The sequence below is a fragment of the Hemiscyllium ocellatum genome (genome assembly GCF_020745735.1).
Source record: "Hemiscyllium ocellatum isolate sHemOce1 chromosome 27 unlocalized genomic scaffold, sHemOce1.pat.X.cur. SUPER_27_unloc_1, whole genome shotgun sequence".
In the NCBI taxonomy this organism is placed as follows: domain Eukaryota; kingdom Metazoa; phylum Chordata; class Chondrichthyes; order Orectolobiformes; family Hemiscylliidae; genus Hemiscyllium; species Hemiscyllium ocellatum.
Genome location: NW_026867476.1, coordinates 5,231,285 through 5,362,805, shown reverse-complemented (window position 1 = coordinate 5,362,805; position 131,521 = coordinate 5,231,285). Strand labels below are relative to the sequence as shown.

The 131,521-nt window shown below is 47.0% G+C and overlaps 2 protein-coding genes, 1 long non-coding RNA gene and 1 pseudogene across 4 annotated transcripts; all 4 read right to left on the bottom strand.

Moving 5' to 3' along the window:
- Positions 1–15,396: 15,396 nt before the first annotated feature.
- On the bottom strand, positions 15,397–22,275 carry LOC132807109 (uncharacterized). The gene is made up of 3 exons (XR_009641927.1): positions 21,903–22,275; positions 20,037–20,239; positions 15,397–16,023 (listed from the first exon to the last, which is right to left on the bottom strand). It is a non-coding gene; the product is annotated as an uncharacterized LOC132807109 (long non-coding RNA).
- A 2,703-nt stretch (positions 22,276–24,978) lies between these two features.
- On the bottom strand, positions 24,979–31,057 carry LOC132807105 (gastrula zinc finger protein XlCGF49.1-like; annotated as a pseudogene).
- Positions 31,058–34,746: 3,689 nt separating this feature from the next.
- LOC132807106 (gastrula zinc finger protein XlCGF9.1-like) lies at positions 34,747–48,033 on the bottom strand. Of its 2 annotated transcripts, none has more exons than XM_060821406.1 (2): positions 47,946–48,033; positions 34,747–36,097 (listed from the first exon to the last, which is right to left on the bottom strand). In XM_060821406.1, exon 2 carries the CDS (start codon positions 35,689–35,691, stop codon positions 35,218–35,220), a length of 474 nt encoding a protein of 157 aa, XP_060677389.1. In that variant the 5' UTR covers positions 35,692–36,097; positions 47,946–48,033; the 3' UTR covers positions 34,747–35,217. The 2 variants fall into 2 exon arrangements, with proteins under 2 accessions (XP_060677389.1, XP_060677388.1); XM_060821405.1 differs by lacking the exon at positions 47,946–48,033 and adding an exon at positions 37,955–38,050.
- On the bottom strand, positions 46,196–91,524 carry LOC132807104 (zinc finger protein 850-like). Its single transcript, XM_060821404.1, has 3 exons — positions 91,460–91,524; positions 62,245–63,725; positions 46,196–47,575 (listed from the first exon to the last, which is right to left on the bottom strand). The coding sequence occupies exons 2-3, from the start codon at positions 63,399–63,401 to the stop codon at positions 46,615–46,617; spliced, it is 2,118 nt and encodes a 705-aa protein (XP_060677387.1). The 5' UTR covers positions 63,402–63,725; positions 91,460–91,524; the 3' UTR covers positions 46,196–46,614.
- Between the last annotated feature and the right edge of the window lie 39,997 nt (positions 91,525–131,521).

Genomic DNA, 131,521 nt, shown 5'->3' with positions numbered 1-131,521 from the left:
GTTTTAAAAAAAATCACAACACCAGGTTATAGTCCAACAGGTTGATTTGGAAGCAGGTGGTTGTGGAGAATAAGATTGTAAGACCACAGAATTTATATCAAAAGTTTACAGTGTGATTAAACTAATATTATATATTGAAAAGGTTTGGGGTTATGTTTGGCGTGGACTAGTTGGACCGAAGGGTCTGTTTCCGCGCTGTCGGACTGTACGACCCCATAACTGCAAAAAACCTAGAAATTTAATTCCCGCTTTCAAGGGCACAGAGATATTATGTTATGAGACAGTGTTATAGGTTATCTTTATTAACTCGTTCACCCTCCCGCTATATTCATTAATACCGGATTTCCATTCATTCAGAACCCTTTACTAACCCATTATTTACTATAACAGGGTTTTTTTCCAGTCATTCATAAAACCGCAGTTCTATAGTATCCAAACTTTTAGAACAACTTTTTCAAATCCATCACTACATTTCCATCAGCCCCTACCACAAGCAGTGTTTACCTCAGCATACAGAACAATACCATCCCCATCAAGTCTCCAGAAACATTACCTGTTAAATACCTTTTAACTGGGTCATTGTCCCTCTAAGAAACTGACAAAATAGCGCTTGTATGAAATTACGAGAATGAATGAAGTTCGTACCTACAAATAGTAAATAAATCTCACCACCCAGCTGCAGTAATCAATTTAATATCCTTTATTCTATTATTACAATTTTTAACTTCGAGCACATAGGCCTAGTATTAGTATTTTAACATTTACTCATTTAAAAGACAAACCTGATTATGCAAGCAGACTGGTCAGACATCCCATCAGGGATCCAGATCGGAGTTGTGCTGGAAAAGCACAGCAGGTCAGGCAGCATTCAAGGAGTAGGAAATTGACGTTTCGGGCAAAAGCCCTTCATGAGGACTTTTTTTTTGCCCGAAACGTCGATTTTCCTGGTCCTCGGATACTGTCTGACCTGTTGTGCTTTTCCAGCACACTCTAATCTTGACTGATCTCCAGCATCTGCAGTTCTCACTTTCATCTAATGTATCCCATCAGGAGGAGCAGCCAGCATTTAGCACGTTTTTAACCCATCTCCTGTCTCCCAGGACAGAAGTCCTTCAAGCCATTGTGTACTACAGATTAAAAATGTAACACTGGAGCAATGAGAAGTAAGAACTGTGTGTAAAGGGGCTCCTGTAAGAACTGTATTTCGGGATTCTATTGCCGCCTCGACCTTGTGCTGTGAATGCTGAATAAAGAGGCTAATTTCACCACTCACCGGTTTCAGTCGTTATTTGAACACAATCCCACACCAGTTTAAAGTTGAGTCGGTTTTGGCAGACTGGCTTTCATCAGTCAGGGCTTTGAGTATACAAGCTGGGAAGTTATGTTGCAGTTATACAGGATGCTGGTGAGGCCGCGCTTGGAGCATTGGGATCAGTTTTGGTCACCTTGGTGTAGTGTGACTTCTCACTTCAACTCTGGGTTTGTATCGAACTTGATGTGATACCTTATCCAGCTCAGTATATTTAAACAATATCACTTGGAGGGAAACATTTGAAACCTTTCAGGAGGTGAGCTCAACTAGATTGAGCTGTTCAAAAAGTTATTTGGACTCAATTTTACACCAGGACTGGTAGTCAGATATACAGAACAGAAACAGTTCTGGACTCTCTCACCTCCAGGGAAAATACCTTGTCTATTTATTATATCCATGCCCCTCATGAGTTTAGAAACCTCTCTAAGGTCACCGCTCGGCCTCTGATGCTCCCGAGAAAACTGCCCCAGTCTGTTCAGCCTCTCCCTGCAGCTCAAACCCTCCAACCCCCAGCCACATCCTGGTAAATCGTTTCTGATAGAGAAGTCAACATTTCAGGCAGAAACCTTCAGTCCTGAACTGATAATACTTGAAATGCTGACTTCTCCACCTCCTGGTGCTGCCTGGCTTGCTGTGTTCTCCCAGCCTCCTGCTTGTCTACTTCAGATTCCAGCATCCAGAGATTTTTTTTTGTTTCAAATGAGTGGCAGAGCAGGCTCAATGGGCCAAATGGTGTAACCTCTGCTCCGATGGTCTTGCGGTCTGAGGTTTATGTGGGAACGTGTAGTCCCGGGGTCAACGAGCAGCAATGCCCACTGGAAGCAAAGTTCATAGAATCACAGAAACCCTAGTGTGGAAACAGGCCCTTTGGCCCAACAAGTCCAAAGTGACCCTCTGAAGAGTAACCCACCCAGATGCATTCTCCTACTCTATTACTCCACATTTCCCCCAACTAATGCACCACATCTACACATCCCTCAACACTATGGGACGATTTAGCTTGGCTAATTCATCCTAACCTGCACATCTTTGGACTGTGGGAGGAAACTGGAGCATCTGGAGGAAATCCACACAGACATGAGGGGCGAACGTACAACTCCACAGCACTGACCGTCACCCTGAGGGTGGAATCGAACCCGGGTCGCTAGCCCGGAGAGACAGCAGTGCTAACCACTGAGCCACCCTTGAGCCATCTTGGGGTTGGGGGGAGGAGGATTCTGGCAGAAATCAAAATAAGACCCACAGACTCTCCCACTACCCCCACCATCAGAATGGGCAGGGGTTCAGTCCTGGCAGCAACCCACAGCAGCGTCACCGGGAGTGCTGGTGCCTCTGCAAGCTGCAGGACAATGTGAATATTCACCCGCTCTCGGGGCAGCTGAACAGCCTCTCCCCAGTGTGGACCCACTGGTGCCTCAGCAGCTGGGAGGAACTGTTGTAGGCCTTCCCACACTTTGGGCAGGAGAACGGTCTTTCCCTGGTGTGACTGCACCGATAAGACTCCAGAGCAGTCGGGTCACAAAAGCCTCTCCGCAGTCACCACACTTTCACTGTTTCTCCATGGGGCCAGATTCTTCGGGTTTCTCCATGGCCGAAGCTTCAGCCGCCACACACGTACCATCTCTCCCGACCGTGAATTCCTCTTTCCAGGCCGTATACCTGTTTCAGGCTCCACACTCAATGCACTGCAACAGTAGGGTCTCTCTTCCAGTCCCATTGATGTGGAAAATGTACTCAAACAGGAACCAAAAAGCTTTGCTCCTTCTCACAGAATCACAGTCAGAAATCACTGTCGTCCCAGTGTCCCAATGTCACTGTCAGACATTGATGGGAAAGTGAGGACTGCAGATGCTGGAGAGTCAGAGTCGAAACATGTGGCGCTGGAAAAGCACAGCAGGTCAGGCAGCGTCTGAGGACCAAGAAAGTCGATGTTTCGGGCTTAAACCCTTCATCTGTTGATTTTGAAACTTCCATCTTCAGATCTTCAAATACTCTGCAAAAAGAAATTACAAAAGTCACTGATACATTGCCCCTCTCTCTGTGTGTGTGTGTGTGTGTGTGTCTCTCTCTCTCTCTCCCCCACCCCCCCACCCCCAACATCTCTGTCTCCCCCTCTAATTTTCCTGAAGGTGCGGATTCAGAACCTTACAAAGGCAGAAAAGTAAAAACGTCAAGATTGACATCTCAGAATTTTAGGTAAAAACAATGACTGCAGATACTGGAAACCAGATTCTGGATTAGTGGTGCTGGAAGAGCACAGCCGTTCAGGCAGTATCCGAGGAGGAGTAAAAATGACGTTTCGGGCAAAAGCCCTTCATCAGGAATAAAGGCAGAGGGGCTTAGGCATGGAAAGATAAGCTAGAGGAGAGTGGGGGTGGGGATGAAGGTGATAGGTCAGGCAGGAGGTTGGAGTGGATAGGTAGAAAAGAAGATAAGCAGGTAGGACAAGACTTGGGGACAGTGCTGAGCTAAAAGTTTGGAACTAGGGTGAGGTGGGGGAAGGAGAACTGAGGAAACTGTTGAAGTCCACATTGATGCCCTGGGGTTGAAGTGTTCCAAGGCGGAAGATGAGGCGTTCTTCCTCCAGGCGTCTGGTGGTGAGGGAGTGGCGGTGAGGAGGCCCAGGACCTCCATGTCCTCGGCAGAGTGGGAGAGGGAGTTAAAATGTTGGGCCAACTCCATCTGAAAGTTAATATCTTTCATGACACTGGGATACTGTCAAGAGTGAGCAGTGTACCTTCTTGAGAAACAACTAGACATAAAATGGTTAACATCCCTGGGGGTTGGTGAATGAGACATCAAGGCATTGACACCAACACCAGAGAGCAACTGAATATACAGATGTGGCAAACATTTGGTGGCACGGTGGCACAGTGGTTAGCACGTTTGCCTCACAGCGCCAGAGACCCAGGTTCAATTCCTGCCTCAGGTGACTGACTGTGTGGAGTTTGCACATTCTCCCCGTGTCTGCCTGGGTTCCCTCCCACAATCCAAACATCTGCAGGTTAGGTGAATTGGCCATGCTAAATTGCCCATAGTGTTAGGTGAAGGGGTGAAATGTAAGGGAATGGGTCTGGGTTGGTTGCGCTTCGGCAGGTCGGTGTGGACTTGTTGGGCCAAAGGGTCTGTTTCCACACTGTAAGTAATCTAATCTACTTGGTGGCAAGCCAGAGTTATGGAGATATACAACACAGAAACAGTCCCTTTGGTCGAACTTGTCCATGCCGACCAGATATCCGAACCTAATCTAGTCCGATTTGCTAGCATTTGGCCCATATTCCTCTGAACCCTTCCTATTCATTTACCGATCCAGATGCCTTTTAAATGTCAGAATTACTTCTTCTGGCAGCTCATTCCTTACATGCACCACCTTCTGCATGAAAATGTTGCCCCTTGACTCCCTTTTAAATCTTTGCCCCCCTCACGCTAAACATATTACCCTCCAGTTCTGGACGCCCACCATTCCAGGGAAAAGACCTTGTCTGCCTACATTATCCATGCCAGTCATGATTTTATAAATGTCTATCAGGTCACCCCTCAGCCTCTGGCGCACTAGCGAAAACAGCTCAAACCCTGAAACCCTGGCAACATCCTTGTTAATCTTTTCTGAACCCTTTCAAGTTTCACAACATCGTTCTGATAGGAGGGAGACCAGAACTGCACACAATATTCCAAAAGTGGCCTAACCAACATTCTGTAGTCACAACATAACCTCCCATCCTATACTCAAAGGACTGGGAAAGTTTTCAAAACCCACAAAAGACAACAGGAAAGAATGAGGGACAAGCTGAACTGTTGAGGGTCAGCTTGGAAGTATCAATGTCTGAGGGAAGGGGGTGGGGATGGGGGCGGAAGGAAGCCAAATGTACTGGAGCCAGGGGGAAAACAAGAAATTAGAATGCCTACAGTGTGGAAACAGACCCTTCGGTCCCACAAGTCCACACTGACCCTCCGAAGTGTACTGCACCCAAACCCAGTCCCCTACCCTAGGACTCTACATTTACCCCTAACTAACCCATCTTGAACACTATGGACAACTTATCACGGCCAATTCACCCTAACCTGCACACACTGCGAGAATGCAGAAACTCCACAAAGACAGAGTCACCTGAGGCTGGAATCGAACCCGGGTCCCTGGCGCTGTGAGGCAGTAGTGCTAACCACTGAGCCACCGTGCCTTCCTTTTCCACTCCCCACCAAGTCACGTAGCTCAAGTTCAACCAAAGCACTGTGTTTAATTTTAGCTTCACATTCACCAAACCTTCCTCCCTTGTAATACACTATTTCCCTCCCCCATCTTATCCCAAAGAGTTGTGAAACTCTGGAGCTGGGGGACTGCCACATTGAATTCTTACAGTGCGGGAACAGGCCATTTGGCCTAACAGGTCCACACAAACCCTCCAAAGAGTAACCTGCCCACAACTATTCACCTACCACTCGACATTTACCCCTGATTAACGCACCCACCCTGCACACTCATGGGCATTTAGCATGGTCAATACATCCTAACCTGCACATCTTTGGATTGTGGGAGGAAACTGGAGAACCTGGAAGAAACCCACACAGACACAGGGGGGGGGGGGGAGGAGGAGGAGGTAGAATGTCTGTGTGGAGTTTGCACAGTCGCCCCAAGGAATTGATTCTGGGTCCCTGACGCTGTGAGGCAGTAATGCTAACCACTGAGCCATGGTGCTGCTCATGTGTGTGTTGGAAGAGGTGGAGGCTGGGGCCTCTATTGACTGTACTGCACAATGAATTGTTGAGTAAGGTTAAATCTCATGCAATCCAGGGAGACCTAGTCAACTGGGTACAAAATTTAGGAGCGCATTGCTACAGATACTGGAATCACTCCTGAAAACAACAAATGCTGGAGATCACAGTGGGTCAGGCAGCGTCTGTTAAGTTCTTTTTTTGAGTTTCTCACATACTTGATACCATTGTAACACCAACATCTGTGAACAAGCAACCAAATGTATTAAACACAGGCTTTCTGGAGGCACCTTTAACACACAGCTTGTGGAGCTTACAGGGTCGTGGCAAAAGCTCTCTCTGAACAAAGGAAACAATTCAAGTTGATTAAATCTTGGACAATCTAGGTGACCCCCTTTGATCCCCATCACAAGCATGTGAGGTTGAGTCAAAGTGAGGCACTCAACAAAGAAATCATATCCCCTTTATCCAGGTCAGTTGCAATGCCCCGATACACTGGCTACTTCCCCACAGTGACATGCTACTCAAGACAACCCCCAGTTACTCACAGTCACATGCTACCCCGGTACAATGGCACGATGAGATCATCCTCGGAGATAATGCACATGCTAATGCCCCAATCCTGGGGAATCGTTATGCAGATGATTTCCTTACTCAGTGATTTCCCCAAGACAATGAAGGTGAGAGATACCTCTGGCCAGAAAGCATTTCTGAATGGGAGAGATTGAATTGATGGTTAACTTGATAATAGCAGGGGAGGAATGTCGAAATGAGGCGTAAATTACAATGGATAGTCATCCACATTCTTTCATGGCTGTTGTCCCCACCCAAAGGCAGTGCAGTTTAACCCTTTAATATTACATTAATGTACAGAGAGATATTCCTATTTAATCTTTTAACATCACACATCTACACAGACAGAGCAAGCTAATGTTTCAAGTCCAGATGACTCTTCGTCATAGAGATGTATAAAGTCATGGGAGGTGTACATAAGATGAATGGCAGGGGCTTTTCCCTGTGGTGAAACCTTAACACCTTACGAAATGCATGTACACCAAATCAACTGCTTTACGCTCATCCACCTGTTTCATCACCTTCTCAAAAGAACTCAGTAAGGTTTGAGAGGCATGAACCGTGCTGAATATCCCTAATCAACTTTTTCCTCTCTAGATGATGATTATAATCCTATCTCTTATAATCCCAACCAAAGTAAGGTTCACAGGTATATAATTTCCAGGGTTGTCTCTACTCCCCTTCTTGAACAAGTGAACAACATCAGCTACCCTCCAGTTCTCTGGCATTATTCCTGTAGACAATGATGACAAAGACTCAACAATCTCCTCTATGGCTTCCCACAGAACCAGAGGATAAATTCCATCTGGCCCAGGGGACATATTGTTAACACCTCCTCCATTTGTGGGCGGCACAGTGGTTAGCACTGCTGCCTCACAGCGCCAGAGACCTGGGTTCAATTCCCACCTCAGGCGACTCTGTGTGGAGTTTGCACGTTCTCCCAGCGTCTGCGTGGGTTTCCTCTGGGTGCTCCGGTTTCCACCCACAGTCCAAAAACATGTAGGTTAGATGAATTGGCCATGCTAAATTGCCCATAGTGTTAGGTGAAGGGGTAAATGTAGGGGAATGGGTCTGGGTGGGTTGCACTTCAATCCCAACTAGCCTAGCAGCATATATCTCAGTATTCTCCTCGACTACGTTGTATATTTTCATTGAGAATACTGATGAAAAGTTTTCATTTAACACTTCCTCTATCTCCTCTAACTCCACACATAACTTCCCACTACTATGCTTGTCATTCTTTCATTCCTGATATAGCTATAGAAAACCTTCGGGTTTTCCTTTATCCTATCCACCAATGACTTCTCATGTCCCTTCTTAGCTCTCTCTTTAGTTCTTTCCTGGCTACCTTGTAACTCTCAAGCACCCTAACTGAGCCAGCACATCTCATCCTAACAAAAGCCTTCTTTCTCTTGACAAGAGATTCAACTTCCTTAGTAAACCACAGCTCCTGTGCTCAACAACTTCCTCCCTGCCTGACCATTACATATGGATTAGGGACACGCAGCTTTAAAACAAACCATTTGGACCTCTCAGCTTTCAATGAGAGTCTGAGCCTGGCATTAAGTTCAGGTAACCGTTATTGCGACCCAACTTTGTTACAGCTTCAGATCCCTCCCAGGAAAAAGGTGTACAAAAAGTAGCCCTTTTTTTCTTTAAATAACTCAACGTCAAAGCACACATACTCCCCCCAACCACTACCCGCACCCCACTTTCTTTACTGTTGGTCAGTACCGAGTTGTCTCTTTGTAATTGGATCCTTGGTACAGCTTTAACCCACAGGAAGCATTGCCTCACTCAGCAATTTCAACCTATACACTGCATCCAAGTGAGTTTCTCCCCGCTCACTTGCCGAGGGAAGGGGTGGGGAGGGCTGTCAACGGTCAACCGCACTGCTGTGGGTCTGGAGTCACGTATCGGCCAGACCGTGTAAAGAATACAGCTGGGACGACGGAGTGACTCCTTTCCCGCAACCGTAGTTTTTTTTCCCTAAAAAGGCCATGAGTGAATCAGTTGGGAATTTCAGTCCAAAACTCTTTTCATCGTTAGATTCTGAACTCCAGATTTCTGACCAAATTCCAATTTCGCCATCTGCCGCAGCAGGATTCGAACCCCGGGCTGAGTTGATAGTCCAGTCAAAAATGACACTTGGCCATCGCTCCTGCGATAGCACATGAACTCACTGGTGCTTCCGCAGGTGGGAGGAGCGGGTGAAGCCTTTCCTGCAGTCAGTGCAGGTGAACGGCCTCTCCTCGGTGTGGACCCGCTGGTGAGTCAGCAGTGCAGCTAACTGAATGAACTGCATCCTGTACACGGAGCATGTGCAGGGCTTCTCCAGGTGCGGACCTGCTGGTGCGCCTGCAGATAGCCCATCTGACTGAATCCCTTCCCGCACTCAGGGCATGTGAACGGCCTCTTCCCGGTGTGGAGCCTCTGGTACGTCCGCAAGTCATACACCTGACTGAACCCCTTCCCACCCCCTGAGCAGGTGAATGGCCTCTCCCTGGTGTGCACCCGCTGATGGGTGGGTAGCCTGGAAGAATTCACAAATCCCTTTCCACACTGAGAGTAGGTGAATGGCTTCTCCCCAGAGTGGACCTGCTGGTGGATTAGCACAGTAGATGACTGAGTGAACTCACGCCCACATGCAGGGCACATGAACGGCTTCTCTCCTGTGTGGACTCGCTCGTACATCTGCAGGTTTCCCATCCGACTGAATCCTGCACACGGAGCAGGTAAATGTGCCTATCCCTTAAATGCTGCTCAGTTCCATGAGAAATTACCCTTTTAATTATGAACACGAGGAAAGAAGTAATCCTTTTCTGTGGTGCAAACTGTACAGGTGCCAAACTGAGGGAATACACAATGAAAATACCTTTAAGAAGAACTGGCAGCATCTGAGCACCTTTGCAGAACCTGCTCCCTCCCTGGATTCACTCCAGTTCTATAAATAAAGTTTTTTTTATTTTCAAAAATATACTTTATTCATAAAATATGCATAGAATAATTTGATACACTGTACATTAGGTAATGCCATTCATATTTCCACATTTACATACACAGCTCCGAATTATCATTATTACATACAGATCTGTGCATCTCTCACTCACATATTGAGCTGAGGCGTCAGCAGAGCCCAAATGACTGCATGGGCCCCCTGCTTTTCTTTCGACAGGCAGGTGTTAAACGGTGGTCTTTCCCCACCGCGCCTTGGCGGCTGCTGCCCCAAGCTTCAGCGCGTCCCTCAACACGTAGTCCTGGACCTTGGAATGTGCCAGTCTGCAACACTCAGTCGGGGTCAACTCCTTCAGCTGGAAGATCAACAGGTTTCGGACCACCCAGAGAGCGTCCTTCACCGAGTTGATGATCCTCCAGGCGCAGTTGATGTTCGTCTCGGTGTGCGTCCCGGGGAACAGGCCGTAGAGCACGGAGTCCCGTGTCACGGCGCTGCTCGGGACGAACCTCGACAAATACCACTGCATTCCTCTCCAGACTTCCTCTGCATAGGCACATTCCAGAAGGAGGTGTGTGACAGTCTCGTCCCCCCCGCAGCCGCTTCGAGGGCAGCGTGCGGTGCGGCTGAGAGTCTGGGCGTGCATAAATGATCTCACAGGTAGAGCCCTTCTCACCACCAGCCAAGCCATGTCTTGGTGCTTGTTGGAAAGTTCTGGCGATGAGGCATTCTGCCAAATTGCTTTGACAGTCTGCTCAGGGAACCACTCAATAGGATCCGCCCTCTCCTTTTCCCGAAGGGTCTCGAGGACGCTACGTGCTGACCACTTCCTGATGGACTTGTGGTCAAAAGGTGTTTTTCTTCAGAAATTTCTCCACGAAGGACAGGTGGTACGGAACGGTCCAACTACTCGGAGCGTTCCGCGGCAGCGAGGCCAGGCCCATCCTTCGCAACACCGGGGACAGGTAGAACCTCAGTACATAGTGACACTTGGTGTTTGCGTACCGGGGATCCACACACAGCTTGATGCAGCCACACACAAAGGTGGCCATCAGGGTGAGGATGGCATTGGGTGTATTTTTTCCCCCGTTGCCCAGATCTTTGTATAGTGAGTCCCTTCGGACCCGGTCCATCTTTGAACTCCATATGAACTGGAAGATGGCCCGGGCGACTGCAGCGGCGCAGGTTCTGGGAATAGGCCAGACCTGTGCCACGTACAACAGCAATGACAGTGCCTCACACCTGATGACCAGGTTTTTTCCCGTGATGGAGAGCGACCGTAGCCTCCATCTGCCCAGTTTCTGCCTCACTTTACTGATACGCTCCTCCCAAGACTTGGCGCACGCCCCAGCCCCCCCCGAACCAAATACCCAGCACCTTCAGGTGGTCGGTCCTGACGGTGAAGGGGATCGAGGATTGGTCAGCCCAGTTCCCGAAGAGCATGGCCTCGCTCTTGCCTCGGTTTACCTTGGCCCCCGAGGCCTGTTCGAACTGGTCACAAATGCACATGAGTCTGCGCACGGACAGCGGATCCGAGCAGAAGACGGCGACGTCATCCATGTACAGGGAGGCCTTAACCTGCAGACCCCCGCTGCCCGGAATAGTCACCCCTCTCAGGCTCGCATCCTTCCTGATGGACTCGGCAAATGGCTCTATGCAGCACACAAACAAGGCTGGAGAGAGAGGGCAGCCCTGCCTGACTCCAGATCTGACTGGGAAGCTATCTGATTCCCACCCATTGATTGAGACTGCACTGACGATGTTGGTGTAGAGCAGTCTGGTCCAATTGCAGATTCCCTCCCCAAAGCCCATTTTGGAGAGAACATCTCTCATATACATGTGTGATATCCTGTCAAAGGCTTTCTCCTGGTCCAGGCTGATCAGGTAGGCGTCCAACCCTCTGTCCTGCACGTAGGCGATCGTATCCCTGAGGAGTGCGAGACTCTCAGCGATCTTCCTGCCTGGCACAGCACAGGTTTGGTCAGGGTGAATCACCGACCCCAGAGCAGACCTGACCTGGTTGGCAATTACCTTTGACAGGATTTTGTAATCTGCATTCAACAGTGTGATCGGTCTCCAATTTTTGAGTTCCTCCCTCTCCCCCTTCCGCTTATAGATGAGGGTGATGATGCCTTTCCTCCTGGATTCGCTCATGGTACCTGCCCGAAGCATACTGACATACACCTCCAGCAGGTCCTGGCCGATCAAGTCCCACAGAGCGGAATAGAGCTCGACCGGTAAGCCATCGCTTCCGGGAGTTTTATTCTTTTCGAAGGACTCGAGGGCCTTGGTCAGCTCGTCCAGAGTTCTATAAATAAAGTGTCTCCCTCTCCCTCCCAGGATGAGGAATGGAAAGGGAGAGACATTGCTTTGCTCCCACATGTTGCCTGGAGGGAGGGAGTTTCACCCTGTCAGTTTCAGAGTTACTTCCGCGTTGTGACGTCCACAATTGGGGCGGGGCGGACAATGGGCCTGCGCTGTCCTGCCGCTGAGGCACATAGTGAGGGAAGGACTCTTTACAAACTCCCTTCATTCTCCAAGTGAATGCGGGTTGAGTTCATGCAAAACACGTGGTTTTCATTTTCACTTCACTTTTATAAAAATCCTCCTCCTCCGTGATCCAACACTTTACTCCACCCTCCATGGAAATTGCGATTTGTTTATTTTCATGAACCATTTCAATTCAACCTCATCCTTGTTATTCAAATACTGAATGAACTTCCTGAGGGAGTGGTGGATGCAGGTACAATTAAAAGACATTTGGATAAGTACATGAATAGGAAAGGTTTGGAGGATGCAGGAGAGACTAGTTTAATTTAGGATTATGGTTGGCATAGACTGGTTGGACTGAAGGTCTGTTTCCATGCTGTATGACTATGACAGATTTATAGTTTTTTGAAAGTGGAGTCGCAGGTAGGCAGGAGAGTGAAGATGTTTGGCACACTTGGCTTTATAGGGCAGTGCATTGAGTATAGGAGTTGGGAGGTCATATTGTAGCTGTCCAGGACATGGAGTATTGGGGTTCGGGAGGAGGGAGGAATGGGCGTGCAATTCTGGTACCAGTGATCCCATCCTGAAGCACCATACACCAGACAGAGTGACTAAAATTGATGGGACACAGGATAAAATCATAAAATCCCTGCAATGCAGAAAGAGGCCACTAAGCCCATTGAATGCATTGGACAGAGAAGTTGGGAGGTCATGTTGCAGCTGAAATACAGCATTCTATTCTGGTCTCCCTGCTGTAGGATAGGAAAGATGTTGTGAAACTTGAAAGGTGCAGAAAAGATTGATAAGGATGTCACCAGGATTCCAGAATTTGTGGTAAAAGGAGTGGCTGAATAGGATGGAGCTGTTTTCCGTGGAACATCGAAAGCTGAGGAGTTAACTTATATCACAGAATCATAGAGATGTATAGCATGGAAACACACTCTTCGGTCCAACTCGTCCATACTGACCAGATATCCCAACCTAATCTAGTCCCATTTGCCAACACTTGGCCCATATCCATCTCAACCCTTCCTATTCAAATACCTATCCCTATGTCTTTTAAATGATACAATTCTACCACTTCCTCGGATGGCTCATTCCAAACACGCACCAACCTCATGTTTAAAAAGTTGCCCCTTAGGTCTCTTTTATATATCATTCCCCTCTCAACCTAAACTTATGCCCTCTAGTTCTGGACTCCTCCACCCCAAGGAATATACTTTTTCTATTTATCCTATCCATGCCCCTAATGATTTTATAGACCTCTATGTAGTCACCCCCTCATCCTCAGACCCTCCAGGGACAGGAGCTCCAGCCTATTCAACCTCTCCCAATAGCTCAAATCCTTCAACCCTGGCAACATTCATGTAAATCTTTTCTGAACTCTTTCACATTTCACAACATCTTTCCGATAGGAAGAAGAACAGAATTGCACTCAATATTCCAAAAGTGGCCGAACTCACATCCTATACAGCCACAACATGACCTCCCAACCCCAAAGCTGAAAAATGTGTTGCTGGAAAAGCGCAGCAGGTCAGGCAGCATCCAAGGAGCAAGATAATCGACGTTTCGGGCATAAGCCCTTCTTCTTATGCTCTGAAGAAGGGCTTATGCCTGAACCATCAATTATCCTGTTCCTTGGATGCTGCCTGACCTGCTGCGCTTTTTCAGCAACACATTTTTTTCAGCTCTGATCTCCAACATCTGCAGTCCTCACTTTCTCCTCCCAACCCCAAATCCAATGCATTCAATGGGCCAAATGGCCTCTTTCTGCACTGCAGGGATTTTATGATTTTATTCTCTGTCCCAGTCAATTTTAGTCACAATCTCTGGTGGTTGGCGTGTCAGGGTGAGATCTCTCATACCAGAATTGCATCGAAGTGTTCTAACCAATGTCCTGTGAAGTGTACCAAACATCATCTTCACTATCCTGCCTACCTGCAACTTCACTTTCAAGAACTATGAACATACCACAAAGTCATACAACATGTAAACAGACCTTTGGTCCAACCAGTCCATACCAACCATAATCACAAATTAAACCAATCTCTCCTGCCTGTTCCTGGCCTATAAACCTGCAAACCTTTCCTATTCATGTACTTATTCAAATGTCTTTTAATTGTACTCACATCTTCCACTTCCTCAGGAAGATCCTTCCATACATGAACCACCCTCTGTGTAAAATTAGTATTTGAATGGCAAGGATGGGGGTTGAACTCAAATGGTTCATAAAATAAACTGTTTCTCCCAAACCCCCTCCAGCAGATATGGTAGCAACTCCAATTCTGGACTCTCATGATTTCCATGGAGTTGAGGGAAGGAAAAGTATTGGAGTCACAGAGGAGGGGGTTTTCTGTGAGTGTGAAGCTAAAATGAAACCCCATGCTTTGCTTGAACTCAAACCCCATTGACTTAAAGGAGAGTGAGGGAGTCTGCAAAGTGTCCTCCCCTCCCCACGTACCTCAGCTGCAGGGCAGTGCAGGTGCAATGGGGGCTCATCACAATGTGGAAGTAGCCCTGTCAGTTTCAGAGTGAAGCTCTCTCCCTCTGGCGATGTCTGGAAACAAAGCAATGACTCCCCCTTTCCATTTCTCATCCTGGGAGAGGTGGGTGGGGAGGGGAGAGCTCTGTTTACTTGTAGCAACTGGAGTGTGTCCTGGTTAATGTGATCAGCAGGCATCTGGCAATCTACAGGAATTGACACCTATGTCTATTTAACTATACTGACAGTAATCACTTCGTTTGTGATTTTATTTTGCAGGAAGACATGAGGAAAGAAATCTGAAAACAATTGCTCCATCAACTTCCAACAGAGCCACTTGATTCATTGGGACTCGAATATCAGCAGTCATTCAAATCGAGAAGAAATGTTTGCTTTTGTCTGCTTGACAGATTTTGGACACTGGTGTGGCAGGAAGAATACTGAGACACCCAAGTGAGGGAGATTCAGTGCGCTGAAAGTGAAAAGTGCTTCAACCATTTACTCAGATTGGGGGATCAACATCTCACCACTAACCGTGGGCAGTGACTGTGCACCTGTTCTGTCTGTAATTCCCAAAGCCTAGAGCAACACTGCACCCCACTCCACCTCGAGGAAACCATGGAAATGTGGGGATTGTGAGAAAGGATTCCATTCCCCATTGGAGCTGGCAAACGTCAGATGCATTCACACCGGAAAGAGGCAGTTCTCCTGCTCTCAATGTGGGCAGCGATTCATTGATGCATTTCACTTCCTGACACACCTGCAGGTTGGCATCACACTGCTCTGCAAACCAACAATCCTGCCAACTGAGCTAAACTGATTCCCACTTTATATAACTGATCTGAAGCAGAAGAAAAAGAGTGATTGAGAAATCAGAAAACTATAGAGACCTGAATTATTTTGATCATTTATGGGGTCAAAACTCGGAAATAGTGATCACAAACATGAATGGATTGTCACTGATCCAATGATGTTCTTCAATGAAGAAACCTCACTTCCTGGTCTGAACTTACACATGAGTCTCATCCCTGAAGGGGGAAAGGCAGTGAGGGGGACAGAGACAGGCAGAGTGAGAAATGGGAGAGATTTTAGGTATAATTAATACAAGACGTTTTACATAAATTTTGCACAATTAAATAATGAGAAGTTCAAATCAATTATGTCCAAACCAAACAGCAAACACCACTCTCCAGCCACCAGTTCCATCTATCTTCATGTCAAATGTGTGAAGTTGAACTAGCCACTTGAAAGCTTGGTAAATGATTTACCTCTCAGATGAGCTTCCACACTTTCATTGTGACCACCATTTCAAATTTCAGGAATAATTTCTGACCCTGCCCCACCTCAGTTCATATGCTTCTGAAAATTACATCCATGCATTTGTCACCTCTTGAGTTTGATTCTTCTGTCACACTCCTGAAGGCCTGAAACATTCTATTCCCCGTAAATCTGATAACATCCAGATTACTAAACAAGCAACAAATAACTGTGGATGCTGGAAATCTGAAACAGAAACAAAAACAGAAGTTGCTTGACCACCTCAGTAGGTCGGGCAGCATCAATAGGCAGACAGTTCAGTCAAGTTTCAGGCCCAATGACCTCATTTCATTCCAACTCACAGTTGGTTCTCACCTTCTTCACACAAAATTCATTTAATCAATGATTGTTGACCCACACAGGCCCCTGATGATGTAACAGATCCTTTATAAAATGCCAATCTTTGCTCATAGTCTTGTCCCTCGCTATCCCTATCATATTCTCCAGCTTTGCACCTCTGAATTCAAGGAGTTCAGCAAATGCCCAACATTCTCATTCAAGCTGACAGCGAACCCCAGTCCAGTCCGCTCCGCCATTTATTAAGATCATGGCTGATTTATCCATCATCTCAGCTTCTCCTCCCTGCATTGTCCCAACTACCCTTAAGTCCCCGACCATGCAAAACCTATCCAACCGTGTCTTCAATATACTTAATGAAGCTGCCTCTACTGCTTCCATGGGCAAACAATTCCATAGATTCATGACTCTCTGGGAATAGTGGTTCCTCCTAATGTCTGTCCTAAATCTACTCCCCCTAATCTTGAGACCTGGTCTCACCCACCAGCAGAAATGTGTAGATAGGATAGGGCTGCATTCCACAGTGCAATGAATTCCCATCTCCCACCAAGATCCCAGATGTACTCAGTTGCAGTCTCACAATTGAAAGATTTTACTGCAACTTCTGCTCCCAGTAAGGGCAAAAAAGTCCATTCTTCATAACCACATTTCTGCTTTCACCGAAGACGATTAGAATCATACAGCATGGAAACAGACCCTTCCGTCCATCTCGTCCATAGCGAACAGATATCCTAAATTAATTTCGTCTCATTTGCTAGCATTTGGACCACATCCCTCTAAACCCTTTCTATTCATGTACTCAGCCAGATGCCTTTTAAATGTTGTAATTGTACCAGCCTCCTCCACTTCCCCTGTTCATTTGTTCCATACATGCACCACCCTCTGCATGAAAAAAAACTGCCTCTCAGGTCCCTTTCCTCACCCACCTTAAACCTATGCCCCTCTTGTTCTGGACTCCCCTACCCTGGGAACAAACCTTGGCTATTCACCCTATCCATGCCCCTGAGAAACTTCTAAGGTCACCTCAGCCTTTAATGCTCCAGGGAAAACATTCCTGGCCTACTCAGCCTCTCCCTGTAGTTCAAACTCACCAACTCTGGCAACAGCCTTGTAACTCTTTTCAAAATCCTTTCAAAAGTTTCACATCTTTCCTATAGTAGAGAGACCAGAACTGTGTACAGTATTCCAAAAATGACCTCTTCTACTGCCTCAGCATAACCTCCCAACTCCTATACTCAATCCACTGGCCAATAGAGGAAAGCATACCAAACACATTCTTCACTACCATCTCTACTTGTGACTCCACTCTCAAGGAAAGGAACCTACACTTCCTGTCTCTTGGTTCAGGAACACTCCCCAGGACCTGACCATTTAGTGCATACATCCTGTCCCAATTTGCCTTTCCAAAATGCAACATCTCACATTTCTCTAAATTAAACTCCATCTACCATTCCTCGGCCCATCGGCCTACCTGATAAATTATAATTCATAGTGAACTCTCTTTCCTCTCTTATTCCTGAGAAGCTGAAAATCTCCATCCCACACACACTCCCTCAATTTTTACTTTGCTGAACCTCATCCTGAAGGGTCTGGATCATTCCACTGAACAAGCCCACACTCAGGAGGATCTAACAAACATACAGAATACTGAACAGCCTGGCCAGAGTGGACATTGGGAAGATGTTTCCACTGGTATGAGAGACTAGGACTCGATGGCACAGCCTTCGAGTAAAGGGAAAACCTTTCAGAATAGAGGCAAGGAGAAACTTCATCAGCCAGAGAGCGGTGAATCTATGGAATTCATTGCCACAGAAGGCTGTGGAAGACAAGTCACTGAGAAAATTTAAGACTGCGACAGATCGGTTCTCGAGTATCAAGGGGATTGAGCGTTACAGGGAGAAAGTGGAAGAATGGGCTTGAGAAACTCATCAGCCATGATTAAATGTTGGAGCAGAGCTGATGGGCAGAATGGCATTATTTCTGCTCCTATCTCTTGTGGTCTGTTGATATCCTGGACACAGTGTCAGAATTGGGAGCAGGAGTAGGCCATGTGGTCTTTCGCGCTTGGACCAGCATTGAACAGATCATAACTGGATATGAATCTACCTCCATCTCGGTGGATAGGCTGAGACGTTTTCACTGGAAGAAAGTGAGGGCTGCAGATGCTGGATATCAGAGTCCAGAGTGCAGTGCTAGAAAAGCACAGGACAGGCAGCATCTGAAAAGCAGAAAAATCGACGGTTCAGGCATAAGTCCTTCATCAGAGCTTATGCACAAAACGTAGATTTTCCTGCTGCTCGGATGCTGCCTGACCTTCTGTATTTTTTCCAGCACCACACTCATTTTCACTGGACCACAGGAGATTGAGAAGTGACCTTACAGAGGTTTATAAAAATCATGAAGGGGATAGATGAGATGAAAGGCAGGGGTCCTTTCCCTTGGGTGGGGGTTTCAAGAGAGCAAATTTTGAAGGTGAGAGGAGAGAGGTTTGAAAAGTAATGAGGGGCATGATTTTTTTAACAAAGTGGTTTGTGTGGAATGAATGTCCAGAGGAATTGGTGGATGCAGGTACAGTTACAATGTTTAAAAGGCATTTGGATAAGTACATGAATAGGAAAGGTTCTGAGGGATATGGGCCAATCTAGGTGAGACTAGTTTAGTTTCAGAACATAGTCAGCATGGAGTAGTTGGACTGAAGGGTCTGTTTCTGTGTTGTATGACTCTGTAACTGTTCTGTACTGATCTTAAAACCATTTTCTGCTTTTCCCCCATAAACATCCACTTCTTTGTTGTTCAAAGATCAGGTGAACCTAGCCTTGAATATATTCAATGAGCCCCTAACTGCAGGGAGACACCCCCAATTCTGAACTCAATTCCTCTTGCTAAGATACCTCTTGCTTTGCTCGTTGCTTGCTGCAACTTCTGACAACTGGCGTTCACTGGATGCTGAGCCCCCTTTGTACATCCATACATCATTCCTGATGAAGGGCTCATGCCCAAAATGTGGACTGTCCTCCTCCTCGGATGCTGCCTGACCTGCTGTGCTTTTCCAGCACCACACTTTGCTACTCTGATCTCTAGTATCTGCAGACCTCACCTTCTCCACATCCCAATATGTCACCATTTAAACAATGCACCTCCTTTCTGTTTTTTTTCCCACAGCAAAGGCTATAACTTCACATTGCGGTACTGTATTCGTCACGTGTTTGCCAATTGTGGTCTTCTCTACATTGAGGAGACCAAATGTAAATTTGAGGAATGGTCCACAGCTGAAGCCGCAGAGTCTGAATGGACCTCCCTGTCACCACCCATTTTAATTCCCCTTCCCACTCCCTTTCTGACTAAATCACCTTAGGCCTCCTGCATTGCCACAATGAACCAAACCGTAAATTAAAGGAACAACACCTCATCTTCCACCTGGGCAGCCAACAGCCCGGAAGCCTCAACATTGCGTTTTCCAATTTCAAATAACCTCCCTTTCCATCCCCGACTCCCTTCCCAGTCCCTCCCATTCCACTCCTCCTTGCCACCAACCAGATTCCTTCCACCCACTGATCAACCAGGTTGTACCCTCTACCTGTCTCCAACTATCTCCACTTCACCACCCTGCCCCCAACACAACCTTGTTCTGCATCTTCTCCTACACCCATCACCAGTCTGGAACAAGGATTACACCTGAAACGTCAACTTCTCCACCTCCTGAAGCTGCCTGGCTTGCTGCATTCTTCCAGCCTCCTGCCGGTCAATTTTGCCAATTGAGACACAGACCTGGACCAACATTTCCCGAGTCTGCCCCTTCCCTGGATTTGTTCCCTCTCCTTTCGGTTGCTGCAAGTCAACAATTAAACCCCAGAATGAAAATTAAATAGAAAAAAGGGGTGAGAAAAGAGTGTTGTACTCACAGATGTTAGACAAAGGAAGGAAGTTGCAGTCCGGGCTGAAGCTCAATCGTCATTGAGAGAGTGGAGCAGCAGCAGCTTCAGAAGGTCAAGGTCCAGCTTCTGCTTTCAGACAGTAGGGGAGCTCTGATTAGCAAGAGGACAAGTCACCTTCAGGTCCTCCAGTGCTCCTTATCGGTCCATCAAAAGAAGATCTTGTATCTTTTCTGCCAACAGCAAAGAACATGCCCAATGTTTTGGTGACACCACTGAACACCCTGCAATATGCTCTGTGGCAATTCTAGTGTGACTGACAGATTTTAAGTGTCCAAATACCAAGAGGAGAAAAAAGGGTAGAGCCACAATTTTTTTTTCCCCACATGGCTTGACATTTTATTGTTTTGGCATTTTGTCTGGCTGCTCAATCTCTGTGCTTTCCCCAGTGTAGGGATGAAGTTCAGAACTAGAGGGCATAGGTTTAGGTTGAGAGCAGAAAGATGTAAAAGGTACCTAAGGGGCAACGTTTCCATGCAGAGTGTGGTGCGTGTATGGAAGGAGCTGCCAGAGGAAGTGGTGGAGGCTGATACCTTTTAAATGTTGTAATTGTATCTGGATGGGTATATGAATAGGAAGGGTTTAGAGGGATATGAGCCAAGTGCTGGCAAATGGGACTAGATTAATTTGGGATATCTCGGAGAAAGTGAGGACTGCAGATGCTGGAGATCAGAGTGGAGAGTGTTGGAACAGTACAGCAGGTCAGGCAGCATCCGAGGAGCACGAGAATTGACATTTTGGGCATAAGCCCTTCAACAGGAATCTTTTCTGAGGATGTAGAATCTGGGTTGCAGTTCAGGGAAAAGTGAGGCTCTGAGCTTGGGCAGGACTGACTGCAGGTAAAATAGATGGCTGATAGTGTGGAGTGGAGGATCCAGAAAGAGAATCGTTGTTGAAGTTTCGGATTTGTAGTGTGTACTGGGTATCCTGTTCAGGTCCAAACTGGGTTGGTCTGAATGTGATCCGGAGTCCACGTGGGATCAGATGGTTCTGTAGCCAGCAATGAGAAAGGAGGTATAGCTGTGGTAGTCAAATTGCTTGAGGACATGGCTGAAGAAATTCTGGGCAGAGGAGAGGACTTGGGAGGTGTACTGTGAGAGAGGGACTCAGATCTTTGTAGACAGAGGAGGACGACTTTTTCAGGTAGGCATCCATGGAAGAGGCTTCGCAGTAATGTTGAAACCAACTAGGAGAAAGTGAGGACTGCAGATGCTGGAAATCAGAGGCGAGAGCATAGTGCTGTAAAAGCACAGCAGGTCAGGCAACACCCGAAGAGCAGGAGAATCGACTTTTCGGGCATATGCACTTCATTAGGAATCTTTTGATTCCTTTCGGGCATACGCTCGCCTGATGAAGGGCTTATGCCGGAAACATCGATTCTCCTGTTCCTCGGATGCTGCCTGAGCTGCTGTGTTTTTCCAGCACTACACTGTCAACATTAATTTTGGATATCTGGTCAGCATGGACAGGTTGGACCAAAGGGTCTGTACAACTCTATGAGCAGCATACTTTGACAAATTACAAACTACTGTATGTCCTTGTTAACAAGGCTTAGTACACAACATACTTTACTAACCATTCTCAACAGGATCCTACCCCTTCAATGACTGAGGAACATATACATGCTGGGGCATAATCTCCTTCACTAGTATTTCCACACTACCCTAGGGAATTGCACAAGTAATAGCAAGAGTAAACAGCACAAGGATTAATAAAAGAGTGAGGGTAAAAAGCACAAGCGCCAGTAAAAGCAGATGGAAAGCGAGTGTAAAATGTGACTATGACAGGACAGGCCCCACATTCCTTCCCCTCCGTCCCCCCCACAACCTGCCTCACCTTTCACCTCCCGGGCCCAGTACCTTCCAGGTGGCCCCATAGTTGACACAGGGGCCGCCCCACGACCAGTAGAACTCCACCACCCAGGCGGCCGACCAGTTCCCAAGCAGGCCCTTAACCCCATCCGCCTCCAGAACGGTCACCGGCTCCTGCCTGCTGTACAGCCGGCCGGTGTGGCCGTGACACAGCAGCTGCGCCAGGAAGGCGGCGGTGACCAGTGACGGGGGTCTGCCCCGGGCCGCACGGCGCCATTTTCCTAACGGCCGCCGCTTCCCCGCTCGAGCGACTTCTCCTCCCAACCGCCTTCACCCCCGCGTGACGTCTGCACGGGGGGATGGGCGGGGCCGGGGAGCCTCACCGTCACCAAGCAACAGCCACCTCGCGCTTGGTGAGATTATATTTTAAAGGGATATCTTAATATGTAAAGTGACGCAGTTATATCTAAATGAATCTACATTTCGAAGAGACGTTGCCCTATTTATAAGCAGAGACAATAGTTGTGAATTCTGTCTGTGTCCCAATGTTGAGTCAAACTGACATTTTTCTTAGAAAAGCTCTGCATTTAAATTACATTCTTGAGAAGGTAATTTACAGATTAGAGTGTAGGTTAGGGAGAATTGGACGTGCTAAGTTACCCATAGTGACCAGGGATGTACAGGTTAGGGTGGATTGGCCATGGGAAATACGGAGTAAGGGTTGGGTATGGGCGGGATACTGTTCAGAGGGCCAGAGTGAAATAGATGGGCTGAATGGCCTGCTTCCACATTGTCGGAATTCGAGACCCTCCCCACAAAGGGGCATTTTATCTGCATCTATCCTGTCAAGCCCCTTTCAGAATTCTCCTGGTTTCAATAGAGGTATACAGCACAGAAACAGATACTTCGGTCCAATTCGTCCATGCCGACCAGGATTGCAAACTAATCTAGTCCCACTTGCCTGCATTTGGCTCATATTCCTCTAAACCTTTCTATTCATGTACCCATCCAAATGCTGTTTCAATGTTGTCACTGTACCTGCATCTACCACATCCTCAGCAAGTTCATTCCACATACAAATCACCCTCCTTCAAAATGTTGCCCCTCCGGTTCCTTTTAAATCTCTCTCCTCACATTAAAACAAATGTCCCCCGAGTTTTGAGTTCCCCTACGCTAAACAAGAGCCATTTTCTATTCACTTACCTCCACTCCTCATGATTTTATCAATCTCAATGAGGTCACCCCCCCAACATCCTGTACTCCAGTGAATAAAGTCTCCTTATAACTCAAACCCTCCAGTCCTTACAACATCCTGGTAAATCTTTATTAAACCCTCTCTGATAGTATTCTCCTATTACAGGGCCACCAGAACTGTACTCAGTACTCTGAAAGTGGCCTCACCAACATCCTGTACAACCTCAATATGATGTCCCAACCCCTATACTCAATGGTGTGAACAATGAAGGCAATGTTGCGAAATACCTTCTTAACCACCCTGTCGAGCAGTGATGCAACTTGCAAAGAACTATGTACCTGAACACCACCACCCCCCACCTTCCCCATGTCTGTCTGTTCTCTAACACGACTCATGGCCCTGTTCATTATCTGTACAAGTCCTTGTTTTAGCAAAAATGCAACCCCTTGCTTTTATTAAGCCTCTCTCTCACACACATACTCTATCTCTCAGACAGACAAACACACACCCCTCAACACTCTCTCACACTCGCAGCCTCATACTCCATCACACTTCCCTTTCCCAAGCATGCACACGCACACTTCTGCGCACACTCACACACAAACTCACATGCACACTCTCTCATGCTCTTATGCACATACATACGCTACTCTATGGGTTGAAATTGTATTGGCAGAATTATATTTGCAGATACATTCAATTTTGTTCAAAAAGCGCACAATCTTCAGGCAGTCAATGCATCTAATATTTTACAAATTCCGACTTTGGAAACAGAACCAGTCTGATTCAAGATTGGAATACTGACAGGTTCAAATCTCACACCTTTAATGCATTGTCTGAGCGGAGATATTTTTTTTTATAAAACCTTAAGTCATCTCAAGAACATTGTTACATATTAATGAACCAAAGCCCACACCCATTCTAAGAGATGAAGACTATCTAAGTTTGTTCAATATATTCTATCAGTTGCATGACACTGATGTTTTGACATAAGTTCTGTGTCTTATGATGCTGTTCCATGAGGCTTATGTGTTGATGAGGCAAGATGGTACAGATGAGGCAATAGAGAATTTCCGATCACCGAGGAAGGACTTAAAGAGAGAGTTAAGAAGTGCAAAGAGAGGACACGAGCAGTCTTGAGCAAATCGAATAAAGGAGAACCCTAAAGCTTCCCATTGGCATGTGAGGAATAAAAGGTTGATTAGGGTAGGAATAGGGCCAGTCAAAGACAGAAGTAGGAAGTGGAGTGTGGACACTGTAGAGATCGGAGAGGTGCTAAATGAACATTTCTCATCGGTGTTCACTCAGGAAAAGAATGAGGTTCGAGATATTAGACTCAAAACTATCAAGATTAGTTACACACAGGTGTTATCAATTCGAGAAGGAGTGAAAGTAGAAAAGTCCCCTGGGCTGGATGGGATTTATCCGAGGATTCTCTGGGAAGCTAGGGAGGAGATAGCAGAGCCTTTGGCTTTGATATTTGAGTCGTCATTGTCGACGGGTTTAGTACCTGAGGACTGGAGGATTGCAAATGTTGTGCCCTGATTCAAGAGAGGGCATAACTACAAATTGAGGGGTGATAGCTTTAAGACAGATGTCAGATGCAAGTTCTTCACACAGAGCGTGGTAAGGGCGTGGAATGCCCTACCTGCTAAGGTGGTCAACTCAGCCACATTAGGGAGATTTAAACAATCCTTAGATAAGCGCATGGATGATTTTGGGATAGTGTCGGGGAACAAGCTGAGAATAGTTCACAGGTCGGCGCAATATCGAGGGCCAAAGGGCCTGTTCTGAGCTGGATTGTTCTATGTTCTAAACTTAGTGCAGGAGGCTGAAAGAAATGAGCAGCTTTAAAACAAAAACCTCTTGGAGCTCAAAGCTTTCAATGAGAGTCTGAGCCCGGTAGTAAGTTCAGGTAACCTTTATTGCAACCCAACTTTGTTACAGCTTCAGATCCCACCAGCAAAAAGGCAGAAAAAAAGTAGTTGCTTTTTGAACAGCTCAAGGTGAAAGTGCACACACCACACCTCCCTTGTCCCCCTCCTCACCTCACTGTCTTTACTATTGGCCAGCACCAAGTTGTCCCTTTGTAATTGGATCCTTAGTACAGCCGTAACCCAGAGGAAGTATTGCCTCACTCAGCAATTTCAACCCATACCCTGTCTCCAAGTAAGTTTCTCCCCGCTCCTTTGCCAGTGGGGGGAGGGTAGTGTAGAGTCAACCAGACTGCTGTGGGTCTGGAGTCACGTGTAGGCCAGACCGGGTAAAGGATGCAGCTGGAACAACTGAGTGTATCCTCTCCCACAATGGCGGTTCCCTTCCCTAACAAGGGAGAGAGTGAATCAGATGGGGGCTTTCTCCCCCGCACCACCCCCTCCCTGAAACGGTCTCATCGTTAGATTCCAAACTCCACATTTCTGACCGTATACCAATTCTGCCATCTGTCGTGGCGGGATTCAAACCCGGGAGTCCCCGGAACCGGGTTGATATTCCAATCAATAATGGGACTCGGCCGTCACTCCTTCAATCCCCCTGTGAAGGCACGTGAACTCGCTGGTGCTTCCACAGGTGGGAGGAGTAGGTGAAGCCCTTCCCGCACTGAGAGCAGATGAAGGGCCTCTCCCCGGTGTGGATCCGCTGGTGCCTCAGTAGGGAGGAAGATGTGCTGAAGGCCTTCCCTCACTCGGGGCAACCGAAGGGCCTCTCCCCCGTGTGGACCCGCCAGTGGGTCAGCAGGTGGGAGGAATACCTAAAGCCCTTCCCGCACTGAGAGCAGGTGAACGGCCTCTTCCCCGTGTGGACACGCTGGTGCCTCAGCAGGGTGGAGGCCTGGGTAAATGCCTTCCCGCACTCTGTGCAGCTGAAGGGCCTCTCACCGGTGTGGACCCGCTGGTGGGTCTGGAGGTTGAAGGAGTAGGTGAAGCCCTTCCCGTACTGAGAGCAGGTGAATGGCCTCTCCCCCGTGTGGACATGCTGGTGGCTCCGCAGGGTGGAGGAATCGCTGAAGGCCTTCCCGCACTCGGGGCAACTGAAGGGCCTTTTCCTCCGTGTGGTCCTGCTGGTGGGCCAGCAGGTGGGAGGAATGTCTGAAGGCCTTCCCGCAGTCGGTGGAGGGGAATGGCTTCTCCCCGGTGTGACTGCGCTGATGAGTCTCCAGGGCAGACGGGACACGGAAGCCTTTCCCACAGTCCCCACACTTCCACGGTTCCTCCACAGGGCGGGATTCCTCTGGTTTCTCCATGACCACAGCTTCAGCTGCACACAAACACGCGCAGAGTCCCTCCCTTCCGTGAAATCCCCTTCCCAGGCTGTATAACTGTTTCAGGCTCCACACACAGTGAGCTCCAACAGTAGGGTCTCTCGTCCAGTCCCACTGATGCTGAAAACATACTCAGACAGGAACCAAAAAGCGTTCATCCCTCTCACAGAAATCACAGTCAAAAACAGTTGCTGTCCCGATGGATTGAGTGACTGTCAGACATTGACATTAAAGTGAGGACTGCAGATGCTGGAGAGTCAGTCAAAAAATGTGGCGCTGGAAAAGCACAGCAGGTCAGGCAGCATCCGAGGAGCAGGATAGTCAATGTTTCAGGCTTAAGCCCTTCATCCGTTGATTTTGAAACTTCAGTCTTCAGATTTTCAAATACTCTGCAAAAAGAGCTTACAAAAGTCATCACTATCAGTGCAGGGTAGAATTTTAGAACAAGCAATTCTACTTGCTGTGGAATATTCTTTTGTTGTTCCACAAAATTGAAAGCACCATCCCACTCTCCCTTCCTCTCTGTTCTCACTCCACTCTAACCAATTCCCCTGAAGGTGCTGATTCAGGATCTTACAGGGACAAAAAAAGCAAAAACATCAAGACTGACATCTCTCTGAATTTTGGATAACTCCACCTGAAAGTTAATATCTTTCACAACACTGGGATCCTGCTGAGAGTGAGCAGGTCTGATTTTGGGAACCAAAAAAAAGTGTCAATTCAGGGTGAACCTGCAATGCAGCTTCTTGAGGAAGGACCAGACACAAAATGGTTAACGACCCCAGGAAGGTGGGAGCAAAATGTGACATCAAGGCATCAACACCAATACACTTCAGTCAAACTCTTCTGCTCCCAGTCAGGGCAAAACATGCTCTGAAAGTCCAGTCTTCACAACCACACTTCTGCTTTCACTGAAGACAATTAGAATCACACAGCACGGAAACAGACCCTTTGGCCCAACCTGCCCAGATATCCTAAATTAATCTAGTCACGTTTGCCATCACTTGGCCCCTATATGGGCCGGGTGCTGGCAGCTGGGACTAAATTGGGTTGGCTATCTTGTTAGCAAGGACGAGTTGGATCGCAGGGTCTATTTCCGTGCTGTACATCTCGATGACTCCAGTCGCATTTGCCATCACTTGGCCCTGACCCATCTGAACCCTTTATATTCAGATGCCCGTCCAGGAGCCTTGTAACTTGTCATCTTACCAGCACCCACCACTTCCTCTGGCAGCTCACGCCATCGCTCAAGCGACTCCACGTTGAAAGCGTCTGGTCTGGTGCACCAGATGACATCAGGATAATCTCAGATCGTTCCAGATCGCATCGATACTCAGTCAGTGGCTTTCCCGATCAGAATGTTGTACGTGATCATACAGGTCAGCGGGTAGGCGATCCCCCACCTCTTAGTTCAAGTATCTCTACGAGAACTCCCTTGCTGGAGGGTCCCTTGGAGACACTTCAACTGGACTTCATCGAGTTGTAGAAATGAGTTGAGTTGCTATAAATATGTTGTGCTTATTATCGATGTCTTTTCGAAGTGGACTGAAGCCTACCCTCCTCCTAATGCGACTGCTGAGACTGTGGTGAAGATTTTATTTAAGGAAATAATTCCTTCAGTATACCTGCGTGCATTAGCTCGGACAATGGACCACACTTTGTAGGTAATATTAACGGAGAACTCTGTTCCCAGCTTTGTATTTGTCGGCAACTGCATGGTGCTTATCCTCAGGCGGCCGGCCTTGGTGAATGTTTTAACCAGACTCAAGACGAAACTTGCCAAATTAATGGCCGAGTCTGGCCTCTCCTGGTTATGCTAATCCCTGTGACCTTATTCCAGATGGGATCCATGTCTGTGGGCAAGACACGACTATCTCCAGCAGAGAGTCTCTCTGGTCACCCTCTCCGTACCCCTTGGAACGATTCGGCTCCTTTCTCAGTCCACTTCCACCACATGACCGAAGCAACGGTTGGTTATGTTCTTGCTCTAACTAGTGTCACGTGTGCCTTTCACTCCCAGGAGCGTGCGGCCTCCAGTGATGTTCCCTCCCTTTCAGCCTTGTCACGGGTAGAGCCTGGTTCATTGGTGCTCGTCAAAACCTGGACTGGCAAAGGTCTCCAACCTCGTTGGGATGGCCCCTTCCAGGTTTTACTTCCTACCCCTACGGTGGTCAAAGTCGCTGGGCGCTCAGCTTGGGTCCAACTGCACCATTGTAAATTGATTGACCGCTGCAGTCAAAAGTGGGGAAGAGGAGGAGAGAATCCTGGAATCCCAACAAAAGGAGTGGACCCTGTCTATTTGGGTTTTTGAATTTCGCTGTTGTTCTAATGTTAATCTTATTACAGATACATGAACTAAGAGGAGGGACATGTGGGGGATCGCTTATCTCCTCACCTTTCTGATCACGTACAACATCCTGGTGGGGAAAGCCACGAAGTATGGATGCGACCAGGAATGATCAGAGATTATCCACCAGCCATGCTGAGGAGATGTCATCCAGTGCACCGGACCAGACGCCTTTGACGTGTGGGACGTGATGAAGATTGATTATTGCAATGGACTCTTATATCAGAAAGACCAGATGGTCCATCTGGACAGTAGAAATCAGTGGGAGTTACCATGTCGTTACTATGTTTTTTTGATTTTACCTGCAGACGCAAGCCTAGTGAAGATAAAAACGATCAACCCTGTTATTATGGTAAATATTTTAAGGGCGCCCAGGAACACCTTCCCTTTTTGCAGGACGGGCCGACTCGAGAAAAGGGAAGCCTGATAGGGGAAACTCCACAATCCACAAACAACTGATTTATACAGGCCCACAGAACACTCTTCGCCCCAGAGGCAGCAGTATGTTACTCCTCTCTATCGGGAGATGACTTACTTGCCCCGTCCCAGTCCCTGATTCCATTCTATTTGTCAGCCTTCCTACTGCTGACCCTGTGAAGAGAAATATCACTTTCCAATAGCTCCGGTCTGTGTATACAAACAGCTGGTGTAACACTGGCTGGGGTACAGCAGGCCTTATGCGGCACATGGATCTGGAACGGAACCCTTCCCTTGCGCATTTATAGGCCTTTTCTCTTTTCAGAATCTGATATTGTCACCAAGACCATGTACAATAGAGCTAAGGGAGAGCCCAATGGCAACAGCATTCTGAGGACCATTGTCTCCTATACAGTGCGAGTGCTTGAGTCACTTGGCCCATTTTTTATAGCGCTCAAGTGACTCCACTTGCAAAACGTCGACCCTTTACTCCTATAGACCTGACCAGACTCCCTGCTGGAACATTTCAGTAACCTATTTTAACAAACTCTCCCTAATATACACCAAACCAGACTATTATTTCTTCAGCTAAGGTAAAGCTACCAATTTCCTTGTCCTGGATGGCAAAGATGTCCCTCTTAAGGCCACTATCGGAGACCTTGTTCCCACAACAGTACCTTGTACTGGCCAGTGGACAAGTCGATGAAACCTTCATCTGAGGAGGATGCAACGGTCGGTCTTAGCCAACCTTACTCTAACTGGAAGGATCCCAAGGGACTGGGTGACAATACAGGACACCCGATAGGTGGGGAATCCAGAGTACCCTGAGGTTGGAAGGATCGGCAGGGGTGACAAGTCAAAAGAACCGCAATTCCCTCTTTTGCGGCCTGACCATTCGAGGAAATAAGACTAAAGAGGCTCTGGAACAGAGTAAACTGGGATTATCAGACCTGTGTCTTTACTCTGTGCAGAATCGGGATGCCTTAGACTATATACTCGCCCGGGAGGGTGAGGTCTGCACCATTGTCCAAGATAAATGCACTATGGGCATTCCCGATCTCACTGGCAATATTACAAAGATACAAGAAGAGATCCAGGTATTCCTTGACAGAATGACTGAAGGGACCAGTTGGGGAAACTGCAGATCGGGCTCATGGTACAATTGGCTTATCAATTTAGCTATTTATGTTAGAATACTTTTCCTCTGTGTAGGTATTGCTATTGTTAGATATTTAATTGCTAGGTTTCAGGTCCCTTAGTCATATAGATTTGCCCCAGAAGATGCTCCTTTTGCGTTCCGATGGCTCACCCAAATGTGTCGATGGCGATGATAAATATGACCAGATGAGCTGCGAAGATGGTGGTGCCGCTCCACAGGATGTTGATGGCTGGACCACCTTGAAGGGCATTCGTTTGGACTAGCCTTCTCTTTCAGTGATCGCGGTGCAATCAAAGGGAGGAATGAGGGTTTGGGCATCTGGGAGATAAAGTCTATAGCCTTAAAACTTGTCATTAAACATTTAGACTAAAATGTAATGCTGAATTATTGAATACATTTACTGCACTAGAAAATAAACAGGCAAGAAGGCTCAGAAAGATAGGGATACCTGGGCTCACCAAGTGATAACAGGATGCTGTAAGGTAATTAAGAAGGTTTGCCTCAGCATCGGTGAATCTGTGTGAACAGGACACCAAGTGATAACATTCACAGCCGTTCCCTTGTGAGACCATTTTAGTGCTGAGGCTGTTGAATCCCATTGAAAATTAACCCTTAGTGCTTATCTGCAATGGATTGAAATGAATTGCATTTTGAGACTTTATGATGATATTGAGTAGCCATTACTGGTTATTAAATACAAACTCTGTAAAAGGAAATATTGATAAAGCTTTACCTTACTTGCTGCAGCCGAGACTCCAGCGGAGGAAAAGGCTGCGAGCACACTTCCGGCTTCGGGATGTCCACGCCCCCTCCGGCGTCAATGCGGCACGTAAGCCACGCCCCTTCCGAACGCTACACGTAAACCCCGCCCCTCGGGCCAAAGTCCCGAGTCTTGGAAACAAAAATTTTTCCCTCTCGCGCATCAAACCCTGCCCCTTCGCCGCGGTCCCCCCGCGAGTCAAAACCACGCCCCCTGCCCCCATGCGCAATCGCCCACAAAGCCGCGCGTCTCCAGGGTCAACGCGCTGCACCGCCCGCTGAGCTTCGCACCGCCTACTAGCGCGCGACTCTCACACGAGACAGGCCCCGCCCATGAGCAGCACCCTCCCGCTAAAACCCGCCCCCTGGCTAAACCCCCTCCCCTCATGGTAAACCCCGCCCACCCAGGTGTATTTGGAAGCACTAGCTTCTGCAGCGCTGCTCCTTCGGCGGGGAGCTGTGCTGCAGGATCATAAGACACAGAATTAATAGCAAATGATCACAGTGTCATGCAACCGAGGCAAGGCAAGGAATAGTGAGAGATATCAGCTGAACCCGTGGCTGCAAGGATGGTGGAGGAGGAAGGGTTTCAGATTTTTTGGATAATTGGGGCTCATTCTGGGGAAGGTGGGACTTGTACAAACAGGACAGTCTTCACTTGAACCAGGGTGGGAAATATCCTGGGTGGGAAATTTGCTGGTGCTATTTGGGTGGGTTTAAACCAGCTCAGCAGGGGGATGGGAACCGCGGGTGTAGCTGCAATGCACAGGAGGATGAGAGTAGGGAGGACAGGGACAGGATTTCAGGGTCACAGGAAGGTGTTAAAAGAGGAAGTGGCGTGGCCTTGTTAGTCAAGGATAGGAAAATGGTGGCTGACAGAACGTTTGATGAGGACTCGTCTACTGAGGTAATGTGGGTTGAGGTTAGAAACAGGAGAGGAGAGGTCACACTGCTTGGAGTTTTTTTTTAAACAGGCCTCTGCAGAGTTCCAGGGAAATGGAAGAGAGGATTAGCAAAATTATTCTGGGTAGGAGCGAAAGGAACAGGGTGGGTATTATGGGGGACTTTAACTTCCCCAACATTGACTGGAAATGCTCTCACTCTAGTACATCATATGAATCAGTTTTTGTCCAGTGTGTGCAGGAGGGTTTTCTGACACAGTATGTCGAAGGGCCGACAAGAGGGGAGGTCACACTGGATCTGGTGCTTGGTAATGAACCAGGCCAGGTGTTTGATTTAGTGGTAGGTGAGCACTTTGGAGAGAGTGACCACAATTCAGTTAGATTTCATTTAGCGATGTAAAGGGATAGGAACATGCCACAGGTCAAGAGTTATCGATGGGGCAAGGGCAATTATATTGCAATTAGGCAAGACTTAGGATGCATAGAATCGGGTAGCACAATGCAGGGAATGGGGATAATTGAAATGTGGAGCTGGTTTAAGAAACAGATATTGTGTGTCCTTGATAGGTGTGTCCCTGTCAGGCAGGGAGGAAGTGATAAGGTAAGGGAACCGTGGTTTACAACAGAAATTGCATCTCTTGTTACAAAGAAGAAGGAGGCTTATGTGTTGATGAAGCAAGATGGTTCAGATGAGGCAATGGAGAGTTCGAGATCACCGAGGAAGGATTTAAAGAAAGAGTTAAGAGCAAAGAGAGGACATGAGCAGTCTTTAACACATGAAATAAAGGTGAACCCTAAAGCTTTCTTTAGGTATGTGAGGAATAAAACGATGTTTAGGGTAGGAATAGGGCCAATCAAAGACAGAAGTGGGAAGTTGAGTCTGGGCCCTGTGGAGATTGGAGAGGTGTTAATATGTCTCATCGGTCTTCACTCAGGAAAAGGAGAATATTGTAGAGGAGATGAATGAGGTACGAGATATTAGACTCAAAAGGATCGAGGTTAGTTACACACAGGTATTATCAATTCTAGAAGAAGTGAAAGTAGACAAGTGCCCTGGGCCGGATGGGTTTTATCCGAGGATTCTCTGGGATGCTAGGGAGGATATAACAGAACCTTTGTCTTTGATATTTGAGTTGTCATTGTCTACGGGTTTAGTACCAAGGGCAGCAGAGATGACCCAGGTAACTATAGACCAGTGAGCCTTACGTCTGTTGTCGGGAAGCTTTTGGAAAGGAATATTAGAGATAGGATTTATAATCATCTAGCAAGCAACAATTTGATTTCAGACAGTCAACATGGTTTCATCAAGGGCAGGTCATGTCTCACAAACCCCTCAGTTTTTTGAGAAGGTGACCAAGCATGTAGATGAGTGTAGAGCAGTTGACATGGTACATGGACCTCAGTAAAGCCTTTGATAAGGTTCCACATGGCAGGCTGTTGGAGAAAATGCAGAGGCATGGGATTGAGGGTGATTTAGCATTTTGTATTATAAACTGGCTTTCTGAAAGAAGGCAGCGAGTGGTGGTTTATGGAAAATATTCAGCCTGGAGTCCGGTTACTAGTGGTGTGCCACAAGGATCTGTTTTGGGACTACTGCGGTTTGTCATTTTTATAAATGGCTTAGACACAGGCATAGGTGGATGGATTAGTAAATTTGCAGACGACACTAAAGTCGGTGGAGTAGTGGACAGTTTGGAAGAATGTTACAGGTTGCAGGGGGAATTGGATAAACTGCAGAATTGGGCTGAGAGGTGGCAAATGGATTAGATTAGATTACCTACAGTGTGGAAACAGGCCCTTCGGCCCAACAAGTTCACACCGACCCGCCGAAGCGCAACCCACCCATACCCCTACATTTACCCCTTACCTAACACTACAGGCAATTTAGCAAGGCCAATTCACCTGACCCGCACATCTTTGTGACTGTGGGAGGAAACCGGAGCACCCGGAGGAAACCCACGCAGACACGGGGAGAACGTGCAAACTCCACACAGTCAGTCGCCTGGAGTTCAATGCAGATATGTGAGGTGAAATTCACTTTGGGAAGAATAACGGGAAAGCAGTGATCTTGGAGTCCACGTGCATAGATCCCTGAAAGTTGCCACCCAGGTGGATAGTGCTGTTAAGAAGGCATACAGTGTTTCATTCGTAAAGGGATTGAGTTCCGGAACTGCAATATCATGCTGCAACTATACAAAACGCTGGTGCAGCCACACTTGGAATATTGTGTATAGTTCTGGTCCCCCTATTTTAGGAAGGTTGTGGAAAACATTGAAAAAGGAGCAGAGGAGATTTATCAGTTTGTTGCCTGGTCTGGAGGGAGGGTCTTATGAGGAAAGGCTGAGAGACTTGGGTCTGTTCTCATCGGAAAGAAGAAAGCTAGGGGGGGATTTGATAGAGACATACCAGATGATCAGAGGATTAGATAGGGTAGACAGAAGGACTTTTTCCTAGGATGATGATGTTAGCTCGTACGAGAGAGCATAAGTACAAATTGAGGGGTGATAGCTTTAAGATAGATGTCAGAGGCAAGTTCATTACACAGAGAGTGGTAAGGGAGTGGAATGCCCTACCTGCTAAGGTAGTCAACTCAGCCACATTCGGGAAATTTAAACAATCCTTAGATAAGCGCATGGTTGATTTTGGGATAGTGTAGGGGGACGAGCTGAGAATAATTCACAGGTCGGCGCAACATCGAGGGCCGAAGGGCCTGTTCTGCGCTGGATTGTTCTATGTTCTAAACTTAGTGCAGGAGGCTGAAAGAAATGAGCAACTTTAAAACAAAAACCTCTTGGAGATCAAAGCTTTCAATGTGAGTCTGAGCCCGGTGGTAAGTTCAGGTAACCTTTATTGCAACCCAACTTTGTTACAGCTTCAAAAAGGCAGAGAAAAAGTAGTTGCTTTTTGAACAGCTCAGGGTGAAAGTGCAGAAACCACACCTCGCCTGTCGATAATGAGACTCAGCCGTCGCTCCTTCAATCCCCCTGCGATGGCACATGAACTCGCTGGTGGCTCTGCAGGTTGGAGGAGCGGGTGAAGCCCTTCCCGCATTCGGAGCAGCAGAAGGGCCTCTCCCCGGTGTGGATCCGCTGGTGGCTCCGCAGGTTGGAGGAGCAGGTGAAGGCCTTCCGCACTGAGGGCAGATGTACGGTCTCTCCCACGTGTGGACACGCTGGTGGATCAGCAGGTTGGAGGAACTGCTGAAGGCCTTCCCTCACTGAGAGCAGGTAAAGGGCCTCTCCCCCGTGTGGATCCAGTGGTGCCTCATCAGGGCAGAGACGTGGGTAAAGGCCTTCCCACACTCAGGGCAGCTGAAGGGCCTTTCCCCAGTGTGGATCCACTGGTGCCTCAGCAGGGTGGAGGTGTTGGTAAAAGCCTTCCCGCACTCGGAGCAGCTGAACGGCCTTTCCCCCTGCGTGGAAACGCCAGTGGGTCCGCAGGGTGGTGGAATACCTGAAGGCCTTCCCACACTCAGGGCAGCTGAACGGCCTCTCTCCTGTGTGGATCCGCCGTTGGGCCAACAGGGCAGAGAAAAATGTGAAGGCCTTCCCGCTCTCGGGGCAGCTGATGGGTTTTTCCCCCGTGTGGCCCCACTGGTGGGCCAGCAGGTGGGAGGAATGTCTGAAGGCCTTCCTGCACTCTGGGCAGGGGAATGGCCTCTCCCCGGTGTGACTGCATCGATGAGTCTCCAGGGCAGACGGGACACAGAAGCCTTTCCCACAGTCGCCACACTTCCACGGTTTCTCCACAGGGCAGGATTCCTCAGATTTCTCCATGGCCACAGCTTCAGCTGCACACAAACATGTGTAGAGCCCCTCCCTGCCGTGAAATCCCCTTCCCAGGCCGTATAACTGTTTCAGGCTCCACACACATTGCACTGCAACAGTGGGGTCTCTCGTCCAATCCCACCTGATGCTGAAAATGTCCTCAAACAGGAACCAAACAGCATTGATCCCTCTCACAGAAATCACAGTCAAAACTTGTTGTGGTCCCGATGGATTGAGCGACTGTCAGACATTGACATTAAAGTGAGGACTGCAGAGGCTGGAGAGTCAGTCAAAAATTGTGGCGCTGGAAAAACAGCAGGTCAGGCAGCATCCGAGGAGCAGGAGAGTCAATGTTTCGGACATAAGCCCTTCAACTGTTGATTTTGAAACTTCAGTCATCAGATTTTCAAATACTCTGCAAAAAGAGATTACAAAAGTCATCACTATCAGTGCAGGGTAGAAATTCAGAACAAGTAGAAATTCTACTTTCTGCAGAATATTCTTTTGCTGTTCCACAAAATTGAAAGCACCATCCCACTCTCCCTTCCCCTCTGTTCTCACTCCGCTCTAACTAATTCCCCTGAAGGTGCTGATTCAGGATCTTATAGGGACAGAAAAAGCAAAAGCATCAAGACTGACATCTCTCTGAATTTTGGATAACTCCACCTGAAAGTTAATATCTTTCACAACACTGGGATCCTGCTGAGAGTGAGCAGGTCTGATTTTGGGAAGCAAAAAAAAGTGTCAATTCAGGGTGAACCTGCCACGCACCTTCTTGAGGAAGGACCAGACACAAAATGGTTAACGACCCCAGGAAGATTAGATTAGATTAGATTACTTACAGTGTGGAAACAGGCCCTTCGGCCCAACAAGTCCACACCGGCCCGCCGAAGTGCAACCCACCCATACCCCTACATTTACCCCTTACCTAACACCACGGGCAATTTAGCATGGCCAATTCACCTGACCCGCACATCTTTGGACTGTGGGAGGAAACCGGAGCACCCGGAGGAAACCCACGCAGACACGGGGAGAATGTGCAAACTCCACACAGTCAGTCGCCTGAGGCGGGAATTGAACTATGAGGCAGCAGTGCTAACCACTGTGCCACCGTGCCGCCCACGGTACAAAATGAGACATCAAGGCATTAACACCGATACACTTCAGTCAAACCCTTCTGCTTCCCAGTCAGGAGAAAGTGAGGACTTCAGGGCTCACGCCTGAACCGTCGATTCTCCTGCTCCTTAGATGCTGCCTGACCTGCTGCGTTTTCCAGCTGCTTCCAGTCAGGGCAAAACATGCTCTGAAAGTCCAGCCTTCACAACCACACTTCTGCTTTCACTGAAGACAATTAGAGTCACACAGCACAGAACCAGACCCTTTAACTCAATCTGTCCGAGTTGACCAGATATCCCAAATTAATCTAGTCACGTTTGCCATCACTTGGCCCCTATATGGGCCGGGTGCTGGCATCTGGGACTAAATTGGGTCGGCTATCATATGCAATAGAGCTAAGGGAGAGCCTAATGGGAACAGAATTTTGAGGACCGTTGTCTACCAGATGTACAACACAGAAATCGTCCCTTCGGTCCAACTCATCCATGCCGATCAGATATCCGGAATCAATCTAGTTCCATTTGACAGCACATGGCCCATCTCCCTCTAAACCCTTTCTATTCATATACCCAGCGAGATGCCTTTTAAATGCTGTAATTGTACCAGCCTCCACCACTTCCTCTGGCAGCTCATTCTTTACATAACACCACCCTCTGAATATAAGGGCCCTTTCAAATCTCCCCCCCAACCTTAAACCTATTACCCTCTACTTCTGGACTCCCCCATTCCAGGGAAATGCCTTGTCTATTTATCCAATCCATGCCACTCATGATTTTATAGAAATCTGTAGGGTTACCCCTCAGCCTCTGGTACTCAAGGGAAAACAGCCCCATCCTGATCAGCTCAAACCCTGACAACATCCTTGCCAATCTTTTCTGAACCCTTTCAAGTTTCACAACATCCATGACATCCTTCCTACAGCAGAGAGACCAGTACTGCACACAATATTCCAAATGTGGCCTAACCAATGTCCTGGACAGCTACAACGTACTCTCCCAAATCCTGTACTCAGACGATTGGGATGCACAGCCGGCTTGAAGCTGCATGTGCTGTTGCATTTACTTGTGGAAATCGGGTGCATTGTGAAAAGGAAAACAGAAAAGATATCTACTCCTCCCAATCTCTGTCCTCCTCAACTGGTAATTAAGTCCCATACCTGAGTTGACAGGATCTGCTCCCTCCCTGGATTCACTCCCGTTGCAACAAGTGAACAGATTTTCCCGCCTCAGGATTTGCCCAGACGGAGGGATTTTCATTCATTGTCACTTCCGCGTTGTGACGTCACGGAATGAGTGGGTGGGCGTGGCCAAGCCGGGCGAACGCACTGCGCCTGCGCTGTCCTGCAGCATTTGCTCCTATTCATTCGCTTCAGAGATTCCCCACAGTGTGAGAGCAGGCCACTCGGCCCAACGAGTCCACACCGACCCTCTGAAGGGGAACCCACCCATACCCATTTCACTACCGCTCTACATTACCCTGACAAATACACTTAACCTGCACATCCTCTCTTTGCTCTTCTTAACTCTCTCTTTAAATCCTTCCTAGCTGATCTGTAATTCTCCATCGCCTCATCTGTACCATCTTGTTTCATCAATACATAAGCCTCATGGAACAGCATCATAAGACACAGAACTTATGTCAAAACATCAGTGTCATGCAACTGATAGAATATATTGAACAAACTAAGATAGTTTTCATCTCTTAGAATGGGTGTGGGCTTTGGTTCATTAATATGTAACAGTGTTCTTGAGATGACATAAGGTTTTATAAAAAAAGACATCTCCGCTCAGACAATGCATTAAAGGTGTGAGATTTGAGTCTGTCAGTATTCCAATCTTAAATCAGACCGGTTCTGTTTCCAAAGTCGGAATTTGTAGAATATTACATGCATTGACTGCCTGCAGATTGTGTGCTTTTTGAACAAAATTGAAAGGATCTGCAAATATAATACTGCCAATACAATTTCACCCCAAAGAGTAGTGTGTGTGTGTGTGCGTGTGTGCGTGTGTGTGCATGAGAAAGTGAGTTTGTGTGTGAGAATGCGCAGAAGTGTCTGTGTGCATGCTTGGGAAAGTGAGAGTGTGATGGAGTATGAGGCTGCGAGTGTGAGAAAGTGTTGAGGGGTGTGTGTCAGTCTGTCTGAGATAGAGTATGTGTGTGAGAGAGACGCTTAATAAAGGCAAGGGGTTGTACAGATAATGGTTGGGCCATGAGTCATGTTGTAGAACACACAGACATGGTTCGGGGTGGGGGGGGGAGGGGGGAGTTTCAGGTACATAGTTCTTTGGAAGTTGCATCACTGCTAGACAAGCGAAGAAGAAGGGCTTATGCCCGAAACGTTGAATCTCCTGTTCCTTGGATGCTGCCTGATCTGCTGCGCTTTTCCAGCAGTATATTTTCAGCTCTGATCTCCAGCATCTGCAGACCTCACTTTCTCATCACTGCTAGACAGGATGGTTTTCAGACGGCATCTCGCAACATTGCCTTCATTGTTCACACCACTGAGGAGAGGGGTTGGGACATCATGTTGAAGTTGTACAGGATGTTGGTGAGGCCACTTTCAGAGTACTGAGTACAGTTCTGGTGGCCCTGTAATAGGAAGAATACTGTTAGAGAGGGTTTAATAAAGATTTACCAGGATGTTGTAAGGACTGGAGAGTTTGAGTTATAAGGAGAGGCTGGGACTTTATTCACTGGAGCACAGGAGGTTGGGGGGTGACCTCATTGAGATTGATAAAATCATGAATGGAGGTAAGATGAATAGAAAATGGCTCTTGCTTCGCGGCGGGGAGCTCAAAACTCGGGGGTCATTTTTTAAAAATGTGAGGAGAGAGATTTAAAAGGAAGCGGAGGGGCAACATTTTGAAAGAGGGTGATTTGCATGTGGAATGAACTTGCTGAGGATGTGGTAGTTGCAGGTACAGTGACAACAGTGATACAGCATTTGGATGGGTAGATGAACAGAAAGGTTTAGAGGGAAATGGGCCAAATGCAGCAAGTGGGACTGGTTTAGTTTGGAATCCTGGTGGGCATAAACGAATTGGACCGAAGTGCTGTATACCTCTATTGAAACCAGTAGAATACTGAAAGGGGCTTGACAGGATAGATGCAGATAAAATGCCTCTTTGTGGGGAGGGTCTCAAATTCCGACAATGTGGAAGCAGGCCATTCAGCCCATCTATTTCACTCTGGCCCTCTGAACAGTATCCCATACCCAACCCCTCCCTCTGTATTTCCCATGGCCAATCCACCCTAACCTGTACATTCCTGGTCACTATGGATAACTTAGCACGGCAAATTCTCCCTAACCTCTCCACCTTAATCTATAAATTACCTTCTCTAGAATGTAATTTAAGTGCAGAGCTTTTCTGAGAAAAATGTCAGTTTGACTCAACATTGTGACACAGACAGAATTCACACCTATTGTCTCTACTTATAAACAGGGAAACGTCTCTTCGAAATGTAGATTCATTTAGATATAACTGCATTAGCTTACATATTAAGATATCCCTTTGAATGTGCCACATCCCTTTGAAATGTAATCTCGTCCATTTACATCTCTGTATTTGCGGAAATACCCGTTAAAATGTCCATGTCCCTTTAAAATGCAGATTGCCCCCTTTAGATACGAGGCCGTTCCGTTAGATGTCGGAATATCTGTTTAAATGGAGCCGTGAGCTTTCCCAATGTAGACAGGGCTCCTCGAAACGTGGCAGTGTCCCCCCTGCAGCTGCAGAGCGAGACAGGAGAGTTTGTTTTTGTGAATGAGCAGTTGTAGCGCGAGGTGGCTGTTGCTTGGTGACGGTGAGGCTCCCCCGGCCCCGCCCATCCCCCCGTGCAGACGTCACGCGGGGGTGAAGGCGGTTGGGAGGAGAAGTCGCTCGAGCGGGGAAGCGGCGGCCGTTAGGAAAATGGCGCCGTGCGGCCCGGGGCAGACCCCCGTCACTGGTCACCGCCGCCTTCCTGGTGCAGCTGCTGTGTCACGGCCACACCGGCCGGCTGTACAGCAGGCAGGAGCCGGTGACCATTCTGGAGGCGGATGGGGTTAAGGGCCTGCTTGGGAACTGGTCGGCCGCCTGGGTGGTGGAGTTCTACTGGTCGTGGGGCGGCCCCTGTGTCAACTATGGGGCCACCTGGAAGGTACTGGGCCCGGGAGGTGAAAGGTGAGGCAGGTTGTGGGGGGGGGACGGAGGGGAAGGAATGTGGGGCCTGTCCTGTCATAGTCACATTGTATTTATTTTGCTCCTTCTCCAAGGACACCCGGGCTCTAACGTAAATCTCCTGTTTATTTTATTCCTTTTTTTATATATTAACCCCCACACTACCGCCTCACTGCGGTCGTGATTATTTTTTTCCCCAGCACCATGTTGTGTGTGTGCAGGTGTGAGACACAGTGAGAGAAACAAAGTGCAGGAATCTTTATTCAATTTCCACCACCAGGAAGAAAGGAAACACCCGGGTGGCCAGTGACAGGCAGTGCCCTTCACATCAAAGGGCAATGCTGTGTGATCAATCAGTGAAGGGGAGGGCAGGGACTAAATCAAAATAGAGTTGGAGGGGAAATGATGCACTCCACTCTCTGCGGCGCCCACCTCCCCCTGAACAACTCCAGGGTGTTGGTGGACACCGCGTGCTCCTTCTCCAAGGACACCCGGGCTCTAACGTAACCGCGAAAGAGGGGTAGGTAGTCGGCCCTAACGACCCCCTCCACGGCCCGCCGCCTGGACCTGTTTATGGCCAGTTTGCGACCTCCGCGGCTATCGGGAATAACACGATTTCTTTCGTCGCCACAGCAACTTTGGCCCCTTGGGTTGCCATCGCCGCAGCCACATCTGCCCCCAGTGACATCACTAACCCGCACGACCACAACGCCGCATGTGTCTCCGCCCCCACACCGATCTCCATCACCGCACCCAACCCCGCCCCCACGCCGATCGCCGTCACCACGCCCAACCCTGCCTCCACACCGATCTCTGTCACCACGCCCAACAACGCCCCCACGCCGATTTCTGTTACCACGCCTAACTCCACCCCCACCCCCACTCCCACTCCCAGCTCCAGCCCCACAGCAGGTCCTAGCTCCCAGCCCTGCCATGTTTTCACCATCCCTCCAGACCTCCCTATCTCTGAGGATGAAAGATCAGTCCTCAGCAGAAGCCTCTCCTTCATTCCCCTACGCTCTCGGATTAACGAGTTCAACATGCGGCGAGACATCGAACAATTCTTCCGCCACCTTCGCCTCCGTGCCTACTTCTTCAACCAAGATTCTCGCCCATCCTCTGACCACCCCTTCTCCCGCCTCCAACACAGCCCATCCACCTGGACGCGCCGTGCTGGCCTCTTACCCGCCCTCGATCACTTCATAGCCAACTGCCGCCGCGACATTAACCGCCTCAACCTCTCCACCCCTCCAACCTCTCACCCTCGGAATGTGCAGCCCTCCACTCCAATCCCAACCTCACCATCAAACTGGCAGACAAGGGAGGCGCGGTAAGTAGTTTGGCGCACTGACCTTTACACTGCTGTGGCTAAACGCCAGCTCGCGGACACCTCCTCCTACTGCCCCCTTGAACATGACCTCACCTCCCACCACTAAACCATCATCTCCCAGACCATGCATAACCTCATCACCTCAGGGGATCTCCTATCCACCACTTCCAACCTCAGTCCCACAATCCCGCACCTCCCATTTCTACCTCCTGCCAAAAATCTACAAACCTGACTGCCTCGGCCGACCCATTGTCTCAACCTGCTCCTGTCCCACCGAACTCATCTCTCCATACCTCGACACGGTCCTGTCTCCCTTAGTCCAAAAACTCCCCACATACATTCGGGACACCACCCACGCCCTCCATCTCCTCCATGATTTTCACTTCCCCGGTCCCCAACGCCTTATCTTCACTATGGACCTCCATCCCCCATCACAAAGGACTCAAAGCCCTCCGCTTCTTGCTTTCCCGCCATACCAACCAGTACCCTTCCACTGACACCCTCCTTCGACTGACTGAACTGGTCCTCACCCTGAACAACTTCTCTTTCCAATCCTCCCACTCCTCCAAACCAAAGGAGTAGCCATGGGTAACCGCATGGGCCCCAGCTATGCCCGCCTCTTCGTAGGATATGTGGAACAGTCCATCTTCCACAACTACACTGGCACCACCCCCACCTTTTCCTCTGCTACATCGATGACTGTATCGGCGCGGCTTCGTGCTTGCACGAGGAGGTTGAACAGTTCATCCACTTTACCAACACCTTCCACCCTGACCTCAAATTCAACTGGACCGTCTCAGACTCCTCCCTTCCCTTCCTAGACCTTTCCATTTCTATCTCGGACGACCGAATCAACACGGACATTTACTATAAACCAACTGACTCCCACAGCTACCTAGACTACACCTCCTCCCACCCTGCCCCCTGTAAAAACGCCAACCCATGTTCCCAATTCCTTCGTCTCCGCCGCATCTGCTCCCAGGAGGACCAGTTCCAATACTGTACAACCCAGATGGCCTCCTTCAAAGACCGCAATTTTCCCTCAGACGTGATCGACGATGCCCTCCATCGCATCTCCTCCACCCTTGAGCCCTGCCTCTCCAACCGCCACCAGGACAGAACCCCACTGGTTCTCACCTACCACCCCACCAACCTCCATATACAGCATATCATCCGCCGTCATTTCCGCCACCTCCAAACGGACCCCACCACCAGGGATATATTTCCCTCCCCTATCAGTGTTCCGAAAAGACCACTCCCTCCATGACTCGCTCGTCACGTCCACACCCCCCACCAACCCAACCTCCACTCCCGGCACCTTCCCCTGCAACCGCAAGAAATGCAAAACTTGCGCCCACACACCCCCCTTACTTCCCTCCAAGGCCCCAAGGGATCCTTCCATATCCGCCACAAATTCACCTGCACCTCCACACACATCATTTATTGCATCCGCTGCACCCGATGTGGCCTCCTCTATATTGGGGAGACAGGCCGCCTACTTGCGGAACGTTTCAGAGAACACCTCTGGGACACCCGGACCAACCAACCCAACCACCCCGTGGCTCAATACTTCAACTCCCCCTCCCACTCCACCAAGGACATGCAGGTCCTTGGACTCCTCCATCGCCAGACCATAGCAACACGATGTTTGGAGGAAGAGCGCTTCATCTTCCGCCTAGGAACCCTCCAACCACAAGGGATGAACTCAGATTTCTCCAGTTTCCTCATTTCCTTTCCCCTCCCCCCACCTTGTCTCAGTCATATCCCTCGAACTCAGCACCGCCTTCCTAACCTGCAATCTTCTTCCTGACATCTCCGCCCCCACCCCACTCCTGCCTACCACCCTCACCTTGACCACCTTCCACCAATCGCATCTCCAACGCCCCTCCCCACCTTTTATCTTAGCCTTCTTGACACACTTTCCTCATTCCTGAAGAAAGGCTTATACCCAAAATGTCGATTCTCCTGCTCTTTGGATGCTGCCTGACCTGCTGTGCTTTTCCAGCAACAATTTTCAGCTCTGATCTCCAGCATCTGCAGTTCTCACTTTCTCCTCGAAAGGATCGAGGTTAGTTGCACACAGGTGTTATCAATTCAAGAAGGAGTGAAAGTAGAAAAGTCCCTTGGGCTGGATGGGATTTATCTGAGGATTCTCTGGGAAGCTAGGGAGAAGATAGCAGAGCCTTTGGCTTTGATATTTGAGTCATCATTGTCTACGGGTTTACTACCTGAGGACTGGAGGATTGCAAATGTGCCCTTGTTCAAGAAGGGCAGCAGAGATGACCCAGGTAATTATAGATCAGTGATCCTTCCTTCTATTGTACGAAAGATTTTGGAAAGGATCATAAGAGATAAAATTTATAATCATCTAGTAAGCAACAATTTAATTTCAGACAGTCAACATGGTTTCGTCGAGGGCAGATCGTTTCTCACGAACCTCATTGAGTTTTTTGAGAAGGTGACCAAGCATGCAGATGAGGGTAGAGCAGTTGACGTGGTATACTTGGACTTCAGTAAAGCCTTTGATAAGTTTCCACATGGTAGGCTGATGGAGAAAATGCAGAGGCATGGAATTGAGGGTGGTTTAGCAGTTTGGATGAGAAACTGGAAGGAGGCAGCGAGTGGTGGTTGATGGAAAATATTCAGTCTGGAGTCCAGTTACTAGTGGTGTTCCACAAGGATGTTTTGGGACCACTGCTGTTTGTCATTTTTATAACTGACTTAGATGAAGGCACAGGTGGATGGATTAGTAAATTTGCAGACGACACTAAAGTCGGTGGAGAACTGGACAGTTTGGAAGAATGTTACAGATTGCAGGGAATTTGGATAAACTGCAGAATTGGGCTGAGAGGTGGCAAATGGAGTTCAATGCAGCTAAATGTGAGGAAGAATAACAGGATAGTTGGTCAATGGAAAGATTCTTGGTCGTGTGAATGTGCGGAGGGATCTTGGAGTCCATGTGCATAAATCCATGAAAGTTGCAACCCAGGTGGATAGTGCTGTTAAGAAGGCACACAGTGTGTTAGGTTTCATTGGTAGAGGGATTGAGTTCCAGAACCGCAATATCATGCTGCAACTATACAAAACACTGGTTCAGCCATACTTGGAATATTGTGTCCAGTTCTGGTCACCCCATCATAGAAAGGATGTGGAAGCATTGGAAAAGGTGCAGAGGAGATTTACCCAATGTTGCCTGGCCTGGAGGGAAGGTCTTATGAGGAAAGGCTGAGAGACTTGGGTCTTTTCTCATTGGAAAGGCGGCGGCTCAGTGGGGATTTGATAGGGACATAAAAGATGATCAGAGGATGAGAAAGTTTAGACCGAGAAAGATGTTTTCCTAGGATGATGACATTAGCTTGTACGAGAGGGCATAACTACAAATTGAGGAGTGATAGCTTCAAGACAGATGTCAGAGGCAAGGTCTTTACACGGAGAGTGGTAAGGGCGTGAAATGCCCTACCTGCTAAGGTAGTCAACTCAGCCACATTAGGGAGATTTAAACAATCCTTAGATAAGCGCATGGATGATTTTGGGATAGTGTCGGGGAATGAGCTGAGAATAGTACACAGGTCGGCGCAACATCGAGGGTCGAAGGGCCTGTTCTGCGCTGGATTTTTCTATGTTCTAAACTTAGTGCAGGAGGCTGAAAGAAATGAGTAGCTTTAAAACAAAAACCTCTTGGAGCTCAAAGCTTTCAATGAGAGTCTGAGCCCGGTGGTAAGTTCAGGTAACCTTTATTGCAACCCAACTTTGTTACAGCTTCAGATCCCCCCAGCAAAAAGGCAGAGAAAAAGTAGTTGCTTTTTGAACAGCTCAAGGTGAAAGTCCACACACCACACCTCCCCTGTGCCCCCCCCTCACTGTCTTTACTATTGGCCAGCACCAAGTTGTCCCTTTGTATTTGGATCCTTGGTATAGCTGTAACCCGGAGGAAGTATTGCCTCACTCAGCAATTTCAACCCATACCCTGTCTCCAAATAAGTTTCTCCCCGCTCCTTTACCAGGAAGGGGCAGTGTAGAGTCAACCAGACTGCTGTGGGTCTGGAGTCACGTGTAGGCCAGACCGGGTAAAGGATGCAGCTGGAACGACTGAGTGTATCCTTTCCCACAATGGCGGTTCCCTTCCCTAACAAGGGAGAGAGGGAATCAGATGGGGGCTTTCACCCCCGCACCACCCCCTCCCTGAAGCGGTCTCATCGTTAGATTCCGAATTCCACATTTCTGACCGAATACCAATTCTGCCATCTGTCGTGGCGGGATTCAAACCCGGGAGTCCCTGGAACCGGGTTGATAGTCCAATCGATAATGGGTCTCGCTGTCACTCCTTCAATCCCCCTGCGATGGCACATGAACTCGCTGGTGGCTCCGCAGGTTGGAGGAGCAGATGAAGCCCTTCCCGCATTCGGGGCAGCTGAAGGGCCTCTCCCTGGTGTGGATCAGCTGGTGGGTCAGCAGGGTGGAGGAGCGGGTGAAGGCCTTCCCGCACTGAGAGCAGGTGAACGGTCTCTCCCCAGTGTGGATCCGCTGGTGCCTCAGCAGGGTGGAGGAATCGCTGAAGGTCTTCCCGCATTTGGGGCAGCTGAAGGGCCTCTCCCCTGTGTGGACCCGCCGGTGGGTCAGCAGGTGGGAGGAATACTTGAAGCCCTTCCCACACTGAGAGCAGGTGAATGGCCTCTCCCCCGTGTGGACCCGCTGGTGAGTCTGCAGGGTGGAGGCCTGGGTAAAGGCCTTCCCACACTTGGAGCAGCTGAACGGCCTCTCCCCTGTGTGGATCCGCTTGTGCTTCAGCAGGGTGGAGGATCTGCTGAAGGCCTTCCCGCACTCGGAGCAGCTGAAGGGCCTCTCCCCCGTGTGGACCCGTCGGTGAGTCAGCAGGGCGGAGGAAGTGCTGAAGGCCTTCCGGCACTCGGGGCAGCTGAAGGGCCTTTTCGCCGTGTGGACGCGCTGGTGGCTCCGCAGGGTAAAGGAGCAGGTGAAGCTCTTCCCGCACTGAGAGCAGGTGAATGGCCTCTCCCCGGTGTGGACATGCTGGTGGATCAGCAGGGCGGAGGATGTGCTGAAGGCCTTCCCGCACCCGGGGCAGCTGAAGGGCCTCTCCCCGGTGTGGACCCGCTGGTGCCTCAGCAGGGTGAAGGACCGGGTAAAGGCCTTCCTGCACTGAGTGCAGGTGAATGGCCTCACCCCCGTGTGGACGCGCTGGTGCCTCAGCAGGGTGGAGGACCGGGTAAAGGCCTTCCCGCACTGAGTGCAGGTGAATGGCCTCACCCCCGTGTGGACGCGCTGGTGCCTCAGCAGGGTGGAGGACCGGGTAAAGGCCTTCCCGCACTGAGTGCAGGTGAATGGCCTCTCCCCAATGTGGACCCGCTGGTGGGTTTCCTGATGAAAGGCTTTTGCCCGAAACGTCGATTTTCCTGCCTTCCATGCTGCCTGACCTGCTATGCTTTTCCAGCACCACTCTCTAGAATCGAACCCCAGGAATCTGAAGTCTGGAACTCAGAATGGCACAATTGAGCGTGGAATATAGATGCTAAAGACGTTCAGGTCCCATGTATGAATAAGATAAAGGCAGAAGATTGAGGAGTGCAGCTTAACATTCACAGCAAACTACAAACCACCAAAATTATCAAGTGAGTGAAGCAGAGGTTAGAAAGACTCACCACACGACTCCAGTCAAACATTATCGAGGAAAAGTCTGGAAATGCTTCCCCTCTCCCCCTGTGAAAGAAGTTTCTCGGAACCATTACTGTCAGGGTTGGACGGAAACTGACATCATTCTCCCTTCCTGCCTCCGGCCCATCAGTGCGCATGCTTCCAGCTGCCATGCAACACGTATGCCTGTCAATGCGCATTGCACGAGCTCGTGGGATTCCTGCATTGAGAATAGGGTGCTATCACATTTGCATGGCATGCTGGGTAACATATGTACCATGGAAGACCTTGTTATAAGATCAGACAGAACAATTATAGATTAGTCCAGCAGAAGGTGGCATTGTGTTACTTTACTTCTCAGAGAGAGAGAGAGAAACCCTGACTTTGATTTATCACGTTTTACTTCATTCTTTTCAAGTTGATCCCATTGCAGGGAGAACTGGGCACACACAAATACACTGACACAGATACAAAATCATATTCACAGCTATAAAGAGACTTTCAGGCACATGCTTCTGGGACAGTGTGTACCATTGCAGACAGAGTTTGTCTCATACACAGACGGACACACTCAAACTTCCCTCCAGATGAACTGCGTCCCGTTCCTTACAGAGACGGTCACACCAACACAGAAAAACAGACATTAACACAGAGACGGAAGTGCAATACACAGTGAGAGACAGAATTACTGACTTTTACAAACATATCCATAGAGCTACATCCGTGTGTGTTGTGTTCATCTGTGTGAAAGTCCTCCTGTTTCCTTGTGAAGTAAACTTGTGTCCATTGGTTGCAGAAGCCTGTGTTCTGTTGTCTAGATGAGTGTGTGTTGGGGTTGCTGCTGCTTTGAAACTGCAGCTTTGTCTATGTGTGGACTTTGAGTCTGGAATCTGTGTGTGAGGTGAGGAGGTGTGGGAGGGAGGAGAGGGACAGACAGATAACTTGGACTAAACTATTGAGCTGCCAATTTCTCTCACACCTTCTCCCTGCTACTCTCTTCTCACAAAGATGCCTCTTGCAATGCTCTATCCATGGGGATGGAAGGAGCTGACTGGATGAGCTGAGGTTTGGGTACAGAGGGGTCTTTAAGTGACAGACCTGAAGGTACTTAAAGCAGGTCCTGTCAACAACAGTTCCCTTTTGTGTGTGTGTGTGTGTGTGTGTGTGTGTGTGTGTGTGCGCACTATTGGAATCTCAATGGCATTTTTATCGATTAACTACCCTCCCTCCTCCCTGAACCATCTAGACTGAAGCAGACTCCAGGAGCAGGGTCTGTCCCTCATGGGTGAGAGGGAGTGTATAAAACCTTAGAGAAAGCTGGGACCCACTGGAATTGTATCCCTTCCTCAGTCTCCCCATGTCTTTCCTTAACTTCTCTCTGTTTTTCTGACTGTTCCCCCCTTTTCTCGCTCACTCTCTGCCTCGCTTTCTTCTTCTCTTCCACTCCCACCCTTCTGCCTTTTGGGTTCAGGTACGTAATTGTTTGAAGTTTGCATCATGTATAGACAAGGTGGTTAAAAAGACGTTTAATACACTTGCCTTCATTGCTCAGTCCTTCGAGTGTAGGAGTTGAGATGTTATGTTGACATTGAATGAGGCATTGAGGCCGCTTCAGGAGGTCTGTTTCCAGTCCTGCCCACCAATGTAATAGAGAGAATATTATTCAGCTGGAGAGGGTTCCAAAGAGATTTACCAGGATATTGCTAGTTATGGAGGGTTTGAGTCGTAATCAGAGGCAGGAGAGGCCGGAATTTATTTTACTGGAGTGTAGGAGATTGGAAGGTAACCTTAGGCTATAAAATAATGAGGTATGGACCGGGTTAATACTGTCTTTTCCCAAGGACAAGGGTTTCCAAGACTAGGTTTTTATTCTTAAAACTCAAAGGGAGAAATTTTTAAAAGATGTGAGGGACATTTTTTAAGAGGATGATTTGCATATGCAATTAACTTCCTGAAGAAGTGGTGGATAAATGCTGGCCCAGCCAGTTTCAACATTTAAAAGACATCAAAAATTACATGAATAGGAAAACTTTTGTGTGATATGGGCCAACAGCAGGCAGGTGGACTCAGTTTATTTCTGTCTCTCTTTAATTTCCTTTTCTATCCCACGTCTCTAAATTATATTTGCTGTATTTTGTTCCTCTTTTTTTATTTTCCAGTCTCTTTTCTTTCCTGTTTCTCTTCAGAACGCCTGATCCCAGATTTTTCAGGCCATCCACCATTATGCAGCCCATGTATTATTTTGCAGAAGCACCAAAGGCCCACACTGGGGAGAAGCCATTGACCTGCTCTCAGTGCGAGTTGGGATTCGCACACTCCTCCCACCTGCGGAGACACCAGTGAGTTCAGGTGCCAGCGCAGGGGGATTGAAGGAGTGATGGCTGAGTGCCATTATCGACTTGACAATCAACCCAGTTCTGGAGAGTGCTGGGTTTGAATCCCACCGCAGCAGATGGTTCTTGGCGCTACCCCTCTCCCTCCCTCCTTCCCACTCTCCCTCTCCCTCTCCCTCCCTCCTTCCCACTCTCCCTCTCCCTCCTTCATCCCAGTAGAGGCCATCTCATGAGTTATGAACTTGGCTATCAGCCTTTTCATGGCCACCAGAAATGATGAAGCAGTTACACAACACACACTGGAGAGGCATGGTGGGATTGTCTTTCGATTTGCAGAACATGGGGGGCTCTGGATGCTGTGATCCAGGGCAAACGCATGCTCGAGGTCCTACTGCTTAGAGATGGAGCCGGAAGCCAAGCTGCAGACACATTGGGGGTCATTCCTATCTGGATAGAGCCTTCTGATTGGGTAAGTGGACAGGGTCAGGAGGGTGCGAGCGTGGGTCAGGCAGGTAAAGGTGATCTGAGAGAGGGCTGCAGAGGGGAGGAGCTAATTGGCTGGGTAGTAGGAAAAGGAACAACATTTGGGGAGGTTGTCTCTATTCTTGGTAGTTGGTAGCAGGAGGTCAGATGGCATCTGTGTCTGTCTGGTGCCAGGATTCGGGAATCAATGTGCTCAGGGCTGGAGAATTGGGAATGGGAGGTTGCAGTGGGTGTGGTCCAACAATGTCAGGAGGAGACAGCCTCTGCTGAGGGCACAGGAGAAGTTAGAAACTACAAAATCAAAGCAGAACCTCAAAGCATGGTGGTTCATACTGCTGCCTCAAGTGCCAGAGACCCAGGTTCAATTCCACCCTTGTGTGGACTTTGGCACGTTCTCCCCCTTATGTCTACATGGGTTACCTCTGGGTGTTCCAGTTTCCTCCTCCATTCCAAAGATCTGCAGTTTAGGGTAAATCAGCTGTGCTGAAATGTCTAGGGATGTGCAGGTTAGGCTGGGTTGACCATGGGGAGCTGTAGGTAAGTGGTAGGATGTTGTTTGGAAGGTTGGTGTGAATTTGATGGGCCAAATGGCCTGTAGGGATGATATGATTTCACTGCCTTAGCCATTTGTATATTGAGAAATGATTGCCTCAAGTCTGCTATGGGAGGAGTAGGTTCCAGTTCGTGGGACGCTGATACCAGTCCTAGGGAAGGTGGAATTTGTGCTGTCAATTCCCCAACCCACTGCCCCTCCTGTCCATGTACTCTCTCTCCTCACACTCTGCACTTGCCAAATTCTTTCTTCCCATCCGTTCTCTCTCTCTCTCCCCCTCATTTTCTGCACTGCAATCCTCTGCCCCCCCCCCCTCCCTTCTCCAGTCTTCCTCTTTGCCCACACTCTCTGGCCCCCTGTCCATTTTTTCTTTCTTTCCCTACCCTCTGCTCCCCTGTGCATTTTCTCTCTCCCTTCTTTCCTACCAAACTTTTGTCATTCCTCTTTTGACTGTTGTATCAAGGCCTTCTCAGGAAAGAGAGAATGAATGGTGATGGCTCCGCCTGGGTGACAGGAATGGACAAGAAATGACTGATCTTTAAAACTGAGAACAGCTAAAATGATATATTCAGAAACATCGTTAAAATTGAACATGGTTTCAGACTTTTTAAAAAAGCTGCAGACATGTTTGTACAGCTAGGCCACTGTTTAGAACAGACTGTTAGGGTTGAATAGTTTATACCTCGTCGTGTACAATTGGTTCCGACTTTGAGGAAACACAGACGGAGAATTGTCGAGTTCAGAAACAAACCCTTCAGTCCGTTCCGACCAGACATCTTAAATTTATCTGTTGACCCATTTGGCCTATTATCACTGTCAATCATTCCTATATATATAACCATCCAGATGTCTTTTAAATGTTATGATTAAATGAGCTTCTACCACTTCCTGTGGCAGCTTAGTCCATACGTACACCACCCTCTGCAGGTTACCCTTTAAGTCCCTTTTAAATCTTGCCTGTCTCAACCTAAACCTTTGCGCTCGAGTTGTGGACTTCCTCAACCCTGGGGAAAAGATATACAAAGTTGAGCAGCCAGACAAAATTCAAAAGGAATAAAATGTTGAGCCATGAGGGAAAAAAGTTAGCTCCAACCTTTTTGGACACATAAAATGGAATTCAATGTGAGCAAATGCGAGGTTTTGCACTTCGGAAAAAAGAATACAAGCATGGACTGCTTTCTAAATGGTGAGAAAATTCGTAAAGGCAAAGTACAAATTGATCTGGGAGTGCTAGTCGAGGATTCTCTAAAGGTAAACATGCAGGTTGAGTCCGTGATTAAGAAAGCGAATGCAATGTTGTCACATCTCAAGAGGGTTGGAATATAAAAGCACCGTTGTGCTACTGAGACTTTATAAAGCTCTGGTTAGGCCCCATTTGGAGTACTGTGTCCAGTTTTGGTCCCCACACCTCAGGAAGGACATATTGGCACTGGAACGTGTCCAGCAGAGATTCACATGGATGATCCCTGGAATGGTAGGTCTAACATACAAGGAACGGCTGAGGATCCTGGGATTGTATTCATTGGAGTTCAGAAGATTGAATGGAGATCTAATAGAAACTTACAAGATAATACATGGCTTGGAAAGGGTGGACGCTAGGAAATTGTTTCCGTTAGGCGAGGAGACTAGGACCCATGGACACAGCCTTAGAATTAGAGGGGGTAAATTCAGAACAGAAATGCAGAGACATTTCTTCAGCCAGAGAATGGTGGGCCTGTGGAATTCATTGCCACAGAGTGCAGTGGAGACCGGGACGCTAAATGTCTTCAAGGCAGAGATTGATAAATTCTTGATGTCACAAGGAATTAAGGGCTACGGGGAGAATGCGGGTAAGTGGAGTTGAAATGGCCATCAGCCATGATTAAATGGCGGAGTGGACTCGATGGGCCAAATGGCCTCACTTCCACTCCTACGTCTTATGGTCTTAAAATCTGTAACATTAGCATCTCTACAGAGACTAGTGCACACGCTTCTCAGCGGTAGTAAAGACGCTGCTCATGCTCGTCACTGTCCACTGAAATGGCCAGCGACCTCCTTTTGAAGAACCAATGGAGAGACCTGGAGGACCGGAAGGAGCCTGGGTCCTCCTGCCAATCAGAGCTCCCCTAGTGTCTGAATGCGGAAGTTGGACCATGAGTTTTTCTTCTCTCTCTGAATGAAGATTGAGCTTAACTCCAGACTGCAAATTCCTTTCTCAGTCCAACATCTGTGAGTACAGCACTCTCTTTTCTCACTCCCTTTTCCACTTCATTTTCATGCCGGAATTCGATTGTTGACTTGCACAAACTGAAGGGAAAGGGAGTGAATCCAGGGAGGGGACAGACTGGAAAATTTGGTCCTGGCCTGTGTCTTAGTTGGCAAGCTCATGGCAAATGCAGTACTTACGGAATCTCAGGGATGGACAGGAATGGCAGCTTAATGTTCCAGGATACAAATGCTATAGGAAGGATAGAAGTGGGGGAGGAGGGGGTGGGGGAAAGAGAGGAGGGGTAGTGGCGTTTTTGATAAGGGGTAGTGTTACTGCTGTACTTAAGGAGAGTATTGCTGGGAATACATATGGGGAAGCTATTTGGGTGGAACTGAAGAAAGGGATGATCACCTTATTGGATTGTATTATAGACCCCCCCCCCCCCACCCCCACCTTTGTCATTGGGAAATTGAGAAACAAATTTGTCAGGGAATCTCAGTCATCAGAGAATAATAGTGATTGTATCAGGGGATTTTAATTTTCCAAATGTTGACTGGGGCTGCATTGTGTTAAGGGTTTAGATAGAGAGGACTTTGTTAATTAGAATTAGAATCCCTGCTGTGTGGAAACAGGCCCTTTGGACCAACAAGTCCACACCAACCCTCCAAAGAGTAAGCTACCCAGACCCATTCCCCTACATTTACCCCTGATTAATGCACTTACCCTACACATCCCTGAACACTATTGAAAAAGTCTATAGCCTTAACACTTGTCCCCAAACATCTATACCAAATGTAATGCTGAATTACAGAACACATTTGCTGCACAATGGAAAGCAAAGAGAACAGGCTAGGAGGGGTCAGGCCACAAAAGGAGGAACCCAGAATGTGCAGAAGATAAAAGATTAAGTGTATACAAGAACAATTTCTGATTCAATATGTGAATGTACCTACTAGAGAAGGTGCAAAACGTGACCTATTCTTGGGAAATAAGGCAGGGCAGGTGACTGAGGTGTCAGTGGGGGAGCACTTGGGGGTCAGTGACCATAATTCTATTAATTTTAAAATAGTGATGGAAAAGGATAGACCAGATCTAAAGGCCGAGGTTTTGAATTGGAGCGAGGCAACTTTGATGGTATTAGGCAAGAATTTTATGAAAGCTGCTTGGGAAGAGATGTTCGCAGGTAAAGGGATGGCTGGAAAATGGAAGCCTTCAAAATTTAGGTAATGAGAGTTCAGAGACAGTATATTCCTGTTCGGGTGGAAGGAAAGGCTGGTAGGTGTAGGGAGTGATGGATGACTAGAGAAGTTGAGGTTTTGGTTAACAAAAAGGTGGAAGTATATAACAAGTATAGATGAAAGAAATTGAGTGAATCCCTATACTATAAAGGCAATAGGAGCATACTTAAGAGGGAAATCAGGAATGTGAAAAGCGGACATGAGATAGCTTTGGCAAATAGAGTTATGGAGAATCCAAAGGGCTTTTATAAATACATTTAGGATAACTATGGAGAGAATAGGACCTCTCGAAATTCTGCAAGGTGGCCTTTATTTGGAGCTGCAGGAGATGGAGGAGATACTGAGCGAGTATTTTGCATCAGTGTTTACTGTGGAGAAGGGCATGGAAAATATACTGTAGAGCGTGGGGAAATAGATGGTGACATCTTGAAAAATTTTCTTATTATAGAGGAGCAGGTGCTGGATGTCTTGAAACGGGTAAAGGTGGATAAATCCCCAGGACCTGATCAGATGTACCCTAGCACTCTGTGGGAAGCTAGGGAAGTGATTGCTGGGCCCCTTGCTGAGATATTTGTATCATTGATAGTCACAGAAGGGATGCTGGAAGTTTGGATGTTGGTTAACGTGCTACCACGACTGAAGAAAGGTGTAAGGAATTGCCAGGCAACTATAGATCGGTGAGCCTGACATCGGTGGGCAGGTGGAGGGTATCCCGAGGGACAGGATTTACATGTATTTGGACAGGCAAGGATTGATTAGAGATAGTCAGCATGGCTTTGTGCATGGGAAATCATGTTAAGTCTCATTAATTTGATTGCGGGTTTTGAAAGGACAAAGTGAGGACTGCAGATGCTGGAGGTCAGAGTCTTGGTTAGGGTGGTACTGGAAAAGCACAGCAGGTCAAGCTGCATCCGAGGAGCAGGAGAATCAACGTTTCAGGCTTATGAACTTCATTCTTATTCCTGATGAAGGGCTGAAACCTGAAACATTGATTCTCCTGCTCCTCGGATGCGCCTGACCTGCAGTACTTTTCCAGCACAACACTGAGTTTCTTGGAAAAAGTAACAAAGAGCATTGAGAGCAGAGCAGTGGACGTGATCTATTTGGACTTCAGCAAGGTGTTCGACAAGGTTCTCCATGGGACACTAGTTAGCAAGGTTAGATCTCATGAAATACAGGGAGAACTAGCCGTTTGGAAACAGAACTGGCTCAAAGGTAGAAGACAGAGGGTGGTGGTGGAGGGTTGTTTTTCAGTCTGGAGGCCTGTGAACGGTGGAGTGCCACAAGGATTGGTGCTGGGTCCACTACTTTATTGTCATATATAAATGATTTCAATCTGAGCATAAAAGGTACAGTTAGTATATTTGCAGATGACACCAAAATTGGAGGTGCAGTGGACAGTGAAGAAGGTTACCTCAGATTACAACAGGTAACCAGGTGGATCAATGGGCTGAGAAGTGGCAGTTGGAGTTTAATTCAGATAAATGTGAGGTGCTGCATTTTGGGAAAGCAAATCTTAGCAGGACTTGTACACTTCATGGTAAGGTCCTAGGGAGAGTTGCTGAACAGAGACATAGGAGTGCAGGTCAATAGTTAGTTGAAAGTGGAGTCGCAGGTCGAAAGGATAGTGAGGAAGGTATTTGGTATGCTTTCCTTTATTGGTCAGAGTATTGAGTACAGGAGTTGGGAGGTCATGTTGCGGCTGTACAGGACATTGGTTAGGCCGCTTTTGGAATATTGCATGCAATCCTGGTCTCCTTCCTATTGGAAAGATGTTGTGAAACTTGAAAGGGTTCAGAGAAGATTTCCAAGGATGTTGCCAGCATCGGAGGATTTGTGCAAAAGAGAGAGGCTGAACAGGCTGGGGCTGTTTCCCTGGGAGCATCAGAGGCGGAGGGTGACCTTATGGAGGTTTACAAAATCATGAGGGACATGAATAGGATAAATAGACAAAGTCTTTTCCCTGGGTGGGGAGTCCAGAAATAGAGGGAGTAAGTTTAGGATGAGGGAGAAGATTTAAAAGGTACCTCAGGGGCAACCTTTTCACGCAGAGGGTGGTGCGTGTATGGAATGAGCTGCCAGAGGATGTGGTGGAGGCTGGGAAAAGTACAGCATTTAAAAGGCATCTGGATGGGTACATGAATCAGAAGGGTTTAGAGGGCTATGGGCCAAGTCCAGGCAAATGGGACTAGATTAGGTCAGGATAACTATTTGTCATGGTTGAGTTGGACTGAAGGGTGTGTTTCTGTGTTGTATATTTGTGACTCTATGACTCTTCTTCAGGACTCTGAAATTGTTTGTGAAAACCACTTCAGTAATCTGCCAGTTTTAAGACCATAATACACAGGAGCAGAATGAGACCATTTGGCCCATCGAGTCTGCTCCACCAGTCAATCGTGGCTGATAAGTTTCTCCATCCCATTCTGCTGCCTTCTCCTCGTAACCCTTGATCCCCTTACTAAACAAGAACATATCTCTGTCTCAAATGCCCTCAATGACTTGGTCTCCATGACAGGAAGGTAAATTTTAAAAAGATATAAAAGCTTACTTCGGGAGTTTAGCATTCTTCAGTTTTTTTGCTTTTGGTGATAGTTGGAGTGGGAGGAGTGACCGCAAGTACCAGAGGCCTGACGACAAGTTAAATTTTAAAAGATAAAATGGTTTGCCTCGTGTATAGGTGGTGTGCACACTGAGCAGGAGCAGACACGGGACTGCTGGGTAAGTGAGGCTTGCCTGCTGCTGCCTTATCACAATCTTGAAATCTTAGTTCTGACTTCACTATTCTCATTCTCCCGTACACTCAAACTCCAATTTCAGTTCCCATCTCCCTGCTGAAGTGTAAGTGACACTACTCGGGTAGTGTCTCCCACCCATTGTCCTCTTCCAATCAAAAACAAAGGTTCTGTGTGCCAATTGGTAAGGTGACTGGTATCCTTTTCGTTAGTATTTCAGTTGTCTTGTTGGTGATTTAGAACAGTGGGAATGGAGGTGGGGCAGTTGAATGTTCCTCCTGCAGAATGTGGGATGTAAGGGTCACCAGTAGTGTCCCTGTTGACAGCATCTGGGGGACGTGCACCCAACTCCAGCTCCTCAAAAACTGGGGAAGTGGAACTGGAGCTGGTTGAACTTGAGATCATTCAGAAGGCAGAGGGGGTTATTGAGAGGAGTTACAGGGAGGTCGTCACACCTCAGGTAAAAGAAAGGGCAGATGGATTACTGTTAGGGGACAGAAAGGGAACCAGCAGGCAGTGCAGGTATCACCTGTGGCCGTTCCCCTGAACAACAAAGTATACTGTTGGGGGAGATTGCTTACCCTAGTAAGTTATGGGACACAGCTCTCTGGCACAGAGTGTTCCTGTTGCTCAGAAGGGAAGAGGAGTAGAGCATTAGTCACTGGGGACTTCACGGTTAGGTGGACAGATAGGAGGTTCTGTCGGAACAGGAGAGACACATGGTTGGTCTGATGCCTCCCAGGTGCCAGGGTTTGTGATGTCTCTGATCATGTTTTCAGGATCCTTGAGGGGGAGCAGCACAAGTTGTGGTCCACATAGACATCGACCTCATAGGTAAGGAGAGAGATGGGGATTTAAAGCAGAAATTCAGGGAGCTAGGCTTGAAGCTGAGCGCTCAAACAAACAGTTTTTATCTCTGGTTTGTTGCCCAGGCCACATGCCAGCGAAGTGAGGAATACGGAGAGAAGAGTTGAACACATGGCTACAGGGATGGTGCAGGAGGGAGAGTTTTGGATTCCTGGAGAATTGGGGCTCTTTCTGGAGTAGGTGGGACCTCGACAAACAGGATGGTCTTCACCTGAACCTGAGGGGCACCGATATCCTGGGATAAGGGGGGAATATTTGCTAATGCTCTTTGGCTGCGTTTAAACTAATTCAGCAGGGGGGTGGGAACCGAAACTGTAGTTTGAGTGTGCGGGAGGATGAGAGCAGTGAAGTCAGAACTAAGATTTCAAGATTGTGATAAGGCAGCGGCAGGCAAGAAATTAGTTTGAAATGTGTCTATGTCAATATCAGGAGCATCTGGAATTAGGTGGGTGAACTTGCAGCATAGGTTGGTACCTGGGATTTCAATGTTATGGCCATTTTAGAGACATCGGTAGAGTAGGGACAGGAATGGTTTTAGCAAGTTAGAGTCATAGAGATGTACAGCATGGAAACAGACCCTTCGGTCCAACCCATCCATGCGGACCAAATATCCCAATCCAATCTAGTCCCACCTGCCAGCACCCGGCCCCATATCCCTCCAAACTCTTTCTATTCATATACCCATCCAAATGCTCTCAAACGTTGCAATTGTACCAGCCTCCACCACATCCTCTGGCAGCTCATTCCGTACACGTACCACCCTCTGCGTGAAAAAGTTGCCCCTTTGGTCTCTTTTATATCTTTCCCCTCTCACCCTAAACCTATGCCCTCTAGTTCTGGACTCCCCGACCCCAGGGAAAAGATTTTGTCTATTTATCCTATCCATGCCCCTCATAATTTTTTAAATATCTATAAGGTCACCCCTCATGTTGTGGCCATCACAGAAACGTGGATAGAGGAGGGACAGGAATGGTTGTTGGAGGTTCCTGATTACAGATGTTTCAGTAAGATTAGGGAGGGTGTGGCATTGCTAATTAGAAATGGTATAATGGCTGCAGAAAGTCAGTTCGAGGGGGATCTGCCTTTGGAGGTAGTATGGGCTGAAGTCAGAAATAGGAAAGGAGCAGTCACCTTGTTGGGTGTTTACTACAGGCCCCCCCAACAGCAGCAGAGATGTGGAGAAACAGATTGGGAAACAGATTTTGGGAAGGTGCAGAAGCCACAGGGAAGATTTCAACTTCCCAAATATTGATTGGAAGCTCTTTAGATCAAGTAGATTGGACGGGGCGGTGTTTGTGCAGTGTGTCCAGGAAGCTTTTCAAACTCAGTATGTAGATTGTCTGACCTTTCACCCCATTCTCCCTTCCTCCTCCCTTCCTCCACATTCTTCCTACTCCATTTCTCCCCCTCTTCCTTTTTCCCCACTCTTTCTCCACATTCTTCCTTCTTCCTACTCCCCCATTCTTACTCCCCATTCTTCCTGCTTCCTCCCCACCATTCTCTCCATTCTTCCTTTGCTCCCCATTCTTCCTCCTTCCCTTTCTCCCCATTCATCCTTCCTCCCTTTCTCCCCATTCTCCCTTCTCTCGCCCCCCTTTCTCCCCATTCTTCCTTCTTCCTCCCCTCGTTCACCCCATTCTCCCTTCTCCCTCCCCCCTTTCTCCCTTCTCACTCCGCCATTTCTCCCCATTCTTCCTCCCTTTCTCCCCATTCTTCCTCCCTTTCTCCCCATTCTTCCTTCTTCCTCCCCCATTCTTTCTCCCCATTCTTCCTTCTCCTTTTCTCCCCATTTTTTCTCCTCCCTTTCTCCCCATTCTCCCTCCCCCCCTTTCCCCCATTCTTCCTTCTCCCTCCCTTTCTCCCCATTCTCCCTTCTCCCCTCCTTTCTCCACATTCTTCCTCCTCCCTTTCTCTCCATTCTTCCTTCTTCCTCCCCTCTTCCTCCCCATTCTCCCTTCCTCATCCCTTTCTCCCCATTCTCCCAACCCCCTTTCTCCCCATTTTGCCTTCTCCCTCCCCGCTTTCTCCACATTCTTCCTCCTCCCTTTCACCCCATTCTCCCTTCTCCCTCCCTTTCTCTCCATTCTTCCTTCTTCCTTCATTTCTCCCCATTCTCCCTTCTCCCTCCCATTCTCCCCATTCTTCCTCCCCCCTTTCTCCCATTTTCCCTCCCCCCTTTCTCCCCATTTTCCATTCTCCCTCCCCCCTTTCTTCCCATTCTCCCTTCTCCTTCCACTCTTTCCCCCCATTCTCCCTCCCCCCCTTTCTCCCCATACTCCCTCCCCCCTTTCCCCCTCCCCCCTTTCCCCCTCCCCTCTTTCTCCCCATTCTTCCTTCCCCCCTTTCTTCCCATTCTTCCTTCTCCCTCCCCCCTCCCCATTCTTCCTCCTCCCTTTCTCTCCATTCTTCCTTCTTCCTCCCTTTCACCCCATTCTCCCTTCCCCCTCCCTTTCTCCCCATTCTCCCTACCCCTTTTCTCCCCATTTTCCCTTCTCATTCCTCTCTTTCTCCACATTCTTCCTTTTTCCTCCCTTTCTTCCTTTTTCCTCCTCCCTATCTCCCCATTCTTCCTTCTCCCTCCTCTGTTTCTCCCCATTCTCCCCCTTTCTCCCCATTCTCTCCATCTCACCCCCCATCTGCAATAGCTCAACCCCTACAACTCTGACAACATTCTTGAGAAGGTTCAGAAAAGATTTACAAGTTTCACAACAATCTTCCGATAGGAAGACCAGAACTGCATGCAGCATTCCAACAGTCCTAACCAATGCTCTGACCATAAAAGGAAAGCATGCCAAATGCCGCCTTCACTATCCTATCTACCTGCGACTCCACTTTCAAGGAATTATGAATCTGCACTCAAAGGTCTCTTTATTCAACAACACTCCCTGGGACCTTACCATTAAGTGTCTAAGTCCTGCTTTTCCAAAAAGCAGCACCTTGCATTTATCCAAATTAAACTCCATCTGCCTATCCTCAGCCCATTGGCCCCTCGATCCAGATTCTGTTATACTTATTTGCTGTCTATTACGCCTCCAATTTTGGTGTCATCTGCAAACTTGCTAACTAACACTTCCTGGTAGAAACGTAGAGGAGCCAGCATCGATCCTTGTGGCACACCACTGGTCCCAGGCCTCCAGTCTGAAAAGTTATTCTCCACCACTACCCTCGGTCTCCTACCTTACATTAGCAGATACATTCAAATTTTGCTCCAAAAGCACACAGTCTGCAGTCGGTCAAGGCACGCAATATTTTATAAATTCCTACTTTGGAAATAGAACCAGTCTGACTCAAGATTGGCATACAGATAGTCTCTGACCTCAACTTCAATGCATTGTGTGAGCTGAAATGTCACCTTAAGTTACTTCGAGAATGTGACTTAAAACTATTAATGAACCTAAACCAGCAACCCATTCTAAAAGATGAAAGATGTAACAGCAATGTAGATTTGTTCAATATACTATTTCAGTTGCATGACACTGTAATCTTTTGCTACAAATTCTGTCCGATAATCCTGCTCCAGAAACGACTCCTTCCAAATAAACCTGTTGGACTATAACCCAGTGTTGTGTGGTTTTTAAACTTTGTTTCTAGTGAGTACAGCCCACATCTCCTGCTGCTGTCATTCCCTACTAACTGTTCATTCCCTGCTCCTTCTGATATACGCCATTGGAAACTTGTTGGATGTTAAAAGAAATGAGAAGCATGAAAACAAAAACCTGCTGGAGCTCACAGATTTCAATGAGAGTCCAAGTCCGGCGGTAAGTTTAAGTAACCTTTATTGCTACCCCAACTTTGTTACAGCTTCAGATCTTCCCTGCAAACCCGGGAGTCCCCAGAGCTGGGTTGATAGGCCTGTCGATAATAGCACTTGCCCCTTCAATCCCCCTGCAATGGCACATGAACTTGCTGGTGCCTCTGCAGGCAGGAGGAACGGGTGAAGCCCTTCCCACACTGAGAGCAGGTGAATGGCTTCTCCCCGGTGTGGACCCGCTGGTGGGTCAGCATGTTGGAAGAATTGATGAATCCCTTCCCACATGCAGAACAGGTAAACGGCCTCTCCCCTTTGTGGACCCACTCGTGCTTTCGTAAATTGCCCACATGACTGAACCCCTTCCCGCACACGGAGCAGGTGAATGGCCTCTCCCCCGTGTGGACCCGCTGGTGGATCCGCAGGTCATCCACAAGACTGAAGGCCTTCCCGCATTCTGGGCAGGTGAATGGCCTCTCCCCCGTGTGGACCAGCTGGTGCCTCTGCAGGATGCCCCCATGACTGAAGGCCTTCCCGCACACGGAGCAGGTGAATGGCCTCTCCCCTGTGTGGACTCGCTGGTGGATCCGCAAGTTCTTGACGTAACGGAACCCTTTCCCACACTTGGGGCAGGTGAACGGCCTCTCCCCTGTGTGGACCCGCTGGTGGGTCTGCAAGTTACTGACATAACGGAAGGCCTTCCCGCACTTGGGGCAAGTGAACGGCCTCTCTCCAGCGTGGACCCGCTGGTGCCTCTGCAGGTCGCCCTCACGACCGAAGGCCTTCCCGCACTCTGGGCAGGTGAGTTGCCTCTCCCCCGTGTGGACCTGCTCATGATTCTGCAGGTCGCTCACCTGACTGAACCCCTGACCGCATTCAGAGCACCTGAAGGGCCTCTCCCTCGTGTGGACCCGCTCATGCTTCCGCAAGTTGCCTGTACGATGGAAAGCCTTCCCGCACTCGGAGCAAGTGAATGGCCTCTCCCCGGTGTGGATCCGCTGGTGGATCAGCAGTGCAGATGAATCTGCGAACCCCTTCCTGCACATCGAGCACATGAACGGCTTCTCTCCCGTGTGGACCCGCTGGTGCGCCCGCAGGTTGGAAGAATTCCCGAACCCCTTCCCGCACACTGAGCAGGTGAATGGCTTCTCCCCCGTGTGAACGCGCTGGTGTGTCTGCAGCTGAGACAACTGAGTGAATCCTTTCCCGCAACAGTGGCAGATGAATGGCCTCTCTCCAGTGTGAATACGTCTGTGGATTTCCAGCACCGAGGGGGAAGGGAATCCTTTCCCACAGTCCCCACATTTCCACGGTTTCCCCATGGGGAGAGCTTTCCCTTGTGTCGCTCTGTGTTGGAAATTACAGGCAGAGCGGGTACACAGTCTCTCCCCACTGAGTCCTGAGACTTTGATTCTCCCAAGCTGAGGAAATGGTGTGAAGCACTTTCCACAGTCAGCGCACTGGATCTCCCTCACTCAGGTGTCTCAGTATTCTTCCTGCCACACCAGTGTCCAAAATCTCTCAAGCAGCCAAAAGCAAACATTTCTTCTCAATTTGAATGGCTGCTGATATTCAAGTCCCAATGAATCAAGGAACTCTACCAGAAGTTGATGTATCAATTGCTTTCAAATTTTTTCCACGTCTTCCTGCAAAACTAAATTCACAAAATAAGTGATCACTGTCAGTACAGTTAAATTAACATAATATAGGTGGCAATTCCTGCAGTTTGACAGATGTCTGCTGATCACCCATTATCCAGGACATAGAAGCCTGAAAACCATCATGCAGCCAGCTAGCCTTAAGTGTGTATGGAGGAAAACTTCATTTAAGGGACAATGACTTAGAACAAGCTGCCTGTGAAGGTGGTGGAAATGGAGCTGAATTAAGGACGTGATAATGAAATGTCAAGGCTACTTGCAGAAAGAAAGCCAGTAAAGTTGCTGAATGAGTAAATGGAGGATGGGCTGCAGGGAAATAGTGAGGAAAGAGATTAATCTGAGACTAGTACAGTTGGGAAAGGGAGTGAGTCAAATAGTCAGGGCAGGATGGAATAAAGCAGAGAACAAGGTGGGACTGATAAACTGCATTTACTTCAATGCAAGAGGCCGAACAGGGAAGGCAGATGAAATCAAGGCATGGTGAGCAACATGGGACTGGGATATCTTAGCAATTACAGAAACATGGCTCAGGGATGGGCAGGACTGGCAGATTAATGATCCAGGATAGCAAATGCTATAGGAAAGATAGAAAGGGAGGCAAAAGAGGAGGGGGGAAGTGGTATTTTTCATAAGGGATAGCATTACAGCTGTGCTGAGGGAGGATATTCCCAGAAATACAGCTGGGGAAGTTATTTGGGTGGAACTGAGAAATAAGAAAGGGATGATCACCTTATTGGGATTTATTATAGACCCCTAATAGTCAGAGGGAGATTGAGAAACAAACAAGTAAGGAGATCTCAGCTATCTCGAAGAATAATAGGGTAATTATGGTAGGGGATCTTAACTTTCCAAACATCGACTGGGACTGCCATACTGTTAAGGGTTTAAATGGAGAGGAATTTCTTAAGTGCGTACAAGACAATTTTCTGATTCAGTACGTGAAAGTACCTACTGGAGAAGGTGCAAAACTCGACCTACTCTTGGGAAATAAGGCAGGGCAGGTGACTGAGGTGTCAGTGGGGGAGCACTTTGGGGCTAGCAACCATAATTCTATTAGATTTAAAATGATGGAAAAGGATAGACCAGATCTAATTGCTGAAGTTCTAAATTGGAGAAAGGCCAATTTTGACGGTATTAGACTAGAACATTCGAAAGTTGATTGGGGGCAGATGTTCGCAGGTAAAGGGACGGCTGAAAAATGGGAAGCCTTCAGAAATGAGATAACAAGAATCCAAAGAAAGTATATTTCTGTCAGGGTGAAAGGAAAGGCTGGTAGATGTAGGGAATGCTGGATGAATGAAGAAATTGAGGGTTTGGTTAAGAAAAAGAAGGAAGCATATGTCAGGTACAGACAGGATAGATCGAGTGATTTCTTAGAGTATAAGGAAAGTAGGAGTATACTTAAGAGGGAAATCAGGAGGGCAAAAAGGGGACGTGAGATAGCTTTGGCAAATAGAATTAAGGAGAATCCAAAGAGTTTTTACAAATACATTAAGGACAAAAGGGTAACTAGGGAGAGGATAGGGCTCCTCAAAGATCAGAGCTGAAAATGTGTTGCTGGTTAAAGCACAGCAGGTCAGGCAGCATCCAAGGAACAGGAAATTCGACGTTTCGGGCCAGAGCCCTTCATCAAAGATCAGCAAGGCAGCCTTTGTGTGGAGCTGCAGAAAATGGGGGAGATACTAAATAAGTATTTTGCACCAGTATTTACTGTGGAAAAGGATATGGAAGATATAGACTGTAGGGAAATACATGGTGATATCTTGCAAAATGTCCACATTACAGGAGGAGGTAGCGCTGGACGTCTTGAAACGGGTAAAAAGTGGATAGATCCCCAGGACCTGATCAGTGTAGAGTTATAGAGTCATAGAAGCTAAAAAAAATGATTACTGGGCCTCTTGCTGAGATATTTGATAGTCACAGGTGAGGTGCCAGAAGACTGGAGGTTGACTAAAGTGGTGCTACTGTTTAAAAGGGTGGTAAGGACAAGCCAGGGAACTATAGACCAGTGAGCCTGACGTCAGTGGTGGGCAAGTTGTTGGGAGGGAATCCTGTGGGACAGGATGTACATGTATTTGGAAAGGCAAGGACTGATTAGGGATAGTCAACATGGCTTTGTTCATGGGAAATCATGTCTCACAAACTTGATTGAATGTTTTGAGTAATTAACAAAGAACTGATGAGGGCAAAACGGTAGATGTGATCTAGATGGACTTCAGTAAGGTGTTCGACAAGGTTCCCATGGGAGATTGATTAGCAAGGTTAGATCTCACGGAATACAAGGAGAACTAGCCATTTGGACACAGAACTGGCTCAAAGGTAGAAGACAGAGGGTGGTGGTGGAGGGTCGTTTTTCAGACTGGAGGTCTGTGACCAGTGGAGTGTCACAAGGATCAGTGCTGGGTCCCCTACTTTTTGTCATTTACATAAATGATTTGGACGCGAGCATAAGAGATACAGTTAGTATGTTTGCAGATGACATCAAAATTGGAGGTGTAGTAGACAGCGAAGAGGGTTGCCTCAAATTACAACAGGATCTTGACCAGATGGGCCAATGGGCTGAGAAGTGGCAAATGGAGTTGAATTCAGATAAATGCGAGGTGCGGCATTTTGGGAAAGCAAATCTTAGCAGGACTTAATGGTAAGGCCCCAGAGTATGCTGCTGAATGAAGAGACCTTGGAGTGCAGATTCATAGCTCCTTGAAAGTGGATAGTGAAGGCGTTTTGTATGCTTTCCTTTATTGGTCAGAGTATTGAGTACAGGTGGTCATATTGTGGCTGTACAGAATAGTGGTTAGGCCACTGTTGGAATATTGCGTGCAATTCTGGTCTCCTTCCTTTAGGAAAAGTTGTTGTGAAACTTGAAATGGTTCAGTAAAGATTTACAAATATGTTGCCAGGGTTGGATGATTTGAGCTATAGGGAGATGATGACTAGACTGGGACTGTTTTCCCTGGAGGGTCGGAGGCTGAGATGTGACCTTATAGAGGTTTACAATATCATGAGGGGCATGGATAGGGTAAATGGGCAAAGTCCATTTGGGGTCTCCCCTGGGGTCGGGGAGTCCAGAATTGGGGACATCGGTTTAGGGTGAGAGGGGAAAGATATAAAAGAGACCTAAGGGGCCATTTTTTCACACAGAGGGTGGTACGTGTATGGAATGAGCTGCCAGAGGATGTGGGAGGCTGGTACAATTGCAACATTTAAGAGGCGTTTGGATGGGTATATGAATAGGAAGGGTTTGGAGGGATATGTGCCAGGTGCTGGCAGGTGAGTCGAGATTGGGTTGGGATATCTGGTCAACGTGGACGGGTTGGACCGAAGGGTGTTTCCATGCTGTACATCTCTATGACTCTGTGTTGGGTAGGCTAGAGATTATGTAGTTGGACAAATCCCCAGGACTGAATAGGATCTATCCCAGGTTGTGAGGGAGGAGAGAGGAGAAATAGCTGGGGCCCTGACAGATATCTTTGTAGCATCCTAAAAAACAGGTGAGGTGCCGGAGGACTGGAAGTTTGTTCATGTGGTCCCCTGTACAAGAAGACAGTAGGGATATTCTGGCTAACTACAGACCAGTGAGCCTGCCATCAGTGGTGGGAAAGTTGCTGGAGAAGGTACTGAGGGATTAAAATCTATTCATATTTGGAAAAAACGGGCTGCTCGGTGATAGGCAACATGGTTTTGTGTGGGGGAGATCGTACCTTACCAACTTAGAGTTCTTTGAGGAAGTGACCAAGTTGATAGAAGGACGGACGGACGGATGGTGGATGTTGTATTCATGGACTTTAGTAAAACGTTTGATAATGTTCCCCACGGTAAACTAATGGACAAAGTGAAGTCACATGGTGTGCAGGGTGTTCTAGCTAGGTGGATATAGAACTGGTTGAGCAACAGGAGACAGAAGCTGAAGGGAGTTTCTCGAAATGGAGAAAGGTGACCAGTGGTGTTCCATAGCGATCAGTGTTGGGGCCACTGTTGTTTGTTATATGCATAAGTGATCTGGAAGAGGGCACTGTTGGTATGATCAGCAAGTTTGCAGATGACACGAAGATTGGTGGAGTAGCAGAAAGCAAAGGAGACTGTCAAAGAATACAGGAGAGTATAGGTAGACTGGAGAGTTGAGCAGAGAAGTGGCAGATGGAGTTCAATCCAGGAAAATGTGAGGTGATGCATTTTGGGAAGTCTAATTCTAAAGCGAATTATACAGTAAATGGAATAGCCTTGAGAAAGGTTGATGAGCAGAGAGATCTGGGAGTTCAGGTCCATTGTACCTGAAGGTTGCTGCATAGAATGGTCAAGAAGGTATATGGTACGCTTGCCTTCATTGGACAGGGTATTGAGTATAAGAGCTGGCAGATCATGTTAAAATTCTACAAGACATTGGTTTGGCCGCGTATCAAATAATGCGTACAGTTCTGATTGTCACATTACCTAAAGGATTTGGGCACTTTGGAGAGGGTGCAGAGAAGGTTTACGAGGGTGTTGCCTGGTATGGAAGGCTTTAGCTATGAGGACAGGTTGAGTAGGTTAGGATTGTTTTCATTAGAAAAATGGTGATTGAGGGGGGACCTGATTGAAGTCTACAAAGTCATGAAGGGTATAGACAGGATGGATAGAGACAAACTTTTTCCCAGGGTGAAGGATTCAACAACGAGAGGTCACGCTTTCAAGGTGAGATGTGAAAGGTTTGAGGGGGAATACACGTAGCAAGTACTTTACACAGAGGGTGGTAGGTGCCTGGAATGTGTTGTCAGCAGAGGTAGTAGAGCCAGGCAAGGTAGATTCATTTAAGATGCATCTGAACAGATGCTTAGGATTTGGGCAACAGGTTTAGACAGTGGATTTGAATCAGCTCAGGCTTGGAGGGCCAAAGGCCTGTTCCTGGGCTGTAAATTTTCTTTGTTTATACAGAATACTGAAAGGCCTGGACAGACTGGACATTGGCAAGATGTTTCAGTTGGTAACAGAAACTAGGACCAGAGGACAAACCCTTAGACTAAAGGAAATACCTTTTAGAACAGATAAGGAGAAACTTCTTCAGCTAGAGAGCAGCGAATGTATGGAATTCATTGACATAAAAGGCTGTGGAGGCCACGGTGTGGTAGATACAAGTACAGTTACAATGGTTAAACGACATTTGGATGGGTACATGAATAGCAAGGTTGAGGGGGTTATGGGCCAAATGCAGGCAAGTGGAACTTGTTTAGTTTGGGAATCCTGGTCAGCATAGACGGGTTGGACTGAAGGGTCTGTTTCTGTGCTGTATACCGCTATGAACCAGAAGTGATCTTATTGAAACCAGTAGAATTCTGAAAGGCGTTCGGATAGATGCAGCTAAGATGCTCCTTTGTGGGGGGGGAGGGGGGGGGGGGGGGGTGAGTCATAGAATTGACAATGTGGAAGCAGGCCATTCGGCCCACCGAGTCCACACTCTCCCTCTGAAGAGCATCCCACCCATACTTACCTCCTTACTCCGTATTTCCCAAGGGTAATCCACCCTAACCTGCACATCCCTGGGCACTACGGGTAATTTAGCATGGCCAATTTACCATAACACGCACCCTAATCTGTAAATTAGATTAGGCTGCAAGGCTAAAAAAACACAAGAATTAAAAAGCAATGAGGGTAAAAAGAACCTTTCGCCCCGCCCACCCTCTCGTTCGAGCAACTTCTCCTCCCAACCTCCTCCTCCCCCATTTGGATGCGAGGGCGGGTCGGGAGAGCCACAGCGTCACCAAGCATCACCGTCACCAAGCAACAGCCACCTCGCGCTACAACTGTTCATTCACAAAAACAAACTCGCCTGTCTCACTCTGCAGCTGCAGGGGGGACACTGCCACGTTTCGAGGAGCCCTGTCTACATTGGGAAAGCTCACGAGTCAATTTAAAGAAATATTCCTAAATATAACGAAACATCGTCATATCTAAAAGGGGAAATCTGCATTTTAAAAAGGGACATTGACATTTTAATGGGCTATTTCTGCAAACAGGAGATTTAAATGGATAAGATTATACTTCAAAGGGATGTGGGCACATTCAAAGAGATACGTTAATATGTAAAATGATGCAGTAATATCTAAATGAATCTACATTTCAAAGAGACGTTGCCTTATTTATAGGCAGAACTCAGAAAGAACTATGTACCTGAACCCTACCCCTCCCCCATGTCTCTATGTTCCATAGAGACCCAGGGCCCTACCATTCATTATACAAGCCCCGCCCTTCCTTGTTTTAGCAAAATGCAATCCCTTGCTTTTATTCAAAGCTCTCATACACACACACACACACACACAAAACCCCCAACACTCCTTCTCTCTCCATGACATTCATACTTTACCAAGCATGCACACACACAAACATAAACTCACATGAGCACACAATTCTATGGGGTGAACTTATATTGGCAGAATTATATTTGCAGATACATTCAATTTTGCTCAAAAAGCACACAATCTGCAGGCAGTCAATCCATGTAATATTTTATAAATTCCTACTTTGGAAATAGAACCAGTCTGATTCAAGATCGGGATACTGACAGACTCGAACCTCACACCTTTCATGCATTGTCTGAGTGTAGATGTCACCTATTTTTATAAAACGTTAAGTCATCTCTAGAATGTGACTTCAAAGATTTTCTGGGATTTACACATTAATGAACAGAAACGTGCAACCTAATCTAAAAAAATGAAGGCAACAGCAATCTAGGTTTGTTCAATATATCATATCAGGTGCATGATACTGTGATCTTTTGCTATAAATTCTGAGTCTTGTGATCCTGCTCCACAGCTACCCAATGAAGGAGCAGCGCTCTGAAAGCTAGACTTCCAAATACACCTGTTGGACTGTAACCAGTCTGAAACTGGCGCCTCCACATCATTTCTTGTGTACACAGCCCACATCGATCAGAAAGATGTTGTGAAACTTGAAAAGGTTCAGAAAAGATTTAGAAAGATGTTGCCAGGGTTGGGGGATTTGAGCTATAAGGAGAGCCTGAACAGGCTGAGGCTGTTTTCCCTGGAGCGTCGGAGGCTGACGATATAGAGGTTTACAAAAATTATGAGGGGCATGGATAGGATAAATAAACAAAGTCTTTTTCCTGGGGTCAGGGAGTCCAGAACTAGAGGGCATGGGTTTAGGGCGAGAGGGAAAAGATATAAAAGAGATCTAAGGGGCAACTTTTTCACGCAAAGAGTGGTACGTGTATGGAATGAGCTGCTAGAGGAAGTGTTGGAGGTTAGTACAATTGCAACATTTAAGAGGCATTTGGATGGGTAGATGAATAGGAAGGGTTTGGTGGTATATGGCCGGGTGCTGGCAGGTGGGACTAAGTTGGGTTGGGATATCTGGTCGGCATGGACCAAAGGGTCTGTTTCCATGCCGTACATCCCTATGATTATCTCCCGGTGCTGCCAGTAACCTTTACAATGTTTATGAAACGATGCAGTACCTGCACTCCTGAAAAATTTACAATTTCTAGCTATCATTCACTGCTCCATCTGACACACAACATTGGAAACTTAGTGCAGGAGGCTGAAAGAAACGAGCAGCTTTAAAACAAAAACCTGTTGCAGCTCAAAACTTTTAATGAGAGTCTGAGCCCGGTGGTAGGTTCAGTAACCTTTATTGGGACCCAACTTTGTTACAGCTTCAGATCACCCCAGCAAAAATGCTTATGAAGAGTAGCTGTTGTTTAAACAGGTCAAGGTCAAAGCTCGCACACACTCCCCTCCCCCGCCCCCCACTTCCTTCACTAATCGGTCACCATAGAGTTGTCCTTTTGTAATTGGATCCTTGGTACAGCCTTAACCTGGAGGAAGTATTGCCTCATTCAGCAATTTCAACCCACACTGTTTCCAAATCGGTTTCTCCCTACTTATTTGCTTGGGATAGTGGGTGGGGGGCAGTACAGAGTCAACCGCACTGCTGTGGATCTGGAGTCATGTGTAGCCCAGACCAGGTAAAGGATGTAGCTGTGATGACTGAACAAACCCTTTCCCACAACGGCAGTTTCCTTCCCTGAAAAAAGGGAGAGAATGAATTTAATAGTTAAAAATTTAAAGTTTTCCTTTAAAAAAGCGGTAGCAGACCCGGAAGGCGCGCTAGGTTACCTGGGTAAGGTTTTTTTTTCTCCCCTTATTTAAACGCGTAGGCGAGTCACCCGAGGCACTACACGAGTAGTGGCTCCCACCCTTCCACCTGATCGCTTCTCGGCCTTTTGGCTAAGATCAAGTGTCTGTTCTTATCAGGACAGGTGTCGAGTTGCGAGTCATCAGAGCTAGTGGAGAGACCATCGCTGGATCGTGATTGGACGTTGGAGGATCGTTTGGTTGTGCCGACCTGCTATTGGTGGATCTTCATGCTGGCTTTGGCCTAACGCCAATTCAGGGACCAGCCAATCTCCGAGCCATGGCCTCAGCAGCCGTTCGCAGCCCTGGCCAGGGCATTCGCAACACAGTCAGGGTGACTGTGAAGAAGGTGGAGGAGCACACACCGGTCGATCGGACAAGTGTTTGTGAAGAAGGTTTTGCTGGAGTGCTGTGGGTTTGCAGCAGCGGACGTGTACTGCCTGCAGGATTTCCCTGGGGCAGGCTACTTCGACGTGACCTTCAGGAGCGTGAAGCAGTGTGAGCAGCTCCTGAAGGTCTTCAAGGAGAAGGAAGGGGAGCCGCTATTCTCCATCTTGTCGGCGGTCCCATTGTGTGTGCTTCCTGCGCAGAGAAGTCGGGTTGTTACAATCCAAATGTACAACCCCTACGTCCCAGCAGCAGATGTTCTCACCTTCTTGAAGAGGTATGTCCAGGTTGAAGGAGAAAGCACCGATGTCGTTGATCCTTTCGGGATCTGGACAAGTAAAAGGCAGGTCAAGGTAACCCTGAGGGTCGATGGCAGCGGGAACATCCTCCACCCACCCTCCAGCTTCGCAATTGGAGGGAGCAGAGGCTACCTGACGTACGCAGGGCAGCCGAAGGTGTGCCGAACCTGCGGGAGGTCAGGCCACATGGCGGCCGACTGCAAGGTGACCGTATGCCGAAATTGCAAGCAGGAAGGCCACCTGACCAAGGATTGTAAGGAGGCCAAGAACTGTAACCTGTGCGGAGAGGCGGGCCACATGTACAAGGCCTGCCCAAGACGAGGAGCCGCTACCTACGCACAGATGGCCGGAGGTAGCAACACGAATACGAGCCGCGGACCAACAAAGGCGAGGAAGGCAAATGAAAATAGCGTGGAAACGGTGCCTGGAGGCACCCAGAAGGAAGAGCAGGCAGTAGCGGAGCAGACGGCAGACAGCGGGGAGGTGCAGCAGCCGATCCAAGCTCCGTCAATGCAGTCAGAGGAAATGGAAGAGGAGGAATCAAAGGATGCAGAGGACTGGATCACAGTAAAAAACAGGAAGAGGAAACCTCTTGGGGGCCCCAAAGCCACCCAGCGAAGGGGAAAGCGACACCTACAAGGCGAAGACGCATGCAGCTCTTCCGATGGTGAGGATGGGCGCAAGAAGGGTCGTCATCAGAGGAAGAGGCAGAGCGTTGTGAGGAGAAAGGAGGGCAGCACCGCCCAGGAAGGAAAGGACGATCCCTCTGAGGGGACGGGTAATGGCCTCCCCCTACCCGATGAGAACCAGGAGGTACTCACCGGCCCACAGCTCCAGGTATCTGGGAGCAGCGGTCAGGACAGCCCTGCTGTCAGACGGAGAACTGGTCAGTGCGGACCACGGGCCCGACACGAAGACAACAGAGTGGGGTAATGGCCCTAGCGCGGAGCTGGACAGTTACCTCAGCCCTGCGAAGGTCCAACAGTTTGCCGCCACCACAGGGATGCACGCAGCTACCCCAGAAGGGCAAGACCAGCAGCAAACGGACACCGGTAAACCTGTAAACTGTTAAAATGGGGTTGAAAATTGCTAGCATCAACGTGCGTAGCATCAAATCGGCTACGCGATGCGTTTCAACGCTGGCCTCCCTGGCCAGCATCAAAGCCGACGTCCTGTTTCTGCAGGAGTGCGGGATACCCCACCTCAGCAGTTACAGGAGGTGGTCGAGCTTGTGGGCCCATGGGCCGTCAGTGTGGTCGGGGGGCAACGATAACCGCTCCTCAGGCCTAGGGATCCTTTTGCGGAGAGGTAACTTCACCATCTCCGAGGTTAAGGAGGTGGTGGGCGGGCGCCTCCTCGTCGTGGATGTTAAATACAGAAACGCTCCCGTAAGACTAATCAACGTGTACGCCCCAGCGGATGAGAGTGAACGGTTGGCCGTCCTGCAACAGCTTCCACTGTTGCTGGCTACGTCCAGGCCGACCATTCTGGCTGGAGACTTCAACGGCATCATTGATGCAGATGGACGATCCGGCGGGGGGGACAGTAAACTGGACGCTACGTCCAGAGCCCTGATGGAAACGGTCAAAGATGCCAAGCTGCACGACGTCTTCAGCACCCCTGCAGATGGAGCGCAGCGTAGATACACATGGTCACGGGCAGACGGGTCTATCCGCTCAAGGATAGATTACCTGTTTGTGTCCCGAACGTTCTCGGTCAGAACCACCGACGTCAAGCCGGTGTTCTTCTCTGACCACTGCCTCCTACTGGCCGACTGTCACCTACAGGACGAGCAGCGGACGGGCAAGGGAACGTGGAAACTGAACACTAAGCTGTTGACCCCGGGAAACATCGAGGACCTCAAGAGGGATTACGCAGGTTGGAGAACCGCGAAGTGTCTCTTTGAGTCTCCAGCAGACTGGTGGGAAACAGTTAAAGGGAACATCAAGAGATTCTTCATCCTCAAAGGTGTTCAGGAGGCGAGAGAGAGGGGGGGAAAACTGTCCCAACTCCAGAAAAGTATGCAGAACCTGCTCCTGCTGCAGACGTTGGGGGTCGATGTCACGGAGGACCTCAAGGAGGTGAAGGGCCAGCAAGCCTCGCTCTTTGCCTCGGAGGCCTCCAAGATAATCTTCCGGTCCAGGGTCCGCTCGGTAGAGCAGGACGAGACGTGCTCACGTTTCTTCTTCCAGAAGGTGCACAAAGAGAGCTCCGTGCTCAGCAGCCTGAAGGAAGAAGATGGCTCGGTAACGTCATCTCAGGCTGACGTCATGAGGATCAGCAAATCCTTCTATGCCAGCCTGTATGACACGAAGCCAACCAACAGCACGGCCTCACAGTCGTTCCTGTCCTCTATCACGGAGGTCCTAGAGGACGGAACGCGAGAGAGGCTGGACCAGCCGCTATCTCTGGATGAGCTGACCAGGGCCCTCGAGTCCTTCGAAAAGAATAAAACTCCCGGAAGCGACGGCTTACCGGTCGAGATCTATTCCGCTCTTTGGGACTTGATTGGCCGGGACCTGCTGGAGGTGTATGTCAGTATGCTTCGGGCAGGTACCATGAGTGAATCCATGAGGAAAGGCATCATCACCCTCATCTACAAGCAGAAGGGGGAGAGGGACGAAATTAGAAATTGGAGACCGATCTCACTGTTAAACACAGACTACAAAATCTTGTCAAAGGTCATCACTAACCGGGTCAGGTCTGCTCTGGGAGCGGTGATCCACCCCGACCAAACCTGTGCTGTACCGGGCAGGAAGATCTCTGAGAGTCTCGCACTCCTCAGGGATACGATCGCCTACGTGCAGGACAGGGGGGTGGACACCTGCCTCATCAGCCTGGACCAGGAGAAAGCCTTTGACAGGATATCGCATACATATATGAGGGATGTCCTCTCCAAAATGGGCTTTGGGGAGGGAATCTGCAATTGGATCAGACTGCTCTACACCAACATTGTCAGTGCAGTCTCAATCAATGGGTGGGAATCAGATAGCTTCCCTGTAAGATCTGGAGTCAGGCAGGGCTGCCCACTCTCTCCTGCCTTGTTTGTATGTTGCATAGAGCCATTTGCCGAATCCATCAGGAAGGATGCGAGCCTGAGAGGGGTGACTATTCCTGGCAGCGGGGGCCTACAGGTTAAGGCCTCCCTGTACATGGATGACGTCGCCGTTTTCTGCTCGGATCCGCTGTCCGTGCACAGACTCCTGTGCATCTGCGACCAGTTCGAACGGGCCTCGGGGGCCAAGGTAAACCGAGGGAAGAGCGAGGCCATGCTCTTCGGGAACTGGACCGACCAATCCTATATCCCCTTCACCGTCAGGACTGACCACCTGAAGGTGCTGGGTATTTGGTTCGGGGGTGCTGGGGCGTGCGCCAAGACCTGGGAGGAGCGGATCAGGAAGATGAGACAGAAACTAGGCAGATGGGAGCAACGGTCGCTCTCCATCGCGGGGAAAAACCTGGTCATCAGGTGCGAGGTACTCTCAGTATTGTTGTATGTGGCACAGGTCTGGCCTATCCCCAGAACCTGTGCTGCCGCAGTCACCCGGGCCATCTTCCACTTCATGTGGAGATCAAAGATGGACCGGGTCCGAAGAGACACCATGTACAAAGACCGATGCAATGGGGGAAAAAACACTCCCAATGCCACCCTCGCCCTGATGGCCACCTTTGTGTGTGGCTGCATCAAGCTGTGCGTGGATCCCCGGTACGCAAACACCAAGTGTCACTACGTACTGAGGTTCTACCTGTCCCCGGTGTTGCGAAGGATGGGCCTGGCCTCGCTGCCGCGGAACGCTCCGAGTAGTTGGACCGTTCCGTACCACCTGTCCTTCGTGGAGAAATTTCTGAAGAAAAACACCTTTGACCACAAGTCCATCAGGAAGTGGTCAGCACGTAGCGTCCTTGAGACCCTTCGGGAAAAGGAGAGGGCGGATCCTGTTGAGTGGTTCCCTGAGCAGACTGTCAAAGCAATTTGGCAGAATGCCTCATCGCCAGAACTTTCTAACAAGCACCAAGACATGGCTTGGCTGGTGGTGAGAAGGACTCTACCTGTGAGATCGTTTATGCACGCCCGGACTCTCTGCCGCACCGCACGCTGCCCTCGAAGTGGCTGCGGGGGGGACGAGACTGCCACACACCTCCTTCTGGAATGTGCCTATGCAGAGGAAGTCTGGACAGGAATGCAGTGGTATTTGTCGAGGTTCGTCCCGAGCAGCGCCGTGACACGGGACTCCGTGCTCTACGGCCTGTTCCCCGGGACGCACACCGAGACGAATATCAACTGCGCCTGGAGGATCATCAACTCGGTGAAGGACGCTCTCTGGGTGGTCCGAAACCTGTTGATCTTCCAGCTGAAGGAGTTGACCCCGACTGAGTGTTGCAGACTGGCACATTCCAAGGTCCAAGACTACGTGTTGAGGGACGCGCTGAAGCTTGGGGCAGCTGCCGCCAAGGCGCGGTGGGGAAAGACCACCGTTTAACATCTGCCTGTCTAAAGAAGATCAGGGGGCCCATGCAGTCATTTGGGCTCTGCTGACGCCTCAGCTCAATATAAGGGCATAGGAGTGAGAAATGCACAGACTTGCATGAAAAAAGGAAAATTCTAAACTGTGTATGTTAATGTGAACATATGTATGGCATTACCCAATGTACAGTGTATCAAATTATTTATGAATATTTACGAATAAAGTATATTTTGAAATAAAAAAAAACCTAATAATAAGACCAATTGTGACTAGCGGGTAAGTGCTGCATTTTCCTTGTTTGTTTCTTTAGATTTAGTTGGTTTTTGTTGTTGTTTTTTTTAAGGAAAGCTTACTTTTAGAGGGATGGCAGTGCAGAGAGGGCAATGTTCCTCTTGCAACATGTATGAGGTGAGGGAAGCCATTAGCGTCCCTGCTGAGTACACTTGCAAGAAGTGCACCCATCTCCAGCTCCTCCAAACCCGTGTTAGGGAACTGGAGCTGGAGTTGGATGAACTGCGGATCATTCGGGAGGCAGAGGAGGTCATAGATCGGAGCTTTAGGCAAGTAGTTACTCCGAAAGTTCAAGATAGATGGGTGACAGTGAGGGGGAGTGGGAGGAGGAAGCCAGTGCAGGGACCCCCTGCGGTCATTCCCCTCAAGAACAAGTATACCGTTTTGGATACTTGTGGGGGGGATGACTTACCAGGGGCAAGCAACGAGGTTCAGGCCTCTGGCACGGAGCCTGGCCCCGTTGCTCAGAAGGGTAGGGTGGAGAAAGGTAGAGCAATAGTTCTTGGGGACTCGATAGTGAGGGGTACAGACAGACGGTTTTGTGGGGGCGACAGGGACTCACGTTTGGTATGTTGCCTCCCAGGTGCAAGGGTACGTGATGTCGCTGATCGTGTTTTCCGGGTCCTTAAGGGGGAGGGGGAGCAGCCCCAGATCGTGGTCCACGTTGGCACCAACGATATAGGTAGGAAGAAGGGTGAGGATGTCAGACAGGCTTTCAGGGAGCTAGGTTGGAAGCTCAGAGTTAGAACAAACAGAGTTGTAGTCTCTGGTTTGTTACCCGTGCCACGTGATAGAGAGTCGAGGAATAGGGAGAGAGAGCAGTTAAATGCGTGGCTACAGGGATGGTGCAGGAGGGAGGGATTCCGGTTTCTGGACAACTGGGGTCCTTTCTGGGGAAGGTGGGACCTCTATAAAAAGGATGGGCTACACCTGAACCTGAGGGGCACCAGTATCCTTGGGGGGAGGTTTGCTAGTGCTCTTTGGGAGGGTTTAAACTAACTCCGCGGGGGCATGGGAACCAGGACTGTAGCTTTAGGGCACAGGACCTTGAGTGTAGGGAGGTTAGGAATAATGCAGCGATCTCTAAGGAGGGTGCCTGTAACCAGAAAGGTGGATTGAAGTGTGTATACTTCAATGCCAGAAGTATAAGGAATAAGGTAGGTGAACTTGCAGCGTGGGTTGGTACCTGGGACTTCGATGTTGTGGCCATTACAAAGACGTGGGTAGAACAGGGACAAGAATGGCTGTTGCACGTTCCAGGGTTCAAATGTTTTAGTAGGATCAGACATGGGGGTAAAAAAGGGGGAGGCGTGGCATTACTTGTCAAAGACAGTATCACAGCAGTGGAATGGACGATGGAAGAGGACTTGCCATCTGAGGTAGTTTGGGCTGAGGTTAGAAATAGGAAAGGTGAGGTCACCCTGTTAGGTGCTTTCTACAGGCCTCCTAATAGTCCTAGAGAAGTAGAGGATAATATTGCGAGGATGATTCAGGAAAAGAGTGAAGGTAGCAGGGTGGTTGTTATGGGGGACTTTAACTTCCCAGATATTGACTGGGAGAGCTATAGCTCGAGTTCATTAGATGGGTTGGTGTTTGTACAATGTGTGCAGGAGGGTTTCCTGACACAATATGTCGACAGGCCAACAAGAGGGGAGGCTATATTGGATTTGGTTCTAGGTAATGAACCAGGCCAGGTGTTAGACTTGGAGGTAGGTGAGCACTTCGGGGACAGTGACCACAACTCGGTGACTTTTACTTTAGTGATGGAGAGGGATAATCGTGCGCCGCAGGGCAAGAGCTATAGCTGGGGGCAGGGAAATTATGATGCAGTGAGGCATGGCTTAGGTAGTGTGGATTGGAAAAACAGGCTTCAAGAGAAGAACACTAATGAGATGTGGGGATTGTTCAAGGAGCAGCTACTGCGTGTCCTCGATAGGTATGTACCAGTCAGGCATGGTGTAAAGGACCTTGTGAGGCAGCCGTGGTTTAGTAAGGAATTGGAGTCCCTTGTGAAAGGGAAGAAGGCGGCATATGTAAAGATGAGGCGTGAAGGTTCAGTAGGGGCGATTGAGAGTTATAAGGTAGCCAGGAAGGAGCTAAAGAGGGAGCTAAGAGAAGCGAGAAGGGGACATGAAAAGTCTTTAGCTGGTAGGATTAGGGAAAACCCAAAGGCTTTCTATAGGTATGTCAAGAATAAAAGGATGACTAGGGTAGGTATCGGTCCAGTCAAGGATAGTAGTGGGAAGTTGTGTGTGGAGGCGGAGGAGATTGGAGAGACATTAAATCAGTACTTTTCATCAGTATTCACTCAGGAACAGGACACTGTTGCTGATGTGAATATGGAATCACAAATAATTAGAATGGATGCCCTGGAAATATGCAGGGAAGAGGTTTTGGGAATATTGGAAAGGATGAATATAGATAAGTCTCCTGGGCCTGATGGCATTTACCCCAGGATCCTATGGGAAGCTAGGGAGGAGATAGCAGAGCCATTGGCCTGGATTTTTATGTCGTCATTGTCAACGGGAATAGTACCAGAGGACTGGAGGATAGTGAATGTGGTCCCATTGTTCAAGAAAGGGAGTAGGGATAGCCCTAGTAACTATAGGCCAGTGAGTCTGACTTCAGTGGTGGGCAAAGTCTTAGAGAGAATGGTAAGGGATAAGATTTATGAACATCTGGGTAGGAATAACGTGATCAGGGATAGCCAGCATGGTTTTGTGAAGGGCAGGTCGTGCCTCACAAACCTTATTGAGTTCTTTGAGAAGGTGACTAAGGAAGTGGATGAGGGTAAAGCAGTAGATGTTGTGTATATGGATTTTAGTAAGGCGTTCGATAAGGTTCCCCATGGTAGGCTAATGCTAAAACTTCGGAGGTATGGCATTGAGGATACATTAGAGGTTTGGATTAGGAATTGGCTGGCTGGAAGGAGACAGAGGGTAGTAGTTGATGGATTATGTTCATCTTGGAGCACAGTTACTAGCGGTGTACCACAAGGATCTGTTTTGGGACCATTGCTTTTTGTTATCTTTATAAATGATCTAGAGGAAGGACTTGAAAGCTGGGTAAGCAAGTTTGCGGATGACACAAAAGTCGGTGGAGTTGTGGATAGTGAGGAAGGAAGTGGTAGGTTACAGCGGGATATAGATAAGTTGCAGAGCTGGGCGGAAATGTGGCAAATGGAATTCAATGTAGCTAAGTGCGAAGTCGTTCACTTTGGTAGGAATAACAAGATGATGGATTACTGGGCTAATGGTAGGCTACTTGGTAGTGTGGATGAGCAGAGGGATCTTGGTGTCTATGTACACAGATCTCTGAAAGTTGCCACCCAGGTAAATAGTGCTGTGAGGAAGGCATATGGTGTACTGGGCTTTATTGGCAGGGGAATTGAGTTCCGGAGTCCTGAGGTCATGTTGCAGTTGTATAAGACTCTGGTGAGGCCTCATCTGGAGTATTGTGTGCAGTTTTGGTCGCCATACTATAGGAAGGATGTGGAAGCTTTGGAACGAGTACAGAGGAGGTTTACCAGGATGTTGCCTGGAATGGTAGGAAAATCTTATGAGGAAAGGCTGAGGCACTTGGGGCTGTTCTCATTGGAGAAGAGAAGGTTTAGGGGAGATCTGATAGAAGTGTATAAGATGATTAGGGGTTTAGATAGGGTAGATACTAAGAACCTTTTACCGCTAATGGAGTCAGGTGTTACTAGGGGACATAGCTTTAAATTAAGGGGTGGTAGGTATAGGACAGATGTTAGGGGTAGATTCTTCACACAGCGGGTTGTGAGTTCATGGAATGCCCTGCCCGTATCAGTGGTGAACTCTCCTTCTTTATGGTCATTTAAGCGGGCATTGGATAGGCATTTGGAAGTTATAGGTTAGGTAGGATTCGGTCGGCGCAACATCGAGGGCCGAAGGGCCTGTACTGCGCTGTATCCTTCTATGTTCTATGTTCAGGTCAGATTCCCCCCTGAAAATGGTTTCATCGTTAGATTCTGAACTCCAGTTTTCTGATCTAATTCCAATTCCACCATCTGCCACGGCTGGGTTGACTGTCCAGTCGATAATGCCACTTGGATATCACTCCTTCAAATCTCCTGCGATGGCACGTGAACGCGCTGGTGCCTCCTGAGGTGGGAGGAATGGGTGAAACCATTCCCGCACTGAGAGCAGGTGAACGGCCTCTCCCCAGTGTGGACCCGCTGGTAGGTCAAGTGTGAAGGCCCAGGCAAAGCTCTTCTGCACTTGGTGCAGGGAAATGGCCTCTCCCCCAGCTGACTGCATCGATAAGTCTCCAGGGCAGATGGGAAACAGGGGCCTTTCCTGCAGTCACCACACTCCCATGGTTTCTCCATGGGGTGGAATTCCCATTGGCCTACCCAATCAATTCTAATTTATAATGAATTATTTTTCCTCGCTCTCTGGAAACTGAAAATCTCCATTTCCCCATACTCTTTGAGAAAGGGCTTATGCTGGAAATGTCTATTCTCCTGCTCCTCAGATGCTACCTATTCTGCTGTGCTTTTCCAGTACTACACTCTCGACTCTGATCTCCGGCATCTGCAGTCCTCATTTTCTCAAACATTTTCAGAGTCTATCCCCTCCCTCGATTTACTCTCTTTCTTTTCAGTTGCTGCAAGTCAACAACTGAAACCCTGAAATGAAGAATAAGTGGAAAAAGGGGGCAATAACTCAGATGTTGGACAAAGGAAGGAAGTTGCAATCTGGGGTGAAACTCAAATCTTTATTCAGAGAGAGGGGAGCAGCAGCAGCTTCAGAAAGTCATGGTCCACCTTCCGCATTCAGACAATAGGGAGACTCATTGGCAGGGGGACCAGTCTCCTTCCGTTCCGCCAAATGTTCCCACTGGTCCATCCAAAGAAGATCACGAGCCATTTCCGGGGACAGCTACGGGCATGCACAGATTTTTCTGACACCGGCTTACCTTCGCAGACCTTGCTGACACAGAGGAGCATGTGCAGTATGCTCTGTGGAGATGCTGCTGTTACTGACAGATTTTAAGTGTTTAAAATGCCAATAGGAGAAAAAATGGGAAAGCCACAATTTTCTTTCTCCTGTAGCTCGACATAACTGCACATGCTAGTCGCTATTTTTGCTACTTGTCTTACCTACACCACTTATGATTTTGTAAATCTCAGTAAGGTCACCCCTCAACCTTCTGTGCTCCGGTGAAAAAAGTCCCAGCCTCTCCTTATAACTCAAACCCTCCAAACCTAACAACATCCTGGGAAATCTTTTCCAAACCCCCTCTCATAGTATTCTTCCTATAGCAGGGCAACCAGAACTGTGCTCTATACTCTAAAGTGACCTCACCAATATTTTGTACAACCTCAACATGTTACTCCAACTCCTATACTCAACAGTGTGAACAATGAAGGTAAGTGTGCTAAACCACCCTGTGTCCCTGTGATGCACCTTTCAAAGAACAATGTACCTCAACCCCACCATCTCTCTCTGCCCTCCAACATGACCCAGGGCCCTACCATTACCTGTACAAGTCCTGCTCTTCTTTGATTTAGCAAAATGCAACGCCTCACTTTTATCCACATCTCTCTCAGACATACATACACCCCTCAACATTCACACCCTCTCCAAAGACTTATACTCCAATCACACTCACACAATATCTATGAGGTGAATTTGCAGATACATTCAATTCTGCTCAAAAAGCGCACAGTCTGCAGGCAATCCATGTAAATTCCTACTTTGGAAATAGAACCAGTCTGATTCAAGTTTGGGATACAGACAGACTCAACCCTCACACCTGCCATGCATTGCCCAGGCTGAAATGTCAACTTTTTTCAAATAAAATGTTCAGTCATCAGAAAATGGGGACTTAAAAGTAATTCTGAGATTTACATATTAATGAACTGAAACCTGCAATCTCATTCTAAAAGATGAAAGACTTATCAGCAATCTAGGTTTGTTCAATATATCTTCTCAGTCGCATGGCACTGTGAAGTTTTGCTATAAATTGTGTCTTATGATCCTGCTCCACAGCTACCCAATGAACGAGCAGCACTCCGAAAGCTAGTGCTTCCAAATAAACCTGTTGGACTATAACCTGGTGTTGTTGTGATTTTTAAACTTTGTCCACCCCAGTCCAACATCGGCACCTTCACATTGTTTCTAGTGGAGACAGCCCACAATGCCTTCCGGTGCTGCCAGTAAACTTTACCATGCCGATGAAACTATGCAATACCTGCACTCCTGAAAAATTTACAATTTCTAACGATACTAACTACTCATTCACTGCTCCATCTGATGCAAGACATTGGAAACTTATTGCAGGAAGCTGAAAGAAATGAGCAGCTTCAAAACAAAAATCTCTTGGCGCTCAAAGCTTTCAACTATCTCATTCAAGATCGGAGATGGTTACAGTGATGAATGTGGCCCAGAGAATCACAAAGGCCAATCTCCCATCTATAGAATCCATCTACCAGACCCGTTGTCAAGGAAAGGCCGCCAGCATTCTCAAAGATCTATCTCAACCCGGCAATGTTTTTCCACAATCTCTACCGTCAGGGAGAAGGTACAGAAGCCTGAACACATGCACCAGTCGGTTTCAAAACAGTTTCTACCCCACTGGTTAGAATAATGAATGGACTCACAAATATTTAACATTTGCCTGTAACTATGTTTTTGTTTTTGCTACTGGTTACCTATTATTTAATTATCTATACTACTTAACTATGTGATCTGCCTATGTTGCTCGCAAGACAAAGCTTTTCACTGTGCCTCTATATACATGATAGTAAAGTCAATTCAATTCAAGGAGAGTCTGAGCCCATCAGCAAGTTCAGGTAATCTTTATCACAACCCAACTTTGTTACAGTTTCAAATCCCCCCCCAGCAAAAAGGCATTGAGAAAGTAGCTTCTTCTGTTAAACCGCTCAAGGTCAAAGTGCACACACTCCCCCCATCCCCCACTTCCTTTAATGGTCAGCACAGAGTTGTCCCTTTGCAATTGGATCCTTGATACAGCCTGAACCAGTAGTAAATTTTGACTCATTCAGCAACTTCAATCCATACCCTGTATCCTAATAAGTTTATTCCCACTTATTTGCCAGTGCAGGGGGGAGACGGCCAGTGTAGAGTCAACCACACTGCTGTGGGTTTGGACTCACGTGTTGGCCAGACCAGTAAAGGATGCAGCAACTTTCCTGCAACTGCAGTTTCTTTCCCTAAAAAAGGACTTGAGTGAATCAGATGGGGTTTTCTCCCCCCACCCCGAAATTGGTTTCATCATTAGATTTGGAACTCTGGATTTCTGGCCTTCTGCCGCGGTGGGATTGAAACCCGGGAGTCCCAGGAACTGGGTTGATAGTCCAGTCAATAATGGCACTTGGCCATCGCTCCTTCAATCCCCCTGCGATGGCACATGAACTCGCTGGTACCTCCACAGGCGGGAGGAGCGGGTGAAGGCCTTCCCACACTCGGGGCAACTGAAGAGCCTCTCCTCCCCCTGTGGACTCACCGGTGCGTCTGTAGGTTGGAGGTCCAGGTAAAAGCCTTCCCACACATGGGGCAGCTGAAGGGCCTCTCCTCCATGTGGACCTGCTGTGCCTCAGCAGGTTGGAGACCTGGGGAAAGCCCCTCCTGCATTCAGGGCAGGAGAATGGCCTCTCCCCAGTGTGACTGCACCGATGGGTGTCCAGGACAGATGGGAAACAGAAACCTTTCCCTGCAGTCACCACACTTCCACTGTTCCTCCACAGGGCGGGATTCCTCGGGTCTCTTCACGGTTGAAGCTTCAGCCACACACAAGTGTGTGTTGAGCCACTCCCTGCCATGAATTTATTTTTCCAGGCCGCATAACTGTTTCAGGCTCCACACTCCGTGTGCTGCAACAATAGGGTCTCTCATACAGTCCTACTGATGCTGAAAACATACTCAAACAGAAACCAAAAGCTTTGCTCCTTCTCACAGAATTGCTGCAGTCCTGATTGATTGACTGACTCTTAGATATTGACGTCAAAGTCAGGACTGGAGAGTCAGTGTCGAAAAGTGTGGTGCTGGAAAAGCACAGCAGGTCAGGCAGATCTTACGGGGTAGAAAACCAAAAATGTCAAGATTGACATCGCTGGAAATTTAGATATCTCCACCTGAAAGTTGACATCTTTCACAACATTGGGATACTGCTGAGAGAGAACAGGCCTGATTTTGGGAAGCAAACAAAGTGCGTCAATTCAGGATGAACCTGCAAAGCAGCTTCTTGAGAAATAATCAGACACAAAATGGATAACGTCCCAGGAAGTGGGAGCGGAATGAGACATCAAGGCATTGACACCGACACCAGAGAGAAACTGAACATACAGACATGGCAAACCATAGAGATATACAGCACAGCAATAGTCCCTTTGCTCTAACCTGTCCATGCCGACCGGATTTCCAAAATTAATCCAGTCCCGTTTGCCAGCAGCTGGCACCTATCCCTCTGTTCCCTTCCAATTCATATACCCATCCAGATGCCTTTTAAACACTGTCATTGTACCAGCCTCCACCACTTCCTTCAGCAGCTCATTCCTTGCACGCACCACCCTCTGAATGCAAAAGCTGCCCCTTCGGTCCCCTTTAAATCCTCTCCCCCACCATCACCACCCCCCACAACCCAGCATCACCGGCCTCATCCTGAACCTATTACCCTCTAGCTCTGGACTCCCCGATCCTAAGGAAAAGGTCCTGTCAATTTACCCTATCCATGCCTCTCATGATTCTATAAACGTCTATAAGGTCACCCCTCAGCCTCTGGCGCGCAAGGAGAAACAGCCCCAGTCTGTTTGGCCTTCTGGCAACGTCATTGTAAATCTTTTCTGAACCCTTTCAAGCTTCACGACATCCTTCTGATAGGAGGGAGACCAGAATTGCACACAATATTCCACAAGTGGCTGTGGGTTCTGTTGGGCAATGGCAATTTAATTCCAAAATGTTAATTCCTTCACGAGAAGGGACTAATTGGCAACATAGCTGTGAGAGGTCCCTTGGAGGAGAGCGAAGAATTGAGTGAGAGAACCTGTCATTAAAGGTGGAGAGTAGCAGAGTTGATTCCGAGGCTGGAGACTTAAATCTAAAGCAAGGAAATTACAATGGCAGAGGCAAGAACAGGCTGCAACAAATGAGGGAACATTAGTGATAGAAATGACAAACACTTGAATAGCAGCTGATTGTTTTATTTTGTCTGACAAAATAAAACACAAAAACTGGCCCCGCCATGGCTAACAAGGGACATGATGGATAGGATTGGATACAAAGTGGCAGCATACAAATTGGCTAAAAAAAAAACCCAGCAGATCTGAAGACTGAGAGCAGTTCAGGTTTCAACAAAAGGATTGATTAAAAGGGGGAAAATGAGGTATGTGAAGAGGGAAAAAAAAAGGATTGGTGAAAACAATTACAATTAGAAACAGGCAAAGTTCTCATGTGGAACAAAGATGGCAGATCAATTAACCACATGTGTTGCTTCTATCACAATGGAGGGGCCAGGTAACATCCCCAAAATGTTGGGGAACATATGGTCCATTGAGAGCAAAACTGAAGGAACTGAGTACTTGTGGGGAAATTAATGGGATTAAAAGCTTACACATCCCCAACCTGGTAATCCAAACCCCCAGACTCTGGCCCGAGGTAATTCATCCAATTGTCAAATCTTCGGCTGATCTTAGGACTTATACACTTAATGGTAAAGATCCCAGGGATCGTTGCTGAATAAAGAGAAGTTGGAATGCAGGTTCACAACTCCTTGAAAGTAGAGTCGCAGGTAGACAGAATAGTGAAGGCGGTGATTGATAGGTTTTCCTTCAGAGCATGGTCACAGCATTGAGTACAAGAGTTGGGAGGGCATGTTACCGCTGTACAGGACATCAGTTCGGCCACTTTCAGAATATTGCTTGCAATTCTGGTAGCCTTCATATTGAAAGGATGTTGTGAAACTTTTAAAGGGCTCAGAAAAGATTTACAAGACTGTTGTCAGAATCGGAGGATTTGAGCTATAGGGACAGGATGACTAAACTGGGGCTGCTTTCCCTGGAGAGTCAGAGGCTGAGGGGCAATCTTGTAGAGATTTAAAAACATGGAGGGGCATGGTAAGGGTAAATAGACAAGGTCTTTTCACTGGGATGGGGGATTCTCCTTTACTCTACTTGCCAAAGCTATCTCATGCCCCCTTTTTACTCTCCTGATTTCCCTCAAGTATACTTCTGCTGCCTTCATAGTCTAAGGATTCACTCAATTTATCCTGTCTATACTTTACATATAGAGTCATAGAGATGTACAGCACGGAAACAGACCCTTCGGTCCAACCCGTCCATGCTGACCAGATATCCCAATCTAATCCCACCTGCCAGCACCCAGCCCATATCCCTTCAAACCCTTCCTATTCATAAGCCCATCCAAATGCCTCTTAAATGTTGCAATTGTACCAGCCTCCACCACATTCTCTGGCAGCTCACTCCATACACATACCATCCTCTGCATGAAAATGTTGCCCCTTAGGTCTCTTTCATATCTTTCCCCTCTCACCCTAAATCTATGCTCTCTTGTTCTGGACTCCCCGAACTCAAGGAAAAGACTTTGCCTATTTACCCTATCCATGCCACTCATAATTTTGTAAACCTCTATAAAGGTCACCCCTCCGACGCTCCAGGGAAAACAGCCCCAGCCTGTTCAGCCTCTCCCTTTTGCTCAGATCCTCCAACCCTGGCAACATCCTTGTAAATCTTTTCTGAACCCTTTCAAGTTCCATAACATCTTTCCGATAGGAAGGAGACCAGAATTGCACACAATATGCCAACAGTGGCCTAACCAATGTCCTGTACAGCTGCAACATGACCTCCCAACTCCTGTACTCAATACTCTGACCAATAAAGGAAAGCATACCAAATGCCTTCTTCACCATCCTATCTACCTGCGACTCCACTTTCAAGGAGCTATGAACCTGCACTCCAAGGTCTCTTTGTTCAGCAACACTCCCTAGGACCTTACCATTAAGTGTATAAGTCCTGCTAAGATTTGCTTTCCCAAAATGCAGCACCTCACATTAATCTGAATTAAACTCCATCTGCCACTTCTCACCCATTGGCCCATCCTGTTGTAATCTGAGGTACCCCCTTCGCTGTCCACTACACCTCCAATTTTGATGTCATCTGCAAACTTACTAACTGCACCTCTTATGCTCGCATCCAAATCATTTATACAAATGACAAAGTCGAGGGCCCAGCACCGATCCTGGAGGCACTCCACTGGTCACAGGCCTCCAGTCTGAAAACAACCCTCCACCACCACCCTCTGCCTTCTAACTTTGAGCCAGTTCTGTATTCCGCGAGATCTAACCTTGCTAACCAGTCTCTCATGGGGAACCTTGTCGAAAGCCTTACTAAAGTCCAAAAAGATCACATCTACTGCCCTGTACTCATCAATCCTCTTTGTTACTTCCTCAAAACACTCAATCAAGTTTGTGAGACATGATTTCCCCACACAAAGCCATGTTGACTAAACCTAATCAGTCCTTGCCTTTCCAAATACATGTACATCCTGTCCCTCAGGATTCCCTCCAACAACTTGCCCACCACTGACATCAGGCTCACTGGTCTATACGTCCCTGGCTTGTCCTTACCACCCTTCTTAAACAGTGGCACCACGTTAGGCAACCTCCAGTCTTTCAGCACCTCACCTGTAACTATCGATGATACAAATATAGCAAGTGGCCCAGTAATCACTTCTCTAGCTTCCCACAGAGTTCGAGAGTACAGCTGATCAGGTCCTGAGGATTTCGAGTCATAGATAGAGTTATAGAGATGTACAGCATGGAAACAGACCCTTTGGTCCAACCTGCCCATGCCGACCAGATATCCCAACCCAACCTAGTCCCACCTGCCAGCACCTGGCCCATATCCCTCCAAACCCTTCCTATTCATATACCCATCCAAATGCCTCTTATATGTTGCAATTGTACCAGCCTCCACCACATTCTATGGCAGGTCATTCCATACACGTATCACCCTCTGTCTTCTCTATACCTGACATATGCTTCCTTCTTTTTCTTAACCAAACCCTCAATTTCTTTAGTCATCCAGCATTCCCTATACCTACCTACCTTTCCTTTCACCCTAATAGGAATATACTTTCTCTGGATTCTCGTTTTCTCATTTCTGAAGGCTTCCCATTTTCTCGGCTTCCCTTTACCTGCGAACATCTGCCTCCAATCAGCTTTCGAAAGTTGGTCGTTCTCCAATTTAGAATTTCAACTTTTAGATCTGGTCTATCCTTTTCCATCATTAGTTTAAATCTAAAAGAATTATGGTTGCTGGCCCCAAAGTGCTCCCCCACTGACACCTCAGTCACCTGCTCTTCATTACTTCCTAAGAATAAGTCAAGTTTTGCACCTTATCTAGTCAGTACATCCACATACTGAAATCAGAAAATTTTCTTGTACACACTTAAATTCCACTCCACCTAAACCCTTAACACTATGGCAGTCCCAGTCTGTGTTTGGAAAGCGAAACCCCCCTGACCATAACTACCCTATTATTCTTACAGATAATGGAGATGTCCTGACAAATTTGTTTTTCAATTTCCAGCTAACAATTATAAAACAATAATACAATCCCAATAGGGTGATCATCTCTTTCTTATTTTCAATTCCACCCAAATAGCTTTCCTGGATTTATTTCCAGGAATATCCTCCCTGAATATAGCATTAATGCTATCAGTTATCAAAAAACCCACTCCTCCTCCTCTCCTTCCTGTAGCATTTGAATCCTGGAATATTGAGGTGCCAATCCTGTCCATCCCTGATCCACGTTTCTCTAAGTGCTCTGATATCCCAGTCCCACGGTCCCAACCATACATCTGACTTCCATGTCAGGCATCTTGACTGAAATAAATTCAGTTTAATTTATCAGTCCTACCTTGTTCTCTGCTTTGTCCCTGCCTGCCCTAACCATTTGTGTCACTTCTTTTCTCAACTCTACCAGTCTCAGATTGATCTCTTCAGGGTGAGAGGTGAAAGATATAAAAGAGACCTAAGGGGCAAAATTTTCATGCAGAGGGTAGTACATGTGTGGAATGAGCTGTCAGAGAAAGAGTTGGAGGCCAGTACAATTGCAATATTTAAAAAACATCTGGATGGGCATATGAATAGGGATGGATTAGAGGGATATGGGCTGGGTGTTGGCAAGTGGGACAAGATTAAATTGGAATATCTGGTCAGCATGGATGAGTTGGATGGAAGGGTCTTTTCTATGCTGTACATCTCTATGATGCTTATCTTGAGTTTCCATTCTGATTCTTGTTACTGCCTACAAAAGAAATGTACAAAAGACATCACTGAGTACAAGATTAAAAGCACTGGAGTCAGTTCTACTTTCCATGGAACACTTTTCTTTATCTACTAGCTGAAAGTATTAAATTTGAATCCTACACATTATCCCTCCTCCTACACTGAAATTCAAATCCATCTTCCTCATGCCTTTCCTCCACTCCTGGTCTTCACACTTTTCTCCAGTCTACAAACTGAAAACATCATCAACACGTCAATACTCTCCTGGTCACTCCCATCTTGGGTACCCACATTGTGTTCCAATGACACAAATGATCAGATTCATTCACCTCAAATTCATATCCCGCCTTCCCACTTTTCTGGATCTCTCTCTCACTCCCTTTTCCTGTTTTAAGGGCACACAGTCCAAGCTCAGGGCCAGGTCTCTCAGAGTGAAATGAGGAAATTCTAGTTGACAGAAAAGCTGCCTCGAGGTTGGAATTACCTCCCGGAAATAACAGTAGGTGGTGCCTTCACCAAGATGGCCGCCCGCGCTCCCCGCCCCAAGACAACATGCACCTTACCCTCACAAAGATGGCGGTCGGTTGCCCGGGCAACCCAAGAGCTCATTCGCCGTTGATGTAAACACTAGGCCTGTGTTGCGTATATTGCAGGCCTCAGGCCTCCCCTAGGAGTTTAAAAACTCCCCAGTCTCCCTCCTCCCGCGGTCTCCAATCCTACCCTGTCCCACTGTCTCCTCTCCCCGGGGGCAGGAGCCAGGTCACCTCCCCGGATTATTTCCGAAACCTACTTCTGTTCTAAAGAAAGATCAACGGACGCGAAACGCCACCTCGGAATTCTCTCGACATGCACTGCCAGACCTGCTAAGCTTTTACAGCGGTGTCTGTTCTTGGTCCTTAGCCACCGGCGCCATTCCTCTCCCACTGCCAGTAACACTGTCTTTGTCCCACTGCAGCACCTGCACTGCACATGCGCCAACAGGCAAGGGGCGGTGCCTCTCCGTGACGTCATTCCCAAACGAGGGGGTGTGGTTTGTGGAGACCTGTAACCAATCATGGACAACGGATGAGCGGCGATGGTTTTCCCCGCCCCAACCACCTGAAAGGTGGGTTTCTTTTCAGTTTGCATATATAATTTTGTTTAATTTTGAGCCTGTTCAGAAATATTATTCCAAACCTTTGAAAGGCTGAAACATTGGAAACTTTCAGAAACAAACAAAGGGATACTAAAAATGAATAGAAATAGGTACGGTAAATTACTAAAGAAATCCAGCACAACATAATCAAAAAAAATCAAAGGCTTCTAGCTGTATACTAAAGGGAACAGAGTCACGAAGGTAAATGTTGGTCCCTTGGAAGATGAAACCGGTGAGTTCATAGGGGAATACTGAAATGGCAGAGCTACTAAGTCAATACCTTTCCTCAGTTTTCACGTTAGAGGACAACCTATTTGAACCGGCACGTCACAAGCCATAGAAAGCATAGAACTTCAACAAAAAATGTCGATAGGTACAGTATAAGGGTTGAGGGCAGGCAAGTCCTCTGGGCCGGATGGCTTACATCCTAGGGTACTAAAGGAAGTGACAGTGGAGATAGTGGATTCATTAGTTACAATATTCCAAAATTCCCTGGACATGAGAAAGATTAATTGAATTTAGTTAAGACTGATTGTCAAGGTGATCAAAGGTTACACTGAGAAGGCTGGAAAATGGCGTTGAGAAATTTATCAGCCATGGTTGAATGGTGGAGCAGACTAGATGGGCTGAATGGGCTCATTTCTGCTCCAATATCTTATGATCTTATGGTTCAAGTGGATTGGAAAAATGTGAATATAATGCTTGTATTCAAAAAGGGAGGGAGGTAATATGTAGGAAATTGCAGAGCAGTTCGTTTAACATCTGTTGTTGGGAAGGTGTTAGAATCAATTGTAATGAAAGCAATATCAGAACATTTGGAAATTCAAAACTTAATCCATCAGAATCAGTATGGTTTTATGCAGTGCAAATCAGATTTGACTAAGTTCTTCAAAGCTATAACAAGCAAATTGGATAATGGAGATCCTGTAAATATAATATATCTGGCCTTTCAGAAGGCATTTGCTAAAGTGCTACACAAAAGGTTATGATTTGGATGCCGGTGTTGGACTGGGGTGTGCAAAGTTAAAAATCACACAACACCAGGTTATAGTCCAACAGGTTTAATTGGATGCACACTAGCTTTCAGAGCGACGTCCTTCATCAGGTGATAGTGGAGGGCTCAATCCTAACACATACTTTATAGCAAAAATTTACAGTGTGATGTAATTGAAATTATACATTCAAAAATTGATTGTCTGTTCAGCCTTTCATTGTTAGAATACAGTGATAGTTTCACTTCTTTCATGTGTAAATCACAAAACCTTTTTTTAAAAAAGTTGCATTCTCGGGTTAGCTGTTAACAATGGTGATAGCTAGACAATATGTTGAAGGCGTTGGCTCCCTGTGTTCTCTGTCTATGCCACTTATCCGTTATATCACTTTTTAGATTAGAATCAAGCTAAACATCATGGCATTAAAAAAAAGTTTTGTGATTTACACATGAAAGAAGTTAAACTATTACTGTATTCTAACAGACAATCAATTTTTCAATGTATAATTTCAGTTACATCACACTAAATTTTTGCTACAAATTCTGTGTTAGGATTGAGCCCTCCACTATCACCTGATGAAGGAGTGGCACTCCAAAAGTTAGTGTGCTTCCAATTAAACCTGTTGGACTATAACCTGGTGTTGTGTGATTTTTAACTTTGTACACAAAAGGTTAATTGACATGGGATTGGGGTGATTTATAGCTTGGATAGCTGATGAGCAGAAGACAGACAGTCCAAATCAATGGCTTTTTTTTCCTTCTGGATAGCAAGATGTCCTAATGAGGTGCCATAGGGTTCGGACCTTGCACCCTAGCTATTTACAATCTACATTAGCAACTTGGATACAGCAATAAAAGACCCTACAGCCAAATTTGCAGATTTCACAAAAATAGGTGAGATGGTAAATTGCAATGAGGAAATAAGAACCTTGCAAATGGATATACATGGGTTAGGAGACTGGGTCAAAATGTGCCAGAGGGAAATTAAGGTGGATAAAAGTGGGGTTATGCATCATGTTCGATAAAACAGGAAGGCGACCTATTATCTATGTGGGGAGAGACTTCAGGATGCTCTGGTGCAGAGGGATCTGGGTATCCTCATTCATGAATGATGGCATGCACATACAGTAGATAATAAAGAAAGCAAATGGAACATTGTTTTTACAGCTAAAGGAATCGGATACAAAGATATGGAAGTGTTGCTGCAACTGTACATGGCATTGCCGAGACCACACTTGGAGGATTGTGCCCAGTTTTAAACCCCTTATTTTTAGAAAAGATGCAGTGACTTTGGAGGCAGTTCACAGAAGGTTCACTGGATTGATCCCAGAGATGAGGGGCTTGTCGTATGAAGAGAGATTGATCAGTTTCGGTCTATACTGTCGAGAATTTGGAAGAATGAGAGCAGATCAAATTGAGGTATTCATGGTGATAAAAGGAAAAAGTCAATGTAGAGTGGATGCTCCTTTTGTGGGATATTTTCAAATGAGAGTTCACACACAAATGATAAGGGGGAGCAAATTTAAAACAGAGTTGAGGGTAAATACTTCTCCCAACGGGGTTGTGAATCTGTGGAATTCGCTCCCCCAAAGTGGTGGTTGCTGGGACGAGTGAATTTCAAGAGGACTTAGACAGGTTTTTAATTGGTGATGGATTGAAGGGTTATGGGGAAAAGGCAGGAAAATGGGCATGAGGAGCGTATCATCCAGGATCAAATGGCGGAGCAGAGAAGATTTTCAGGAATGTTGCTGGGAGTGAAAGTTTTAAGTTATAGGGAGAAGCTGGGGCTTTTTTAATCCTAGTGGGTCAGAGCTTAAGGAGTGACCTTATAGAGGTTTATAGAATCATGAAAATCACGGGTGAATACACAAGGTCTTATACCCCAAGGTTGGGGAGTCAAAAAATAGAAGGCGTATGTTTACGGTGAGAGGGGGAAAGATCAAAAGAGGACCTAAAGGACAACGTTTTCAGGGAGAGAGCTGCACATCTCTATGACTCTATGTATGGAATGAGTTGCCAGAGAATGTTGTGGAGGTGGCTACAATTACACCATTTAAAACGTGTTTGGACGAATAGTTCGGATTTAGAGGGGTAAGGGCCAAATGCTGGAAATTGGGACTGGTTCGGATTGGGACATCTGGTCAGCATGGATGAATTGAACTGAAGGGTCTGTTTCCATGCAGTGTGACTCTATGACAAAACCAGACCTTTTCACTGATAATGATCCTGCTGGATTTTTTTAGTGCATCCAGTTTCAGGAGATTTGTGGTGGGTGAACTTGGCATATGTCCTGTCTCCTGGAAATTCTGCAAACTAAAAATAAATAATAGCTCTCCTGTGAATGGTACAATCCAACCCTCCCCCACCCCCCGACGTGAATGGTACAAACCTCCCCTTTCCTCCCCCCGAATGGTACTGTCCTCCCCACCTACGCTACGCCCCCAATGAATGTTCCAATTCTCCCTCTCCGAATCGTACAATCCTTTCTTCCGGCACACCCATGCATGGTACAAGGCAAAAGTGAGGACTGCGGATGCTGAAACCAGAGTTTAGATCAGAGTGGTGCTGGAAAAGCACAGCAGGTCAGGCAGCATCCGAGGAGCAGGAAAATTGACGTTTCGGACAAAAGCCCTTCGTCAGGAATGTTCCTGCTTCTCGGATACTGCCTAACCTGTTGTGTTTTTCCAGCACCATTCTGATCTAAACTCATGCAGGGTACAATCCTCCTCTACCCACATCCGTCATGAATGGTGCAAGCCAACCCTTCTCAAGTTAATGGTACGTTCTGTGAGCACACAGAAGCCAGCCCTTCAGTCCAGGCCGACCAGATATCCTAAATTAATCTCGTGACCCATTTGCCAGCACTTGGCCCATATCCCACTAAATTCTTCCCATTCATGTTCCCATCCAGGTGCATTTTTTTCTTCTTCGGAGAATACTTTGGTGAGAGCCAGATATGCTATTACTGACCCTTTCCCCACTACGCTTAACCGTTCCTTCATGGTACTTGTAGCTGGAGTAGCCTGACATCTGAAAAGGATTTCCTGGAAAAAAAATCAAGATTGGGCTCAGTGGTGGATTTTCTAAAGCTTTACTATTGTAGTTTTCACTTGACAAAAAAACCAAGGCAGAAGAGATATTCATTTAAGATATAATTGAGATATATACATTTTGTACAATGTTTTTCCATCATTTCCAGTGATTGTCTGTCACTTAGTCAATTGAGCTTCATCTTTTTGTGATTCAACAAATATGATTTGAAGTGAATTCTGTAAGATGCGTTTGTATTTTATTTATCTTTGCTTTGTTCTTTGTATTAAATATTTCCTTTTCATGATATTTTAATAAAACTATCTCAATGTATAATAATGAAGCAGCTAATTTATTCTGAAATTATTTCACTTAATCAGTCAATTGCCAAATAATAAATGTATAACTTTTGTAAATATTGATACCCAAAAAAGCTACTTAATATATTTCCTTTGTAAACATCTTATCCAAATTATAAAATGACTGTGTCTTCATATGAAATAAAATTCACAATGTTTTATTAAATGATTGAAAGTAACTTTGCACTTAATTGCTCCATTTGGGATTAAACATTGTGACTTTGATTTAAAAAATCATCTTTCACAATTTTTGGTGAGTCTATTAACAAACAAATGTTGCCATTTGCTCTGGAACTACCTCAAACTCAATTTGAAATCTTGAATGAGTTTAATAAAGAGTGCAAAGTGAATCTTTATTGCACTTTTTTGAAATTCTCTACACTACCATTGTATTTGGTTAAACAAGATATGTATCTCTCCTCATAAGTTTGTATTTCTTTGATATTTTATTTGTCATTGCTATTGCCCAAACAGCCTAAAAAATGTTTCGACATTTGGTGAAGTTGTGAATTTTCAGTCTAGTAATGTCATTCAATTGTGAACCAATTTGAAGATTAATTTAAGTACATATAAAAATGTCAAAGAGATTATGATAATAGAACGTCAACGTGTAGAATTTCCAATAAAATGTAAATCGTGGCTGCTCTCAATTTGGTACAGACTGAAGATCAAGTGAAATTATAAGAATAAGTAAAAAATAATGGCATTGTGCACAAACTGTAGTATGAGTTCAGAATTTTTCTAATCATTTAATTCTGACACATACAGTGATGGCAGCGCCATGATCTGTTTTATTTGTTCCTGGAATGTGAGCATCACATCATCATGCCTTATTTCCCTTGGAAACTTGACTGCTAACAATGCAGATAGGAATATTGGGTGAGGACAAGATGAGATTGAATAGCAAGGCCGACTGTGGCAGAACATATTGTACTGGCTTGAACTGTACCCTGACAAGACAGAAACTTTGAGAGGAGAACAAAAATTGGAATTTCTACTTAAACATTGATGCTCCCGTTTATATGTCTCAGAAGGAGATTGTTTGGTCCATCAAATTTGTAATGGCTCTTTTGTTGAATTATTTCCCTGCATCCACATATATCTGGAATAATTTTCTTTTCAAGAAGTTTGCGATTATCTTTGCCATTTACTGGCTCCATTATCCCTTCAAGATCATTCCAAATCGTATTAACTTGCTTATTTTCTTAAAAACAAAACCGTCTCACCCCCAGCGCAATACCCTTTTTAAAAGCGGCTTCACTATTTCCAATATGGTCATGCTTTCTAAATATTACCATGTAATTTTAATTATGACCAAGTCACTTTAGATTTCAATATATCTTTTCAAACATAAAAATGTCCCTTTACATGTCGCTCAGCCCTTTAAAGGTGTTATGTTCCTCGAAGTGCAATCTTGCCCCTCGATATTTACCCCTTTAGATATGACTATGTCTTTTAAAGGGGTATTTCTGATTATAAATAGGGCAGCGTCTCTTCGAAATGTAGATTAATTTAGTTCTGACTGCGTCACTTTCCATATTAAGATATCCTTTTGAATGTGCCCACGTCCCTTTGAAATATAATCTTGTCCATTTAAATCTCTTTATTTGCAGAAACAGCCCGTTAAAATGTCCATGGCCCTTTAAAATGCAGATTTCCCCCATTTGATATGACGATTTTTTTTATATGTCGGAATATCTGTTTAAATGGAGCCGTGAGCTTTCCCAATGTAGACAGGGCTCCTCGAAACGTGGCAGTGTCCCCCCTGCAGCTGCAGAGCGAGACAGGAGAGTTTGTTTTTGTGAATGAGCAGTTGCAGCGCGAGGTGGCTGTTGCTTGGTGACGGTGAGGCTCCCCCGGCCCCGCCCATCCCCCCGTGCAGACGTCACGCGGGGTCGAAGGCGGTTGGGAGGAGAAGTCGCTCGAGCGGGGAAGCGGCGGCCGTTAGGAAAATGGCGCCGTGCGGCCCGGGGCAGACCCCCGTCACTGGTCACCGCCGCCTTCCTGGTGCAGCTGCTGTGTCACGGCCACACCGGCCGGCTGTACAGCAGGCAGGAGCCGGTGACCATTCTGGAGGCGGATGGGGTTAAGGGCCTGGCAGCATCCGAGGAGCAGGAGAATCGACGTTTCGGGCATATAAGCCCTTCTTCAGGATTCCTGTCATAGTGACATTTTACACTGACTAAACCTCGATTCTCCAGCCCCTCGGATGTTGTGTTTTTCCAGCACCACATTTTTCAACTCTGCTTTCCAGCATCTGCAATCCTCACTTTCTCAATGGGCAATACGCAGTAAGGGGGTGGGTTTGAGTGGGATGTTCTTCAGAGGGCCAGTGTGAATAGATGGGCTGAATGGCCTGCTTCCACATTCTCGGGATTCTATGATTCAACCCACAAAGGAACATTTATCTGCATCTATCCTGCCAAGCCACTTTCAGAATTTCACTGGTTTCAATAAGATCACTTATGGTTCATGGAGATATACAACAGAGAAACAGACCCTTCGATCCAACTCGTCCATGCCGATCAGGATTCCCAAACTAAACTAGTCCCACTTTCCTGCATTTGGCCCATACCCCTCTAAAACCTTTCTCTCTGTGCACCCATCCAAATGTCGTTTAAACTGCACCTGCATTTACCACTTCCTCAACAAGTTCATTCCACACACAGACCACCCTCTGTCAAAACATTGTCCCTCAAGTTCCTTGTAAATCTCTCTCCTCTCACCTTATAAAAAGCCCCCTTGTTTTGATCTCCCCCTACGCTAAGGAAGAGCCCTTTGCTATTCACCTTACCTCCGCCCCTCATGATTTTATAAATCTCAATAAGGTCATCCCTCAACCTCCTGTGCTCCAGTGGAAAAAAAAGTCCCAGCCTCTCCTGAAATTCAAACCCTCCAGCCTTGTCAACGTCCTGGTAAACCTTTACCAAAACCGCACTAATAATAATCTTCCTATTACAGGACCACCTAAATTGTACTCAACACATAAAAAGACCTCACCAACATCCTGTACAACCTCTACATAATGTCCCAACTCCTATACTCAACGGTGTGAACAATGAATGGAGGTTTCCAGCATCTGCAGTCATTGTTTTTAGGGTAAAAAATGAGGTCTGCAGATGCTGGAGATCACAGTTGAAAATGTGTTGCTGGTTAAAGCACAGCAGGTCAGGCAGCATCCAAGGAATAGGAAATTCGACGTTTTGGGCATAAGCCCTTCATCAGGAATGTGAACAATGAAGGCAAGTGTGCTCAATCTATCAGAGATGCAACTTGCAAAGAACTATGTACCTGAGGTCCTTGTTATCACCTCGTCTGCTATGACACATTACGTATTGTTAACCACTAACAGTCTCCATGAATAGTTATTCGCCCTCTCACGCGGATCGTTATTCATTCCTACGTCCTTCCTATTGTTCTCTCTCTGAGCTGGTGGCAAACACAGCAACGTGCATTGGAGACTCTGAGCCAGTTGAAACTTGCTCAGTGTGAAGTAAGTTGCACATTGCTGCAAGAATTGCAAGCAGCAAAGCGTTTCCAGAAAATCTGCTTGTCATTCTGTCCCCGGGATGAATGCGGTTTCTGACATGCGGATCGTCTTGTCATTCATGTCGGAACCGGCGTGGCGAACTACTGCAGGGAAGGGACGAAACCACAAGGTATGTGTTTCAACTTTATCAGCTCATTGGCATCTCAGAAGTGGTTTTGCGATTCAGTTCATAGGAAACCGAGGAAGAACAGGAGAAGACCACTCAGACCTCCAAAAGGATGCTACTTGAACCGGGTGATTTTCGCGAGTGTATTGGTACGAAATAATGACATTCAGACACTCAGGAAATAGATGCAAAAGCACGATACAGAACAGAGCACCATTACAAAGGAAAGCTGCTGAAGGAGACATTGCGCAATAAGCAGAGGATGGTTTTGATCCATCAACCTCTGGGTTATGGCCCCAGCACACTCCTGCCGCGCCACACTGCTCCGACGAGCAGCGGCTTTCCCACAGGTCCCTTCAGCCTTTCATCTGGCGTGTGGCATGTACGTTCGAGACTGATGTCAAAGATCTCCACTGCTGTCATGGTATATGGTATTACGCAGACGTATAGAGGCTGTGTAAATGTAAACTTTTTTCTAACTTCCCCCATTCTGTTGGTCGAACTGTGATTTCACACTGAATCACAGCATGTATCACAGCGCAGACGGATGCCATGCGGCCCACCTTCGCTCTGCTGGTTTGAGACAGTAAGTAAACGTGTGTCTCTTTTCGTATCATTCTCTTGCCTTTTCTGTGTAATTCTGCACATTGTTACTTTAAACATGACCATCAATTTCCCCTTTGCGTCTATTGAATCTGCCTCTTTGTCAGTGTCAGATAGGGATTTCCTGACCCCAACCACTCCCTATACGAAAGCATTCTTCCTAACGTCACTTTTAGTTTTTTTGAGTCCAGAACTAGAGGGCATAGGTTTAGGATGAGAGGGAAAAGATATTAAAGAGACTGAAGGGGCAACTTTTTCACACAGAGGGTGATATGTGTATGGAATGAGCTGCCAGAGGAAGTAGTGGAGGCTGGTACAATTGCAACATTGAAGAGGCATCTAGATGGGTATATGAATACGAAGGGTTTGGAGGGTTGTGGGCCGGATGCTGGCAGGAGGAATAGATTGGGTTGGGATACCTGGTCGGCATGGACGGGTTGGACCGAAGGGTCTGTTTCCATGCTGTACATCTCTATGACTTTAAAACTCTGCCGAATCGTTGCAGGCGTGGGAGCATTTTGACTACATTATTTTCTCTGTCTAAATCCCCGCATGATCTGGAAAACTTCAATCAGGCCAGATTTCAAACTTCTGTTCTCGAGGAGATCTGTCCTAATTTTCCAATCTACCCTCACCGCTGACTTTCCTCAAACACTGCACCACTCAAGTCAACCTGTTGAACGCTGTCTCCAACCATTTCACTTCCGTCCTTTCTGTCCCATTCGTTCTCCAGGCAGCCCAACCTCATTTAATGAAGGTGCTTTTTTGAGAAAATTTATCGGGCACTTTCGCACAACTCATGAAATGTGGGCTTGACCGGGATCTCTCGCAATTCTGCGATGAAGAAGGCCCAAAGCGAAAATCATACTCCAAGACCAACGAGCCACACAGCGGGCTCGCATGCAGAGGAGAAGGCGAGTGCGCCGTGATACGGGAAAGCTACTAAAGAAGACATTGAGTGAATAGGAGAGATGGTTTCCCTTCTGGGTTATGCTCCCATCACGCACCCGCAGACATATCGCCGTAGTGCAAATATAAACTCTGTCTAAATTCCCACATTCTGTTTTTTCGAACTGTGATTTCACTCAGACGCACAAAATTTCAACACTCGCAACGTTCAAACTTTAACAAAGTGCTCGTAGATATACTTGGCGAACACCTGGAAAAAATTCTTTCAAGCTTACCTGGGGAATTTCGGTTTGAGGGCTCTTGAACTTTAAGTAGAAGGACTGGAAGTTTGCCTCGAGGCTGTGTAATGTGGAGATGTGTTCCCCATGTAAACTGCTCGGGGTTGGCCATCCCAGTGCTTCTCGATGCAGGGCTGCCCTAACCCACAGGGAGGTTTCTTTGATAAACTGTCCCTGGAGCTTCCAGCCACTCCTTGATCATAGGACCATAAGACATAGGACATTCGGCCCATCGAGTCCACTCCACCATTCAATCATGGCTGATGGACATTTCAACTCCACTTACCAGTATTCTCCCCGTAGCCCTTAATTCCTTGTGACATCACAAATTTATCAATCTCTGCCTTGAAGACATTTAGCATCCCAACCTCCACTGCACTCTGTGGCAATGAATTCCACAGGCCCACCACTCTCTGGCTGAAGAAATGTCTCCGCATTTCTGTTCTGAATTGACCCCCTCTAATTTTAAGGCTGTGTCCACGGGTCCTAGTCTCCTCGCCTAACGGAAAAAATTTCCTAGCGTCCACCCTTTACAAGCCATGTATTATCTTGTAAGTTTCTATTAAGTCTCCCCTTAATCTTCTAAACTCCAATGAATACAATCCCAGGATCCTCAGCCATTCCTCGTATGTTAGACCAACCACTCCAGGGATCATCCGTGTGAATCTCCGCTGGACACGTTCCAGTGCCATGACACGGTGATCATGGGAGACTTCACTATGCAGGTGGGTAAATAATGTTGCCAGTGGATCCAAAGAAAGGAAATTCATGGAATGCTTACAGGATGGCTTTTTGGAACAGCTTGTCATGGAGCCCACAAGGGAGCAGGCTATTCTGGACCTAGTGCTTTGCAATGAACCAGACTTTATAAAAGATCTTTAAAGTAAGGGAACCCTTAGGAAGCAGCGATCATAATATGGTAGAGTTCAGTCTACAGTTTGAAAGAGAGAAGGCAAAATCAGATGCAATGGTGTTACAGTTAAATAAAGGTAATTATGAGGACATGAGAGAGGAACTGACAAAAATAGATTGGAAGCAGAGCCTAGCGGGGAAGACAGTAGAGCAAAATTGGCAGGAGTTTGTGGGTATAATTGAGGACACTGTACAAAGGTTCATCCCCAAGAAAAGAAAGATTATCCGGGGAGGGATTAGACGGCCATGGCTGACAAAGGAAGTCAGGAAATGTATTAAAGAAAAAGAGAGATCCTATAAAGTGGCCAAGAGCAGTGGGAAATCAGAAGATTGGGAAGGCTACAAAAACAAACAGAGGATAACAAAGAGAGTAATAAGAAATGAGAGGATCAAATATGAAGGTAGGCTAGCCAGTAATATTAGAAATGATAGTAAAAGTTTCTTTCAATACATAAGAAACAAACGACAGGCAAAAGTAGACATTGGGCCACTTCAAACTGATGCTGGAAGCCTAGTGATGGGAGATAAGGAAATAGCAGGAGAACTTAACAAGTACTTTGCTTCAGTTTTCACAGTGGAAGACATGAGTAATATCCCAAAAATTAAAGGGAGTCAGGGGGCTGAGTTGAGTATGGTTGCCGTTACAAAAGAGAAAGTGCTAGAAAAGCTAAAAGGTCTTAAAATTGATAAATCTCCTGGCCCCGATGGGATACATCCTAGAGTTCTGAGAGAGGTGGCTGAGGAAATAGTGGAGGCATTGGTTGAGATCTTTCAAGAGTCACTGGAGTCAGGGAAAGTCCCAGATGATTGGAAGATCACTGTTGTAACCCCCTTGTTCAAGAAAGGATCAAGACAAAAGATGGAAAATTATAGGCCAATTAGCCTAACCTCAGTTGTTGGTAAAATTCTAGAATCCATCATTAAGGATGAGGTTTCTAAATTCTTGGAAGAGCAGAGTCTGATTAGAACAAGTCAACATGGATTTAGTAAGGGGAGGTCATGCCTGACAAACCTGTTGGAATTCTTTGAAGAGGTGACAAGTAGGTTAGACCAGGGAAATGTGGTCTATCTAGACTTTCAAAAGGACTTTGATAAGGTGCCACCTGCTGAGCAAGGTGAGGGCCCATGGTGATCGAGGTGAGCTGCTGGTATGGATTGAGGATTGACTGTCTGACAGAAGGCAGAGAGTTGGGATAAAAGGTTCTTTTTTGGAATGGCAGCCGGTGATGAGCGGTGTCCCGCAGGGTTCAGTGTTGGGGCCGCAGCTGTTCACATTATATATTAATGATCTGGATGAAGGGACTGGGGGCATTCTAGCGAAGTTTGCCGATGGTATGAAGTTAGGTGGACAGGCAGGTCGTACTGAGGAAGTGGGGAGGCTGCAGAAGGATCTAGACAGTTTGGGAGAGTGGTCCAGGAAATGGCTGATGGAATTCAACGTGAGCAAATGCACTTTGGAAAAAAGAATAAACGCATAGACTACTTTCTAAACGTGAGAAAATTCGTAAAGCCAAAGTACAAAGGGATCTGGGAGTGCTAGTTGAGGATTCTGTAAAGGTAAACATGCAGGTTGAGTCCATGATTAAGAAAGCGAATGCAATGTTGACATAAAAATGCTGTGCTTACGGGACAGGGAGAAATGGACACCGAAGACTCTTCCAGGAGAAAGTGAGGACTGCAGATGCTGGAGATCAGAGCTGTAAATGTGTTGCTGGAAAAGCGCAGCAGGTCAGGCAGCATCCAAGGAGCAGGAGAATCGACGTTTCAGTCATGAGCCCTTCTTCAGGAATGAGGAGGGTGTGCCAAGCAGGCTAAGATAAAAGGTATGGAGGAGGGACTTGGGGGAGGGACGTTGGAAATGCGATAGGTGGAAGGAGGTAAAGGTGAGGATGATAGGCCGGGGTGGGGGTGGAGAGGTCAGGTAGAAGAGTGCAGGTTAGGAAGGTGCCTTTGCCTCCGCGCTTACTTCTTAAACTAGGATTCTCGCCCACCCTCTGACGACCCCTTCTCCCCCCTCCAACACACCCATCCACTTGGACACCCCATGCTGGCCTCTTACCCGCCCTCAATCTCTTCATAGCCAACTGCTGCCGCGATATTAACCGCCTCAACCTGTCCACCCCTCTCACCCACTCCAACCTCTCACTCTCGGAACATGCAGCCCTCCACTCCCTCCGTTCCAACCCCAACCTCACTATCAAACCGGCAGACAAGGGAGACGCGGTGGTAGTTTGGCGCATCGACCTTTGCACTGCTGAGGCTAAACGCCAGCTCGCGGTCACCTCCTCCTGCTGCCTCATTGACCATGACCCCACCTCCCACCACCAAACCATCATCTCCCAGACCATCCATAACCTCATCACCTCACGGGATCTCCCATCCACCACCTTCAACCTCATAGTCCCACAAACCCACATTGCCCATTTCTACCTCTTGCCCAAAACCCACAAACCTGACTGCCCCGGCCGACCCATTGTCTCAGCCTGCTCCTGCCCCACCAAACTCATCTCTGCATACCTCGACACGGTCCTGTCCCCCTTAGTCCAAGAACTCCTCACCTACGATCGGGACACCACCCATGCCCTCCACCTCCTTCATGATTTTCGCTTCCCTAGTCCCAAACGCCTTATCTTCACCATGGACGTCCAGTCCCTGTACAACTCCATCCCCCATCACAAAGGACTCAAAGCCCTCCGCTTCTTCCTTTCGCGCCGTACCAACCAGTACCCTTCCACTGACACCCTCCTTCGACTGACTGAACTGGTCCTCACTCTAAACAACTTCTCTTTCCAATCCTCCCACTTCCTCCAAACCAAAGGAGTAGCCATGGGCACCCGCATGGGCCCCAGCTATGCCTGCCTCTTTGTAGGATATGTGGAACAGTCCATCTTCCGCAGCTACACTGGCATCAACCCCCCACCTTTTCCTCCGCTACATCGATGACTGTATCGGCGCTGCCTCTTGCTCCCACGAGGAGGTTGAACAGTTCATCCACTTTAACAACACCTTCCACCCCGACCTCAAATTTACCTGGACCGTCTCAGACTCCTCCCTCCCTTCCTAGACCTCTCCATTTCTATCTCGGGCAACCGAATCAACACAGACATTTACTATAAACCAACCGACTCCCACAGCTACCTAGACTACACCTCCTCCCACCCTGCCCCCTGTAAAAACGCCATCCCATTTTCCCAATTCCTTCATCTCCGCTGCATCTGCTCCCAGGAGGACCAGTTCCAATACCATACAACCCAGATGGCCTCCTTCTTCAAAGACCATAAATTCCCCCCAAACGTGATCGATGATGCTCTCCACCGCATCTCCTCCACTTCCCGCTCCTCCGCCCTTGAGCCCTGCCCCTCCAATCGTCACCAGGATAGAACCCCACTAGTCCTCACCTACCACCCCACCAACCTCCATATACATCGTATCATCTGTCGTCATTTCCGCCACCTCCAAATGGACCCCACCACTAGGGATATATTTCCCTCCCCTCCCCTATCAGCATTCTGAAAAGACCACTCCCTCCGTGACTCCCTCGTCAGGTCCACACACCCCACCAACCCAACCTCCACTCCCGGCACCTTCCCCTGCAACCGCAAGAAATGCAAAACTTGCACCCAAACCTCCCCTCTTACTTCCCTCCAAGGCCCCAAGGGATCCTTCCATATCTGCCACAAATTCACCTGCACCTCCACACACATCATTTACTGCATCCACTGCACCCGATGTGGCCTCAATATTGGGGAGACAGGCCCCCTACTTGTGGAACGTTTCAGAGAACACCTCTGGGACACCTGGACCAACCAACCCAACCGCCCCGTGGCTCAACACTTCAAATCCCCCTCCCACTCCACCAAGGACATGCAGGTCCTTGGACTCTTCTATCGCCAGACCGTAGCAACACAACGGCTGGAGGAAGAGCGCCTCATCTTCCACCTTCCTCTAACCACAAGGGATGAACTCAGATTTCTCCAGTTTCCACATTTCCTCTCTCCCCACCTTGTTTCAGTCCCAACCCTCGAACTCAGCACCACCTTCCTAACCTGCAATCTTCTTCCGGACCTCTCCGCCCCCACTCCCACTCCAGCCTATCACCCTCACCTTGACTTCCTTCCACCTATCGCATTTCCAACGCCCCTCCCCCAAGTCCCTCCTCCCTATCTTTTATCTTAGCCTGCTTGGCACACCTTCCTCATTCCTAAAGAAGGGCTCATGCCCGAAACGTCGATTCTCCTGCTCCTGACCTGCTGCGCTTTTCCAGCAACAGATTTTCAGCACCGAAAATTCTTCCCTCAGGTAAATTCAAATGAATATATTGTTGTGCAGCCTGCTTGGTGTTCAGAATTCCTCACACGCTACAATCTTACAGAGTTTTTTGCAAAGTAGGCATTGCTTTCTTTGCTGCGACCGCGCAGCAGTTAACATCTGAGCCCCAAGTGTCCCAGAGAATCCGAGTGAAACCTTCACTCACTGAGAGTCATCCCCATGAGCTGAGGGACTGCAGGCAGTCCAACACGGAAGGGACGGTTAAAAATGAACCATTATTGTTCCCTCAGCCTCTCTGTCCCAGGGACAGGCAGTGGGATGGTTTAAGCGCGTAGCATCATTGTCCCGTAGACAGAAGCCGATCAGCCCATTGAGTCCAGGACGATTCTCTGTCACTTGTCTCTCTGAGGTTATTTGCAATCGGTGATATCTCTCCTAATAGTGAGGGACTGTGTCTGAGCGGTGATACGGTTTCTGACATGCTGACCGTCTTGTCATTCACGTCCGAACCGGCGTGGCGAACTACTGCAGGGAATGGACGAAATGGCAAGGTGTGCGATTTAACTTTACCAGCTCATTGGCATCGCAGAGAAGTGATTTTGCGATTCAGTTCAGAGAAAACCAACGAAGAACAGGAAAAGACTACTCAGACCTCTAAAAGCGTGTCACTTCAACTGAGTGAATTTGGCGAGTATATCGATCTCTGGGTATGGGCCCAGCACGCTCCCGCTGTGCCACTCTTCTCTCATACCCTGAGCGTTTTCCACAGAACACTTCAGGTTTTCATCTGGCGTGTGGCGTGCACGTTCGAGACTGATGACAAAGAACTTCACTACTGTCGTGTAATATGCTGTTTCACAGACGTATTAATCTAAACTTTTAATACGTCTGTGTAAATCTAAACTTTTTTCTCAATCCCCATATTCTGTTGGTCGAACTGTGATTTTACATGTGTCACAGCGCAGAGGGAGGCCATGCGGCCCATCTTCGCTCTTCTGATTCTACGCCATAAGTGAATGTGTGTCTCTATTCGTATCATTCTCTTGCCTTCTCAGCGTAAATCTGCACATCTGAACATGACCACCGAACTCCCTTTTGTATCCATTGAATCTTAGAGTCACAGAGATGTACAGCATGGAAACAGACCCTTCGATCCAACCTGTCCATGCTGACCAGATATCCCAACCCAACCTAGTCCCACCTGCCAGCACCCGGCCCATATCCCTCCAAACCCTTCCTATTCATATACTCATCCAAATGCCTCTTAAATGTTGCAATTGTAACAGCCTCCACCACAAACTCTGGCAGCTCATTCCATACACGTATCACCCTCTGCGTGAAAAAGTTGTCCCTTCGGTCTCTTTTATATCTGTCCCCTCTCACCCTAATTCTTTGCCCTCTAGTTCTGGACTCCCCGACCGCAGGGAAAAGACTTTGTCTATTTATCCTATCCATGCTCTTCAAAATTTTGTAAACCACTATAAGATCACCCCTCAGCCTCCGACGCTCCAGGGAAAACAGCCCCAGCCTGTTCAGCCTCTCCCTGTAGCTCAGTTCCTCCAACCCTGGCAACATGCTTGTAAATCTTTTCTGAACCCTTTCAAGTTTCATAACGTCTTTCCAATAGGAAGGAGACCAGAATTGCACGCAATATTCCAACAGTGGCCTAACCAATGTCCTGTACAGCCGCAACATGACCTCCCAACTCCTGTACTCGATACTCGGACCAATAAAGGAAAGCATACCAAATGCCTTCTTCACTATCCTATCTCCCTGTGATTCCACTTTCAAGGAGCTATGAACCTGCCCCCCAAGGTCTCTTTGTTCAGCAACACTCCGAGGACCTTACCATTAAATGTATAAGTCCTGCGAAGATTTGCTTTCCCAAAATGCAGCACCTCGCATTTACATGAATTAAACTTCATCTGCCACTTCTCAGCCCATTGGCCCATCTGGTCCCGATCCTGTTGTAATCTGAGGTAACCCTCTTCACTGTCCACTACACCTCCAATTTTGGTGTCATCTGCAAACATACTAACTGTACCTCTTATGCTACCTCAAATCATTATGTAAATGACAAAAAGTAGAGAGCCCAGCACCAATCCTTGTGGCACTCCACTGGCCACAGGCCTCCAGTCTGAAAAACAACTTTCCACCACCACCAAAGGTCTTCTACCTTTGAGCCAGTTCTGTATCCAAATGGCTAGTGCTCCCTGTATTCCAGGAGATCTAACCTTGCTAATCAGTCTCCCATGGGGAACCTTGTCGAATGCCTTACTGAAGTCCATATGGATCACATCTACTGCTCCGCCCTCATCAATCTTCTGTGTTACTTCTTTAAAAAACTCAATCAAGTTTGTGAGACATGATTTCCCACGCACAAAGCCATGTTGGCTATCCCTAATCAGTCCTTGCCTTTCCAAATACATGTACATCCTGTCCCTCAGGATTCCCCCCAACAACTTGCCCACCACCGAGGTCAGGCTCACTGGTCTATAGTTCCCTGGCTTGTCTTTACCACCCTTCTTAAACAGTGGCACCATGTTTATCAACCTCCAGTCTTCCGGCACCTCACCTGTGACTATCGATGATACAAAAATCTCAGCAAGAGGCCCAGCAATCACTTCTCTAGCTTCCCACAGAGTTCTCGGGTACACCTAGAACATAGAACATAGAAAAAGACAGCGCAGTACAGGCCCTTCGGCCCTCGATGTTGCACTGATCCAAGCCCACCTAACCTACACTAGTCCACTTTCCTCCATATGCCTATCCAATGCCCGTTTAAATGCCCATAAAGAGGGAGAGTCCACCACTGTTGCTGGCAGGGCATTCCATGAACTCACAACTCACTGAGTAATGAATCAACCCCTAACATCTGTCCTATACCTACCACCCCTTAATTTAAAGCTATGCCCCCTCGTAATATCTGACTCCATAAGTGGAAAAAGGTTCTCATGGTCAACCCTATCTAAACCCCTAATCATCTTGTACACCTCTATCAAGTCACCCCTAAACCTTCTTTTCTCCAATGAAAACAGCCCCCAAGTGCCTCAGCCTTTCCTCATACAATCTTCCTACCATACCAGGCAACATCCTGGTAAACCTCCTCTGCACCCGTTCCAGTGCCTCCACATCCTTCCTATAGTATGGCGACCAAAACTGCATACAATACTCCAGATGAGGCCGCACCAGAGTCTTATACAACTGCAACATGACCTCGAGATTCCGGAACTCAATTCCTCTACCAATAAAAGCCAGTACACCATATGCCTTCTTCACAGCACTATATACCTGGGTGGCAACTTTCAGAGATCCGTGTACATGGACACCAAGATCCCTCTGCTCATCCACACTACCAAGTATCCAACCATTAGCCCAGTACTCCATCTTTTTGTTACTCTTACCGAAGTGAATCACTTCACACTTAGTGACATTGAACTCCATTTGCCACCTTTCTGCCCAGCTCTGCAGCTTATCTATATCCCGCTGTAACCTGCCACATCCTTCCTCACTGTTAACAACTCCACCGACTTTCGTATCATCCACAAACTTGCTCACCCAACCTTCTACCCCTCCTCCAGGTCATTTATAAAAATGACAAACAGAAATGGTCCCAAAACAGATCCTTGCGGAACACCGCTGGTAACTGCACTCCAAGATGAACCTAGTCCATCAACTACTACCCTCTGTCTTCTTCCAGCCAGCCAATTCCTAATCCAAACCTCCAACGCACCCTCAATGCCATACCTCCGTATTTTTTGCAGTAGCCTACCATGGGGAACCTTATCAAATGCCTTACTAAAATCCATATACACCACATCTACTGCTTTACCCTCGTCCACCTCCTTAGTCACCTTCTCAAAGAATTCAATAAGGTTTGTGAGGCACGACCGGCCCTTCACAAAACCATGTTGACTATCCTTGATCACATTATTCCTATCCAGATGTTCATAAATCCTATCCCTTACAATTCTCTCTAAGACTTTGCCCACAACAGAGATAAGACTCACTGGCCTATAGTTACTCGGGTTATCCCTACTCCCCTTCTTGAACAAGGGAACCACATTTGCTATCCTCCAGTCTTCTGGCACTATTCCTGTAGACAACGAGGACATAAAAATCAAGGCCAATGGCTCTGCAATCCTCTTGCAACATGTATGAGGTGAGGGAAGCCATTAGCATCCCTGCTGATTACACTTGCAAGAAGTGCATCCATCTCCAGCTCCTCCAAGACCGTGTTAGGGAACTGGAGCTGGAGTTGGATGAACTACGGATCATTTGGGAGGCAGAGGTGGTCATAGATCAGAGCTTTAGGGAAGTAGTTACACCGAAAGTTATAGACAGATGGGTGACAGTGAGGGGGAGTGGGAGGAACCAGCCAGTGCAGGGACCCCCTGCGGTCATTCCCCTCAAGAACAAGTATACCGTTTTGGATACTTGTGGGGGGGATGGCTTATCAGGGGTAAGCAACGAGGTTCAGGCCTCTGGCACGGAGCCTGGCCCCGTTGCTCAGAAGGGAAGGGTGGAGAAAGTTAGAGCGATAGTTCTTGGGGACTCAATAATGAGGGGTACAGATAGGCGGTTTTGTGGGGGCGACAGAGACTCACGATTGGCATGTTGCCTCCCAGGTGCAAGGGTACGTGATGTCTCTGATCGTGTTTTCCGGGTCCTTAAGGGGGAGGGGGAGCAGCCCCAGATCGTGGTCCACGTTGGCACCAACGACATAGGTAGGAAGAGGGGTGAGGATGTCAGGCAGGCTTTCAGGGAGCTAGGTTGGAAGCTCAGAGCTAGAATAAACAGAGTTGTTGTCTCTGGTTTGTTACCCGTGCCACATGATAGAGAGTCGAGGAATAGGGAGAGAGAGCAGTTAAATGCTTGGCTACAGGGATGGTGCAGGAGGGAGGGATTCCGGTTTCTGGACAACTGGGGTTCTTTCTGGGGAAGGTGGGACCTCTATAAACAGGATGGTCGACACCTGAACCTGAGGGGCACCAGTATCCTTGGGGGGAGGTTTGCTAATGCTCTTTGGGAGGGTTTAAACTAACTCTGCAGGGGCATGGGAACCTGGACTGTAGCTTCAGGGTACAGGACCTTGAGTGTAGGGAGGTTAGGAACAAGGCATCGATTTCGAAGGAGGGTGCCTGTAAACAGAAAGGTGGCTTGAAGTGTGTATACTTCAATGCCAGAAGTATAAGAAATAAGGTAGGTGAACTTGCAGCGTGGGTTTGTACCTGGGACTTCAATGTTGTGGCCATTACAGAGACGTGGGTAGAACAAGGGCAGGAATGGCTGTTGCAGGTTCCAGGGTTTAAATGTTTTAGTAGGGTCAGACATGGGGGTAAAAGAGGGGGAGGTGTGGCATTGCTTGTCAAGGATAGCATTACAGCGGTGGAAAGGACGATGGAGGAAGATTTGCCGTATGAGGTAGTTTGGGCTGAGGTTAGGAATAGGAAAGGTGAGGTCACCCTGTTAGGTGTTTTCTACAGGCCTCCCAATAGTCTGAGAGAAGTAGAGGATAGTATTGCGAGGATGATTCAGGAGAAGAGTGAAAGTAGCAGGGTGGTTGTTATGGGGGACTTTAACTTCCCAGATATTGACTGGGAAAGCTATAGCTCGAGTTCGTTAGATGGGTTGGTGTTTGTCCAATGTGTGCAGGAGGGTTTCCTGACACAATATGTAGACAGGCCAACAAGAGGTGAGGCTATACTGGATTTGGTTCTAGGTAATGAACCAGGCCAGGTGTTAGACTTGGAGGTAGGTGAGCACTTCGGGGACAGTGACCACAACTCGGTGACTTTTACTTTAGTGATGGAGAGGGATAAGTGTGCACTGCAGGGCAAGAGCTATAGCTGGGGGCAGGGAAATTATGATGCGGTGAGGCATGACTTAGGATGCGTGGATTGGAAAAACAGGCTTCAGGAGAAGAACACTAATGATATGTGGAGATTGTTCAAGGAACACCTATTGAGCGTCCTTGATAAGTATGTACCAGTCAGGCAGGGAGTAAAGGGTCTTGTGAGGGAGCCGTGGTTTAATAGGGAATTGGAATCCCTTGTGAAAGGGAAGAGGGCGGCCTATGTAAGGATGAGGCGTAAAGGTTCAGTTGGGGCGATTGAGAGTTATAAGGTTGCCAGGAAGGATCTGAAGAGAGAGCTAAGAGCAGCGAGAAGGGGACATGAAAAGTCCTTAGTTGGTAGGATTAGGGAAAACCCAAAGGCTTTCTATAGGTATGTCAGGAATAAAAGGATGACTAGGGTAGGTATCGGTCCAGTCAAGGATAGTAGAGGGAAGTTGTGCGTGGAGGCGGAGGAGATTGGTGAGACACTAAATCAATACTTTTCGTCAGTATTCACTCAGGAACAGGACTCTGTTGCTGGTGTGAATATTGAGTCACAAGTGATTAGAATGGATGGCCTTGAAGTATGTAGGGAGGAGGTTTTGGGAATACTGGAAAGGATGAAAACAGATAAGTCTCCTGGGCCTGATGGCATTTACCCTAGGATCCTCTGGGAAGCTAGGGAGGAGATGGCAGAGCCATTGGCCTTGATTTTTATGTCGTCATTGTCAACGGGAATAGTACCAGAAGACTGGAGGATAGCGAATGTGGTCCCCTTGTTCAAGAAGGGGAGTAGGGACAGCCCGAGTAACTATAGGCCAGTGAGTCTCACTTCTGTTGTGGGCAAAGTCTTAGAGAGAATTGTAAGGGATAAGATTTATGAACATCTGGATAAGAATAATGTGATCAAGGATAGTCAGCATGGTTTTGTGAAGGGCAGGTCGTGCCTCACAAACCTTATTGAGTTCTTTGAGAAGGTGACTAAGGAGGTGGATGAGGGTAAAGCAGTAGATGTGGTGTATATGGATTTTAGCAAGGCGTTCGATAAGGTACCTCATGGTAGGCTAATGCAAAAACTACGGAGGTATGGCATTGAGGGTGCATTAGAGGTTTGGATTCGGAATTGGCTGGCTGGAAGGAGACAGAGGGTAGTAGTTGATGGACTAGGTTCATCTTGGAGTGCAGTTACTAGCGGTGTACCACAGGGATCTGTTTTGGGACCGTTGCTGTTTGTCATCTTTATAAATGATCTAGAGGAGGGGCTTGAAAGCTGGGTGAGCAAGTTTGCGGATGACACAAAGGTCGGTGGAGTTGTGGACAGTGAAGAAGGATGTGGCAGGTTACAGCAGGATATAGATAGGTTGCAGAGCTGGGCAGAAAGGTGGCAGATGGAATTCAATGTAGCTAAGTGTGAAGTCATTCACTTTGGTAGGAGTAACAAGAAGATGGATTACTGGGCTAATGGTAGGCTACTTGGTAGTGTGGATGAGCAGAGGGATCTTGGTGTCCATGTACACAGATCTCTGAAAGTTGCCACCCAGGTAAATAGTGCTGTGAGGAAGGCATATGGTGTACTGGGCTTTATTGGTAGAGGAATTGAGTTCTGGAGTCCTGAGGTCATGTTGCAGTTGTATAAGACTCTGGTGCGGCCTCATCTGGAGTATTGTGTGCAGTTTTGGTCGCCATACTGTAGGAAGGATGTGGAGGCATTGGAACGAGTGCAGAGGAGGTTTACCAGGATGTTGCCTGGCATGGTAGGAAGATCGTATGAGGAAAGGCTGAGGCACTTGGGCCTGTTCTCATTGGAGAAAAGAAGGTTTAGGAGAGATTTGATAGATGTGTATAAGATGATTAGGGGTTTAGATAGGGTAGACACTGAGAACCTTTTACCGCTAATGGAGTCAGCTGTTACTAGGGGACACAGCTTTAAATTAAGGGGTGGTAGGTATAGGACAGATGTTAGGGGTAGATTCTTTACGCAGCGGGTTGTGAGTTCATGGAATGCCCTGCCAGTAGCAGTGGTGAACTCTCCCTCTTTATGGTCATTTAAGCAGGCATTGGATAGACATATGGAAGTTATTGGGCTAGTGTAGGTTAGGTAGGATTTGGTCGGCGCAACATCGAGGGCTGAAGGGCCTGTACTGCGCTGTATTTTTCTATGTTTCTATGTTTCTAATCTCCTCCCTTGCCTCCCAGAGAATCCTAGGATAAATGCCATCAGGCCCAGGGGACTTATCTACATTCACTCTTTCCAGAATTTCCAACACCTCTTCCCTACATATCTCAAAGCCATCCATTCTAATTAATTGTGACTCTATATTCACATCGGCCACAATGTCCTGTTCCTGAGTGAATACTGATGAAAAGTATTCATTCAGTGGCTCCCCAATTTCTTCAGCCTCCACACGCAACTTCCCACTACTATCCTTGACGAGACCTATTCCTACGCTAGTCATCCTTTTATTCCTGACATACCTATAGAAAACCTTTGGGTTTTCCCTAATCCTATCAACCAAGGACTTTTCATGTCCCCTCCTTGCTGCTGTTAGCTCTCTCTTTAGATCCTTCCTGGCTACCTTATAACTCTCAATCGCCCCAATTGAACCTTCGTGCCTCATCTTTACATAGGCCGCCCTCTTCCCTTTAACAAGGGATTCCAATTCCTTATTAAACCACGGCTCCCTCACACAACTCTTTCCTCTCTGCCTGACAGGTACATACTTATCAAGGACACACAGTAGTTGTTCCTTGAACAAGCTCCATGTCCTGGGGATTTATCCACTTTTAACCATTTCAAGACAACCTGCACTTCCTCCCCTGTAATCTGGGCATTTTGCTAGATGTCACCATCTATTTCTCTACAGTCTATATCTTCCATATCCTTTTCTGCAGTAAGTACTGATGCAATATATTCATTTAATATCTCCCCCATTTTCTGTGGCCTCACAAAAAGGCTGCCTTGCTGATCTTTGAGGGGCCCTATCCTCTCCCAGTTAACCTTTTGTCCTTAATATATTTGTAAAAACTCTTTGGATTCTCCTTAATTCTATTTGTCAAAGCTATCTCATGTCCCCATTTTGCCCTCCTGATTTCCCTCTTAAGTATACTCCTACTTTCCTTATAGTCTTCTAAGAATTCACTCGATCTATCCTGTCTATACCTGACATATGCTTCCTTCTTTTTCTTAACCAAACCCTCAATTTCTTTAGTCATCCAGCATTCCCTATACCTACCAGCCTTCCCTTTCACCCTGACAGGAATATACTTTCTGTGGATTCTTGTTATCTCATTTCTGAAGGCTTCCCATTTTCCAGCCGTCCCTTTACCTGCGAACATCTGCCTCCAATCAGCTTTCGAAAGTTCTTGCCTAATATCGTCAAAATTGGTCTTTCTCCAATTTAGAACTTCAACTTTAGGTCTGGTCCATCCTTTTCCATCACTATTTTAAAACGAATAGAATTACGGTCACTGGCCCCAAAGTGCTCCGCCACTGACACCTCAGTCACCTGCACTGCCTTATTTCCCAAAAGTAGGTCAAGCTTCTCTAGTAGGTACATCCACATACTGAATCAGAAAATTGTCTTGTACACACTTAAGAAATTCCTCTCCGTCTAAACCTTTAACACTATGGCAGTCCCAATCGATGTTTGGAAAGTTAAAATCCCCGACCATAACTACTCTATTATTCTTACAGATAGTTGAGATCTCCTTACAAGTTTGTTTCTCAATTTCCCTCTGACTATTGTGGGGGTCTTTAATACAATCCCAACAAGGTGATCATCCCTTTCTTATTTCTTATTTCCACCCAAATAACTTCCCTGGATAATCTCCCTTAGCACAGCTTTGAGTTCAGAAGTGGGGATGTCTTCCTGCAGTTATTGAATGTATTCAAGTCTGAGATCATTTGACTTTGATGAACAAAGAAGTGGATGGTTCTGGGGAAGGCAAGAAAATGGTTTTAAGACCAGTATAGAACAGTTACAGAGTCACACAGCACAGAAACAGACCCTTCAGTCCAACTAGTCCATGCTGACTATATTCACAAACTAAACTGGTCCCACCTGCCAGTGTTTGGCCCATATCCTTCTGAAACTTTTCTATTCATGCACTTATCCAAATTTATTTTAAATGTTGTTACTGTACCTGCATCCACTACTTCCTCTGGACATTCATTTGACACACACTACACTCTGTTAAACAAAAAAGGTGCTCTTTTAAAAAATTTTTTCCTCTCTCCTGAAAATGATTGCTCCCTAATCTTGAAACAACACCTGATATTGATCTCATAGAGTCATAGAGATATACAGCATGGAAACAGACCCTTCGATCCAACCTGTGCACGCCGACCAGATATCCCAACCCAATCTAGTCCCCCCCTGCCAGCACCCGGCCCATATCCCTCCAAACCCTTCCTATTCATATACCCATCCAAATGCCTCTTAAATGTTGCAATTGTACCAGCCTCCACCACATCCTCTGGCAGCTCATTCCATACATGTACCACCCTCATGTATGCCCCTCGTGATTTTATAAACCTCAATAAGGTCACCTCTCAACCTCCTATGCTCCAGTGAAAAAGTTCCAGCCTATTCACCTAGATGTAAGTAGATCCATATCTGGTTATGATCTCTTCAATGCTTGTGCAGGTTTGAAAGACCAAATGGCCTACTCCTGCTCCCAATTCTCTCACTATGGCCAGGACAGCAAGAGACCATAAGACATAGGAGCAGAAATTAGACCATTCAGCCCATCAGTTCTGTTCATACTGTTCAATCGTGGCTGATAGGTTTCTCAACCCCATTCTCCCACCCTCTCCCTGTAACTCTCCATCCCCATGATACTCCGGAACCTATCTACCTCAGTCTTAAATATCCTCAGTGACCTGGCCTCTACAACCTTCTGTAGAAATGAATTCCATAGATTCACCACTCTCTCACTGAAGCAGTATATCCTTATCTGCGTTCTAAAACATCTTCCCTTTACTCGAAGGCTGTGCCCTCAGGTCCTAATCTCGCCTACCAATGGAAACATCCTCTGAAAATCCACTCCATCCAGGCCATTCAGTATTCTGTATGTTTCCATTAGATCCCCCTGAGTGTGGGCCTGTTAATCTGCATGAAACAGACCCTTCAGGATGAGGTACAGCAGGGATTAGGTTCAGCAATGAGAGAATGGAGGGAGAGTGTGTGGGGTGGAGATTTTCAGCTTCTAGGGAATAAGAGAGGAAAGAGAGTTTAGCATAAATTAGAATTGATCGGATGGGCCAAGGAGTGGCAGATGGTGTTTAATTGAGAGAAATGTGAGGTGTTGCATTTTGGTCAAGCAATCCAGGCAGGACTGACACAGGGGAGTGTCACAGAACAGAGACCTTGGTGTGCAGGTTCATAGTTCCTTGAAGGTGGAGTCTTTCATAGACAGTATAGTGAACAAGTTGTTTGGTATGCTTTCCTTTACTGGTCAAAGCATTAAGTATAGGAACTGGGAGATCATTTTGTGGCTGTACAGGACATTGGTTAAGCCACTTTTGGAACATTGCATTCAATTCTGGTCTTTCTGATGTAGGAAAGATGTTATGAAGCTTTGAGAGGGGTCTGAAAATATTTAAAAGGCTGTTGCCAGATTTGGAGGGTTTGAGCTGCTGGAAGGGGCTGAATAGGCCAGGGATATTTTCTTTAGAGCATCAGAGGCTGAGTGGTAAACTTAAAGAAGTTTAGAAGGGACATGGATACGGTGAATACCCAAGGTCTTTTCCCCATGTTAGGGGAGTCCAGAACTAAAGGGGCAGAAGTTTAAGGTGAGTAGGGAAAAGAACCTGAGGGGCAACATTTTTTCAGACAGAGGGTGGAGCGTGAATGGAATGAACTGCCAGAGGAAGTGGGGAGGCTGGTACAATGACAATATTTAAAAGCCATCTGGATGGGTACTTGAATAGGAAGGATTTAGAGGGACGAGTCAAATGCTGAGAAATTGGACTAGATTAGTTTGTGATATATGGTTGACAGGGACGAGTTGGGCCGAAGGGTCTGTTTCTGAAATTGTCTTCAGTGAAAGCAGAAGCATTGTTGTGAAGACTGGACTTTCAGAGCAGCTTTCAAAGATGTTTTGCCCTTACTCAGAGCAGAAGAAGTTACAATGAAATCTTTCATTTGTGGGACAGCAACTGAGTGAGTGAATGAGTACATCTGGGATTTGGTGGAAAGTGGGAATTCATTGCACTGTGGGGGTGAAACCCTACCCTATCCAGTCATTTCTGCTCGTAGATGAGGCTAGGCCTCAAGATTAGGGGAAGTAGATTTAGGACAGCGATGAGGAGGAACTACTTTTCCCAGAGAGTAGTGAAACTTTGGAAGTCTCTGCCCAAGGAAGCAGAGACGGCAGTTCCGTTAAGTATATTCAAGTTACAATTAGATGGGTTTCTGCATAATTGGGGAATTAAAGATAGTTGGGACACTGCAGGGACAATAGACAATAGACAATAGGTGCAGGAGTAGGCCATTCAGCCCTTCGAGCCTGCACTGCCATTCAATATGATCATGGCTGTTAGATGGGTTTCTGCATAATTGGGGAATTAAGGATAGTTGGGACACTGCAGGGAGGAGGAGCTGAGATGATGGATAGATCAGCGATAATCTTAATGAATGGCAGAGCAGACAGGATGGGTCAAATGGCCGACTCCTGCTTCTATTACTAAGAACCTATAACCCTGCATTTCCCATGGCTAACCCACCTAACCTGCACATCCCTGGACACTATGGACAATTTAGCCTGGCCAATCCAAATCAAGGCCAGTGAGCAATGTCGTGATGTGGAAATGAATATCAGAGAATGATAGAAAGGGACAAGGAGAGTAAATATACCAGCAATCAAAGCTGGATTCAGAAGATCACAAAAACTGAAACTAAAAACTGAATGCGTGCTGCATTGTAACAAAAGTGAATGAATTGCCTGCACACATTGAAGAGAATAATTAGGATCTGAGACTCCTTACAGAGACATGGCTTCAGGATGGCAAGGACTGGATCCTGAATATCGAAGGGGGAGTCAAATGGGAAGCTCAGTAAAGGCAGAGGGTTGGCCCTGCTAATCAAAGCACTGATCACAGGGTAGTCTGGTGTCAGCTTGGATTTCAGGTCCTGATGTCTCTGTCCTCTGTTGACCTCCCTGTTCCCATAGAGTAAGACATGGTCTGTTCTCAGCTCTGCTGGATTTCTGCTGAAGCTTTGACACGTTTAGGAACAAAAAAACATTTAGTCAATTGAGACCCAATCCATAATCTCCCAGACTGTCAACCAGTCCAGGTAAATCTGAAGTAGGGGTCTCCCAGGATTCTGATAGTGCTGTACCTGAGGAATTCTCTCTCTCTTACATCTAACTATTAGTATCCAGCTATGATTTACAAAAATATTTACCCCAACAGAAATAAAGCATCTGTTATCAAATAGACATATAGAAATACAGCATGGAAATAGGGTTTCTCTATTACACACATAGAACCACACTCTCCATGGGGATGAATTTGTAAATGCAGCATTACATTTGCAGATTTTGCTCAAAAATTCTAAATTGGAGGAAGGCCAAATTTGACGGTATTAGGTGAGAACTTTCAAAAGCTGATTGTACGCCAATGATTGCAGGTAAAGGGACGGCTGGAAAATGGGAAGCCTTCGAAATGTGATAATAGAGTCCAGAGAAAGTATATTCCTGTTATGGTGAAAGGAAAGGCTGGTAGGTGTAGGGAAAGCTGGATGACTGGAGAAATTTAGGATTTGGTTCAGAAAATGAAGGAAGCATATGTCAGGTATAGACAGAATAGATCGAGTGAATCCTTCGAGTTTAAAGGCAGTAGGAGTATACTTAAGAGAGAAATCAGGAGGGAAAAAAGGGGACATGAGATAGCTTTGGCAAATAGAATTAAGGAGAATCCAAAGGGTTTTTACAAATACATTAAGGGCAAAAAAGTAAGTAGGGAGAGAATAGGGCCCCTCAAAGATCTGCAAGGTGGCATTTGTGTGGAACTGCTGGAGATGGGGAAAATACTAAACTGGTATTTTGCATCAGAATTTACTGTGGAAAAGGGCATGGAAGATATAGAATATAGGGAAATAGATGTGACATCTTGAAAAATGTCCATATTACAGAGGAGCAAGTGCTGGATGTCTTGAAATCAATAAAAGTGGATAAATCCCCAGGACCTGATCAAGTGTACTCTAGAACTCTGTGGGAAGCTAGAGAAGTGATTGCTGGTCCTCTTGCTGAGATATTTGTATCATTGATAGTCACAGGTGAGGTGCTGGAAGACTGGAGGTTGGCTAACATGGTGCTGCTGTTTAAGAAGGGTGGTATAGACAAGCCAGGGAACTATAGACCAGTGAGCCTGATGTCGGTGGTGGACAAGTTGTTGGAGGGAATCCAACTGAGGGACAAGATGTATATATATTGGAAAGGCAAGGACTGATTAGGGATAGTCAACATGCTTTATGTGTGGGAAATCATGTCTCACAGACTTGATTGAGTTTTTTGAAGAACTAACGAAGGGAATTGATGAGGGCAGAGAGGTAGATGTGATCTATTTGGATTTCAGTAAGATGTTTGACAAGGTTCCCCATGGGAGACTGGTGAGCAAGGTTAGATCTCATGGAATACAGGGAGAACTTGCCATTTGGATACAGAACTGGCTCTAAGGTAAAAGACAGAGGGTGGTGGTGGAGGGTTGTTTTTCAGACAGGAGGCCTGTGACCAGTGGAGTGCCACAAGGATCTGTGCTGGGTCCACTACTTTTCATCATTTATATGAATGATTTCGATGTGAGCATAAGAGGTACAACGAGTAAGTTTGCAGATGACACTAAAATTAGAGGTGTAGTGGACAGAGAAGAAGGTTACCTCAGATTACAACAGGATCTTGATCAGATGGGCCAATGGGCTGAGAAGTGGCAGATGGAGTTTAATTTAGATAAATGTGAAGTGTTGCATTTTGGGAAAGCAAATCGTAGCAGTACGTGTACACTTAATGGTAAGGTCCTAGAGAGTGCTGCTGAACAAAGAGGCCTTGGAGTGCAGTTTTATAGCTCCTCGAAAGTGGAGTCACAGGTAGATAGGATAGTGAAGAAGTCATTTGGTATGCTTTCCTTTAATGGTCAGAGTATTGAGTACAGTAGTTGGGAGATCATGTTGTGGCTGCACAGGACATTGGTTAGGCCACTGTTGGAATATTGTGTGCAATTCTGGTCTCCTTCCTATCGGAAAGATGTTGTGAAACTTGAAAGGGTTCAGAAAAGATTTACAAGGATGTTGCCAGGGTTGGAGGATTTGAGCTGTAGGGAGAGGTTGAACAGGCTGGGGCTGTTTTCCCTGGAGCGGCAGAGGCTAACGGGTGACCTTATAGAGATTTACAAAATTATGAGGGGCATGGATAGGATAAATGGACAAAGTCTTTCCCCTGGGGTAGGGGAGTCCAGAACTAAAGGGCATAGGTTGAGGGTGAAAGGGACCTAAGAGACAACTTATTCACTCAGACGGTGGTATGTGTATGGAATGATCTGCCAGAGGAAGTGGTGGAGGCTAGTACAATTGCAACATTTAAAAGGCATCTGGATAGGTGTATGAATAGGAAGGGTTTGGAGGGATATGAGCAAGTTGCTGGCAGGTGGGACTTGATTGGGTTGGGATATCTGGTTGGCATGGATGAGTTGGACTGAAGGGTCTGTTTCCATGCTGTCCATCTCTATAACTCTAAATGCACAACATGCTGGCAGCCAATACATGTAATATTTTATAAATTCCACTTTACAACTTGAAGCGGGCTGACTCAAGATTGGGATACAGACAGACTCTGGCCTCACACCTTTCATGCATTGTCTGAGCTGAGATGTCACCTTTTCTTATAAAACCTTAAGTTATCTCGAGAAGGAGCCTGACAGGAAGTTCTGGGACTTGCATATTAATGATACCTGCAACCCATTGTAAAAGATGAAAGGCTTAACAATTCAGGTTTGTTCAATATATCATTTCAGTGTCAGGACACTGTAATGTTTTTCCATAAATTCTGTGTCTTATGATCTTGTACTCCACAACCAACTGAACCAACCAGCTCTTCGAAAGCCAGTGCTTCGAAATAAACCTGTTGGACAGTAACCTGGCATTGTGTGATTTGTAACTTTGTCCAGGTTAGGGTGTATTCACCATGTTAAATTACCCATTGTTCAGTTTTGGACTGGTGTGGGTGGATTGGCAGTGTTCAATTACCCATATCATCGAGGGATGTGCAGGTTAGGGTGGATTGACCATGCTTACTTACCTATAGTACCCAGGGATGTGCAGATTAGAAATGATTGGCCGCGCTAACTTAACCTACACACCCCTGGGCACTATGGGTAAGATGGATTCTCTGTGCTAAATTGACTTTTTCATTAAGAGAGTGGTGCGTGTAAGGAATGAACTGCCAGAGGAAGTGGTGGATGCTTGTACAATTATGACATTTGAAAGGTATCTGGATGGAAATATGAAATGGAAGGGTTTAGAGGGACACGGGCCAAGTGCTGGCAAATGGGTCTAGATTAATTTAGAATATTTGGTTGACATAGAAGAGTTTTGGATTATTTCCATGCTGTATATCTCTGACTCTGGCTTGCCACATCTGTATGTTCAGTTTCTCCCTGGTGTCGGTGTTAATCCTTTCAATGTCTCATTTTGCTCCCCCCTTTCCAGGGATGTTAACCACTTCATGTCTGGTTGTTCCTCAAGAACCTGCATTGCAGGTTCACCCTGAACTGACACTATTTTTTGCGCTTCCCAAATTCAGACCTGCTCACTCTCAGCAGTGGAGTTATCCAAAATTCAGAGAGATGTCAGTCTTGGAGTTTTTGCTGTTCTGCCCCTATAAGTTCCTGAATTGGCACCTTCAGGAGAATTAGTTAGAGCGGTATGAGAACAGAGGGTGAGAGAGAGAGGATGGGGTGGTGCTTTCAATTTTCAGTGTGGAATAACAAAAGGAAAGAATGTTCTGCAGAAAGTAGAATTGCTTGTTCTGAATTTCTGTCTTGCACTGACAGTGATGACTTTTGTAATCTCTTTTTACAAAGCATTTGATGGTCTGAAGACGGAAGTTTCAAAATCAACAGATTGAAGGGCTGATGCCCCAAATATCAACTCTCCTGCTCCTCGGATGCTGCCAGACCTGCTGTGCTTTTCCAACGCCACACTGTTCAACTCTGACTCTCCAGCATCTGCAGTCCTCACTTCGACGTCAATGTCTGACAGTCACTCAATCCATCGGGAGCGCAATGATTTTTGACTGTGATTCTGTGAGAAGGAGCGAAGCTTTTTGGTTCCTGTTTGAGTACGTCTTCAGCATCAGTGGGGCTGGATGAGAGACCCCACTGTTGCAGTGCACTGATTGTGGAACCTGAAACAGTTATAAGGCCTGGGAAGAGGACTTCACAGCAGGGAGGGGCTGTACATGCAGCTGAAGCATCGGCCATGGAGAAACCTGCTGGATCACACCCTGCACAGAAACTGTGGAAGTGTGGTGACTGCAGAAAAGGCTTCTGTGTCTGGTCTCTCCTGGAGACTCATCGGCGCAGTCATAGTGGGGAGAGACCGTTCACCTGCCCCGAGTGCAGAAAGGCTTCATCAATTTCTCTGATCTGGTGAGGCACCAGCAGGTCCTCATGGAGGAGAGGCCCTTCAGCTGCCTCAAGTGTGGTAAGGGCTTTACCCAGGCCTCTACCCTGCTGGCCCACAGGCAGGGGCACATCGGGGAGAGGCCTTTCTTCTGCACTGAGTGTGGGAAGGCCTTCAGCAATTCCTCCATCTTGCTGGCCCACCAGCAGGTGCACACTGGGGAGAGGCAGTTCACCTGCTCTCAGTGTGAGAAGGGCTTTACCCGCACTTCCCATCTGTGAGGCACCAGCGAGTTCATGTGCCATCGCAGGGGGATTGAAGGAGAGACAGCCGATTGCCTTATTGACTGCACTATCAACCCAGTCCCAGGGACTGCCAGGTTTGAATCCCGCCGTGGCAGATGGTGGAACTGGATTTCGGTCAGAAATCTGGAGTTCAGAACCTAATGAAGAAATGATTGTTTGGGGGACATCACCCATCTGATTCACTCACATCCCTTTTTGGGGAACGAAACTGCTGTTGTGGGGAAGGATTCACTCAGTCATCCCAGCTGCATCCTTTACACATAACTCCAGACCCACAACTGCATGGTTGACTCTCCATTGCCCACCGCTGCCACCGGTCATTGGGCGGGGAAAAACTTACTTGGTTACAGGGTATGAGTTGAAATTGCTGAGTGAGGCAATACTTCCTACAGTTAAGGCTGTACCAAGGATCCAATTACAAACTAACAACTCGGTGGTGACCAAAAGTAAATAAGGTGAGGTGGTGTGCACGCTTTGACCTTAAGCTGTTTAAAAAGCAGCTACTTTTTCTACATTTTTTTGCTGGGGGGGATCTGAAGCTGTAACAACGTTGGGTCACAATAAAGGTCTCTCATTGAAGGCTTTAAGCTCCAAGAGGTTTTTGTTTTAAAGCTGCTCATTTCTTTCAGCCTCCTGCACTAAGTTTCCAATGTCATGTATCAGATGAAGCAGTGAATGAGTAACTAGTATTGTTAGAAATTGTAAAGTTTTCAGGAGTGCAAGTACTGCACCGTTTCATCAGCATTGTAAAGTTTACTGGCAGCAGCGGGAGATGTGGGCTGCGTTCACTGGAAACGGTGTGGAGGTGCCGGTGTTGGACTGGGGTAGATAAAGTTAAAAATCACACAACACCAGGTTATAATCCAACAGGTTTATTTGGAAGCACTAGCTTTCGGAGTGCTGCTCCTTCATCGGGTAGTTGTGGACCAGGGAATAATACACAGATTGTATTGCAAAATATCAGTGTCATGCGACTGATAGGATATATTGAACAAATCTAGATTGTTGTTAAGTCTTTCATCTTTTAGAATGGGTTGCAGGTTTTGGTTCCCAGAACATCTCTAAAGTCATGCTTTCGAGATGACTTAATGTTTTATTTTTGAAAAGTGACAGCTCAGACAATGCATTAAAGATGTGAAGTTCAAGTCTGTCAGTATTCCAATCTTGAATCAGACTGGTGTGGGGAGGGGGTGGGTGGGTTCAGGTATATAGTTCTTTGAAAGTTGCATCACTGGTAGACAGGTGGTAAAGAAGGCATTTCGCATCATTGCCTTCACTGTCCATCCCACTGAGTATAGAAGTTGGGACATCATGTTGAGGTTGTACAGGATGTTGGTGAGGCCACTTCCTGGGCACTGCGTACAGTTCTGGTGGCTCTGTAATAGGAAGAATACTATTAGAGAGGGTTTAATAAGGATTTACCAGGATGTTGCCAGGACTGGAGGGTTTGAGTTATAAGGAAAGGTTGGGACTGTCTTCATTGGAGTGTTGAGGTTGAGGAGTGTCCTTACTAAGATTTATAAAATCATGGAGAGTGGAGGTAAGGCAAATAGCAAAGAGCTCTTCCTTAAGATCATAAGACATAGGAGTGGAAGTAAGGCCATAAGTCCACTCCGCCATTTAATCATTGCTGATGGGTATTTCAACTCCACTTACCCGCACTCTTCCCATAGCTCTTAATTCCTTGTGATACCAAGAATTTATCAATCTCTGCCTTGAAGATATTTAATGTCCCGGTCTCCACTGCACTACATGGCAATGAATTCCACAGGCCCATCACTCACTGGCTGAAGAAATGTCTCCCGATTTCCATTCTAAATTGACTCCCTCTAATTATCAGGCTGTGCCCATGGGTCCTAGTCTCTCCGCCTTATGGAAAAAACTTACCAGCATCCACCCTTTTTAAGTCATACACTATCTTGTAAGTTTCTATTAGATCTCCCTCGACCTTCTAAACTCTAATGAATATAATTCCAGGATCCTCAGCTGTTCATCGTACGTAAGGCCTACAATACCAGGGATCATTGTATGAATCTCCGCTGGACATGCTCCAGTGCCACTATGTCCTTCCTAAGGCGTGGGGCCCAAAACTAGACACAGTACTCCAAATGGGGCCTAACCAGAGCTTTATAAAGTCTCAGTAGCACATCGCTGCTTTTACATTCCAACCCTCTTGAGATAAATGACAACATTACATTTGCTTTCTTAACCACGGATTCAACCTGCAAGTCAACCTTTAGAGAATCCTGGACTAGCAGTCCCAGATCCATTTGTAATTTGGTTTTATGAATTTTCTCACAGTTTAGAAAATAGTCCATGTTATATTCGTTTTTCCAAAGTGCAAGACCTCACATTTGCTTACATTGAATTTCATCAGCCATTTCCTGGACCACTCTCCTAAACTATCCAAGTCTTTCTGCAGCCTCTCCACCACCTCAGAACTACCTGCCTGTCTGCCTAACTTTGTATCATCAGCGAACTTCACGGGAATGCCCCCAGTCCCTTTATCCAGATCATTAACATATAAAATGAACAGCTGCGGCCCCAACACAGCCCTGCGGGACACCACTTGTCACCAGCTACCATTCTGAAAAAGAACCTTTTATCCCAACTCTCTGCCTTCTCTCAGGCAACCAATCCTCAATCATGCCAGTAGCTCACCTCGAACACCATGGGCCCTCACCTTACTCAGCAGCCTCCCATGAAGCACCTTATCAAAGGCCTTTTGGAAATCTAGGTAGATGACATCCTCTGGGTTTCCCAAGACTAACCTACTTGTTAACTCTTCAAAGAATTCTAACAGGTTTGTCAGGCATGACCTCCCCTTACTAAATCCATGCTGACTTATTCTAATCCAACCATACACTTCCAAAAATTTAGAAATCTCATCCTTAACGATGGATTCTAGAATTTTAACCTGCAACTGAGGTTAGACTAATCGGTGTATAATTTTCCAGCTTTTGTCTTGATCCTTTCTAGAACAACGGACTTACGACAGTGATTTTCCAATCATCTGGAACTTTCCCTGACTCCAGTGATTTTTGAAAGATTACAACCAACATCTCTGCTAATTCTTCAGCCACCTCCCTCAGAACGCTAGGATGGAGCCATCAGCACCAGGAGGTTTCTCAGTTTTTAGACCTATTAACTTTTCTTGCACTTTCTCTTTTGTAATGGCTACCATACTGTTAGGACGGAATTCGTCCAAGCGTGTTCTTTAAGGAGAGACCACACTTACCCAATTATTTGATATAAAGCAGGTACGTTTATTTAGCTGCAGAAACTTAGCTGTTACAGCGAAGCACGAGAGTTCGAATGGTTCGCTGGAGAAAATGTACAAGTTCTGAAAATCTATCGATAAACTCCGTTAGTTATACTATTTTCTAATCTCAATTTACGTAATTACTCATCACGTGATCTTTCACAGACAAAGGCCTTCTTTAAAATGGTCTATCTTGCAAACAAAGGTTCTATGTATTCTGGAAACATTTTAGTAGATTTCACAAAGGCTTTACATATATTAGAAACATTCAATATCTTGCATACAAGGAATTACTATATGTTTGCAACATTTCCTCGCCTTTAAATCTTATCGCATCGTTTACCAGGCAGAATTGACCTTGTAGATAGTCTCATTTGAAAACTACCATTGTTATCTATTATGGCAAAGAGCCAAGAATTATAAATCACTTTGGTCATCAATTTTAAACTATAGGTTCACAGCGCCCCTCGATGTCCTACGAAGTAACTACATCTCTGTCCTCTCATGGGCTTCTATAATATCCTAACAATACTCAACTCTGCCCCTTAACTCTCCTTAATTGTTAGGATATTTTACTCATGTCTTCCACTGTGAAAACTGACACAAAGTATTTATTAAGTTCTTCAGCTATTTTCTTATTGCCCATCGCTATCCTTCCTGCATCAATTTGGAGCAGCCCAATTTCTACTTTTGCCCCTCGTTTGTTTCTTATGTAGTGCAAAAAAAACTTTTACTATAATTTCTAACATCACAGGTTAGCTTACCTTCATATTTGATCCTCTCCTTCCTTATTTCTCTCTTCGTTATCTTCTGTTTGTTTTTGTAGTCTTCCCAAGCTTCTGATTTCTCTGTGCTCTTGGCTACTTTGTAGGCTCTGTCTTTTTCGTTGATACATTTCCTGACTTCCTTTGTCAGCCATAGCTGTTCCCCCACCCCCCCCAAACCCCCCATACTCTTTCTTATTTTTGGGGATGAACCTCTGTACTGTGTCCTCAATTACACCCAGAAATTCCTGCCATTGTTACTCTACTGTCTTCCCCACTAGGCTCTGCTTCCAGTAAATTTTTATCAGTTTCCCTCTCATTGCCCTTTTAATTACCTTTATTTAACTGTAACACTATTACATCCAATTTTGTATTCTCTCTTACAAACTGCACACTGAATGCTACCATATTATAATCACTGCCTCCTAAGTGTTCCTTTGCTTTAAGATTTTTTTATAAAAGTCTGGCTCATTACATAGCACTAAGAATTGAAATATGCTCAGTTAGGCCACAGTTGAGGACAGTGTGTAAGGGGCGAATGGCCTATTCCTAGCCTTTTGAAATTGGTTCTGGCTCTGAATCATTGAGTTGTAGAGCACAAAAACAATCAGATTAGATTACTTACATCCTTCGGTATGTGCTGACCAGATAGCCGAACCTAATCTCATCCCATTTGCCAGCACTTTGTCCATAGCCCTCTAAAACTTCTTATTCATGTACCTATCCAGATGCCTTTTAAATGTTGTATTTGTACCAGCCTCCACCGTTTTCTCTGGCAGCTCATTCAGTTCACACACCAACCTATACGTGAAAAAGTTGCCCCTTGGGGCCGTTTTTAAATCTTTCCCCTCTCACCCAAAACTAATGGGTCCCCTCTTGTACTGAACTCCCCCACCCCAGGAAAAAAACCTTATCTTTTTGTCCTATCCATGCCTGTCATGATCTTATCAACCTCCAAAAGGTCACCCATCAGCCTCCAATGCTCCAGGGAAAACAGCCCCAGCCAATTCAGCCTCTGCCTGTAGCTCAAACCCTAGCAACATTCTTATAAATAATTTCTGAAGTCTTTTACGTTTTTCAGACTGGAGGCCTATGACCAGTGGTGTGTCACAAGGATCGGTGCTGGGCCCTCTACGTTTTGTCATTTACATAAATGATTTGGATGCGAGCAGAAGAGGTACAGTTAGTACGTTTGCAGATGACACCAAAATTGGAGGTGTCGTGGACAGTGAAGAGGGTTACCTCAGATTACAACAGGATCTTGACCAGATGGGCAAATGGGCTGAGAAGTGGCAGAGGGAGTTTAATTCAGATAAATGCGAGGTGCTGCATTTTGGAAAAGCAAATCTTCGCAGGACTTATACACTTAATGGTAAGGTCCAAGGGAGTGTTGCTGAACAAAGAGACCTTGGAGTGCAGGTTCATAGTTCCTTGAAAGTGAATTGCAGGTAGATAGGATAGTGAAGGAGGTGTTTGGTATGGTTTCCTTTATTGGTCAGAGTACTGAGTACAGGAGTTGGGAGGTCATGTTGCAGCTGTACAGGACATTGGTTAGGCCACTGTTGGAATATTGCATGCAATTCTGGTCTCTTTCCTATCGAAAAGATGTTGTGAAATTTGAAAGGGTTCAGAAAAGATTTACAAGGATGTTTCCAAGTTTGGAGGATTTGAGCTACAGGGAGAGGCTGAACAGGCTGGGGCTGTTTTCCCTGGAGCGTCGGAGGCTGAGGGGTGACCTTATAGAGGTTTACAAAATTATGAGGGGCATGCATAGGGTAAATAGACAAAGTCCAGGGAGTCCAGAACTAGAGGGCATAGGTTTAGGGTGAGAGGGGAAAGATATAAGAGACTGAAGGGGCAACTTTTTCACGCAGAGGGTGGTACATGTATGGAATGAGCTGCCAGAGGATGTGGTGGATGCTGGTACAATTGCAATATTTAAGAGGCATATTGATGGGTATATGAATAGGAAGGGTTTGGAGGGATATGGGCCGGGTGCTGGCAGGTGGGACTAGATTGTGTTGGGATATCTGGTCGGCTGGGTTGGACCGAAGGGTCTGTTTCGATGCTGTACATCTCTATGACTCGAAATTTCACAACCTTGTTCCTGATTCGTGATTAATAGGCTGTGAACAATCTATTTTGTTCAGGTCATAAGAGAGGGTGTTTCTTGAGGCGAAATAACTTTCACACTTTTTTTTCTAATCTTGGGTTCCTTTAACTCTTTCCCCTCTCACCCTAAACCTGTGCCCTCTAGTTCGGGATTCCCTTCCCCTGGGGAAGAGACAGGCAAAAGGAATGAGACGTGCAACCACAGGGAAAAGAATTGTGGTTCCCGCCTTTTTTTATCCCAAATTGGCAATTGGACACAAGCTCTGTCAGTAACAACTAGCACCGGCCACCATTGGTCAGGTGGAGTAAGGTGCGCTCTGATTGGAGGGGGTGCGGATGACGCGCGTCACTCAAGGACGAGACGGAAAGAAGAAGAAAAACAAAGGTGGCGGCGCGAGGCTGTGGTTTACTCATTGACTCAGCTGGTGGTTTCTGATGGAGGGAGGGGGGCAGACAGGCATCGTTTACCTCAGAAAATATCTTAAAAATATATTTCAAGTTAAAGTCCGAACTTTTCAAACAAAAGTTGTGAAGAAAAGTGTGAGAAACGAAGCTCACTCACGTCAATAATTTCAGTCCGAGACAAGATCTGAATCAGTAGTGTCATTTATTTTACCCTTGCAAGAGAGTGTGGTGTCCACTGTCCCCAAGGCAGGGACACACACACACTGAATTCAACTAGTACACAACATTTATTTGGTTCCTATTCTTTCATCCCATTGCTCCTCCCCGGTTTACGTCTCCCATGTCTCTAAGACCAGCGCCCATTACTCTTGTTTATCTCTTGCCTTATCTGGCCTTGTCTGTGACAAAATGCTTATTTCTGGCCTCACAAGGCCATTTGGCCACATCCTGCTGTGGGCCATTGTTAGGTATACCC

Bases quoted from the DNA above. Each gene is read 5' to 3' on its own strand.
- LOC132807106 (XM_060821406.1), bottom strand. From the start codon at position 35,691: ATGGAGAAATCTGAGGAATCCTGCCCTGTGGAGAAACCGTGGAAGTGT.
- LOC132807104 (XM_060821404.1), bottom strand. From the start codon at position 63,401: ATGGGGAAACCGTGGAAATGTGGGGACTGTGGGAAAGGATTCCCTTCC. The intron at 47,576-62,244 runs GCACCAGCAAGT...CACCCTGCTGAG, and splicing joins CGTTCCTCCTGCCTGCAGAG to GCACCAGCGCGTCCACACGG.